Here is a 104,183-nt window from a genome sequence, read left to right as displayed (position 1 = left end):
ACTTGTGGGTAATTACACTAATAGTGAATCACCTATTCCAACTTGTGAGTAATTACACTAAAAGTGAATAACCTTTTCAAACTTTTGGGTAATTACACTAAAAGTTAATTTAATAACCTATTTCAACTTGTGAGTAATTACACTAATAGTGAATCACTTATTTATTCCAACTTTTGAATTATTACACTAATAGTGAATCACCTATTCCAATTTGTGAATTATTACACTAATAGTGAATCACTTATTCCAACTTGTGAATTATTACTAATAGTGAATCACCTATTCCAATTGGTGAGTTATTACACTAATAGTGAATCACTTATTCCAACTTGTGAGTTTGAATTCAATAATTGAGTGAGTGGAATGCATGGTAGCTGTTCCAGGGTTTGTTGAATATTTACATTGAAATAGAAGTACAATATTATAGAAGGTAGAAAATCATCTTATTAACATTGTGACATGAACTATTTTCCTAGTACACTTGTATTTAATAAAATTGCTTGATTATTTAAAAAAAAAATGCCTGAAGAGTTGCAGTGATAGAGTATACAATTTGCATGCATGGAATAGTCTTGGACTTGGTGGGCGAGGGAGGGCGCAATAGCTCAGTCGGTTAGAGAATTAGATTCACTTGTCCGTGCAGAGATTTCAGTTAACATTTGGCTCCTACATTTTTCAGAAGTTCAACACAGAAATCAAACTTGTCTTTTGGACTGTTTTTAAACCAAAGAGTGTCAATTAAAATATTCTTGAGTAAACAAATTTACAATTAGCAGTAACAGTGTTGTCTGCATGTTCAGAGTTTATTGAAATCCTTGACGAAACAACCAAATAAAAATTATATAATTGTATAAATTTGCATCTAGATCTGTGCATTTCATTTTCATTGTGAGTTGTCAACCAAATGGATTTCAATGCAAATGTTCAACAATTAAATAATTAATATGGGATATTTTCTTGAATTTAAGGAAAGCTAATTTATACACTATGACAGCTGTCTCATCTTGGATGCCATATGCTGGCAATTTACCAGTTTTAATAATTTATGGCTGTACACTACCCCTATCAGTAATGTGTGCAGCCTGTGAAGGTTTGTGGTCTCCCACTTCCAGGTTAAATCACAGTTTGTGGTTATATATTGCAGACATTTGAATTTCATGTTGTGTGTGTGTGTTTTTTTTTTCAAACTAGAATTGTTTAAGTACTGTGTATATATATACATGTGATATAAATAGTAAATGCATCACCGACGAAGTCTACCAGTCCTATGTGTTGCAGTATAGTAAAGCTATAAAATCACTCTTCCAAGATTTCTTTTATCCACAAAAGGACAGTTTAGAATCAAATGCATCTTGCTATTAATGTTCTATTTATATAATTATATGCAGGTTATGCTATATACAATTTAATTATTCCAAGTAATAATGAAATTAAGTTTCAACAAATATTTCAAAAAATTAAAAATTTGTTTTATTTAATATAAGACATAAATGAAATATTCTATGATATGTAGTAAGGTATTCATCTCTTACTTTTGTTGTTTCAGCCAATGTCTGTACAGGTAAAGATTGAGCTTGGCCACAGGGCCTCAGTACGCCAAAACCAGACCGAAAATGGTTTCACCCATGACTGGACTGTATTTGTAAGGGGACCTGATGGCTGTGATATTGCTCACTTCATAGAGAGAGTGGTATTCAATCTTCACCCGAGCTTCACAAACTCCAAACGAAGTAGGTGTCAACATGTTATTTTCATAACAGTACAGATCTAGATGAATCATTGTTTTATTACTTTTCAACTATATGGTCACATTGAGAGTTTAAGGGTTGATTTATAGGAATGTTCAGTATACAGTGTAAACCTCTGTCAGTTCGAATCGGCGGATAGTTCAAACACATATTTTTTTCAATACAAACAATAATTTTCTTGCTAGTGATAGTTCAATCTCTGACTGTTAGAATTGACCCCATTTTGGATAGTCCAAATAAGTAAAATGAAGAATGTAAAAAGTTTTTTTCCAGCAAACTCTATTGAAAGTGGAATGCGATCCGCACTGTAAAAATGATAAGACAACAGACAAGTTTAGGATAATGGATTGTATGTGTGATCATTGCAGTACAGCTGTCTCAGACAAAACATAGATATATGCTACAGATTATTTTTTTTTAGTTTTTCCCAATGTAAAAGTACATCGTGCAGGAGACAGCTATAATTACAACTTTATGGCCCAACAATGTATTAGTATCATGTGATCAGTATGAGCTGGGGTCACGCTGTAGGGCTAACTAAAAACAAAAACTGTGCATTGTTAAATACAGTGTTAACTAAGCATTTCGATAATTCAATCGTGACCAGGCATTCCTTTATTATTGCCATCAAAGGTATTACTTGTAAATTCGGTAAAGTTGAAAGGATCGGCCGCCGGTCATGGTGAAATGATGCTATTAGCATTCATGTCCAGTCAAAACACATGTATCCCAAATAGCGATGGATAATTTTGAAGGTGTCAAATGAGTTTGGTAGATATGAAGACTCCTTATAATTACGTGTAATTTAAAAGCAGACATGTTGATGTTCCTACCTAATTTCACTAACATATAGGCCTATATTTACAGTAGCACTTTTGTAAACACAGCAGGTCATGTAGACTGTTTTCAATTTATTAAATGGACCTTTTGCTACGAAATAATGGGCTTATATACAAAAGTTTCTGATTTAAATAAAATACAAGTATATAACCATGCATACACCTTAATACTAAGGTCCCAAGTAGTCTAACCATATTGTGTAACAAATGAAACATGTACTGTTTTGGGGTCTACTCAATGGTCTCTGCTTCGCACTAGAACGATCATAATTTAATATCACGAGATAAAGAAAGTTTAACAAACGATTAACATTGAATTAAACAAAATACTATCATTTTACTCAATTACAAGTATGCCACACTATTCATTGTTGTTATATATCAGCCTTACATTAGATATGCCAAGTATGTCTATGCATTGATTTACATATTTTTGCCGATATTGACTCGGACAGTTCAAACTCGCACTTATTTTCTGAAGCATAATTTTGTATAAATTGAACAGATTTTGTTTGAACTGACTGGAGGTTTATGGTATACAAAGCACATATTAGAAGTTTTGGTTCTTTAATTCTATTTTTCATTATTTTGAAATCAGCTCAAACTCGATCGAAGATTTAATAATAAAAAACTTTCCTAACAAGGGACACTTATACTCACTAAAATACTGAGTACCAACAACATTTCTTATTATTGAGATTGTAGCTCTTTCAAATGAATTATTATTTCTTTTCTTCGATGTATTTGATCTATGTAAAAACTTGATATGTTATTGAACTGAATGCTGTTGTACAGATGAATGCTATAACATATATAACTGCCTGAAGATGTCTGGTATTTTATTGTGTAACCAAGTCTAAAATATTTCTTTTTCTGCAGTGAAGACATCTCCTCCATACTTTGTATCAGAGTCAGGATATGCTGGGTTTAACTTGCCAATAGACATTTACTTTAAAAACAAAGAAGAACCCCGCAAAATCCGCTACCAGTATGATTTGTTTCTGAGAATGGCCGATAATCCTCCTGTGAACCATACGCGATGTGAGAAACTCACTTTTCAGAATCCTACAGAGGAATTTAAGAAAAAGCTGCTGGAAGCTGGAGGGGTATGTAATCAGTTTCGGCAAAAGGCAGATAGTGGGTGCAGAATAAACTTACCATTTACATGTATGGAAATATTGACTTCTTATCTTATCTGTTTACTAAAAGAAAACTGCTCTGCAGGTAGGGCTCAAGAATTATACCTACTGTCCCCTTTGCATGATTGTAAGAGGCGACTAAATTTTGGATCTTTTTTTTTCTAAACAACATTCTTTTTCCTAATGTCTCGCTTGACACTTCCTCACTTTTGGCCCCTAAGTTGAGTGTTTGCCCCTGTGAGGAAGGCTTTGGGTTCTGTCCCCTGGCCAAGACATACTGGAGTCTATGAAAATGGTAAACACTCAGCGCTTAGGAAGTAGGATGTTGTCAGTATAATGTGACCAGGTGAGGTGTCCTGCTGGATGTCTTTGGCTTTATGCTTCAGTGATGCTATAAAGTCAACATTAGTTTTGCGCTATCACAAGGAGACAAATATGAACATACTGCAGCCTACCAGAACACACACATACTTACATGCATGTATCTTGCACACAGGAGAGGTAATCCTTAACAAAAAACAAAATGGATGAATAAGATATACCTTCTGTTTTAAACATGAGATTATAGTAAAACCTGTGTTATTTTGCTGAACATTTTCATTAAAATCTTTGCTTATGACATTTGACAATAACATTGAAGGAAATTTTTACAGGAATTATTTGAAAAAATCCCCAGAAAAAAACCCCTTTTAGAACATTAAGGTTCTGTAGCCAAAAAAATTAGTGCAATTTCAAATTATTATTCCATATTATAACAGTAATTTAGTGTATATTAATTTATGTGATACTTTAACTTCTGTCTCTCTGTTAAAATTAATACTGTTATAAGATTTTGCCAATATTAATGTTTGACATAATTTGAATATTGAATAAATTGATATTTGATTTTGGTACAGATTGTTGTGAACCCTAATGGGGAGAAGGAAACTGGGCAGTTCACAGACTTGTTTGGTCCACCTATCCAGACTGATACCGTGAAGAAATCTAAGCACTCCAAGGTACACAATAGCTATCTCTAGATAAAGGTTAAAAGGGCGAGATGTATGAAATTCAAGTCCAAAGTAAAAATAGAGTGTTCGTCTGACTATTCTGTCGTAGGTTTTGTGCCAAAAGTTTGGCAGCTTGAGAATATCTGATTTTCAAGGGGGTGAATTTTTTTTCTCTTATTGTTTACTCAATGCAAAACAATGTTGACATGACTTGATTGAATTGTAGGCGTGACGTCAATGTATTGTCGACGTGACGTCATACAATTTTTGATAATGTGCACAGAGCTTGTGTGTAGCTTGTCACAACCCTAGGCTGAGATAAGAAAATCTCACACTGGTAAAATTATGGTTATCCCTGTCCAGGATAAGATAATAAACGCTCTGCATTATATATATATATCTTGATTGTTAGGTTACAAAGGAATGAAATGAAATTAAAAAAAATAAGTCTGTATCACTGTAGTAAGGTTACAAGAGTGATCACTAGTGTGTCTACATTTTGTTTTATAGTGATGTAAAAATAATCTTTCTTGACATCCAATGTCTTTCTCACAATGTTCGTACAAAGCACTGTATTGTGAACAGTTGATTAAGTCAAATTAAAGTCTGAAGTAATAAACTTAAACTACAGTCAAACCTGTCTATAAAGACCGCCCAAGGCCAAGGGGAGTCAGAAAAACGGTCACTATAGACAGATTGCCTTTATAGTCAGGTCATAATTATCGCACCAACCAATTTACATGAAACTGCCATAAATAACTTATCATTGAACAAGTCATTTAGTAGACCAGTCAGTTTTAACATTTTCAGAAGTCAAATCAATGCATACATTTATATATATATTTTTCAAATATAAATCTGAAGGGTAAAATCTTTATTAAAAAGACTTTTCCATTGACATCCAATGTCTTTCTCACAATGTTCGTAAAAAGCACTGTATTGTGAACAGTTGATTAAGTCAAATTAAAGTCTGAAGTAATAAACTTAAACTACAAATGTATAATGGATTCAATCAGTGATTTTCCCAGTTTATGTTATCAGTTCTGGATATAACAAACTTGCTTTGACATTGCTCTTTAAATTGTTTTCTTTTTACAGTCCAAAGGAAGTTCCACTATTTCTGGTAAGTCGATACCTGGGTCTGGTTCTAAGGACTCAAGCTCATCTTCGTCATCATCGTCAGGTTCCTCAGGCCAATTAGTCACTTCTAACACTACTTCTAGTACTACGACAACTAGCTCAAGTGAGAGCTCTAAATCTCATAAAAGTTCCTCTAAGGACAAACATTCCTCATCTTCACAGAAAAGGCCTCATGACACATCTCATGATGAAGGGGGCAAGAAGATTAAGAAAAGTTCATCCTCCTCACCATCAGATGTCAAGGTCAAGGACAAACATGGGGAAAAGTCTGTGGAAAAAAGTAAACATTCAAAGGAGAAAGATTCTTCGTCAAAGCGTAAGGAATCATCTTCAAAGGACAAGGAATCCTCTTCAAAGGATAAAGACTCATCTTCCAAGGACAAAGATTCTTCTTCAAAAGAATCTAAGGAGAAAAATACTTCATCCAAAGATAGTTCATCATCATCCAAGCATAAAAATAAATCATCGTCTTCTAAATCACACAAATCCGATAAAGATAAAAGTAAATCCTCGAAAAGTAGTAGACACGAGAGTAAGCGAGAGAAGGAGGATACAAAATCTAAAGTGAAAAGTGAAACAGTTTCTTCTAGTGGAAAAATGAAAACAGAAATGGATGTGAAATCTGAAATCAAAAGTGAATCTGCCATTAAAGTTAAGACAGAGGTTCCAGAGGAGAAAGTTAAAACTGAGCCTTTGGTAACTGAAAAAAAATCTCCTAGCAGCAAAAATACTTTTTCAAAAGAAGCTTTTGCTAAGGAGAAGGTATCATCTCATGATAAAAAGAAAAAGGAAAAACCTCAAAGGTCAAGTTCAGGGTCATCACAACCACCAATCAAACGAAAGAGGATTATTTCTGATGATAGTAGTTGTGAAGACAGCAGTAATGACAGCTCATCTTCATCAGATGAAAGTATTGAACAGGATGCGGAGGAGCCAGAACTTCGTGACTTACAACACTCGAGGCTTAATGTGACTCAAAATAGTGATAGTGAAGATAGCCTAAATGATGACAATGATGAGGATGAGGAAAGTACAACAAGACCAAGCTCTGTGGCGTCAAATACATCCATGGCATCCACTAACCCATCTCCACAACCCACAATCCAACAGCAAACAAAACGTGCGCTTCATAGACTTATGCAAGATTTGAGTGACCAAGATGATGACGACGATGATGATGATGACGATGATGATTTGATTCCTCAAGCTTTTCGCTCCCCTATTAAAACATTTTCACCTTCCTCTGTGAAGAGTTCTAGAGCTTCACCAGGATCTGTTCAAAGTGCAAAAAGTTCATCATCTCCAGCAGTGAAGTCTTTGAGAATGGATTCTCCTTCATCTCAGAAAATTGCAAAAGAAAGTTCACCCTCACATTCAAAAAGTATTTCGTCTCCTCATTCCCAAAAGAGTTCCAAATCTAGTCATCATTCCACCATTGAATCAAAAGACCATTCCTCTACATCAACACCTTCAACTCAATCATCTCAAAGGAAATCATCTAAATCATCATCATCTTCATCATCTACCAAAAACAAAAGTGACAGTAAATCTGACAGCAACAAAAAGGAAAAGGGCAATTCTAGTTCTTCTGTAAAAGACAGTTCCAAGTGTGACACGAATATAAAAACTGAGAGTACAAATAAGGAGAAAAAATCTAAAGATAAGGAGCGAAAGTCAAATAAAGAGTCTGCTAAGCAGAGAAAAGCATGCAAAGAAAATATTGCTGAAAATCAAGGGAACTCGTACAGGGAAGAAAGATCTACCACAAATAACAGTTATACTTCAGAAACACATGAGTCGGAGCGAGACATGAATGGAAATGGCCATATCAATTTTGGAGATATCCTGGAGCAGCATAATCTTGGAAATGCTCCAAATGGACAAGATCTTGTCTCCTTGTTGGATCTCCATAAAAAACTAGAAACAATGAAAGACCGTGGAGTTCTTCAACAGATTGTGACTGTAATATTGGAGACTGGGAAATATGAAATCGGAGAAGCTTCATTTGATTTTGATCTTTGTGCTTTGGATGGCAAAACTGTTGAGAGACTCCGAAATTTCATTGGAGGTTCAGCATCCTAGTTGGTAGGAATAATGTTAAAGGGATACTGGGAGTTAAATCAAAACTGATAGGAATAACAGATGTTTCATTTCACCTCCTTATACGGTGATAGAAGTGAACAGCCTGGTTGCCATGGATTTAACATTCAAATTTGAAGGATGAGAGATAATCGAAACCTGATATGTTAGAAGCATCATTAATTTATATTGTTTTGAATCCTTTTTGTCAACATATATATAATGTATTATAGACTGATGACACATGATTTAGTGTTTACTTGAGTCTTCAAATGAAAGGAGATATATTTATGAACCAAGATGTAGTATATCATCGAATAATTCTTAAGATCCTGTGTACAATGGAACCCTGAAAAGTACTTGTTTTATAAACAAGATTAGGGCATTTAGTTGACCCGTGACATTTAGCTATTTCAGAAGTCAAATATTTTTTTCTCAGAAATCTGAAGGGTCAAACATAGTCTAATAGACATGTCCTTTCAAACCCAAGATGGGGAGTCAAAACTATACTCTCAAGGGTCTACTGGATGCCTTGAAGATGCTACTATTTATGAAAACGAAAAAACTACCCTTGTCACTTCCTCCTGTTGATATTTGAGTGCTGTTGCTGATCTTGTAAAAGGGATTGTTACTTTGTCATAAAATATGCATATGTGTTGATGTATGATATCATGATCAGTTTTTGAAAGAAAACATCAAGGTTGTGACAAGGTTTGACTGTACTGTAACGAGGTTAAAATTGTGTCCTATTTAAATAGGGCATAATTTCAAACATTTTTGATCAAAATCACCAAAATTATGGCTAAAATGGAAAAACTTCCTTCTGTATACACTGTACAGTGCTGTATAATATATGCTCATTTTTGGCCTGGTATGAAATATGAATCAATGACAGAAAGACATCCTCTAGTATATATAATAGATGTTACATAACAGCAATGAATGCTCTTATTTTTTTGACACTCAAGTACTGGTTGTAAGATTTGTGGCTGAAGTGATATATACAGAAATTTACAATTTCATTTTCATGAATGACTTAAACCATTTTAAGTGCTATCTTTAGTGGAAAAGATGCAACACTACGCTGAAAGTAAAGAGCTATGATTTTTTTCACTTTGATATTTATACAGATAAATATATTTGAACCTACAAATCCAAGCATAACTTCAATGATGCATCATCTTCAGGAGTTAAAGTCATCTTTACCTTTCAATTATAGTATGAATTATCTTTTTTAAAAATCTTATATACAATGTATAAAGAATCTGATTAACATTACATCAAACAAAATGAAACCGTTGAAGAAGTGATCTGGTGAATATTGTGGTGTAAATGTATATATATGTATATTTATTTGAGATTTCATTGGTGAAATGTTAACAAATTACATCCATATTTATTATTCAGCATTTTGACCTGTACATGTGTATGATGTATTTTAAGCCAATCATTTGGTGATTGTGAGCTGTTTAAATTGCCATTCATCCATTGTCTGTCATATCGGCTGTCCACTCTGTAAACAATCCTTGAAGTATCTGAGAGATCTTTCTCAAATTCATATGTAGGTTCCCCTTGGTCTGTTGTGGTGCGTGTTTAATTTTGAGACTTTTCTGATTACAAATGAGAATCTTGAATTTTGGAAATTGAAGTTGGTTACGTTTTTTTTCCATGGATATTTAAAATAAATTTTGATGTTCATTTTGGAAACCGATCAGAAAAAAATAGTAGTGATATTTTGTGATTAGTACTATTATTAAAAGGAAAGGGAGAAAAAAAAATACAGAAAATTTTGTTTACATACAACCAATAAAATACACTGAAGTAGTTGCCAAGATCCTCTGGGATATCCTTCAAACACTGTTTTCTCCTGTTTTATACTTAATCTTGTCTGGTTATAGTGATATCTGATTATGTGCTTATGTTTGTTCTGGCATTCTATGTATTATGTACAGCCTAGGTCTAGATCTGTACATATGACGGTCAATTTATGTATGACCTTATGAAATTAGGTAAAGTTGGAGCAGATTGACTTGTTCCATTGACCTTATTATTATGAATGACTTCAGGTAAAGTTCACACAGAATGACTTGTCAGATTGTGACCTTATGTATGACCTTAGGTTAAGTTGGAGCAGAATGACTTGTCACATTGAACTTATGTATGACCTTAGGTAAAGTTCACACAGAACGACTTGTCACATTGACCTTATGTATGACCTTGGGTAAAGTTCACACAGAATGACTTGTCACATTGACCTTATGTATGACCTTAGGTTAAGTTGGAGCAGAATGACTTGTCACATTGACCTTATGTATGACCTTGGGTAAAGTTCACACAGAATGACTTGTCACATTGATCGTATGTATGACCTAAGGTAAAGTTCACACAGAATGACTTGTCACATTGACCTTATGTATGACCTTAGGTAAAGTTCACACAGAATGACTTGTCACATTGACCTTATGTATGACCTTGGGTAAAGTTCACACAGAATGACTTGTCACATTGACCTTATGTATGACCTTAGGTTAAGTTGGAGCAGAATGACTTTTCACATTGACCTTATGTATGACCTTAGGTTAAGTTGGAGCAGAATGACTTGTCACATTGACCTTATATATGTATGACAGGTAAAGTTCACACAGAATGACTTGTCACATTGACCTTATGTATGACCTTAGGTAAAGTTCACAAAGAATGACTTGTCACATTGACCTTATGTGTGACCTTAGGTAAAGTTCACCAAGAATGACTTGTCACATTGACCTTATGTATGACCTTAGGTTAAGTTGGAGCAGAATGACTTGTCACATTGACCTTATGTATGACCTTAGGTTAAGTTGGAGCAGAATGACTTGTCACATTGACCTTATATATGTATGACCTTAGGTAAAAATCACACAGAATGACTTGTCACATTGACCTTATGTATGACCTTGGGTAAAGTTCACACAGAATGACTTGTCACATTGACCTTATGTATGACCTTAGGTTAAGTTGGAGCAGAATGACTTGTCACATTGACCTTATGTGTGACCTTAGGTAAAGTTGGAGCAGAATGACTTGTCACATTGAACTTATGTATGACCTTATAGGTTAAGTTGGAGCAGAATGACTTGTCACATTGACCTTATGTATGACCTTAGGTTAAGTTGGAGCAGAAGGACTTGTCACATTGACCTTATGTATGACCTTGGGTAAAGTTCACACAGAATGACTTGTCACATTGATCTTATGTATGACTTAAGGTAAAGTTCACACAGAATGACTTGTCACATTGACCTTATGTATGACCTTAGGTTAAGTTGGAGCAGAATGACTTGTCACATTGACCTTATGTATGACCCTAGGTTAAGTTGGAGCAGAATGACTTGTCACATTGACCTTATGTATGACCTTAGGTAAAGTTCACACAGAATGACTTGTCACATTGACCTTATGTATGACCTTAGGTTAAGTTGGAGCAGAATGACTTGTCACATTGACCTTATGTATGACCCTGGGTTAAGTTCACACAGAATGACTTGTCACATTGACCTTATGTATGACCCTAGGTAAAGTTCACACAGAATGACTTGTCACATCGACCTTATGTATGACCTTAGGTTAAGTTGGAGCAGAATGACTTGTCACATTGACCTTATATATGTATGACCTTAGGTAAAGTTCACACAGAATGACTTGTCACATTGACCTTATGTATGACCTTGGGTAAAGTTCACACAGAATGACTTGTCACATTGACCTTATGTATGACCTTAGGTTAAGTTGGAGCAGAATGACTTGTCACATTGACCTTATGTATGACCTTAGGTTAAGTTGGAGCAGAATGACTTGTCACATTGACCTTATGTATGACCTTGGGTAAAGTTCACACAGAATGACTTGTCACATTGACCTGATGTATGACCTTGGGTAAAGTTCACAAAGAATGACTTGTCACATTGACATTATGTGTGACCTTAGGTTAAGTTAGAGTAGAATGACTTGTCACAATGACCTGATGTATGACCTTTGGTAATTTTGTGAATGCACATAGTACTTTGATCAACAACCAGCATATTCAATAATTATTTTTTTCACATATTTGAAACTTTAATTCTACAGCATCTAGTGTCTCTAGGGAATCATCTTTTGTGGCTTGCAAACCAACTGCTAGTATTTATGTAGAAATCTTTACGAAAGCTGATGTCACACTGCAATCAACATATTTATAAGATACAGTACATGTGGTATTTCTAGGATGTGATAATACATTGGAAATACCTAGCAGTAATATAAGCCCAGGGCCAGGTCTGGTAACAAGCCCCATTCTATTGCAGTTCATTGAAGATTTGTTGTTCTGAAATATGCCAACATCCCCTACTTCAGTCCAAGTTAATTTGGTGGCCCCTGGGCTTATTGGAGGATAGATACATGTGTTACCGTACAAACATATTCAGCCTGTCGTCACAACAGGATAATTTGTAATACATCAGGATGTTATTTTGTGTATGGATATACCGTATTTATTCTAATAAACGCCCTGGGGGCGTGAAATTTTTCCAAGGGGGGGGCGTTTAATGGAGATCAAAAGTTCAGAGTCTGTAAGTTGTGAGATCTGTTGTATGTACCCATTTCACACCATGAAACATATAGTGGTACTGTGTATATAGTTACTGAAACTTTGTTTTGTGGTTTGTGTTAGTTTTATGTTGGATATCCTTTAAATAATTACCTCTGGACACACGCGTACGTGGATGGATATATAACTGTGCCACGGTAAGTTCTTTTTCTCGAATTGAGGAATTTTTCTTTCCAAAAAAAGGGGGGGGGGGGCGTTTATTAGAATAAATACGGTACATCCAATATTGTAGCCACTGGTTTTCTACATGCCATCTTTTCTCCATCATCGAATACCCACGGCTGATTGCACTAGTACACTACACAGTGTAGCAAGGTGCCACCAACCCTGTGGGTAGGAAACCATGTTTTTTTCCTTATGTGTATATAGTATAGTGTTTTCAAAAACATTTTTCCTTTTACAACTGCTCTCTACAAATACCAGCTTCATTTGTAAATTATTATATTATTTATTCTTGTAATAATGTACAGAGAAAAAATTACCTGCGAAAAAAAGGTAAAGAATACCATAAGTTTAAAGTGTGTTACCAGTACATTTATGATATTTAATGAATTTTACAAAGATTTATAGCCGAAATTTGAGAATTTGAAAGCAAAAAATAAACAAAACCCCAAGAGTGATTATTAAATTGATGACCTAGACATAGGAGTATAACTGGAGTATCTTGACAAGGGAAAAAACTCTTTTTTTTAAAAAAAGGAACAGCTCGAAAATTGAACTCATTTTCATGATTGTACAGTGGTACCCTTTACCTTGAAGTAGAATTTTCACAAATTACATGTATTTGTGTGTTTGTGTGAAGGCTTCATTAGAAGTAGCATTACAGTGCAGATGAGTGCTAATTTATATGGAGAGCATTATCAATATATATTTTTGTGTTATTATACAGCAATGCTTTGTTGGCTTTGGTTGCTAAATATAATTGTGCTAATATATAAATACAGAGATGTGTAAGATTGTTACTGACCTCCATCCATTGTCTCCGAGATTCTGCTACATGCTCATTGTTTGATTTCAGTGGTAGCTATACAAAATAGTGTAGCGGGTATACGTACATTGTGTATTTATAAGACGTTTCTTGAAACAAGTCAATTTTGAAATATTTATGTCATGATGTTTTATTTATTTGAATGTTTGATTATTGAGAATAATAGCTCATCCTAGTATTATAGGCTATGTCTAGGCACAGACATACAGTATGCTGTAGGATTTTATTAGGTATATGGGGAAAGGGCAATCCTATACTTACAACTGTAAATGATTGCCCCTCCCCCATACCCAATAATACCCTTAAATACATTGTACTGAATGCCTGTAATTCTCGTTAAGCATACACACAGAATATTTATAAGCTATAGGTTAGACATAAACACTTTATAAATATTAAGTTATATAGATTGTTGTATTTAAATTAATTTAAATAAGGTAGTACAGTAATACTATAAATACACTATAAAATATCTACACCTGGACCCCTATTTAACACAGGACCGTTACTTAGTTAAAACATATAGTACAAGTGTTTGACTAATTTAGAAAAAGGCATTACTCATGGCCATTAACTTTTGTGAGGAGGGAATATTGAGCCAAAGTTGTCTAGATAACTAGATATAACTTGATTGCAAATTAATCTTTTTTTTTTAATTTTTAGGTGCCCAAAATAGTATATAGCTGAGGCATATAAACATTCTCCTTTGAGTTCGTCAGTTTAGGTCAATTTCTTGGTCAGTGTGATATTAATGTCTTTTTCCAATAGAGATTTCCCTCAAACACTGTTGAACATGTTGTGAAGTTGAGTTGTGAACTTCTCTCTTTTACAGATATCTGACACATTTTCCAAAGTTTTTAGGGGCCAAAACAGGTGAATTTTAAGACAAAGAATCTAAAACTGAATAAGAAGTTGGAAAGAGGTGTAATTGGTGCTTACAATATTTAATAATACTATATATGTATGTGCTGATCTTGCAGTGCCATATTATTACTTGTTAGTATGTAGATAATTAAAGTGTTTTTACAAATTGATATGAGGTATATGTAGATGATAACCTATCTGATTTTATATGAATTTGGAGAGCTATGGTGTCCTCATTAATTTATTGGCGAGCTGTTCCCCTATGTATATACAGTGGACTTCTTTAACTCAAACTCGACGGGACCACAAGAAAAATTTAACTTATCAAAAAGTGTTCAAATTAAGTGAGCTGTCATTTTTGGTGCAAAGTTCGGTCAATATTTGTCAACATTATATCTGATAATTACATTTATCTCAATATGACATCTCAATACGGAGTTCACTGATCATGAGCATGTCGGCAGTAATTACGCTATTGTTTCAGTCAGTTATCCGATGTAACAGGCAGCCGTGACCGTTTATACAGAGGTTCACTGAACACTTTTTCAAGTAGCTAGGATTTATATTGTTGGGACCAAATTTTCACTTTGTATTATCCAAATTTTTCGAGTTTTTTTTTACTAAGTAAGTTAAATAGATAATTATGCCAAGATTGTCAAAGTACATTGAATTAAGCTTGGTATTCAAGTTTTCCGAGTTTGAGTTAATGAAGTTCCACTGTACATGGAAATTGGCATGCTGTTACAGCATATATATATGTACTTGTGAAAAGATGGACATTATTTCATACAAATCAGACCTCAAAGGATTAGTACAGTGGCGTGCCAAGCCATTTTTTATACAATAAATGTTTATTTTATTTTACCAATAGTTTTGGGAAAATAAGAATGGGTTTGGAATCTTATGATCAGAAGTGTATGAAATTTTTGTTGTATTTCCTAAATGTCATTGTTATTATGACTAAGTTATGTTATGTAACCTGGAACCTGGGGGAAGGGGATATAGTTTTGTGTTGTTTCTGTTTGTCCTTCTGCACTTTATTTTGTCTGGGCTCTATCTCCTACACTACTTGTCACTGGAACTTCATCCCGTATAGCGGGAAATTTTAACGGTCATGAAATTTGGCGATTTGGTCATGAAAACTGAAAGTTGAATTTTGGCGCCTTTTTATTTGGCGGTGTTGAAATTTGATGACTTAAGTTTTGGCTATCTATATATGGAACCGCCAAATCGCCAATTTAAAGCCCTGCTAAAATTTCCCACATTAGGGTATATACTTGGGTAATATGTTCAAGGTAATGTGGTATGTTATGTAACAAAAGTAGGTCACTCTGACCTTCATTTTGACCTTTGACCTACATCAAAGAAAAGCTTGTATAGGCTCTATCTCCTACACTCCTTTTTACTGGACCTCTGAAGAATTGTGGATTTTCTTCTGTGTATTCTATTTAGGGGACATTGAAGAGACTAAAATAAATCTGCTGCCCCCAGTTACAATACTTGGGTTATTAAATCTTTTCTTTCTTTTCTCCCTACTTTGTCTTTCTGTGCTTTGTTTTCCTCTCTAGGTGTCTGTCTCCTTGACACCTGTCCTCATATGACCCGGCTGTTGCGAGGACTTTAAACCCCAAAAAACAAACAAAACAAAAATGTTCACTGAACTTCTTACAATGTACCTAGGGTAACAGTTACATACTTTGAACTTTTGAAATTATTAGACCATCACATCTCATTAGATTTTTGTGGTTATTAGTCAAGGTTAAAGGTCAAAGGTCACATTTGACAACTTCTGAAAGAAAAAGGTTGTGTACAAGACAGATTTATTTCATTGATGAGGAGTAGGGAGTATATCTATGCAAGTCCCAGCTCACTTTGCTTTTATTTTGGCAGTTGTACCACTTTTCATATATCAAATATAGACACACTACTGTCTAGACAACTTCTACTGCAATTTGTATCTAATTGTCATGAAACTTATGTAATCAGCACACTGAATTTGTACACCTGTACGCATTGTTTTCATCTGTTATTTCACTTTTGTTAACAGAGCGGGAATCAGGATGGATTGGGGAGTGGAGTATTAGTCAGCCATTCTGGCAACAGTTCTAGTTCACATTGTTACATGCTTATTCACTACAAAAGTCAAGTAAATTAACATATAGAGCTACATGTACCTCTACCAGTCAGTATAGATGGCAACAGTATGAAATATTGATGCTTGTAGAACCAATTTATTGTAAAATATTATTTCAGTCAATTATTTGTTCTGATATGTGCCAACATAGATGAATTTCCATCTGATAGAATATGACATTGTGTGGACTTTCACCCGATTCCTATTACAATATGATGAAATTTGTTCTTTATACATTGTAGATTTAGTCTTTATATCTGTACCTGTTGTACTTTCACTTTCCAACCTGAACCTTTTACAAATGTATATGGTTGGTATGTGAGAAGTGTACCCTGACCCTGATAACTATATGGTAATGTTAATTTTGTTTATGTATTACAAAAAAGTCATCAGTTTAATAATAATGATATTGATATTAAACTAACATTTTAATACAAGAATCTGATAAATTGCAAAAAAAAAAAAAAAAAAATACCCTGGTATACGTACTGGATAGATTCTTGAATATTATATATAATTACCAATATAAATCTACAAATGTATTCTCATATTTCTCAGTAAATATGTCCAGAATTTATATTTTTATGTAAATGGGTATTTGTTATTTTTTGTACCAGATCAATAATAATTACTTACAGCAGGAAAAAAAGGAGACTAAATCTTCAAGTGTATTCTTTTGTCATCAGTGATTGTTTTGTCCTTCGTATAGCACAGAATATGATGGCTATCGCTATTGAACAGGATGACATGTGATTGCAAGTCTCTTTTATGGGATAGAATGCCATTGCTGTCTTTTAATACGGGATGGTATATAGCGGTTGTCGCTATTGCAGGAGACTGCATGTTATTACTGTCTTGATTGTACAGACAGATGTGATTGCTGGAGCCTTTTCTGTGTTTGTTATGGACATGTTACTGCGCTCCTAGATGCATTAAAAACAACGCAAATTACAAGCTGTTGTTTATTTGTAACGTATTGGTATTAAGAATGTCTGTAGGTATTGTTAGTTGCTTTCATCATTAAAGTGGGAGAAAGCTCTCCCTTTCTTTTAAACTAATTATTGTCTTTGTTATCAATTATCCCATCTCCAAAATCTTGCTGTGTCCCCCACATAATCTGTTTATCCGTTATATACTTGGGAAATCACATATCCAAACATCCACCAGCAGTGTCCATAACATCCACCAGCAGTGTCCATCACCTGCAATCTCGAGGTATTGTACAAAAGACACAAAATATATTGGCACAAAAACGATTCATATATGAGCTTTCAATTCACAGAACTGTTGCTGTGTCCCTTTCATGACAGTATGTATCTTGTATGTGCTATGAGAACATAGGTATGTAATCCAAGTAGTTCAGATGTGGGGAGTTGAGAGCAAAGGTAAATGCCTAGAGTGGTTCAGATATGGGGTACTACTGTGCTTAAACATCAGTATGTGTCCCCAGTGGTTCAGATATGGGGTACTACTGTGCTTAAACATCAGTATGCGTCTCCAGCAGTTCAGATATGGAGAGCTACTGTGCTATGAGAACAGGTATGTGTCTCCAGCGGTTCAGATATGGGGAGCAACTGTGCTATGAGAACATAGGTATGTGTGCCCCAAGTAGTTCAGAGATAGGGAGCTACGTATACTGCACTATGAGAACACGGGTATGTGCCAAGAGTGGTTAAGATATGGAGAGCTACATATGTATACTTTGCTATGAGAACAGTTGTGTGCCTCGAGTGGAGTAAGGTGCTACGAGAACATCAGTGTGTGTCCCGAGTGGTTCAGATATGGAGAGCTACTGTGCTATGAGAACATCAGTGTGTGTCCTGAGTGGTTCAGATATGGAGAGCTACTGTGCTATGAGAACATCAGTGTGTGTCACGAGTGGTTCAGATATGGAGAGCTACTGTGCTATGAGAACATCAGTGTGTGTCCCGAGTGGTTCAGATATGGAAAGCTACGGTGCTATGAGAACATCAGTATGTGTCACGAGTGGTTCAGATATGGAAAGCTACGGTGCTATGAGAACATCTGTATGTGTCAAGAGTGGTTCAGATATGGAAAGCTACGGTGCTATGAGAACATCTGTATGTGTCAAGAGTGGTTCAGATATGGAAAGCTACGGTGCTATGAGAACATCAGTATGTGTCACGAGTGGTTCAGATATGGAAAGCTACGGTGCTATGAGAACATCTGTATGTGCCCAGAGTGGTTCGGGTATGGAGAGCTACCGTGCTACAGAACTGGTATGTGCCTAGTGGTTCAGATATGAAGAAAAACTGCTATGAGACCATATGTATGTGCCCCCGAGTGGGTTCAGACATGCGGAGCTATATACTGTGCTGTAACATCAGCATGTGTCCCTAGTGGTTCAGATAAGGGTTGCTACTGTGCAATGAGGACATCAGTATGTGCCCTTGGTGGTTCAGACATTGAGAACTACTGTTCTAAGATAACATAGAAATGTGTGCTCTGAGTGGTTCAGATATGGGTATGATTTTAAGTCGCCTGAGACAAAGTCTCAAGTGACCTATTGTAATTGCCTTTTGTCTGTCCATAAACAATTCACATTTTCGTCTTCTTAGGAACTCCTCAACCAATTTCCATAAAATTTTGCAGAAACCTTCCATGGCCAAAGGTCAATCAAAAAAATACATTGTATTTATATGATTTTCACCCCCAGGGCATTAAGGAGCATGGTGAAAGCGGTTACCGGTAGATTGAGTGAAATCTTCTCAATATCCAAACAAGGTATAATCAAATACTCTTCATAGATGAAAGGGTCTTAAGGAAATTCATGACCCTGGGGTCTCATATTTGCCCCTGGGGAGGGGATAAACTCTACTATGGTTTATATAGGGAAATCACATTTTTGACCATCATTTATTTGATTTCTACTGGAATTCATTGTTACTTGGTTTAGATTAGTAGGTTGGGATGACAGTTTCATGGTATGTGTTGACCATGACTGACCCCCTAGGCTGATGGGCAGGGCCAAAAAGGGTCAAATTAAATGAATTATTTCATAACTAAGTGACCAGTAAGACCCATAGGCCTCTTTTTTATTTCAGTGTATTTGACCAGGGATTGTGGAATTTAACAACATATGGTAACATTTAGCCTCCTAAATTTTCATTCCTACATCATCATATACATATATACTATGTTTCTAGGAATTCAAGAACACATTTGGTTGAAAATTAATCATTTTCCATGAGTCATTATTTTACAGTTAAATCATTACTGTTTCATATAACTGCTTGGAATCTTAAAGACCAAAAGAAAATGACAATCACAGAAAATTTATTTATAAATTCATTTACATAACTATACAAAATTGTCTACATGCTTACCAATATCATCTGTACAGGCATATTCTAGATCAAAAATGGTCTTGGGAGAAAACCTGAAAATGGTGACCTCTACCTTGCTGATCTCTATTATGTAAGGCACCACAGTGTTGTACATATTTGTTTGTAAATTTAATTTCTATCTCCCAATTTTTATGGTAATCAATGACTCGAATAACAGTATATATTTTGCACATATAGGTAGACCACAGCAAATGGTATAATATGAAACTGTCCACTGCTTTAAAGTCAAACTAAAAATATCAACATTTCATGTATACACACACAAAAAAAAATCATTACATAAAATGTCTTTAAAAAACAGCACATCTGTATCCTCCAATGTTCTCCATTCATTCATTTGTCACTCGTCTATTTTGTCAAAGCTTGCAGATCATTATTAATGCATGTCACACTCCACTACGCAGGTCCACCTCTCTGTAATATAAATGATCCAGGCTCTTATATACAATTTTTAAAGGTTTCAAGCAAAATTATAGGTCTCTTTTGTCCCCGAGTGGCTTGAATGAACAATTTGTATAAGACAGTACTTGCCAAGTCTAAAATTCTAATACAATATTATATTATAAGGAAAGTTTGATATGCATCCAATGTACCAGGTAATTATAAATTTTCCTCACCTCAAATACTACAATTAGGAGTCTAGGAGAGGATCTAATGCTTGTGTTCATGTAGTATTGTAACTTATTTTGAACTGGTTTATTAATTTCATATAATCAATCTTTTGGCAGACAATCTTAATTAAAAAAATACCTGTATAAATTCCATTTCCTCTTCTGTTAATGGTTTCCTATGGTAGCGACCGGGAAGGTCATTGTAATCAATACCAGAGCCCTTTGGTGTGTTGCCTACTGGTTTACTGGCTGGTGCTGCTGTAGAAGGGGGAGTAACTACCGCTGCATCTCTGGGTTGTAATGATGCATCTAAGAAAATAAAGTAATTAGTACAGAGCAAATATATTTAAAATAGTGGAAAGCACCTGATTCAGTACTGTACTAATTTCTTCAAATTTTAGGCAGTTACTCGCATGTCAAGCATTTGATTTTATAAGAATGCTGAAGTTCAGGTGTAAGGAATCTTATGATGTTACTGGTATTATGTACATGTGTCGGCTAGCTACTTTTCAGATTTTTGTGTCTACCTGGTATCCTAGATAAAAAAAACAGTCTTTTTTTTTTAACAATCCTTCTGTAAGGCAGTATATCTCAATTTGGTCTACTAAATTACCTATTATATGAAAATGTTACCAGCAAAATAATTTGACTTATTCAATAGAAGCTTTACTGTACAGATCACCATCTCAATGCATTGTCTATTAGATTCCTACCAGCACTCCCTGCCAAAACCCTGAGATTCTCCTATAGAGTTTTAAACAACCCCCAATTCTTACCGGTACTCCCTATTGATGGTACACCTGCTCCATAACGAAACTTTATTGATGGTATATGAGGTCTTACAGCACTCTACAAAGACAATATGATTTGAATTGTCAAAATATTGAAAAATAAATCCATAGTCAATGGATCGTCAGCTATCGCGACCACTTTATTTTCTTATCTTTAAATCATTGTCACATAACAAGAGAATAACCTAAATAACATGCAATGATATGATATTCAAGGATTTCAAATAATTTTGATATTTTAGTTGGATTGAACTGGATGTTTGAAGTGAACCAAAGCTCACCCCCCTACTTCCAACTTTTCAAGTGTTACACCTTGTTAATATATTAGGACTAGGGGCTATTTTTTGTATAAATACTTACCAGAAGCAGACGTCTGTGCCATTGCTTATCAGAGACCCGGGTTTGATTCCCGTTGAAAAACAGGAGAGTATAGTGTACATACAAGGAACAGGTCGGTGTGGCTTGTACATAGACTGTTAAATACGGTCTCTGTCACTAACTGACTTAGCTGAGAGGACCATCCAGATCCTAGCCCGAGTTTCCTCTGGCCCTGACATGTACACCATGTCTGTAGGCCAAACACGGTGTCAGGGCCAGAGGAAACTCGGGCTAATCGAGATCCGAGACACAAGAGATACATGTCTAGTCTTATATGACAAAAAATGACCAGAATAATTAACTTACTTGTCTTAATGTTTAGGTAGAAATCTATATCTGGTTGATTTAATCACATAACACGAGAATTGTCCTGGTGTTTAAGGCGACCAGTCATTTCTTACTGTACGTAGCGGACTTGTATACAGAACTGTTTTCTATTTAGCCCGAGTTTCCTCTGGTCCTGACACCATGTCTGGTGTAGGGGCCCTACACCCCTACACCAGACATGGTGTCAGGGCCAGAGGAACGAGTTTCGGCTATTTTCTATTTTGCCAGGATATATTTCTATCTATTGCTCTAAGAGAGTTACAGAAGATGTTATGTCATTTCCTAGATGTCATGCATGCAGACCGATTGTAAAACGCCAAACATGAGTCAAGTAAAGAACGATAGAATGGAAATACAATTAATACAAATTCTTACGAGAAATGTCCTTGCCGGAGCCGCCATCTTTGAACAGACGACAAAATTGAACAAGCAAGAGAGCTATGCAAGAAGGGAGGTAATAGCAGATGCGCTAATTTCCCGCGAAATGTCAAACATGAAGGAACACTACGAAAAAAGGGAGACATTTTAGGTGTACTGTACGATACAACATGTTTTTGATAATAAAATACAAGTGAATATTTATGTTTTAAATGAGGACTTATCTGACCTGACTATAACGCGTAAACTCGACGTGTAAAAATACGAAATTAAAAAAGGGGGATGGTATCGTGTGATAAAATGCATATACTGTTTATGCAGTAAGAATTATTTGAATCGATAGGTACGTTAAGTGTGAAATTAAGACAAAAGCACGATTTTTTTTTTCAAATGTCAGTAACAATAACCATTTCATAAACTGACTGATGAGGGATTCTATAAACTAACATGTGACGGTTATCAATCTAATTAAAATAAGATCTCCCATTAGACTACGATATCTCTCATTTTAATTAGATTGGTACGTTTATAGTATATTTTGTGTATCTTCAATATTATGAGAACGTGAAGTCCACAGGGACTATGCTAAAACTCCCAAATAACGGTCGGTATAACTTGTTCGTTTACCTTCGTAACTAGCGTCAATTTAGTCTAATATGAATTCCAGTTGTTGTTTTTCAGTGCTAACTTTTAATAAACTTCTGACTTGCGATATGCGCCTCAACCCTCCTGTCTTTTGAACTTTTGAAAGGATTCGGCTCAATATTATCTCATACGGGCTGTTGCAGAAAATTCTTCATTTCCCGGCGAAACGAGGAAAAATGACCAATCGAAGAAAAAAAAAGACCTTTTGAAGCGTCAGAGAACTTGAAAGTCGGGATCAAGTACATTTCGTGAATGATACTTTTTTTCTACAGGCCTATACTTAAAATAAAAATTAAAAAAAAATGAAAAGAAAAAAATGGCAAATACACAAAACATTATTTTATGTAATATTTCACTCCAAGGCGCCCCCCCCCCCCCCCCCCCCTTCTCTCTCCGTTATGTAATCGATATCGATTATAATGAAACCGGCTTGCATGTTAGAAATTTGAAAATACATTACACTTTATATCAATCTAATTAAGAACTAATCTCATATTTCACCATGAAATAAATGAAGTTAACCGGGAGATCTGTTGTTTTTTTTAATCAATTTGGCCTTATAATACAATAATATAAACCATTTATCTCTTTTATTTATTTGTTTGTAGTTATAAAAAAAAAGTATGAACATATTAATGCTATTTCACATTACATTCATGCACTCCGAATATGTATAGAACCACTTTAGCCCGAGAGAATATGAATATTAATCTATTATCGGAGTTTCGTGTTACTGTTCCATGACTTTTAATGTAACAAATCGATCAAATGAAAACGATATATGACAATTTCCTTCCTGTGACATACACGCATTTTATAGCTGGGATCAGATTTTAAAAAACAAGAAATGAATAGATATAAGATAGTTATATGTTTAGATTAAAGTATCACAGAGTATTAACGGTCAGGGAATCGATGATCGGGAGATCTTCTCTAGCTGACTCTGGTACATATACAGGATGATATAATAAGATTATTATATGTCCCTGACATATAGGCCGACGCAGAAATTTAAGAAAAAATGATATAAAGATTAATCATGCAGGGACGTGCATATGTATATGTATGTCCCCGCTTTACTATAGTTTATTTAATTAGCAATTTTACAATATTGGACCAGCCTCTTGAACTCCCTAAACATTTCAACTCTTGGGACTATTCCACACCCGGGAAATAGTTGGGACAGAGACTTGTATATCTGATATACAAGTCTCTGGTTGAGATACAAAAAAAAAAATCTGAACGCATAAAGAAAATTGTATAATATGGCTATTATAGAAGTATCTGATAAACATATTCAATTTTATGTGGTATAAACATTTACATTGTAATTAGATCTCAAAAGCTGTAATTATTGTTCATGATGTAAGTTATCTCACGGTCTTGTATACGATAAGCGGACTTGTATGTAATATATACCTAGAAGTCCTTGGTTTCATGTTAAATATTTTTTAAATCTTCGTATGTCAGTTTGTATAGTCACTTTAGATAACTACGTTTTTTGTTCTAATTCAATTACTAGCGCGTCGTATTGCCTCCAGCTTACACGGGAATAGGCAGGCCAAATGGAATTACAACAAAAACATGAAGAGTTATCCCATTAGTTGTCAATGAGCTTTTGAAGTACCGACAGACGGCGTTGTTTTGAGGTCAAAGGGCGTTCCCTTCTGAACTTGTGTACGAGGATGTGGGTTTCAATTTCTCCATGTGTGACGTGTGGGTGAGTGTTTGCTTGCCATATTGTAACATTGGATTCTGGTCAGGACTTAAAAATGACGAGATAGTGAGAAATGTATCATATTGATAGCAGAAGTGATCGGGTAAAGCTTCGCCGATAAATCAAAAAGTAAGAAAGTGGAACTTCCGGGGAAGGAAATAGAAATCATGACGAACCGTTATACACAAACACAGTCACGGAGGCCTGTTATAAAGTTTCCATATTTTTGTGACTTTAGGACTATAGTCTGTTATATATTTATCACAATTATTGCATCTAGTCAACTTGCTTCGGGTGAATACCTGAACGAAATCGCCGTCCATGTCCGGGGGGGAAGGTCTGTCGTTGATCGTATAGCAGAGAGACACGGATTCATCAACCAAGGACAGGTAAGTTCATAAATTGTTTATGTTATTGTTTTACGTTAGTAAAATTTCCACAAATTAATTTACATTTCATTATTCTAAAACGGAAGTTGAAAAAATGACATTGTAGCATTACATGATCTCCATGTTACTGTTTTGTAAAGGTTCTTTGTAAACATTAAATTGTCCAAATATATCCGTCCGGCTATTTGTTTTATTTAATACATGAAATAAAGTATTAGGAAGCATTTATGTCAGAAGAGATTGGGATTACTATATGTGAATACTGAATATAGTGTTAATATATAGTGGATCAATGGAGACATGGCGATGAAAACACGTCAAGCTACCGGTATATACACAGCAATAAGTTATACTATATTGTTAACAGATAATTGGATAAATGCTATTGCAGCTCAGTAGACTTACTTCATAAAAACACTCTAGACCTTAATGTTAGGCCAATTCTATTGTAATCGATAATTAGATTTTTTTAGTAAATTTGATTTTGGGAATCCATAATCAATTAATGTGAATGAATTTCTCATGTTTGGTAATTAGGCAAGCATGATTTGTTCATTATTTGGGTACGTTTGTTTAAAAGCTGCTTAGTATACTATATATGATAGATAAGCTGGTCAACATCCCATTAAAGTATCATGAGAAATTAATAATATTTGACACTGACCAACCGTTTAAGTATGTTAAAATCAAACAGTTATGATTTTCCAACCCATTTACACTAAATATAGCTTAGGCCTACTGTACTGGATCGGAACAGATTTCAGTATTTACATGTTATCAATCAGAGGGGTGATTGTATACAGTACAAAGTAGTATGAAGAGTTCTGGCTATCTATCCACAACACAGAAAAAAAAAGCTATAAATTATTGTTTAGATTAATTCAATGACATACATGTACATCCCTGATTAAATGTCGTAACCCTTTGAAGGTAATGTACAGATCTCATGAGATTTTAAAATTGTTTGACAAAGTTGTATGTTTTGTTTAACATCTATTTTGATGTTTTTCATTAGATATACCTGTATTATACCAGTTCAGAATTCTTTGAAGGTATAGGTAAAACTTAATCACAAATTTTGTCCAAACATCTTATTAGGTACCATAAACTTTGAAGATATATTGTCATTATCGCCTAAACATCTATAAGTTTGATGAATATTGTTTACATGAACATGATTTGTAAGCTCAAAAATGGTTATAAATGTAACTGTAAAATGTCATGATGATTTGTCGAAATTGTGATAAATGCAGCAATCGCCTGTTATTGTGTTTTCCTTTTCATTAGAATTGAAAATTTCTTTAAACACCAAATACAATGAAATGCTCATCATATAAAGGTAGCGATATATATAGTATCAATGATTTATGTATTTTGGATTTATTTGTGATGCAATCATGATAAGCTTTTGTACTTTTTACACATATCAAATTGAAAATTTGCATCTATTAATTGTGTACTGTACGTATTATACATGGCCATGATATAAGATTGGTTTACCAAGTTTTCGTCACCATCAATATCTGCTACAGGAACTAAATCACTACAGATACTAGGTTTTATAAATAAATGATAGTAATTATAACTGCCCAGAAGACAAAATGGACATGTGTTGAGAATTATTTATTTATTTTTTGTTATAGCTTACAAGTCGTAAAAATCCCACAAATTGTTCCCATGAAAAAGTTGGGCTTGTCGAAATAGTGAGATTGGCTAGCTGGGTAGTTATTTTGTTTTCCTGAAAGGCTGCTGCATTTCTAATTAAGATACCCAGTGTAAACCTGATTTTATAATGTATAGTAATTTTTTTTTTTACAATATAATTAATGATAATGATGCCATCCAAACTTTGCAGATGACTACAAGGGTAGTTTACAAATTTGTAAATGGCTATAAACTACTTTATTAGTAACTTTTGCTGTCTGTCTGAATGTCAGCCATGGCCAGTCACTAATATTTGGTATAGGTCAAGGCTTTTTCTGAGGGCTTTTTGGGGCGATAATGGGTCCCATTCGGCGAATTCCCAATTGAAATTATTTCCTATTAAGACCAAATTTCCAATTGTAGCAGTTTTCTCCTGAAAAACTCTTTCCCAATTCACCAATTTTCTTCCGAAAATGAGACAAAAAGGCCCATCCCAAACTAGGGAGAAATTTAAACAGCCCTGTAGGTACGCATACACATGCATAAACAGGGAAGGCAAATTCACAGATTTGATGCTCATGATCATGGTGCCATTCAGTACACAACACTGAGTTACATTACTGAGATGTTGCTATGGCCCATCTGTGATGCCAATATCAGGTTAAAATTTGCACCCAGAGTATATTACATTTGTACTTCGCCTTGCTTTCATGCAGCTGCAGTCACACAATTAATCAAGATGTAAGAAGTATGCAGAGGATTCACAGGTTTTGTCGTCAAAAACTCAACTTAGACCAGATCAATGTTCCCTCGTAGCCATTTGTAAAGTTTGGATGTCTGGCCTAGCACCATTAATAATGATTAAAATGTTTGATTATATCATGATCATACATTATAAAACGTTTTTTGTGCGAATGTTTTTGTTTATTAAGTGAAATGTTGTTTTCTGTACATATGGTAATGTTTAAACATTCAGAAATGGGATACCTTCTGGAATTCTTACTGTAAATTGAATTATATACTGGGTGACATTTCTGTGGTTTTGAAAACTTGTGAAGACAGAGATATGTGGTATTGTAGTCTCAGCGACATTTTGTATGAAAATTGAAACTGCGTGGTAGTCTGATGATATCAGGTTTCCTGTCCTCCTGATCCAAATACTGGATATAGATTATCTCATTCCGCAGGGTGTTTAAGGTATTGCTGGGGAGTGTGCACTATTGTTGTTAGATGTGCGGGGGAAAGAAAACCATTTTATTATCGTATAATTCAAGGATCGGTAGACGTTTTCATTATGTAGTGATAACATATCAACTTTATTTCGGAAATTATTGCTCAAGGATCAAAACACTTATGTGCTGTTATATTTTATATTGTATGTTTCTTTCTTAAATAAAAAAAGTAAGTCTGAATTTAAAATTCAAAATAAAGAACGTTACCCATCCTAAATCAGTGTAAGAATAAAAATACAACACCATGCATATATATGTGATCAATAAAATTGAAAAAAAAGTTACAGGTAATATTTTCATTTTTTACAAATTTTCAAAAAGACCAGAACTGTTCCATTGATGCAAAATTTAATTGTATTATACACACAAAGGAATATAAGGAGTATAAAATGATCATGATGACCCAAACTATCCCCAAATAAGGTCAAAATTCAACTTTTGTAAATGATCACTGCCATGCTGCAGCTGGATGGAAACCCAAAATATGTACCCGGGTATATTGTTCATGAATTTAAGATTTCATAAAATCATATAACATAACGTTTGTGACTATTGAATTTGGTTATATATAATTACAGGCTGTTCAATAAAATCTTCCACTTTTTTTCCTGCTTCATTAAAAAGTATATTGTTATAACCAGCAAATGAACAAATTATGTCCAATAACATCAACCTTTAAATAAGAGCCCAGCTTTATACAGATACATCACTTTTTATTTGTGAGGTCTGTGTAGTATAAGTTGGTACAAATCCTGTTTTATCTTTTAGATAAAGATTAAACTACTTTAGCTAATTCAGCACAATGTATAACATGTGGTAGGCAATTCAGCAATGTGTTGGATGTGAAATCTTGGAAACCTGATAGGATAGAATACTTCATCCAACTTTTTATTTATCAGACTGCTACTGTATACGTACATGTCCTTAACTTTACCTGAACTTATATAACTGCATATCCTATCATACCACCCTCCTCTGTCCTATACAAATATCCTATACCACCCTCCTCTGTCCTATACATATATCCTATACCATCCTCCTACATGTCCTATACCACCCTCCTACATGTCCTATACCACCCTCCTACATGTCCTATACCATCCTCCTACATGTTCTATACCACCCTCCTACATGTCCTGTACCACCCTCCTACATGTCCTGTACCACCCTCCTACATGTCCTATACCACCCTCCTACATGTCCTGTACCACCCTCCTACATGTCATATACCACCCTCCTACATGTCCTGTACCACCCTCCTACATGTCCTATACCACCCTCCTACATGTCCTATACTGATCTCCTACATGTCCTATACCACCCTCCTACATGTCCTATACCACCCTCCTACATGTCCTATATCACCCTCCTACATGTCCTGTACCACCCTCCTACATGTCCTGTACCACCCTCCTACATGTTCTATACCACCCTCCTACATGTCCTGTACCACCCTCCTACATGTCCTGTACCACCCTCCTACATGTCCTGTACCACCCTCCTACATGTCATATACCACCCCCCTACATGTCCTGTACCACCCTCCTACATGTCCTATACCACCCTCCTACATGTCCTATACCACCCTCCTACATGTCCTATACCACCCTCCTACATGTCCTGTACCACCCTCCTACATGTCTTATACCACCCTCCTACATGTCCTATACCACCCTCCTACATGTCCTATACCACCCTCCTACATGTCCTGTACCACCCTCCTACATGTCCTGTACCACCCTCCTCTGTCCTCTACATATATCCTATACCACACCCTCCTACATGTCCTGTACCACCCTCCTACATGTCCTATACCACCATCCTACACGTCCTGTACCACCCTCCTACATGTCCTATACCACCCTCCTACATGTCCTATACCACCCTCCTACATGTCCTGTACCACCCTCCTACATGTCCTGTACCACCCTCCTACATGTCCTATACCACCCTCCTACATGTCCTATACCACCCTCCTACATGTCCTATACCACCCTCCTACATGTCCTATACCACACTCCTACATGTCCTGTACCACCCTCCTACATGTCCTGTACCACCCTCCTACATGTCATATACCACCCTCCTACATGTCCTATACCACCCTCCTACATGTCCTGTACCACCCTCCTACATGTCCTATACCATCCTCCTACATGTCCTGTACCACCCTCCTACATGTCCTGTACCATCCTCCTACATGTCCTGTACCACCCTCCTACATGTCCTATACCACCCTCCTACATGTCCTGTACCACCCTCCTACATGTCTTATACCACCCTCCTACATGTCCTATACCACCCTCCTACATGTCCTGTACCACCCTCCTACATGTCCCGAACCACCCTCCTACATGTCCTGTACCACCCTCCTACATGTCCTATACTGATCTCCTACATGTCCTATACCACCCTCCTACATGTTCTATACCACCCTCCTACATGTCCTGTACCACCCTCCTACATGTCCTGTACCACCCTCCTACATGTCCTGTACCACCCTGCTACATGTCCTGTACCACCCTCCTACATGTCCTGTACCACCCTCCTACATGTCCTGTACCACCCTGCTACACGTCCTGTACCACCCTGCTACATGTCCTATACCACCCTCCTCTGTCCTCTACATATATCCTATACCACACCCTCCTACATGTCCTGTACCACCCTCCTACATGTCCTATACCACCATCCTACACGTCCTATACCATCCTCCTACATGTCCTATACCACCCTCCTACACATCCTGTACCACCCTCCTACATGTCCTATACCACCCTCCTACATGTCCTATACCACCCTCCTACATGTCCTGTACCACCCTCCTACATGTCCCGAACCACCCTCCTACATGTCCTGTACCACCCTCCTACATGTCCTATACTGATCTCCTACATGTCCTATACCACCCTCCTACATGTTCTATACCACCCTCCTACATGTCCTGTACCACCCTCCTACATGTCCTGTACCACCCTCCTACATGTCCTGTACCACCCTGCTACATGTCCTGTACCACCCTCCTACATGTCCTGTACCACCCTCCTACATGTCCTGTACCACCCTGCTACACGTCCTGTACCACCCTGCTACATGTCCTATACCACCCTCCTCTGTCCTCTACATATATCCTATACCACACCCTCCTACATGTCCTGTACCACCCTCCTACATGTCCTATACCACCATCCTACACGTCCTATACCATCCTCCTACATGTCCTATACCACCCTCCTACACATCCTGTACCACCCTCCTACATGTCCTATACCACCCTCCTACATGTCTTATACCATATACTGCTTGTTTAACAAGATGGTATGAGATAAATAATTACATATATATAGATATAGTCTTTAATAGTCTAAAACTCCACAGTTGAGGTCTCGCTGATAATTAACTAATAATTATTCTATAATGTCAAGAGTCTCAATTGCAAGCATATTTCAAAGATGTGGCCTTGTACTCTGACAAACTCAAGCATGTCAAAGATGTGGCCTTGTACTCTGACAAACTCAAGCATGTCAAAGATGTGGCCTTGTACTCTGACAAACTCAAGCATGTCAAAGAGCTGTTCTTGTATGTACTCAAGCATATGAAAGAAATGGTCTTATGAACACCTCTCAGCATCTTAATGCCTCTCATGTATGGTGGCAAATCAATTAAATAGCTATAAATTCTTTTTCAACATAGAAATCTATTTTTTGTGTTAAAATTTTGAATTACAAAAAAAATAATATTTTGATATGCATCATATATATATATGTTAAAAATTGAAAGAAAAAAACTTGGTGAAGGCATATGATATGTGGTATTGTTGTCTCCGAAACTGTTTGTATGAAAGTGTAAACTGCGTGGTAGTCTGATGATATCAGCTTCCTGTCCTCCTGATCCGTACTGGATATATAGATTATCTGGGTGTTTAAGGAAATGCTGTGGGGAGTGTGCACCATTGTTAGATTTGCGGGGGAAAGAAAACCATTATTATCAACATTAGATGGTAATAACCAAATTCTTTTCAATATAGAAGTCTATATTTTGTTCAAAATTTTGAATTATAAATGAAATATTTTCGATATGCATCAGTATATAAATACGTTCTAAAAAAAATTGCATGAAAATTTTGACATATTATTAAAAAAACATTTGGGGCTCTTCTATGTTAAATCTATTCTGTGAATATGTATATATATCATATCAGCTGTTACTAGGAATTGTCTTTGATATTTATGATCCTTTACAACACTTCATGTTCTTTATATTACATGTATACAAGGCGTTATGGCTTAAACATGACGATCAGATATGTTTTTCGTATAATATCTGGAATCTTTTCGTCGTAAATTACAAATTCTGACACATTTCAAGGTGGGGCTTACATTTTAATGTCCACAACACAACTAGCATCAGATATCCTAAACAACATTGTCAAGCTTCTGAGCAGACAGAATTGGATTTTATATTCTTTATTGTTCTGGAAAGATTATTAATTTAGCATAAAAATGTATTATGGAGATTCAGCATTGAATGAGATTGCATGACTTGAGGTTGTGTTTGACTTGAGGTTGTGTTTGACTTGAGGTTGTGTTTGACTTGAGGTTATGTTTGACTGACTTGAGGTTATGTTTGACTTGATGTTGTGTTTGACTGACTTGAGGTTATGTTTGACTTGAGGTTGTGTTTGACTTGAGGTTATGTTTGACTGACTTGAGGTTGTGTTTGACTTGAGGTTGTGTTTGACTGACTTGATCATGAGGTTGTGTTTGACTTGAGGTTGTGTTTGACTTGAGGTTGTGTTTGACTTGAGGTTGTGTTTGACTTGAGGTTGTGTTTGACTTGAGATTGTGTTTGACTTGAGATTGTGTTTGACTTGAGGTTGTTTGACTTGAGGTTGTGTTTGACTTGAGATTGTGTTTGACTTAAGGTTATGTAATTAGAGTGACTAGATATTACCGGGTATAGGAGTAAAGAACACCTGTTATTGAATGTTGATAGCTTTCTAGGTAAGTTAATGTACATATTAATGCTACAGTCTTTATTTAAATGCAGATAAAATCTACATTTATATCCAAATAAATTGTCTAATGAATTAGGAATGATTGCTCTGATCTTCATATTTTTTACTTTTTACTCTGGAATAAATTTAAGTTTTCATAGCTCAAAGTTAGCATACAGCTATACATGTACTTTACATGTAGGTAGCTTTTATTGTGAATTAAAAAACATGTATTCCAATTAGGAATCGACTTTTCTGAAAATCAACACCAACTTCCTGGAATAAAATTAGAACCAAGTTTTATAGAATTACGTGTATATTATTTCATATCTCTGTGTTTATGTGACCATTCCCAGTGGTAACAGACCAGGATGTAGCCAGCCCACATGTGACTTTAACTTTAAAATTAATAGTGTCTTCTTTACTAGCTGACAAGATAAATTATAACAATTGTTTATAGTGGCACAAACAATTGTTTATTGTAATGTATTTATTTTACAAGGACTGGTTATGCAATTCAAGCATTCACAACAATGGATGGTTACATGTAATTTATTGAACTCAGTTTATGTTGTTTTGTCACTGGTGTGTATATATATATCTATACGTCATTCCCTACCACTGGTGTATATATATTGTATATATTTATATCTATACATCATTACCTACCTGGAAATTACATTACCGCAGGTGACGAGATTCTCCTGGAAATATGTAAATGTATTATGCATAAACACATGTAGGTACGTACTGGTAAACAAATCATAGGTAATGAATAATACCTGAAGGTCACTCAGTAAAATAAAGTTCATACAGGTAAAATACCACAGGTGATAAACACTGTCCTTCTAATATACATTAACACACTGTTTTTTACATGTTGGTATAATAACTTCATAAGAAAATTGATATTGGCCCAACTCCTTAAATTTAACAAATTTCTCTGTGAAAACTGCAAATATTTACAAAATGATCCAGCCTCTTTGAAGTTAAATTATTTGGAGGGTCAAAAGAGGAACCTATTTAAATTTTCAAAAACGATGAAAAATGTAAATTTAAGATTTTTTTTAACGTTTGTACAGCTAGACTAACTACCGTATGTTAAGAAAGATCCATCTTAGAATATTTTCCTTCTGTATAACTTAAGGTTCTCCATTTATTGAAATGCATGAAAGACATTACAAAAATGTCACATTTTGAGAATTTTATTATTATGCAATCAAAAGAAGATTGCAGTATTAATTAGATTCTAAAATTAACTTTACAAAATGTTAAATATTTCACTTCAAAAGTAGACTGCTCCCCCAAGAACATTGAAATTATAAATGAAATTAAGTTATGTAATTTGTCCGATTTTAAGTTTTAAATTAGGGGGAGATAATCCAGTATATGAATTTAACTGGAAAAACTGGACAGTTCGCATGGAATTCATTGGCAATGTACACATCGATAGTGGTGTATAATAAAATTGAATAAAAGTCGTGAACATCAAGTAAAACCATGTTCATCCTCTAGGACTTGTTATAGACCATATGTAATCCAAAATAAGATTTAATTATGTTACATAAAAGAAAAATTGTTTAATTGATACGTTTTAATTGTGTAACAATGTGTGGTTTAGTATATATTATTGCATAACTTTAGTTTGAAATCTCTTTGTGATATTTGTTGTTTCAGATCGGGAACCTTAAGGACCACTATTTACTAGAACATCCTCATATACGGAAACGATCCGTTAGTCCCAGTCATGTCCATCACGAACGTCTTTCACGGGAGCCCGAGGTAAGATGACAGTCACAGCATCCATCGCGTGTGATCTACCTAGAATCTGTATAAGAACTGTTTTCTTTATCTTATTGATTTGCCTTGTTTAGCAAAATACAATGTGTTAGCTTGGAACAAGTCTTTGTTTCTTATATAAATGTATATAAAAGTACATTTCTTCCTTGAATGTAGGCCTTTATATGTAAATTTCTGTTCATTTGTTTCTGCTGTAAGGTTGTATTAAGCCTGGCATCTATATGTCCACATTTCTTAAATCTTTCAATATCTGTGGAAAGTCCACCTTTCTTAATTATAATATAAATTTTTCAAGATTTATGTAAAGTCCACCTTTCTTTAATCGTTCCAGATTTATTAAAAGTCCACCTTTCTTTAATCTTTTGAGATACTAGTATATGAAAAGTCCACATTTCTGACATGAGGTCGTATCTGATATTTTATAAAGCTTAAATAGAAATGTACATGATCAGTATATAAGGCCTACCTTATGTAGGCGTGCGCTGTTGTTTGGTTTTTGATTTCAGTTATATTTATGGGAGTTGGCCATGGGACCCTTTAATAATTTTTGAAAGAAATACATCTCCATGTACAGGTTCATATAGATAAATATACAATATGTTTTGTTTACATTCTATATGTTGTAAGTACTAATGTTTATACTGCTGGGTTAATTTCTGAGGCTGAATGTATTCTCTTTGTACTTACTCAGGGCCTCCATACAAATCTATAATTTTGTTTGTATTTTGCCCATTTTATTGATATTGAGTTAGAATTGCAGTTTTGTAATTATATCCGTATTTTCTATTGTTCCACCACCAAACAAGCTATATTAATAATACAGGATACAAGTTGTGTACAATAAAATGATCCAGGATAGCTTTAAACGTGATGTATATATGCTACTTTTCATCATAACATCATGAAATATATTGACATGTGGAAATAAGGTTAACTGTATACATATATAAGTATTGACACAAAGTTAGCGTGAACAGATGGCACAAGGCCACAGGCAAACAAACGAATCAGGGGTGACAGACATTTTATACTTCTGGCAGGCAATATAGCTGTATATCTTAACAAAAGGTTATCATCAGTTCATTAGGAATCTATCATATGCCAGCTGTTTCTTTAAAAACTTCTTCTACCGAACTCTGAGGCCTAGAGTCATGGTATTTGTTTAGTCTGTGTACTGCAAGTTGGTGTGGATGGGTTAATAGTTTTATAACTGTAAATTACCTAGAACTGTGGTCAAACTCACATACTATCATAGTACATTATTAATTGTGTATAAGTTGTTTAACAAAAATTTGAAAAAAAACAACTTTAGACTAGTTCTCATAACTATAAATAAATGTCTTGCAATGTACTTGTGTTTAGCTATAAGGATATCAGTGTTTTGTGATATACTGGTGTTCAGTGATAGTAAGTATGATTGAATGCAGTTGATAAACTTTCCATGTACTACATGGGTCAAATGTTTAAATGTATAGACTTAAAAGGAAAGAACAGAAAACAAATAATTGGTGTATTGAGCTCATTCACATTGAGAAAATTTGTCAAAAAATTTAGGATCTTGTAAAATTTAAGTCTCATTAATACCATTTATTCATATGTTATATTCTGAGTAAATGATAATTACCAACTTTACAAAATCAAAAGTTGGGAAAAGGAAAAAAGGAAAGATATATGTTGTATTTGAAGTTGATAACCTGATTATTGCATACAATTTGAAATTGTTCCTTGCAATATATTAATACTGCACATCCAGGACAACATCACAAGGGTATATGTCTGTTACTACAAAACATAAACTTACCAATAACAATGTTGAGAAAGAGGAGGGAAGAAAACATATTGATTGAGATCAGGATAGGTTTTGATAAAGACATCTGATAACCACATATACCACAGACAATCTGGAGCCTGCAGCAAATGTCTGGGTGACAGAATCGAAGCAAGCTCTTTATATCTTCATCCAATATGTGACTAGCTGGAATTGATATTTAGCCAGATATTAACTTCTTAACTTGGTGTCAAACATCCATAGAAAATCATCTTCATACATAGCTATATTAATTTCTTCCAGACTTTGTGTCATGTCCAGGGTCATCCCCTTTAATTTGGAGTGTTTTGTCAGCCTATAAGGACTACATACATGTAACTCTTAATTCTGATATTGATCATAATTAACGACTGACGTACAAAAGTAAAGTTAATTTTTCAAGTTTTAAGCCTCCGCATTTCATTTAACAATTAATTGGCTCTTTATAAATTATATTTATGGATGGAGTGCTTATCATTCAATAAAAATTCTGAGAATATCGAGTTTCATTTTTGCTATAAAACTCAAACTATTTTGGGAGGAAAGAAAAATTGAAGGGTACAGAAGAAGCATATGAAATTGATTTGACCTTCCATGTAAGGTCAGATAAAGGACAGGTTTAGAAGCTGTGAACTCTCAGGTTACTATGTAGCGGTTCTGACAGTTTAGGGTTTTCTATAGCTACTCCTGTTGGTCTTTGATTCCTTGATTATTGCTGTTTCTGTACAAAGGTTTCCTGGAGAGGATAATTAATCTTTTGGTCAAGCTAATGTCCATGTAATGAGATCATTTATACTGGCAGACTGGGCCTGGTACAACCAGCCAAGGAAATCTGTCTATCAGAGAGTGGCCTGTCGATCCTCAAATGGAAGGTTTTGTTTCAACAGCTTAAGCCATGCATATTCATGAGATCTCTGTACGTGCCCGAGGTCGATGTACTCTCATTTGTGTAGTAATGGTTCAAGTGTTTTCACTTGTTTTACATGATAAAATCTTATCCTTCAGATTATGAAGTCTGCCAAGTACGATAACAGCCATGCATGTACACGAGGTGTAATAAAGGCAGATACAAGGCAACGTTTGAATGAGAATTTTAATCCCTGTTCCTATCAGTCATATTCTCTAGTCTCTGAATAATAAGATTCACCAATTAAGGAGAAAAATGTTACTTTTATAAATAACAGGTCTTGGCATTGTTCAGTTTGTTATTTAACTGAAGATATAAACTGTGCCAATTAAAAACACACATCTGTTGTTTTGGTTTATTTTTCATCAAATTTGTTTATTTAATCCTTATTTGTGTTGCATTGCGTTGAGACGCCCTGTACAAATTACTGTGGCGCGTCTAGTTAATTGATCACGCAGAACTAAGGTAATTATATAAACACAAGTTTAAAGATAGGAAAATCTTGAAATTTGGACAGTCATCGATTTCAGACACATCTTCTATTTAGTAGTGTATGGAAAGACTAGTACTCCAGTCATGATTTGCGCCCCAGATAGCCGTCCTAGTTAGCCTTCCTAGATAGCCATGGTTGTATGGAAATTGACAGATCATTATCTTTGAAAGCTAAGCATATTTATATCAAGTTATTGAAGAGTCCGTGATTAATATACGTGAAACTTGCCGCACCTACATCTGAAGTAGCCTTGAGCTTATTTATGATTTATTTGATTCAATATAAAACCAAACTGAACTAGTGTGTAAAAGACAATTTGATGAAATCAATATCAATCTCTAGAATTGTGATATTGTGTAAGACATTTTCCATCCCCTGAGCCCATGGCCAGACTGAGCGGGTGGAGACTTCAGCCATGATCTACTACTAGATGATACCACACACCATTAACACAGCTGTACAGAATTTATCCTCCTCTTATACAGAACCCTTTTACTCCCCATTAACTCTGGGGGATGTATCCTCCCCTGTACAGAACCCTTTTACTCCCCATTAACTCTGGGCGATGTATCCTCCCCTGTACAGAACCCTTTTACTCCCCATTAACTCTGGGGGATGTATCCTACCCTGTACAGAACCCTTTTACTCCCCATTAACTCTGGGGGATGTATCCTCCCCTGTACAGAACCCTTTTACTCCCCATTAACTCTGGGGGATGTATCCTCCCCTGTACAGAACCCTTTTACTCCCCATTAACTCTGGGGGATGTATCCTCCCCTGTACAGAACCCTTTTACTCCCCATTAACTCTGGGGGATGTATCCTCCCCTGTACAGAACCCTTTTACTCCCCATTAACTCTGGGGGATGTATCCTCCCCTGTACAGAACCCTTTTACTCCCCATTAACTCTGGGGGATGTATCCTCCCCTGTACAGAACCCTTTTACTCCCCATTAACTCTGGGGGATGTATCCTCCCCTGTACAGAACCCTTTTACTCCCCATTAACTCTGGGGGATGTATCCTCCCCTGTACAGAACCCTTTTACTCCCCATTAACTCTGGGGGATGTATCCTCCCCTGTACAGAACCCTTTTACTCCCCATTAACTCTGGGGGATGTATCCTCCCCTGTACAGAACCCTTTTACTCCCCATTAACTCTGGGGGATGTATCCTCCCCTGTACAGAACCCTTTTACTCCCCATTAACTCTGGGGGATGTATCCTCCCCTGTACAGAACCCTTTTACTCCCCATTAACTCTGGGGGATGTATCCTCCCCTGTACAGAACCCTTTTACTCCCCATTAACTCTGGGGGATGTATCCTCCCCTGTACAGAACCCTTTTACTCCCCATTAACTCTGGGGGATGTATCCTCCCCTGTACAGAACCCTTTTACTCCCCATTAACTCTGGGGGATGTATCCTCCCCTGTACAGAACCCTTTTACTCCCCATTAACTCTGGGGGATGTATCCTACCCTGTACAGAACCCTTTTACTCCCCATTAACTCTGGGGGATGTATCCTCCCCTGTACAGAACCCTTTTACTCCCCATTAACTCTGGGGGATGTATCCTCCCCTGTACAGAACCCTTTTACTCCCCATTAACTCTGGGGGATGTATCCTCCCCTGTACAGAACCCTTTTACTCCCCATTAACTCTGGGGGATGTATCCTCCCCTGTACAGAACCCTTTTACTCCCCATTAACTCTGGGGGATGTATCCTCCCCTGTACAGAACCCTTTTACTCCCCATTAACTCTGGGGGATGTATCCTCCCCTGTACAGAACCCTTTTACTCCCCATTAACTCTGGGGGATGTATCCTCCCCTGTACAGAACCCTTTTACTCCCCATTAACTCTGGGGGATGTATCCTCCCCTGTACAGAACCCTTTTACTCCCCATTAACTCTGGGGGATGTATCCTCCCCTGTACAGAACCCTTTTACTCCCCATTAACTCTGGGGGATGTATCCTCCCCCTGTACAGAACCCTTTTACTCCCCATTAACTCTGGGGGATGTATCCTCCCCTGTACAGAACCCTTTTACTCCCCATTAACTCTGGGGGATGTATCCTCCCCTGTACAGAACCCTTTTACTCCCCATTAACTCTGGGGGATGTATCCTCCCCCGTACAGAACCCTTTTACTCCCCATTAACTCTGGGGGATGTATCCTCCCCCGTACAGAACCCTTTTACTCCCCATTAACTCTGGGGGATGTATCCTCCCCCGTACAGAACCCTTTTACTCCCCATTAACTCTGGGGGATGTATCCTCCCCCGTACAGAACCCTTTTACTCCCCATTAACTCTGGGGGATGTATCCTCCCCTGTACAGAACCCTTTTACTCCCCATTAACTCTGGGGGATGTATCCTCCCCTATACAGAACCCTTTTACTCCTTATTCACTCTGGGGGATGTATCCTCCCCTGTACAGAACCCTTTTACTCCCCATTAACTCTGGGGGATGTATCCTCCCCTGTACAGAACCCTTTTACTCCCCATTAACTCTGGGGGATGTATCCTCCCCTATACAGAACCCTTTTACTCCTTATTCACTCTGGGGGATGTATCCTCCCCTGTACAGAACCCTTTTACTCCCCATTAACCCTGGGGGATGTATCCTCCCCCGTACAGAACCCTTTTACTCCCCATTAACCCTGGGGGATGTATCCTCCCCTGTACAGAACCCTTTTACTCCCCATTAACTCTGGGGGATGTATCCTCCCCTGTACAGAACCCTTTTACTCCTCATTAACTCTGGGGGATGTATCCCCCCCTGTACAGAACCCTTTTACTCCCCATTAACTCTGGGGGATGTATCCTCCCCTGTACAGAACCCTTTTACTCCCCATTAACTCTGGGGGATGTATCCTCCCCTATACAGAACCCTTTTACTCCTTATTCACTCTGGGGGATGTATCCTCCCCTGTACAGAACTCTTTTACTCCCCATTAACTCTGGGGGATGTATCCTCCCCTGTACAGAACCCTTTTACTCCTCATTAACCCTGGGGGATGTATCCTCCCCTGTACAGAACCCTTTTACTCCCCATTAACTCTGGGGGATGTATCCTCCCCTGTACAGAACCCTTTTACTCTCCATTAACTCTGGGGGATGTATCCTCCCCTGTACAGAACCCTTTTACTCCTTATTTACTCTGGGGGATGTATCCTCCCCTGTACAGAACCCTTTTACTCCCCATTAACTCTGGGGGATGTATCCTCCCCTGTACAGAACCCTTTTACTCCCCATTAACTCTGGGGGATGTATCCTCCCCTGTACAGAACCCTTATACTCCCCATTAACTCTGGGGGATGTATCCTCCCCCTTACAGAACCCTTTTACTCCTCATTAACCCTGGGGGATGTATCCTCCCCCGTACAGAACCCTTTTACTCCCCATTAACTCTGGGGGATGTATCCTCCCCCGTACAGAACCCTTTTACTCCCCATTAACTCTGGGGGATGTATCCTCCCCTGTACAGAACCCTTTTACTCCCCATTAACCCTGGGGGATGTATCCTCCCCTGTACAGAACCCTTTTACTCCCCATTAACTCTGGGGGATGTATCCTACCCTGTACAGAACCCTTCTACTCCCTATTAACTCTGGGGGATGTATCCTACCCTGTACAGAACCCTTTTACTCCCCATCAACTCTGGGGGATGTATCCTCCCCTGTACAGAACCCTTTTACTCCCCATTAACTCTGGGGGATGTATCCTCCCCTGTACAGAACCCTTATACTCCTCATTAACTCTGGGGGATGTATCCTCCCCCGTACAGAACCCTTTTACTCCCCATTAACTCTGGGGGATGTATCCCCCCCTCCCCCCTTGATTATACTCAATTAGTAACCCACATTGATAATACTCAATTAGTAACCCACCATTGATAATACTCAATTAGTAACCCACCATTGATAATACTCAATTAGTAACCCACCATTGATAATACTCAATTAGTAACCAACCATTGATTATACTCAATTAGTAACCCATGCCACCATTGATTATACTCAATTAGTAACCCACCATTGATTATACTCAATTAGTAACCCACATTGATAATACTCAATTAGTAACCCACATTGATTATACTCAATTAGTAACCCACATTGATCATACTCAATTAGTAACCCACCATTGATAATACTCAATTAGTAACCCACATTGATCATACTCAATTAGTAACCCACCATTGATTATACTCAATTAGTAACCCACCATTGATTGCACTCAATTAGTAACCCACCATTGATAATACTCAATTAGTAACCCACCATTGATAATACTCAATTACTAACCCATCATTGATTATACTCAATTAGTAGCCCATCATTGATAATGCTCAAATAATACTCACCATTGATAATACTCAATTAGTAACCCACCATTGATAATACTCAATTAGTAACCCACATTGATAATACTCAATTAGTAACCCACCATTGATTATACTCATATAACCCACCATTGATTATACTCAATTAGTAACCCACATTGATAATGCTCAATTGGTAATTCCTACCATTGATAATTGTAAATTAGATTGTTAATTATGTAACCCACCTTTAATTGCAATCGACAATGAAACAAAAGCCTGCTATCTATTGTAAAAAAATTAAAGTCAATCACATGTATAGGCACAGCAGGTATTCAATCTGCTTATTCTGTAATGAGTATGTATATATGAATACTTGAAGCTAAATTGATTCAAATTTTTGAAGTTTTTTTTTAATGGATAGACAAGTCACAATGACAAAGAGAAACATAGATCTATATTGTATATCTATGTTACAATGGCATTACTTGGTGTGACATGATTTTATGACAATGCAGGACATAACAACCTTTTAATGTTGTAAATCAGTCAATTAATCTTACTTCCTGAATATTAATATCTCTAAATATTTTACAGCAGATATCATTTGCGGATGAAACATAACTGTGATTTTTGATTTTTATTCAGTTTTCACATGCTTTGAATGACAATCAATAAGCTGCACCAATATCCTGCTTGAATACTGAATTTTTAGAATTTCAATTATAGCTATATATATGAAACTGCAATATTCATATGATAGCTTGAGATACATTTACCAATAATCATTGGCAACATCTATGTAAATTGTAGGCAAACTTTGCTCTGTCCACGGATGATTTGATTACAAACTCAAATTAGGCTTTGGAAACATGGGAATGAACACCAGACCCAGTGTCACATAGACATTATTACTGCATACTTCCCACATTTCACAATGGTAAGTGTGGGCAATAAATCTCTGGTTACCACACTCTACTGCACACATATAACCCCCTGTTATGGCCAATCTTGTTATATAATACAAAAAATGGCAGCTGTTTACTGACGAATATTTCGGTCTTCAGCAGCTGAGATCAAACTCTCACAATCCTGGTTACAGATTGTCAACCATTATCCACAGGAAGAATTGGAAAGGTTTTCAATGTTAATCAAGATAGTGGCGGCCATTGGTCATTTGTTCTCATGGTATTGATTTATAGTAGTACACCATTTAGGACACTTATTCTATTATTAAATATAGACTACACATTTCTGAAAACTCATCAACCCTATTGATTCCTGTTTGTCAGTCATCTTGTTCATTCTAGCTGATTACATGTTACATTATCAGGACCCCTGTATTTAAACGGTCAGGATTTAGTTGTGTAATGACGTCTGTTCTGCCTACTTGTAGCCATATTGACATATATAAATCAGAGCTACATGAGTATTTACACAGCTATATATAAAAGAGTTCAACCAGATTAGGGACAGCTGGTGATGTTAATATTGAGACTTAATGGTACAGTGGCTGGATATTATACAGTATTACAATGTCTTTATTACTCTCCAAATATACCATACTTTTATACATACTTGGTTATATTGATTTAATTTGTGTAAATGAAATTGCAGTGATTTGGAAAGACTGAAGTCTCTCTATTGTTGGGCAGTTGAAAAATGGTAAATATGCTGAGTCAGCATCATGATGAATTGTCAAGTATACAAGGCAAATATTGATAGGAAAATGGCCAAGATGTTACTGGGTTTCTCAGATGTGTCATTGTCTAATATGTAGCTGCTGTGCATTCGGATAAAGTTTTTGTTTCATTCACTCATCTGAAAAAATTGAACATTGTTTCTGGTTGTACTATGATCTGCTGATTCCAAATTTACTTGGTCACAGAGTGGGCCATTATTTTTACATCTACTTATTTCTCTATTTCCCTTTGCTGAACATTAGGTTGGTGGAGGATATGTAAATGTGTTCCATTCATTTGTCCATTTGTCCATTTGTCCATCCACCATTTACAGAACAAATCACCTGCTACCATAGAAACTAAAAACCAAATTTGCCAATTATTCTGTTTCCAAAACATTCCAAAACATTATCTTGAAAAAACAATCAAGATAACTTGACAAAACTTCATGTCCAGCCTAAAGGTTGATGCCTACATGTGCCTTTTGCTGTTGTTGAAGTTTCATTGTAAATATTATCTCTAGGCTTGTTACCACGACAGCATATATATGTGGCCAAAACCTCGAAATAAGTTAAAATGGGAAATACGGAAAGCAAGTAGAGAAATGGAAAAAAGGATAGCAGAGGATATAAAATGCCACCCGAAACGGTTTTGGAAGTATGTCTTAATGGGGATAACAATCAAATGGCAGTTACGGATGGCGACAAAGCAGAAGTTTTAGCAAAATTCTTCAGCAGCGTGTTTACACAAGAACCACAAGGAGATCTACCAGAATTTAAGCCTAGAAATATAACCTTCCCTTTTGAGGACATTATCGTTAATTCTCAACTCGTAGAAAAATTACTTTCAAATTTAAATGAAAATAAGTCTCAAGGCCCAGACAATATGAATCCAGGAGTGTTGAAGGAATTACGAAAAGCGAACCCGTGGCCGATCTATTCAACAAATCTCTATCAGATGGAAAGCTACCGCAAGCATGGAAAGAAGCGAATATTACGGCAATCTTTAAAAAGGGAGCAAAGTCTGATCCTGGAAAATATAGACCAGTGAGTTTAACTAGTATAATTGTGAAGACACTCGAAAAGCTAGTAAGGGATAGTATTGTTAAACATATGGACAGAAATGATTTATTAAGCTCTAAACAGTTCGGCTTTATATCAGGCAGATCAACCCAACTCCAGCTACTTACAGTACTCGAGGAATGGACAGATATAATAGACAAAGGCGGTCAACTTGATGTTATATATATGGATTTCATGAAGGCCTTTGACAAAGTACCACATCAACGTTTATTAAAGAAATTAACAGGATACGGAATTAGTCAAAATATTGTTAAATGGATTGAGGACTTCCTTAGTAATCGTTGCCAACGTGTAATTGTCAAAGGCAAATCATCGAAAACTTACCCAGTAATCAGCGGTATTCCCCAAGGAAGTGTACTAGGTCCAATACTGTTTGTAATATATATAAATGATCTTCCCGAAATAACAGCTTCCCAGTCGCCATTATTTGCAGATGACACTAAACTATACAGGCAGACAAACATCAATGATGATGTTCAAATACTTCAAAATGATCTGGACAAACTCCAAATTTGGTCAAATACATATGGCTACTGAAATTTCACCCAAAGAAGTGTAAAGTTCTCTCAATTAAATCTTCTGAGAAAAGACAATACTACATGTCAGGACCGGGTGAAGAAAAATTTCAACTAGAAAACATTACGTGTGAGAAGGATATTGGTGTCATGATCGACGAAGATCTGAACTTTAAAAAACACTTACAATTAAGTGTCAACAAAGCAAATAGCATAGTTGGATTGATACGGAGATCATTTGTGTATTTAGATGAATCAATGTTTACATTACTATTTAAAGCACTAGTAAGGCCCCATCTTGAATATGCTGCGAGCGTCTGGAACCCTTTCAGAATTAACGATTTTGATCTGATTGAAAATGTGCAGAGGAGGGCAACTAAACTCATCCCAGGACTTAAAACGCTATCGTATTCGGAACGTTTGGAAAGATTAAATCTTCCAACACTTTCACATCGGAGAACTAGAGGAGATGTCATCAATGTTTTTAAAATAATGAACAATATATATGATAGTCGAGTAACGAAAAACTTTTTCCAAATGGACAATAATAACAGAACTAGAGGTCACTCCCAGAAAATTTTCAAAAAACGATGTCGACGGGATGCAAGGAAACACTTCTTTAGCTATCGAATTGTTGATCTCTGGAACAGTCTTCCCCAACATGTCATAAATGCAGAAACTGTTTATCAGTTTGAAATCCTGTTGGACAATTATTGGAAAAATAACCGGTTTATATATAAAGAACAATAATCTCCAAATGCTACATGTACATTGCACCGGACTGATATTATTTAATTATTATTTCTTTGTAATTTACTGGATATGGATATAGAGGCTTTCAGCCTGCGTCCATAATGTTTCCTAATAAATCCTAATAAAACCAATTTTGCTTTTTCTGGAGCATGTCTCAAAAAACATTAAAGACAACTCCATGAAACTTTTAATTATGAATCCATCAATCTGGTGCCATAGTAGTCTCCGTTGTGGTGGAAGTTGGATCATGAAATGCTGTCAGAAGTGGAAAGCAATTGAAAATGTCCCATTTTTGACTGGGCAGAGGGATTTATGGTATTGGACTGTAATGAAAGAGTTTGCAACAGCTCTGAGGAGTTTGATATTAATTGATGTATGAGGCATGTAATTATGACTTGACCTAAAGGTCAATTGTGGTGCGGGGGGGGGGGGGGGGGGGGGGGGACTATATTGCGAATCACTGACGTAACTGCCTGTAGTTTTATATGTAACCAATTCATGGACAAGCCTCATACATATATATGTTCATCACTCGTGCTCGACACGGAGAGGAAATAGGGTTACCTGGTACCAGGCTACATTTCCGTATCTAATATGGTTGGCCATATGGTTTCATTTGTCACAGACAATTCGACAATTACCGCACGATTTATTGCCAAAGGACATGCGAAGATGTCTGCCTCACCCATGTTCTTGCTTGTCTGTTATCTACAACACATACTTTACAGTGGAAGTAATCCGGAAAAAAAAGTATTCAGTTACGATATATATGTTTGAACACAGAAAGGCACTATGTTGATTGACCAAATGTGTGTAGCTATGGTCTAGGTCCTTTCCATATAACTACTTGGCCAGGTAGACAGCTTGTCTGTATAATTGTGTAACACCATTTTGTTCAGAGCTATTACACAATATAATCTCCTCAATAATCATTTTTGAGTTGCCATTATAAGACTGATTTATTTTTTTTTTAATCCTTGGTGGTAGCTTTGGATAGTCCTTGAGTAGGTGATTTATTGTTTCATACATATATATCTAACTACAAAGATATGTAAATATATGGGGAAATGTACATGTACTTCTGATAAAAATTGGAAGAAAAACTCCCTTTAAATCTGGGGTGACAGTACTAGCAGTGGTACAAATGCGAATTAGATTTTGTGTCTCAGACTGATAGGCCCCAAGAAAACGTCATGACTTAGAACTGATATCGTGTATATATAAAGGAAGTGTGAAGCATCGGGGATTGCAAAAATTATTAGGTAATGTAAAATGTCTTTCATTCTATTTGAAAATTTCCTTAAAAAGTGAATTAGGCATTAAAAGATTCTGAAGTGGCCTTGAATGAAATAGGTTCAACTGGATTAATATTTACGGATTTCACCCTGTAATTATGTAAGAAAGAAGAGAAAGCAAAAGAAAAAAGAAATAATCAAACAATATCTCAAATAAAATGTAAAGAGCTATATATACATATGCACTAAACCAACCCTTCTATATATTTTCCCATTTCTTTAGGCTAATTTCAATTTCTAAAGGATTTTCATAGTTTCTGCCTCAAGTGACACAAACAGCTGTATGAAACAGATTATGGATTATTGCATATATAATGTGTCTTTTACTTCTAGATTCATGGTTAGAGGTGCTTTTTCGGATTTGTATATAATGCCCTTTGAATGATGATTGCTGATGACGATATGAACAAATTAATGTTGGTGATTGTTTATTCTGCTCTGAGGAACTGTGATAGTTCAGTTAGAGCTCCTGTTGCGTAGTTTCAGGCGAGCGGGCGGTGATAGCTCAGTCGGTTAGAGCTCCAGTCACGTAACCTCAGATGAAGATCCAAGGTGTGTGGTTTGAAGTTCCCTCTACCGGTGTCAGTCGGTGTTTCTCGGAAAGCTGAGAAATTGGCCAGTCTGTGCTGTCGTGGTTGTGTCCTTGGGCAGGACACTTTATCCTAATTGCTCTGGATGGTACATGACAGGCCTCTCGTATGTTCAGTGAGGTAGTCACCAACTACTACAAAAAGAACCCGCCTTAAAATGACCCTGACTGTTCACAGGTGATAAACCTAGGAAACACACAAACAAATAATTCTGCTCTGGCTTTATTCTCAAAAGTGTATGTTAGTCACCATGTCAAAGAACTTCTTAAACCAATATTGATAATTACGAAAAAGACAGGAACAAATTTTTATCAAATATTTCCTTTTTGGGGGGTAAAACATTAAGATGAATTTGTTTTAAATGAAGTCCTTTATATTATGTTTCATAATATTAATATGATAACTGGTTGGCCAATGAATGGCTTGTATTTTACCATGTGATATACTGTTCATCCAATGAAATGGCAGGATTATATCATGTGATGTCCTCTACAGTCAATGAATAGTTAGGATTATACATGTTTTCAGTACATATTTTGTAGTTTAGTATTTTAGACTTCCATCCCCAATCAACGAGCATTCATTAATCAAAGTATGCTATTTGTGCTATAAGTTATAACTTGTCGTTCAGTATTTCCCCCCGTTTGTTATATTTATGTTAGGAGATGACATATTGTAGTGAAGACTATGTGACCTTCCAAGTGTTAGGAGTACACTTTCACTGTGTTACGAATTGATTGACACTACACGTTTCCCTGTTGTAAATGTTTTTAGAATCTTCATGTCCGGGGACGGACATATTGTGGTGTTGACCTTATAAGTGTTACAGGAAATATTGAACGACAAGATAGTAACGTGGGCCGGTCACTGAACTTCTAACACACGTCAATTCCTTGATATCAAGATCCTCTCCATAACCGATTCGAACATGATTTCATAAAATCATATACAAATATATACACATATCTAAATAACATGTCAATAAGTTTAACCTTATTCAAACCAAATTCGCCAGCTCCAAACCAACTATTACTAGAGTTTTATGTCTTTAAACAAATAATGATCTTGGTTATAGCATATTCAATGATTTTTTCTAAAAAAAAACAAAAACAGAAAAATAAATACAAATAAAACCCAACCCTTTCTTTACTATAATCAACACATACAGTTGTAACAGTTATACATGTTCCTTCCTGATCTCTTAGATTTTGATTTTGAGAACAGCTGATGTACATTATATGATGTTACGATATTAGAATGTTATATATGATGTCATGATATTAGAATGTTATATACAATGTCACAATGATAGAATATGTTATATGATGTCATGATATTAGAATGTTATATACAATGTCATAATGATAGAATATGTTATATGATGTCATGATATTAGAATTACGATGTCACAATATTTGAATATTATATACAATGTCACGATATTAGAATATGATATACGATATGTCACTATATTAGAACATGTTCTCTTTGTTTACAGATTTTATGGTTTGAACAGCAGTTTGTGAAGAAAAGAGTGAAGAGAGATTTGACATTTACAGATAAGCTTTGGAATAAAGAATGGTATCTGGTATGTATCCAATGTTGATTCACAGTCTTAAGTTTTCTGTCCATGACGCCACCAAAGTATTAAATTTCCCAATTTATGTTTTCAGCATGGAATTGTGTAAAGATAAATTTTCAAATTAATTCAACAGTAGAATAATATCGGGCATACTGTACCTTTTTCTTTGCAGCATGGTGGAGGTCGGCGAGGGAGAAATGGACCGGGAGGGTTCGATATGGGAGTACAGGGAGCCTGGAAGATGGGTTACACAGGCAGGGGTGTAGTCATCACTATACTGGACGATGGGATAGAGAGAGACCACCCAGACCTTATAGAGAACTATGTAAGTAGTATTCCATGTTTGTCTGTACAGCATTAGGCTAGTGAAGACATTGTGTCCGAAACCTGGGTCTGTGAATAAGCTTTGTGAGAAAAAAAACACACACTGGTTCAGCAAGATAGATAGAGATGTCCACGTACAAAAACCAAATCTACAAAAACTAGGTCATTGGGTGAGGTAGAGGTATTGTACAAAAACTAGGTCACTGGACCAAGTGGAGGTATTCTGCAAAAACTAGGTCAGATGAAATAAGTAAAGATATTCTGGTAAATTACAAAAGTCTTAAACTTCAAAAAATATGATGGTGAAATACAACTATGAAGATGATGTACTTTGTAAGAATATTAAAAAAGTCCAAGGGTATGGTCAAGGTCACTGCATGTTCTAATTCTTACAATAGAATAGATGATTGATGTGTCTGGTACTCTTATCAGAGTTCAGATTTATGCAAGATCGGTTTAAGTTTACAGAATTATTCTGAATATTGCATATCACTTAATGCCATTGTACTGTAAACAGTAATCGTCTTGTTAGATTTTATCGTCTTTATATGGCCTGACAGTCATAAAGGATTTATATTGTAGCTGCTTTTGTTGGCCTGGTCTGATTTATGGGGTATTTCTTGTTGACATCACATGGAATTTATTACCCAGTAGCCAAGAATTTAATTATTAATTTTTCTAACTTTTTGGTATTTACCCCTTAGCATGTCGGTCTAGCTCTGCTAGTACCAATCCTGGAAAATCTATTTAACACACACCATATATGTCATCATAGGGTTGGTAACTCAAAAGTTTGTCTGGACTCTAGTGGCTTCATTCCTGGAAGGATTCTGATAAAACTTAAAATGATAAAAGACCATAACATCTTGTACAAGTTCGAGTTTCAGGGTTTTTGGGTCAAGGTCAAAGTTCAAGTTTCAAGGTTTTTGGGTCAAGGTCACAGTTACTATTTCACCACAGGCCGGTAGGGGACATGTATTGCTCTAGCAATCAGTATGCTTATTATGATACAATTATATACCATTGACTTTGTCATTAACAGTTGATCAGTGAATGATTTCTAATTACTGGACAATGAACTATATACCATTGTCTTGGTCATATATAGTTGATCAGTGAATGGTTTCTAATTACTGGACAATGAACTGATCACCTGTCAAACTTCTAAACCGGTCAGTCTCATCGCTATGTAACATTACCATCATTAAGGATACTACAAACATTACAAATACAGTGTACATGTTTCAGATACTGTTGAAATGGTTCAAATATTCTGAAGATAGAGTCAAAAAACTTACATGAATATCAGCCATTTGTATGATGCTGATTCAGTGATGCAAATGAGGCCAAGGTTATGATATACTTTGATGCATCCTTTTTATGAGCAGAAAAAAAAAGAAAAAAATAAATAAATAAGTAAATAAAAAAAATAAAAGCAAAAAACAAAAAAGAATAATGGAATCTATAAAAAGGCTAGTCTGATCTGGATAAAAAACAAAATCTTAATTTATTCTTCAGATGTAGACATTTTGTACACATAAATGCCAACTTGCAATTATATGAGGTAGTTAGATTGCTGCTGGCCCAGGTAAATGTGCTACATGCATGCCGACTATCTATGATGGACGCTCAATTAAGGCGGTTCACAATTATGTCATGTTACCTTCACAGAATAATTCCCTAATTATAACAAAGACAGCGGTTTCTGTAATGTTTCCTTAGCATGATATATGTAAGTCACTATAGGGACCAAAAATGTTACTGTTTCCAAACTGGTGATCATGACTGGTTTATTATTTTCTAAAAAAAATTAAAACATTTACGAAGGTTTATGAGGAAGTTAATGGGCATGTTTGTATATACTGTAGAACGATCAAATTATTCTGAGAATTTTCCATTACTCAGAGAAATTTTTTACCTATTATGATATTTCGACTGCCACACAGTCTTCATCAGCCGAGAGTGCTGCTGAAAAGTGATCAGCTCTGTGTAGTGTCACATGATGGACAATCACGTGACTCTAGGAGAGAATTTTATACAGGTGGTAGATCTCTGAGTAATGGAAAATTCTCAATAGCAATCCAGGAAATGAGAACAACATTTACAGTTGTAACAATCAAATTGATTTAGTATTCATTCCTCTGTTTATTTATGGTATTTTATAGCAAACAAGCCCCCTCCCCCACCCATTAAAAAAAAAAAAACCTTGTCTCCTGTTGATTGAAGTTCTCCTTGTGGGCTTTACATAGTGTGTATGTGATTAGTCTAGGCCGGTGGGCCTTCCGAAACCTAGATCTTCTCATTAGAAGTTGAGTGTGGTCATCAAGCCTTGTCTGTAGGTCTCTTCTGGTGACTCTAGGCAAGTATTCCTGTGACCTACAAAATTTGGACAGATGTTGTTTACTAATGCATTGTTTTTGGATAAGTTTATTATGCAAGGATTTCTGGAACCATAGGAAAGAGTAATTAATAAGCTGATTAAACTAACTGGTCCTAATTAATGAAGAACTTTTTGGTAGCTTCACGATAGCAAAAGTCACATGGTACCATTCATATGGTGTTGTCTGAAAGCTGGTATGGATTTGGTTTAAGGGAAATTGGATTTTCATCTTTTGAACATGATGTATTCTAGCTTATGTTGGCTTTATTGCCATCAAAGGGAGCAGAAGTATCACTGTTCTATAAATATATATTTATTTTTACAATATTAAATCGAGTTAGGTTACCTAGGAAACCATATAAGATAGCTACATAACATGCATCTGATGTACATTTGTCAGATGGAGACTTGCCTTAACATATGTTGTAGAATTAGAATTCATTAACATGTAGGTTTTTTACGAACTGCTTGTCACCGTAATACAACCAGCTGCAACTCTGGTTGTCACGCAGATAGAAAGATTGTCGTCCAGGGCTAGAAATTCTAGTCCTACGGCCATTTCACTTAATGTTCACTCTCAGTTGATAGTGCTAAGCCAGACAGAGATAAAAAAAATGAAAATGTGAGTAAATTGGGCTGTTTAATCAAACACAGAGGAAATGGTGTGGAGGGAATAAGGACCACCAAAACCATTCCAAGGTTGTCTGTACAATAGATACCCTACTGTCTTACTTCAGACTTTAATATTGTCAGTGTGATTATCTGAATACATAATATGGTGGGATGACTACTATATTGTATCAAAGTCTAGGACCATTTCTAGCTTGTCCCTCAAAGAAGAGGGAGAGCTAATGAATTGTCACCCTGGCGTTGGTTGAGCAGTACGTATACCTGATCAGTGGTACTGGTCAGTGGTATTGATCAGTGGTACTGGTCAGTGGTACTGGTCAGTGGTACCTGTCAGCCGCACCTATCAGCTGTACTGGTCAGTGGTACTGGGGTCACTGGTACTTGTTAGTGGGTCCGGTCAGTGGTACTGGTCAGTGGTGCTTGGGTCAGTTGTTCTTGACAGTGGTACTCAGGCCAGTGGTACTGGTCAGTGGTACTTGGGTCAGTATTATCGGTCAGTGAAAGTCGGGTCAGTCATTCAAGCCAGTTGTACAGGTCTGAGGTACACAGGAATGTGGTACTGGTCAGCACTACTTGTTATAGTAATACTCGGGTCATGATCAGTGCTACTGGTCGCGGTGGTACCGGTCAGTATTACTGGTCAGTGGTTTTATCAGTCAGTATTACTGGTCAGTGGTACTGGTCAGTGGTACTGGTCAGTGGTACTGGTCACAGTGATACCGGTCAGTATTTCTGGTCAGTGGTATCAGTCAGTATTACTGGTCAGTGGTACTGGTCAGTATTACTTGTCAGTGGTACTGGTCAGTAGCTATATAGTACTTTGATCTGTGGTACTGGTCAGCGGTACTGGTCAGTGGTACTGGTCAGTAGTACTGGTCAGTATTACTGGTCAGTGGTACTGGTCAGTATTAATGGTCAGTGTTACCAGTCAGTATTACTTGTCAGTGGTACTGGTCATTATTACTGGTCAGTGGTACTGGTCAGTAAACACAGAGATAGACCTGACTAGTGTGGTTAACATGTCTTACGTTATTCATGACAAACAAAAAGGTTACCTTCAAAGATGGAATGTCAGAGGTAATCTGAGGTGAATCATTTATGTGTATATGTGTAAAGGTCAAGCGTGACTGCAGGTTTATGATAGTCTTATGGTTATCAGCTTAAATTCGGTCATGTCATTGACGGTGCTCATTCATAGGTCAACATGTCTTGTCTGCATGAAGGTGTCTGGTAGTCCAACATACAAGGGATATATTGTTTGAAGGTGTCTGGTAGTCCAACATACAAGGGATATATTGTCTGAAGGTGTCTGGTAGTCCAACATACAAGGGTTATATTGTCTGAAGGTGTCTGGTAGTCCAACATACAAGGGATATACTGTCTGAAGGTGTCTGGTAGTCCAACATACAAGGGATATACTGTCTGAAGGTGTCTGGTAGTCCAACATACAAGGGATGTATTGTCTGAAGGTGTCTGGTAGTCCAACATACAAGGGATGTATTGTCTGAAGGTGTCTGGTAGTCTAACATACAAGGGTTATATTGTCTGAAGGTGTCTGGTAGTCCAACATACAAGGGTTATATTGTCTGAAGGTGTCTGGTAGTCCAACATACAAGGGATGTATTGTCTGAAGGTGTCTGGTAGTCCAACATACAAGGGATATATTGTCTATAGATGTCTGGTAGTCCAACATACAAGGGATATATTGTCTGAAGGTGTCTGGTAGTCCAACATACAAGGGATATATTGTCTGAAGGTGTCTGGTAGTCCAACATACAAGGGATGTATTGTCTGAAGGTGTCTGGTAGTCCAACATACAAGGGTTATATTGTCTGAAGGTGTCTGGTAGTCCAACATACAAGGGATATATTGTCTGAAAGTGTCTGGTAGTCCAACACACAAGGGATGTATTGTCTGAAAGTGTCTGGTAGTCCAACATACAAGGGTTATATTGTCTGAAAGTGTCTGGTAGTCCAACATACAAGGGATATATTGTCTGAAGGTGTCTGGTAGTCCAACATACAAGGACTGCATTGTCTATAGATGTGTGGTAGTCCAACATACAAGGAATGTATTGTCTGAAAGTGTCTGGTAGTCCAACATACAAGGAATGTATTGTCTGAAAGTGTCTGGTAGTCCAACATACAAGGGATGTATTGTCTGAAAGTGTCTGGTAGTCCAACATACAAGGGATGTATTGTCTGAAAGTGTCTGGTAGTCCAACATACAAGGAATGTATTGTCTGAAAGTGTCTGGTAGTCCAACATACAAGGAATGTATATTGTCTGAAAGTGTCTGGTAGTCCAACATACAAGGGATGTATTGTCTGAAAGTGTCTGGTAGTCCAACATACTAGGGATATATTGTCTGAAAGTGTCTGGTAGTCCAACATACAAGGAATGTATATTGTCTGAAAGTGTCTGGTAGTCCAACATACAAGGGATATATTGTCTGAAAGTGTCTGGTAGTCCAACATACAAGGGATATATTGTCTGAAGGTGTCTGGTAGTCCAACATACAAGGGATATATTGTCTGAAGGTGTCTGGTAGTCCAACATACAAGGGATATATTGTCTGAAGGTGTCTGGTAGTCCAACATACAAGGAATGTATTGTCTGAAGATGTGTGGTAGTCCAACATACAAGGGTTATATTGTCTGAAGGTGTCTGGTAGTCTAACATACAAGGGATATATTGTCTGAAAGTGTCTGGTAGTCTAACATACAAGGGTTATATTGTCTGAAGGTGTCTGGTAGTCTAACATACAAGGGTTATATTGTCTGAAGGTGTCTGGTAGTCCAACATACAAGGGTTATATTGTCTGAAGGTGTCTGGTAGTCTAACATACAAGGGTTATATTGTCTGAAGGTGTCTAGTAGTCCAACATACAAGGGTTATATTGTCTGAAGGTGTCTGGTAGTCTAACATACAAGGGTTATATTGTCTGAAGGTGTCTAGTAGTCCAACATACAAGGGATATATTGTCTGAAGGTGTCTGGTAGTCCAACATACAAGGGATGTATTGTCTAAAGGTGTCTGGTAGTCCAACATACAAGGGATGTATTGTCTCAAAGTGTCTGGTAGTCCAACATACAAGGGATGTATTGTCTGAAAGTGTCTGGTAGTTCAACATACAAGGGATGTATTGTCTGAAGGTGTCTGGTAGTCCAACATACAAGGGTTATATTGTCTGAAGGTGTCTGGTAGTCCAACATACAAGGGATATATTGTCTGAAGGTGTCTGGTAGTCCAACATACAAGGGATATATTGTCTGAAGGTGTCTAGTAGTCCAACATACAAGGGATGTTTTGTCTGAAGGTGTGTGGTAGTCCAACATACAAGGGATGTATTGTCTGAAGGTGTCTGGTAGTCCAACATACAAGGGATGTATTGTCTGAAGGTGTCTGGTAGTCCAACATACAAGGGTTATATTGTCTGAAGGTGTCTGGTAGTCCAACATACAAGGGATATATTGTCTGAAGGTGTCTGGTAGTCCAACATACAAGGGATATATTGTCTATAGGTGTCTGGTAGTCCAACACACAAGGGATATATTGTCTGAAGGTGTCTGGTAGTCCAACATACAAGGGATGTATTGTCTGAAAGTGTCCGGTAGTCCAACATACAAGGGATATATTGTCTGAAGGTGTCTGGTAGTCCAACATACAAGGACTGCATTGTCTATAGATGTGTGGTAGTCCAACATACAAGGAATGTATTGTCTGAAAGTGTCTGGTAGTCCAACATACAAGGAATGTATTGTCTGAAAGTGTCTGGTAGTCCAACATACAAGGGATGTATTGTCTGAAAGTGTCTGGTAGTCCAACATACAAGGGATGTATTGTCTGAAAGTGTCTGGTAGTCCAACATACAAGGGATATATTGTCTGAAGGTGTCTGGTAGTCCAACATACAAGGGATATATTGTCTGAAGGTGTCTGGTAGTCCAACATACAAGGGTTATATTGTCTGAAGGTGTCTGGTAGTCCAACATACAAGGGATATACTGTCTGAAGGTGTCTGGTAGTCCAACATACAAGGGATATACTGTCTGAAGGTGTCTGGTAGTCCAACATACAAGGGATGTATTGTCTGAAGGTGTCTGGTAGTCCAACATACAAGGGATGTATTGTCTGAAGGTGTCTGGTAGTCTAACATACAAGGGTTATATTGTCTGAAGGTGTCTGGTAGTCCAACATACAAGGGTTATATTGTCTGAAGGTGTCTGGTAGTCCAACATACAAGGGATGTATTGTCTGAAGGTGTCTGGTAGTCCAACATACAAGGGATATATTGTCTATAGATGTGTGGTAGTCCAACATACAAGGGATATATTGTCTGAAGGTGTCTGGTAGTCCAACATACAAGGGATATATTGTCTGAAGGTGTCTGGTAGTCCAACATACAAGGGATGTATTGTCTGAAGGTGTCTGGTAGTCCAACATACAAGGGTTATATTGTCTGAAGTTGTCTGGTAGTCCAACATACAAGGGATATATTGTCTGAAAGTGTCTGGTAGTCCAACATACAAGGGATGTATTGTCTGAAAGTGTCTGGTAGTCCAACATACAAGGGTTATATTGTCTGAAAGTGTCTGGTAGTCCAACATACAAGGGATATATTGTCTGAAGGTGTCTGGTAGTCCAACATACAAGGACTGCATTGTCTATAGATGTGTGGTAGTCCAACATACAAGGAATGTATTGTCTGAAAGTGTCTGGTAGTCCAACATACAAGGAATATATTGTCTGAAGGTGTCTGGTAGTCCAACATACAAGGGATGTATTGTCTGAAGGTGTCTGGTAGTCCAACATACAAGGGTTATATTGTCTGAAGTTGTCTGGTAGTCCAACATACAAGGGATATATTGTCTGAAAGTGTCTGGTAGTCCAACACACAAGGGATGTATTGTCTGAAAGTGTCTGGTAGTCCAACATACAAGGGTTATATTGTCTGAAAGTGTCTGGTAGTCCAACATACAAGGGATATATTGTCTGAAGGTGTCTGGTAGTCCAACATACAAGGACTGTATTGTCTATAGATGTGTGGTAGTCCAACATACAAGGAATGTATTGTCTGAAAGTGTCTGGTAGTCCAACATACAAGGAATGTATTGTCTGAAAGTGTCTGGTAGTCCAACATACAAGGGATGTATTGTCTGAAAGTGTCTGGTAGTCCAACATACAAGGGATGTATTGTCTGAAAGTGTCTGGTAGTCCAACATACAAGGAATGTATTGTCTGAAAGTGTCTGGTAGTCCAACATACAAGGGATGTATTGTCTGAAAGTGTCTGGTAGTCCAACATACAAGGAATGTATTGTCTGAAAGTGTCTGGTAGTCCAACATACAAGGGTTATATTGTCTGAAGGTGTCTGGTAGTCCAACATACAAGGGTTATATTGTCTGAAGGTGTCTGGTAGTCCAACATACAAGGGATATACTGTCTGAAGGTGTCTGGTAGTCCAACATACAAGGGATATACTGTCTGAAGGTGTCTGGTAGTCCAACATACAAGGGATGTATTGTCTGAAGGTGTCTGGTAGTCCAACATACAAGGGATGTATTGTCTGAAGGTGTCTGGTAGTCTAACATACAAGGGTTATATTGTCTGAAGGTGTCTGGTAGTCCAACATACAAGGGATGTATTGTCTGAAGGTGTCTGGTAGTCCAACATACAAGGGATGTATTGTCTGAAGGTGTCTGGTAGTCCAACATACAAGGGATATATTGTCTATAGATGTGTGGTAGTCCAACATACAAGGGATATATTGTCTGAAGGTGTCTGGTAGTCCAACATACAAGGGATATATTGTCTGAAGGTGTCTGGTAGTCCAACATACAAGGGATGTATTGTCTGAAGGTGTCTGGTAGTCCAACATACAAGGGTTATATTGTCTGAAGGTGTCTGGTAGTCCAACATACAAGGGATATATTGTCTGAAAGTGTCTGGTAGTCCAACACACAAGGGATGTATTGTCTGAAAGTGTCTGGTAGTCCAACATACAAGGGTTATATTGTCTGAAAGTGTCTGGTAGTCCAACATACAAGGGATATATTGTCTGAAGGTGTCTGGTAGTCCAACATACAAGGACTGCATTGTCTATAGATGTGTGGTAGTCCAACATACAAGGAATGTATTGTCTGAAAGTGTCTGGTAGTCCAACATACAAGGAATGTATTGTCTGAAAGTGTCTGGTAGTCCAACATACAAGGGATGTATTGTCTGAAAGTGTCTGGTAGTCCAACATACAAGGGATGTATTGTCTGAAAGTGTCTGGTAGTCCAACATACAAGGAATGTATTGTCTGAAAGTGTCTGGTAGTCCAACATACAAGGAATGTATATTGTCTGAAAGTGTCTGGTAGTCCAACATACAAGGGATGTATTGTCTGAAAGTGTCTGGTAGTCCAACATACTAGGGATATATTGTCTGAAAGTGTCTGGTAGTCCAACATACAAGGAATGTATATTGTCTGAAAGTGTCTGGTAGTCCAACATACAAGGGATATATTGTCTGAAAGTGTCTGGTAGTCCAACATACAAGGGATATATTGTCTGAAGGTGTCTGGTAGTCCAACATACAAGGGATATATTGTCTGAAGGTGTCTGGTAGTCCAACATACAAGGGATATATTGTCTGAAGGTGTCTGGTAGTCCAACATACAAGGAATGTATTGTCTGAAGATGTGTGGTAGTCCAACATACAAGGGTTATATTGTCTGAAGGTGTCTGGTAGTCTAACATACAAGGGATATATTGTCTGAAAGTGTCTGGTAGTCTAACATACAAGGGTTATATTGTCTGAAGGTGTCTGGTAGTCTAACATACAAGGGTTATATTGTCTGAAGGTGTCTAGTAGTCCAACATACAAGGGTTATATTGTCTGAAGGTGTCTGGTAGTCTAACATACAAGGGTTATATTGTCTGAAGGTGTCTAGTAGTCCAACATACAAGGGTTATATTGTCTGAAGGTGTCTGGTAGTCTAACATACAAGGGTTATATTGTCTGAAGGTGTCTAGTAGTCCAACATACAAGGGATATATTGTCTGAAGGTGTCTGGTAGTCCAACATACAAGGGATGTATTGTCTAAAGGTGTCTGGTAGTCCAACATACAAGGGATGTATTGTCTCAAAGTGTCTGGTAGTCCAACATACAAGGGATGTATTGTCTGAAAGTGTCTGGTAGTTCAACATACAAGGGATGTATTGTCTGAAGGTGTCTGGTAGTCCAACATACAAGGGATGTATTGTCTATAGATGTCTGGTAGTCCAACATACAAGGGATATATTGTCTGAAGGTGTCTAGTAGTCCAACATACAAGGGATGTATTGTCTGAAAGTGTCTGGTAGTCCAACATACAAGGGATGTATTGTCTGAAGGTGTCTGGTAGTCCAACATACAAGGGATATATTGTCTGAAGGTGTCTGGTAGTCCAACATACAAGGGATGTATTGTCTGAAGGTGTCTGGTAGTCCAACATACAAGGGTTATATTGTCTGAAGGTGTCTGGTAGTCCAACATACAAGGGATATATTGTCTGAAGGTGTCTGGTAGTCCAACATACAAGGAATGTATTGTCTGAAGGTGTCTGGTAGTCCAACATACAAGGGATGTATTGTCTGAAGGTGTCTGGTAGTCCAACATACAAGGGTTATATTGTCTGAAGGTGTCTGGTAGTCCAACATACAAGGGATATATTGTCTGAAGGTGTCTGGTAGTCCAACATACAAGGGATATATTGTCTGAAGGTGTCTGGTAGTCCAACATACAAGGGATATATTGTCTGAAGGTGTCTGGTAGTCCAACATACAAGGGATATATTGTCTGAAGGTGTCTGGTAGTCCAACATACAAGGAATGTATTGTCTGAAAGTGTCTGGTAGTCCAACATACAAGGGATATATTGTCTGAAGGTGTCTAGTAGTCCAACATACAAGGGTTATATTGTCTGAAGGTGTCTGGTAGTCCAACATACAAGGGATATATTGTCTGAAGGTGTCTAGTAGTCCAACATACAAGGGTTATATTGTCTGAAGGTGTCTGGTAGTCCAACATACAAGGGATATATTGTCTGAAGGTGTCTGGTAGTCCAACATACAAGGGATATATTGTCTGAAGGTGTCTAGTAGTCCAACATACAAGGGATGTTTTGTCTGAAGGTGTGTGGTAGTCCAACATACAAGGGATGTATTGTCTGAAGGTGTCTGGTAGTCCAACATACAAGGGATGTATTGTCTGAAGGTGTCTGGTAGTCCAACATACAAGGGTTATATTGTCTGAAGGTGTCTGGTAGTCCAACATACAAGAAATGTATTGTCTGAAGGTGTCTAGTAGTCCAACATACAAGGAATGTATTGTCTGAAAGTGTCTGGTAGTCCAACATACAAGGGATATATTGTCTATAGGTGTCTGGTAGTCCAACATACAAGGGATATATTGTCTGAAGGTGTCTGGTAGTCCAACATACAAGGGATGTATTGTCTGAAAGTGTCCGGTAGTCCAACATACAAGGAATGTATTGTCTGAAAGTGTCTGGTAGTCCAACATACAAGGGATATATTGTCTGAAGGTGTCTGGTAGTCCAACATACAAGGGATATATTGTCTGAAGGTGTCTGGTAGTCCAACATACAAGGAATGTATTGTCTGAAAGTGTCTAGTAGTCCAACATACAAGGGATATATATTGTCTGAAGGTGTCTGGTAGTCCAACATACAAGGAATGTATTGTCTGAAAGTGTCTGGTAGTCCAACATACAAGGGATGTATTGTCTGAAAGTGTCTGGTAGTCCAACATACAAGGAATGTATTGTCTGAAAGTGTCTAGTAGTCCAACATACAAGGGATATATATTGTCTGAAGGTGTCTGGTAGTCCAACATACAAGGGATATATTGTCTGAAGGTGTCTGGTAGTCCAACATACAAGGGATGTATTGTCTGAAGGTGTCTGGTAGTCCAACATACAAGGGATATATTGTCTGAAGGTGTCTGGTAGTCCAACATACAAGGGATATATTGTCTGAAGGTGTCTGGTAGTCCAACATACAAGGGATATATTGTCTGAAAGTGTCTGGTAGTCCAACATACAAGGGATATATTAATTGTCTGAAAGTGTCTGGTAGTCCAACATACAAGGGATATATTGTCTATAGATGTGTGGTAGTCCAACATACAAGGGATGTATTGTCTGAAGGTGTCTGGTAGTTCAACATACAATGTTTTGTTTGTTTTTGTTTTTGTTTAATGTCCTATTAACAGCCAGGGTCATTTAAGGACGTGCCAGGTTTTGGAGGTGGAGGAAAGCCAGAGTACCCGGAGAAAAACAAGGGATATATATTGTCTGAAGGTGTCTGGTAGTCCAACATACCAGGGTATATATTGTCTTTAGCTGGTATTGTTATGTAAGGCTGAAATATAGTCTGGTATTGTTATGTAAGGCTGAAATATATAGTCTTGTATTGTTATGTAAGGCTGAAATATAGGCTGGTATTGTTATGTAAGGCTGAAAAATATAGTCTTGTATTGTTATGTAAGGCTGAAATATAGGCTGGTATTGTTATGTAAGGCTGAAATATATAGTCTTGTATTGTTATGTAAAGCAGAAATATAGGCTGGTATTGTTATGTAAAGCAGAAATATAGTCTGGTATATATTGTTATGTAAGGCTGAAATATAGGCTGGTATATATATTGTTATGTAAAGCAGAAATATAGGCTGGTATTGTTATGTAAAGCAGAAATATAGGCTGGTATTGTTATGTAAAACAGAAATATAGGCTGGTATTGTTATGTAAAACAGAAATATAGGCTGGTATTGGTATGGAAGGCTGAAATATAGGCTGGTATATATATATTGTTATGTAAAACAGAAATATAGGCTGGTATCGTTATGGTACTGTGTTTTCTGTCGAGTTCCAGATACTATGATATACTTTAAAGTAGCAAGCATGTGGCAGTCACTGAATAATTAAGTACTTGTGTATTGATTATAGAACTGATGTACCAGGTCCTGATTCCAGCCATCAACACATCACTGACGAGGTCTAGTAATTCCATTATCATCTTTTTGTCGTAATTTCCCTATTGGTAGGTCCAAACTGATAGCTTTAGTGGCTCTAGAGCTAGAAAACTTTTACAATTAAAACCCCCCTGATTCAATTCCTCTGACAAGGTAAGGAAGTATAATTGTGAGTCGTCTGAGTAGATGATGGTTCTTTATAATTGTGAGTCGTCTGAGTAGATGATGGTTCTTTATAATTGTGAGTCGTCTGAGTAGATGATGGTTCTGAATAGTTGTGTCGTCTGAGTAGATGATGGTTCTGGATAATTGTGAGTCGTTTGAGTAGATGATGGTTCTGGATAATTGTGAGTCGTCTGAGTAGATGATGGTTTTGGATAATTGTGAGTCGTCTGAGTAGATGATGGTTCTGAATAATTGTGTCGTCTGAGTAGATGATGGTTCATTGTTTATCTCCGACTAAAGACTAAAATCTTATCCAGGATACCATGTCCTATGAGTTGGTGTCTTTATTTGATGTGGGACAAAAGTTGTGTCCATGTCCTATGCAACAGTCAACTATACTGTAGTTTACAAGTCTTAGTTTGTGATTTTCATAGCTCCCTTGGGAGCATACAGCCAGACTGGCCATTTTGGCGCTAACAGACCGACAACATATCTTACACTGCCCTACCACATACTCAATAACAGCTGAGTCAACTAGAACACAACAAAGTAATTAAAGTAATATGATTGTTCAAGGATAAACACAGCTCCCATGCTGGGAATCGAACTATCGACTCTTTAGTCACGTAGCCCTGCATCCTACCATTAGTCTCCGCTGTGCCTCCGTTCATTTTTCAATATGTGACTTTGAAAACTTTAAAAATCAAATTCCTTTTCTCCATGTTGACTATGTAAGGTTAACTTTTGACCAGTATAGACCAGAAGTCAGATTTTGGACCAATACTTGTTAACTTTTGACCAGTATAGACCAGAAGTCAGATTTTGGACCAATACTTTTCTCACTTTGGACTATTCATTTATTTATCTCTCTTCATGAACACCAGTTACAAGGCAACAGCCTAAAATAAATGTTACGTTATACCTCTAAAGAAGTCATTAACTGTCATTAACACAACCCTCTTACCCCTATTTGCTGTATCGTATCACCTGTTTTATCTTGTTGATTATTTGAAATATCAAATTATCTATTGACGTCAGCACAAACTGATGAAATTAACAACAGCATCTCGACTTAAATCCAATTGTTTACCGATCTTGTGATCCATTTATAGCAAGGTTTAGTTGGTGTAGCAGCAGTCGTGTCAAGGTCAAGGTCAAGGATGTCTAGTAACACTGAGTTCTTTGAGATTATTTGTTATAATAAATCTTGTCCTATGTAAAGGGTCTGTAGTGTTCTATGTGAAATTGAGTTAATTATTAAATAGCTTCCTATTGAACATAACATTTTTTATCAGTATGACAAAATATTGATATTTTTAACAAGCACAAGTAAAAAAATATTGTTTTATTCTGTCATACGATTCAAAAATATGTTATACTCATTGGCAAACCATTCAATTATTTTTTATTTCATTTTTTAATGAGGGGAAAAAAGTGAAAAAAATGTATGTATCAAAAACGCAATTTCATCTTTTTCTGCTCTTACCTGGTAAGTTTTGCAGAACTGTTGGCAATAAGTATTTTTTCAAAAACCCAATGTTAATATGAAAAAGCAGTAAGCTAATCATTTATTTTGTCTTCACTTCATTTGCATCTGAACCAAAAAATGGTGGATTTCAATGCAGTGAATAGAAATTAAAGTGCTGTTCTGATGGGCAAAAAAACCTCCAAAAGTTATATCATTACATGATGATATAATATTGTTATATCATCCAAGTGATGATATTATTTTTGTATCAAATTGATAATTTTTATATAACTCATGTTTATGAGAATAAATGTAATAACGGACAAATTTTGACGGTATGTGTTTCTCTACAGAGACACGTACCACATCATATATACTAATGAGGTTGTAATTATATAACTGATTGATGATGCAGCGATTGTGTTATTGAATTAGCCATATCAGTTGATGGAATAGTCCAGTCATCTGTTATTAAATGGTAAACATTGTTTTGAACAATATAGAACAGAGTTGTAGTAGAAAGCCTGCAGTTACACCAGAGTCTCTTCCCCAAATCATCCTCATGCTGTCACGGCTGCTTTACCCTCAAATCATCCTCTGCCAAGGCTGCTTTACCCTCAAATCATCCTCAGCCATGACTGCTTTACCCTCAAATCATCCTCTGCCATGGCTGCTTCACCCTCGATCATCCTCAGCCAAGGCTGCTTCACCCTCGATCATCCTCTGCCACGGCTGCTTTACCCTCAAATCATCCTCAGCCAAGGCTGCTTCACCCTCGATCATCCTCTGCCACGGCTGCTTTACCCTCGATCATCCTCTGCCAAGGCTGCTTTACCCTTAAATCATCCTCATGCTGCCACGGCTGCTTTACCCTCAAATCATCCTCAGCCAAGGCTGCTTTACCCTCAAATCATCCTCACGCTGTCACGGCTGCTTCACCCTCGATCATCCTCAGCCAAGGCTGCTTTACCCTCAAATCATCCTCAGCCAAGGCTGCTTTACCCTCAAATCATCCTCACGCTGCCACGGCTGCTTTACCCTCAAATCATCCTCACGCTGCCACGGCTGCTTTACCCTCAAATCATCCTCAGCCAAGGCTGCTTCACCCTCGATCATCCTCAGCCAAGGCTGCTTTACCCTCAAATCATCCTCAGCCACGGCTGCTTCACCCTCAAATCATCCTCACGCTGCCAAGGCTGCTTTACCCTCAAATCATCCTCAGCCAAGGCTGCTTCACCCTCGATCATCCTCTGCCAAGGCTGCTTTACCCTTAAATCATCCTCATGCTGCCACGGCTGCTTTACCCTCAAATCATCCTCAGCCAAGGCTGCTTTACCCTCAAATCATCCTCACGCTGCCACGGCTGCTTTACCCTCAAATCATCCTCATGCTGCCAAGGCTGCTTCACCCTCAAATCATCCTCACGCTGCCACGGCTGCTTTACCCTCAAATCATCCTCAGCCAAGGCTGCTTCACCCTCGATCATCCTCTGCCAAGGCTGCTTCACCCTCAAATCATCCTCACGCTGCCACGGCTGCTTCACCCTCAAATCATCCTCAGCCAAGGCTGCTTCACCCTCAAATCATCCTCACGCTGCCACGGCTGCTTCACCCTCAAATCATCCTCAGCCATGACTGCTTCACCCTCAAATCATCCTCAGCCAAGGCTGCTTCACCCTCAAATCATCCTCAGCCAAGGCTGCTTTACCCTCAAATCATCCTCAGCCACGGCTGCTTTACCCTCAAATCATCCTCAGCCAAGGCTGCTTCACCCTCAAATCATCCTCTGCCACGGCTGCTTCACCCTCGATCATCCTCAGCCAAGGCTGCTTCACCCTCAAATCATCCTCAGCCAAGGCTGCTTCACCCTCGATCATCCTCAGCCAAGGCTGCTTCACCCTCAAATCATCCTCACGCTGCCACGGCTGCTTCACCCTCAAATCATCCTCAGCCAAGGCTGCTTCACCCTCAAATCATCCTCACGCTGCCACGGCTGCTTCACCCTCAAATCATCCTCAGCCATGACTGCTTCACCCTCAAATCATCCTCAGCCAAGGCTGCTTCACCCTCAAATCATCCTCAGCCAAGGCTGCTTTACCCTCAAATCATCCTCAGCCACGGCTGCTTTACCCTCAAATCATCCTCAGCCAAGGCTGCTTCACCCTCAAATCATCCTCTGCCACGGCTGCTTCACCCTCGATCATCCTCAGCCAAGGCTGCTTCACCCTCAAATCATCCTCACGCTGCCACGGCTGCTTCACCCTCAAATCATCCTCAGCCAAGGCTGCTTCACCCTCAAATCATCCTCACGCTGCCACGGCTGCTTCACCCTCAAATCATCCTCACGCTGCCACGGCTGCTTCACCCTCAAATCATCCTCAGCCAAGGCTGCTTCACCCTCAAATCATCCTCACGCTGCCACGGCTGCTTCACCCTCAAATCATCCTCAGCCAAGGCTGCTTCACCCTCGATCATCCTCAGCCAAGGCTGCTTCACCCTCGATCATCCTCAGCCAAGGCTGCTTCACCCTTAAATCATCCTCAGCCATGACTGTTTTTTCCTCAAATCATCCTCAGCCACAGCTGTTTCACCCTCAATCATCCTCAGCCACAGCTGTTTCACCCTCAATCATCCTCAGCCACGACTGTTTCTTCCTCAAATCATCTCAGCCACGGCTGCCTCAATGAAACACAGTACTAGTACTGTATTTTATCAGTGACCCAAGGCTTCAACTTTTATTCAAATTTATGCAGAGTAAATTAGGTCCTTAGAGTTGTATGTCAGGTCTAATCAGATTGTTACACATGTACAAAATGTCTCCTGGTGCCCATTTTAGACTGAACTATAAAAACAGTGGCATTAGTGATGTGCTACAGAGGTCCGTTGGGAGAGGTGTTGACAAGATACTACAATTACAGGGCTGTTTTCCTGGAAAGTCTGCTATCAAGTCAGTGTACTTGACAATTTTCCAGCTCACCATCAGGCTATTTAAATCACAAGTGGTCCATTGTCTATCTCTCCTTAAGTTTAATCAATTCTTAGTATATTGCTATTTCTCAGAAAGTCCTTTTTTGATCTTTGTCAAATTTCATGTATTGGTTCCCCTTGCTCTTTTGTTTTGTATATCAAATTTTAAGACTATAATACTGATGTGTTAAACGAAATGGCCAATATGCATCATTGAATTTTATAATTGAAGATTGTTTTCACTATTCTTATACAGTTGTCAAATTTTATTTTTCAGTTCACATATTTGTCCTTAGTTCAATTTTAAGAATAAAAGAAATTGACAACATGTGGCCTATGATCTTGGATTTTTGCAGTTGGAATTTGCTATCACTATTTCTTATTAAGCACTTATTCATATTTCTCATTCTCATGGATTAGTTCCATGTGGTCCTTAGTTGTGTAATGTTTAGAGACTGATTAGATAAACAAAATAGCAGATATGCAGCAATCTTTGATTTTGATAGATTATTTGATGGCTATTTTCTATACTGTGTGTCAGGGTTTTTCCTGATATGTCCAGTATTTCATTTCTTTAACTATGGCAACATTGATATATCTTTCATATAAAAATCCAATTTCCTTAGAGACTGGAATTACCAATTTAGTGATGAGTAAGGATTAGTACCAGGTGAAATGGGTCATTGTATTGTTTTGATGTGTCACACAGATGAAGCCTTTGGGTCAATCATTCTAGTAGACGTGGTAGGTCATTCTCTTTGACGACTTTATTAGGATCTCTGCCATGATATGTGCTAAGCATGCCTGGTCATATCCTGTCAGATCTGTCATCATTACTACTGACAGGTATAGTAAGTTTATAACAGAATACTCATCTCCAGGAAGTGATGATGCATGATGGGAACTTGGCAATTATATTTTCACTGGAAAAAATTAATATCAGAACTTCTAGATCAGCTCTATGTTGCTAATTGTTGAATAAATTAACATTGAAAAAATTCTGGGACAAGGAAAAAGGGTGCTGTATCAATACAGTTTGTTTTGTATCAATTCTTCACTATTTTCAGTGGAATGAATTATCACTGAACATGCTCAGGTAAAAAAGTATGTTTAGGATGGGAGACATATATACATGTACATTGATCGGTGACATTAGGACAGTAAATAAACAATGTATGTCTACTGTATGACAGTCATTAGTACGTAATGAAATAGTGAAGGATGAGGTTCCTAATTGGACATTTTGTTGCAAGACCGCATGACATTTATCCTTGTCCGTATCATCAGTTTCCTTTTAGCAAACATCGCCATGATAAACAAGTCCAAGATATTGTCTTGTGTCTATCCGTACAAGACTGATGTCGATAATTCACGGCTCTATCCAGCAAACCAAATTAAGATGCATACTGAACGAGTTTTGTTAGCCTGACTTAACACAATAAGGATAAGCCACGCTGACCCACTACTTTTACTCTACTTCACTAATTTCCTTGAGATTTTCCATATCTCAACCCAGACTCTCTATCACAAACTGTGGCACTTTGTTAATTGCATATGTGGGAGAACAGATTAAAACACATTTCTGATGATTATCTGGGCTGGAATCGAACCTGGGTCTCCCGCATTATAACCCTGTACTAGCCATATCAGCTCAATCCTTTTATACTTTGAAGATTGCCTTAATACGCCATGTCTTTTACTGAACATGAATTGACATTTCAATTATAGATATGTTCGGTACAATAATCTGCCAATTAGAGTTTCAACCAAAGCTAATAAAATGTAAAATTCTTTATGCTTGTTTCATCATCATTCTCAAAAGAAAAGGAAAGTCACGTAAGATCACATTTATATAGAGATATCTCAAATATGTCTATAATCATATTTTTAGAGAAAGAAATCTTTGAAGATTCAGTTTACGATTTTTATAAAGGGTTGCTACTTTATATTTCGATTAATGATAGATTTAAGGTAATAGACTCTACCTGATGTGTTTAGATAGGGATACATTTGTGCTATAGCCAGTCCTCTTTCCCCGAACATCTTATATATAAGGTTACAGGAATATAAGGTACATCGAACATACCACACAGTGTTGAACTCAGGGCTTCTGTCAGTCAGATGGGTCTATACACATACTATAGCTGTCATATATAGCTGGCTGGTCTGGCTTCTGTTCTCGTTATGTAACCAACCCTCATTCTTCATTACACAACACTCATCAATAAATGACCATAGCTGTTGTTAAAATATAAACATCATTTGTTTTACTTACAACAATTGTAAAACAAGTTACCCGGTTATGCCAAATTATAATTAATCACTCATGTTGGCAAGAAACGCACAATGAATCTCAATGGGAAGAAACCAGAGAGACCAAATTTTAACCCACATGGTCAGGCAGCTGGTGACCCCAATACCTTTTAACGTCTGGTTTGGGGAATCGAACCCACGTCCCCAAGGTGAAAGGCAAGTGTGTTACCACTGTGCCACCTGACCATCAAAGCTGTTGATAGAACATGCTAAACTAATAAATTAAATACCAATTAAAAATCAGGATCTTTTTTAATTACTTGTCCCAATCTAGTGACAGAATTACCAAAAGTGTGTTTGTGAAGCATTTTAAGTGTCAACACTGAAGATGATAGGGGACACTATCAAGGATTGGACTTCACTGTGTTGTGTGACAGTTCCTGGGGCTAGGTTCATTAGGCAGTAGATATAACTGGATCCCGCTGGCTCAGCTCTCTCTCTGTTGGACACCGACAAGTCATTAGAGGCTCCTCTGGAGGCATTAAAACTTACAAAACAAGTCCTTATTGTAGCTAATGGATAATAAAATAACTGGTTTTGTTGCTATTTTTAATGTTAATTGGCAAAAATATTTAATTGGCAATGATTTTTGATGTGTTCATACAAAACATTGTTATCTCTCATTACACAGGAACATCACAACAACTGATATGGAATATGTTTTGCATACGATCTAATGTTACAGAACACTGTTTAGATGTCAGAATGAAATGACCTGTCAGAAAACTATATTTCTGTTCCAGTAATGGCAGCAATATTTTCTCTAGCTATATTAAAGTTTCCTATACGGATCAATATCTCTCCTATGAAACTTGTTTCCTAGGACAATATTTCTAAATACATATAGCTTTGATACCGGATTTCTGATTTATGGTAGGCTTCCCTCCAACTCTGCTACAGTTTGTGAGCATTGATCTTTACCGGCTATGGCCCTAATAGGGGAAACATATTCGCACTGATAAGAATTCGTAATGTGATAATTGTGGTTTGGGACTGCAACTAGACACACTTTGATTTGGAAATCATGCTTTTATGACTTCAGGTTTCTATTTCCAGAAATGTCTGGAGGAAAATGAAACCTATTTAAGTCTGATTCCGTCATTGTTTTCTGTTCCGGAAATGAAGTCCTGCATTAATGTCTCCGTAGACCTGTTAGTACCGACACGTCTCCGTAGACCTGTTAGTACCGACACCCGTATTACAGTGGTCTACGCTTAGCTGTTCAACAGGGCATCCGTTAGAATTAGATTAGAAAGATCTACACTTCTTTTGTCTGTTTTCTGGTGATTGCATCATTTCAAATCGGCATACAATGACATAGATACATACAAATGTATATGTATCGTATGATTATGTACACGTAGCGTGCATGTCATACATTTGTCAAGGAGAGAACTGATAATAGGCCTAGCATCTTTTCATTACCATTCATATAGGATCCAGAATAAAGTTTGTTGAAATGAAATGAAGTCAAATGAAATTAAATGTCACTGTGGCACATAAGTCTAGAGATGGATCATGACTTGACACGAATATTTTTTTACACACGAACTCCCCTTTGGAGATACAACTAAAACTTGGAAACAAATACAGGATTATCTACACCATACCAACATATCATCCAGGGTTGGCTTGAAAGGTCAACACCGTTCTGTAGTAAAGCAGATGTCTGTAGATGATACTCTGTCAGCCCTTAGGATTAATTCCAGAGTCATCCCTGTAAAAATCATTTGTTGCATAATAAAGTGAAAATAAAGTTATCTGCCAGAAAATAATTAGCTTTGATGGCAATTTTCTCTTTCTAAATCTAATTAGATAAAAAGGAGAGATTATTTTTTTAAATTGACAAGTCACCATTAGTAATCCATACCCCCTAGACAGACAATCTGAATCTCAATGATGGTGTAATGGGTGGTGTACGGGCTCCTGTGAAGCTATATGTAGGATGCTGACAGTTGTGTGGCGGGCAGTATTTCTGTTTGATTAAGGAGATGGAGGCTCACTTCCTGTTTCCTGGAGACATCCTCTATCCCATCGTCTCCTGATATCTCGTATTACCATCCTTACAGCCATGTTGACGTTCTCTATTGCAGTGTAACTCACTTTATTGCCAGCCTCTTTTTAATCTCTTAAATGTTTTGTAGATGAGTTTTAAGGATTTTATAAACAAATTAAAGCCATTCCTAGTTTAATTTTGATTACTCTGACCCATTGAATGTTGTAAACGGTAATTTTATAAACATTAAAGGTTTTCTTCCCAGACGACTTTATAACGGTACTTATATTCAATGACCTAAGTGACCTTGATTATTTCAATGATTTTTAACTTGCTTCTATTAATAATGACGTTTTTACAAAATTCCTTTTTTAAATTACATCAGTCAATATCTGTATGTCTTATTGTTTAGATATGACTCCTAACGATTACTGTATGGTGCTTTATAATGATAAAATATAATCATTTTATTTATCAGTATCGGGCTGTAAAAGTGAGACTTTGCGAATTATATATTAAGAACATAGTCCACAGAAATGCTACTGAATCGTTTCTGTTAATTATAAAGTGTACAATTAACACAGAAAGTCCAATACTAGTAGCAGTGCTGCTTAACTATTTGTAAACAATGTTTTCAAGGTCAATTTCAAGGTTAAGTGGACCTAGAAATAACATTTCCACTGCAGGAAACGTCCTGATTAAGCCCAAACTCTCAGATTATAGTTACATCTGGGGCCAGATACATTCCAGTATGGATAAACAGTTGGAACAAGTAGGGAGGTCATTATATATCACCATTCCAACATGATAAAAGATGAGGACTCTCATGTCAGGGTGTCCTTACTGTCGCCAAATTTAGGCTATTCTGTCGCCAAGTGTGCTTTGTCAAAGATAACCTTTTTCTACTTACAGGATCCGTATGCCAGTACAGACATCAACAGCCATGACTCCGACCCCATGCCAAGATACGACTTCAGCAATGAAAACAGGTATGCTCAACTTCACGTAGACAAGGAGTAATTGTTGTTTTGGTTGAAAGTTTGTTTCCCTTGATATGTACCACAGGAAACAAGTTTTGCATGTAAATAAATAACATTTGATAAAGTTGATATCTACAATATTTTTGACTAAAAATGACATATCAATCATCATGACTTGTTTACTGTCAGGTACTGACGTTTGTGTTTTTGTGCCCCCTGATATTATATGGGGGTCCCCAATAGGAGGTATAATTTTACCTATGTCCCTCCATTGTTTCCTGTTGCATCACGTCCTATTCGGAATCAGTGACATATATTGAGAACCTCTCACCATATTTGTTTCAAATTTACAACATACATGTAATATCATCATAACTTATATGACTTCTTTATCTTCTCACATTTTGGTTGTCAAGGTAAAACCTTGTCACATTTTGGTTGTCAAGGATAAAGGGTCAAAGGTCACGGTATGATGGAGGGTGTTAAGGATAGTGCTACCAGTGTCTGCTCTTCCCGTTCTGTTCTGAATCAATAACAAATCTTATCTAATGATAAATCCCATAACAGATTTGGTTAATACCACCACCATCATGACAAAACATCACGTTTTATACCTGATCTTATTCTGGTGGTCGTCGGTCAAAGCTAAAGGTTCACAGACCACATCGATCTGACCTCTCATGCAATAACAAGCTTGTGTAATAGACATCTCAGGAAACAGATCAGGTTTATATTCACACGTTAGTATCATAACAGCAAGATTAACACCTGATCACATTCTCAGATAGCATCAGCTAAAGGTGACGCTAACTAATAAAATGTCCTCAAAGTAGGGCAAGTTCCATCAGCATAGCTCCATACCAGAGCTATGGGTGAGGATTGTTAGATCACACCAGTTCTATGCTGGAGATATGGGTGAAGGTTGTTATATCACACCAGTTCTATACTAGAGCTATGGGTGAGGATTGTTATATCACACCAGTTCTATACTAGAGCTATGGGTGAGGATTGTTATATCACACCAGTTCTATACTGGAGCTATGGGTGAGGATTGTTAGATCACACCAGTTCTATACTGGAGCTATGGGTGAGGGTTGTTATATCACACCAGTTCTATACTGGAGCTATGGGTGAGGGTTGTTACATCACACCAAATCTATACTGGAGCTATGGGTGAGAGTTGTTATATCACACCAGTTCTATACTAGAGCTATGGGTGAGGGTTGTTATATCACACCAGTTCTATACTGGAGCTATGGGTGAGGGTTGTTATATCACACCAGTTCTATACTGGAGCTATGGGTGAGGGTTGTTATATCACACCAGTTCTATACTGGAGCTATGGGTGAGGGTTGTTATATCACCCCAGTTCTATACTGGAGCTATGGGTGAGGGTTGTTATATCACACCAGTTCTATACTGGAGCTATGGGTGAGAGTTGTTAGATCACACCAAATCTATACTGGAGCTATGGGTGAGGGTTGTTATATCACACCAGTTCTATACTGGAGCTATGGGTGAGGGTTGTTATATTACACCAGTTCTATACTGGAGCTATGGGTGAGGGTTGTTACATCACACCAAATCTATACTGGAGCTATGGGTGAGGGTTGTTATATCACCCCAGTTCTATACTGGAGCTATGGGTGAGAGTTGTTATATCACCCCAGTTCTATACTGGAGCTATGGGTGAGGGTTGTTATATTACACCAGTTCTATACTGGAGCTATGGGTGAGGGTTGTTACATCACACCAAATCTATACTGGAGCTATGGGTGAGGGTTGTTATATCACACCAGTTCTATACTGGAGCTATGGGCGAGGGTTGTTATGTCACACCAGTTCCATACTGGAGCTATGGGTGAGGGTTGTTATATCACACCAGTTCTATACTGGAGCTATGGGTGAGGATTGTTAGATCACACCAGTTCCATACTGGAGCTATGGGTGAGGGTTGTTATATCACACCAGTTCTATACTGGAGCTATGGGTGAGGGTTGTTACATCACACCAAATCTATACTGGAGCTATGGGTGAGGGTTGTTATATCACACCAGTTCCATACTGGAGCTATGGGTGAGGGTTGTTATATCACACCAGTTCTATACTGGAGCTATGGGTGAGAGTTGTTATATCACCCCAGTTCTATACTGGAGCTATGGGTGAGGGTTGTTATATCACACCAGTTCTATACTGGAGCTATGGGTGAGGGTTGTTATATCACACCAGTTCTATACTGGAGCTATGGGTGAGGGTTGTTATATTACACCAGTTCTATACTGGAGCTATGGGTGAGGGTTGTAAGATCACCCCAGTTCTATACTGGAGCTATGGGTGAGGGTTGTTATATCACACCAGTTCTATACTGGAGCTATGGGTGAGGGTTGTTATATCACACCTGTTCTATACTGGAGCTATGGGTGAGAGTTGTTATATCACACCAGTTCTATACTGGAGCTATGGGTGAGGGTTGTTATATCACACCAGTTCTATACTGGAGCTATGGGTGAGGGTTGTTATATCACACCTGTTCTATACTGGAGCTATGGGTGAGGGTTGTTATATCACACCAGTTCTATACTGGAGCTATGGGCGAGGGTTGTTATATCACACCAGTTCTATACTGGAGCTATGGGTGAGAGTTGTTATATCACACCAGTTCTATACTGGAGCTATGGGTGAGAGTTGTTATATCACACCAGTTCTATACTGGAGCTATGGGTGAGGGTTGTTACATCACACCAAATCTATACTGGAGCTATGGGTGAGGGTTGTTACATCACACCAAATCTATACTGGAGCTATGGGTGAGGGTTGTTATATCACCCCAGTTCTATACTGGAGCTATGGGTGAGGGTTGTTATATCACACCAGTTCTGTACTGGAGCTATGGGTGAGGGTTGTTATATCACACCAGTTCTATACTGGAGCTATGGGTGAGGGTTGTTATATCACACCAGTTCTATACTGGAGCTATGGGTGAGAGTTGTTATATCACACCAGTTCTGTACTGGAGCTATGGGTGAGGGTTGTTATATCACACCAGTTCTATACTGGAGCTATGGGTGAGGGTTGTTATATCACACCAGTTCCATACCAGAGCTATGGGTGAGGGTTGTTATATCACCCCAGTTCTATACTGGAGCTATGGGTGAGGGTTGTAAGATCACCCCAGTTCTATACTGGAGCTATGGGCGAGGGTTGTTATATCACACCAGTTCTATACTGGAGCTATGGGTGAGGGTTGTTATATCACCCCAGTTCTATACTGGAGCTAGGGGTGAGGGTTGTTATATCACCCCAGTTCTATACTGGAGCTATGGGTGAGGGTTGTTACATAACACCAAATCTATACTGGAGCTATGGGTGAGGGTTGTTACATCACACCAAATCTATACTGGAGCTATGGGTGAGGGTTGTTATATCACCCCAGTTCTATACTGGAGCTATGGGTGAGGATTGTTATATCACCCCAGTTCTATACTGGAGCTATGGGTGAGGGTTGTTATATCACACCAGTTCTATACTGGAGCTATGGGTGAGAGTTGTCATATCACACCAGTTCTATACTGGAGATATGGGTGAGGGTTGTCATATCACACCAGTTCTATACTGGAGCTATGGGTGAGGGTTGTTATATCACACCAGTTCTATACTGGAGCTATGGGTGAGGGTTGTTATATCACACCAGTTCTATACTGGAGCTATGGGTGAGGGTTGTCATATCACACCAGTTCTATACTGGAGCTATGGGCGAGGGTTGTTATATCACACCAGTTCTATACTGGAGCTATGGGTGAGGGTTGTTATCTCACACCAGTTCTATACTGGAGCTATGGGTGAGGGTTGTTATCTCACACCAGTTCTATACTGGAGCTATGGGCGAGGGTTGTTATATCACACCTGTTCTATACTGGAGCTATGGGTGAGGGTTGTTATATCACACCAGTTCCATACTGGAGCTATGGGTGAGGGTTGTTATATCACACCAGTTCTATACTGGAGCTATGTGTGAGGGTTGTTATATCACACCAGTTCCATACTGGAGCTATGGGTGAGGGTTGTTACATCACACCAAATCTATACTGGAGCTATGGGTGAGGGTTGTTATATCACACCAGTTCTATACTGGAGCTATGGGTGAGAGTTGTTATATCACACCAGTTCTATACTGGAGCTATGGGTGAGGGTTGTTATATCACACCAGTTCCATACTGGAGCTATGGGTGAGGGTTGTTATATCACACCAGTTCTATATTGGAGCTATGGGTGAGGGTTGTTATATCACACCAGTTCTATACTGGAGCTATGGGTGAGGGTTGTTAGATCACACCAGTTCCATACTGGAGCTATGGGTGAGGGTTGTTATATCACACCAGTTCTATACTGGAGCTATGGGTGAGGGTTGTTACATCACACCAGTTCTATACTGGAGCTATGGGTGAGGGTTGTTATATCACACCAGTTCTATACTGGAGCTATGGGTGAGGGTTGTCATATCACACCAGTTCTATACTGGAGCTATGGGTGAGGGTTGTTACATCACACCAAATCTATACTGGAGCTATGGGTGAGGGTTGTTATATCACACCAGTTCTATACTGGAGCTATGGGTGAGGGTTGTTATATTACACCAGTTCTATACTGGAGCTATGGGTGAGGGTTGTTATATCACACCAGTTCTATACTGGAGCTATGGGTGAGGGTTGTTATATCACACCAGTTCTATACTGGAGCTATGGGTGAGAGTTGCCGTATTATTGCTGAAGAAGATGTAATTGTATATCACTTTGGATCTTTTGGAGTATCAACCGAAATCTTATTTTGTTGTGTATACTTGACATATATTTATAGGAGAAAAACATATCTCACTAACATGTCTGGTTGTATGACGTCAAAAACCATAATAAAAATATATCATTATAATATCCGGCAAGTTACTACCACATTGTCAGATTCAGGTCAATATAGTTCTTTTTACTTTATAAAACCCAAACATATGAAAAATATTTTTTATAATTCTTTTTCAAGTGCTTTAAGTAATGAAGGTCTAAAGTTTGAAGGATATGACAAGCCACTTCAATATAGAAAACAGGATGTGAGGCTTTGGTTTATCCTTTGTACCACTATAATTGAATTTTTTTTTTTTATTATTGCAGACACGGAACTCGGTGTGCAGGAGAGGTAGCTGCCAAGGCCAATAACTCTAACTGTATAGTTGGAGTAGCGTACAACTCTGGCATTGGAGGTGATAACTTATAGTTCATAACACAGATGATTGATGATAGACCTCAAATTAATTTCTGATGCAGTTTCATGTCTCTTAGGACATGTCTAGAATGAAAATATGACAGTTTCCAATGTATGACTATGTGTTTTTAACACTACAGAGAAGTTTTAGGATCATGTATAGCACAGTCATAAATTCATGTGAGGTCTTTCTTTGGTAGAATCTTTTAAGAATAGTCCATTGCCTAATGATCTAATGTTGTACATCATCTTTTAAGAAAGAACAATGATTACAAACTCAACGATTTTCCGGACGTTGATTCAAAACCTGTCATGTTTATATACATTCTCCCATTTTATATAGGATCCTGTTTGTAATTTGCGATGTTACTCACCATTGTTAGATTTATAAGTACTCCATCCTTCAACTTACCAGTTCAGTGACCTCCAGCTATGTCCGCTTAAGGAAGCTAGCTTGGTCGTCACACTCTTTGTTGAAAACATTTCTACATCAATATAGAGTTTAAATCTGGTTAGACATTTTGTAATCAGTACACCGTACCCACAAATAAGTCCCCTTCTTTGTAGAATCATACAATCTTAAAATAGTAAGCTAAATGTGCAGGTTCCTCAAACTTAAGTACGAAACATTTATACTGGGGGAGAGGGCTTGTTTGAGGATCAATACAAAACTAAACATTTACACTTGGGGAGGGGCTTATTTGAGGATAAATATGGTACCAAACTTTTAACACCAAGGCTTATTTGAGGATACATATGTACTTAACTTTAACACTAAGGGATGGGGCTTATTTGAGGATAAATACAATACTAAAGTAACATTTACACTAGGGGAGGGGGCTTATTTGAGGATAAATATGACACTGAACTTTTTTAACACCAGAGGAGGGGGCTTATTTGAAAAAAAAAATATGGTACTTAAATTTAACACTACAGGAAGGGGCTTGTTTGAGGATAAATACAATACTAAACCATTTACATTAAGGGAGGAGGCTTGTTTGAGGATAAATACGGTATTACAATATACAGTTCCCATCTGATCAGTGACATAGTTACCATAATGGCACTGCCCTTAGCTGTCCTTAGAAACCTTTAAACTTATAATTATCTGATATTTACATTGTAACACCTATACTCATCTACATAAAATTTACATATTAAAGAGTCTTGTTTCTATAATTGTCATTTGTGTCTCCAATTAGAGAGGTGACTCAGGTACAAAACCTTGTATCTCACCTTTGTCAATCTCTACTCTAACACAGGTCACTGTGCTGATTTAGGGACACCCCTTATACACTGAAAGTGTTCGTGATGATGTCATTTATTTATCTGTATATGTTCTGGGCTGTTGTTATTCTCTCCCCTCCTCACCTTTCAGTGTGGAGATATTTGGCGGTATTTGATTAATATTAAATTGTTACATCTATCCATTCATGTTGATGAGGTCAATGATATTAAATTGTTACATCTATCCATTCATGTTGATGAGGTCAATGAAAACAGTACGTTTAGTTTTAGACTTTAAACCATGTCTCAGCAGGAAGGAATATATATTATATAGGCGTGTGTATGTTATATAGGTAATCGTATATTATATAGGCGTGTGTATGTTATATAGGTAATCGTATATTATATAGGCGTGTGTATGTTATATAGGTAATCGTATATTATATAGGCGTGTGTATGTTATATAGGTAATCGTATATTTTATAGGCGTGTGTATGTTATATAGGTATTCGTATATTTCATAGGGATATGTATGTTATATAGGTATTCATATATTTTATAGGCATACGTATGTTATATAGGTAATCGTATATTATATAGGCGTGTGTATGTTATATAGGTAATCGTATATTATATAGGCGTACATATGTTAAATAGGTATCGTATATTATATAGGTGTACGTATGTTATATAGGTAATCGTATATTATATAGGCGTGTTATTTATATAGGTAATGTGATTTTATATAGCGTTGTAGTATATGTATCGTTATTTAATAGTACGAGTCGAGACGATAATGGATGTTAATTGAAACGATCACATTGTACATCGTAGTGCCAACCCATGCGTGTGTGACCGATATCGGACCCACAGACTTGGAGTGACAAGTAGAAAACGATGAAGTATATGCAAATATTTGTACATTTACAAAGAATAACAACCCATTTATTTCGTATTTACTCTTATATTTTAAATAATGTTTTTTTTTATTATAGTTTTAATGCAAATAGCGTAAACAATCATATAGCGCCCATTTTGAGTACCTACCTGACGATCTACATAGTGTATAAGAGGGGCCAAAACCCAACTCCGCCTATACGAATACTCCGGTTATTTGCATATTTTGTCATGGAAAAAGGGCTATGCAAATAAGGGGGTTGCTCTGTATAGGTATTCGTATATTTTATAGGCATACGTACGTATGTTATATAGGTATTCGTATATTTTATAGGCATACGTACGTATGTTATATAGGTATTCGTATATTTCATAGGCATATGTATGTTATATAGGTATTCATATATTTCATAGGCATACATACGTATGTTATATAGGTATTCGTATATTTCATAGGCATATGTATGTTATATAGGTATTCATATATTTTATAGGCATGCATACGTATGTTATATAGGTATTTGTATATTTTATAGGCATATGTACATATGTTATATAGGTATTCGTATTTTTTATAGGCATACGTACGTATGTTATATAGGTATTCGTATATTTCATAGGCATATGTATGTCATATAGGTATTTGTATATTTCATAGGCGTACCTATGTTATATAAGTAATCTTATATTTTATAGGCATACATATTTTATATGGGTTATTGTATATTTTATAGGTATACGTATGTTATATAGGTAATCGTATATTGTTATATACATGTATATATTTTATATATATAGGCGTACGTATGCTGGATGGCAAGGTGTACGACAAGGTGGAGGCGGACTCCCTCAGTCACAACCATACCCATGTAGATATCTACTCGGCGAGTTGGGGGCCAGACGATGATGGTCGCGTGGTCGATGGACCCGGGCCTCTTGCCAAGAAGTCCTTTGAAGAGGGCATAAAAAGTGTAAGTAGGCAAACCAAACATGATTAGACATTCATCTTGGCTGAATTCATTTACTTACTTCACTGAGATGGGTGTTAACTAAGTATGTGAGATTTGTTAAAGAAATATAACACAGTTAGAAATGTTATACATTGTAGCTGTTTTCATTAATTAATTATTTAATATAACAGATTTTTTTCAAAACCTTGAATATTTAATATCTGCTCTATTACAATATGTACATTGAATTTGTTGTGTGAAGCAGGATTGATAAGATTTATTGTCTCCTGGCCACTGTCTGTATATATATTTACACTGTGAGATTTACTGTCTACTGTACCCTCTATATATATTTACACTGTAAGTGAGATTTACCGTCTATATATATATTTATTCCATAGGGAAGAGGCAAGAAAGGCAACATTTTTATGTGGGCATCCGGTAATGGTGGACGAGCAGAGGACAGCTGTAGTTGTGATGGCTACACAAACAGTATATATACCCTGTCCATTAGCAGTACCTCCCAAAATGGTGGCAAGCCCTGGTACCTAGAGGAATGCTCTTCCACCCTAGCTACGACCTATAGTAGTGGGGCCCCTGATGAACGACAGATCGTAAGTCACCTGACCCTACTCAGTTATCTGTCTCACAGAGTAGTGGTATTACACTGTGTTCTCATATGTCACATGTCTTAACTGTGTACTATCATTTCCTCAGCCAACATCCCAACTATTTCAATGCTATTTCAGTTTTGGCATGTTTTCACTGGATGTAAATTTTCGTAGCCGATAATTATAAATTGGTTTTAGATCTGAACTAATATTTTCTATGGTACATTATAGATAACCACCGATCTCCGCAAAAGCTGTACGGAGACTCACACAGGGACGTCAGCCTCCGCCCCTCTGGCTGCTGGTCTGGTCGCTCTGGCCCTGGAGGCCAAGTAAGTAGTAGGAATTATATTTATAATCTCTAATCGGTGGACTTTGGAGTAGGTAGAATCTCTTTACAATAAGAAATCCCATTGTCATGTTTGTGAATAACATCTGCTAGACTTTTATCATTCATTGGGTTTCCTGCTGTTAAGATACATTGTGGCTATCTCACAGTAAAATCATACATTAATTGCAATTTTGCGAATAAATATGATGTTTTAAAAAATAAAAGATGATTTGCTAATTTTTTCATATGACATGTCTTTGCTAGTCCAAACCTGACATGGAGAGATGTTCAGTACATTACATTGCTGTCTGCTAACCCGGAACCCATGGTAGACGGACAATGGCGTGTCAACGGCATGGGCAGGAAAGGTGAGTGTCAGGCATTTATGGACTATTTTGGTCTGTATCCCATTAGTTGGGGGAATTGTCACAGATACAGGGTTCTTAACTTTTCCAATATTATATCTAGGAAATTTATAAAATATTCTTGGAGTAAACTGCTATGTATTTAGGCTCATCTTGTGACAGTGTATTGCTACAGTACTGTAATGAGGCCAGTATTGTTATGGAAATATGATTAAGTTGTTGCCAATTCTTTCTAGCATACTCTAAATATGGAGAAATACATCTGAATTCAATATGTAACAGAGATCATTACAAATCATATATCACTGCCTCCAATAGGGATTAAACCTGGGACCTCTGGCTTACTACTCTTATACTTCACAAATCGAGCTAAAGAAATGTTACCTCTAGCTGAGGGGTATATTGTAGCTAGTATGTACCAGAGTTATAAATACACTGTCTTCTGGGCAAGATAAATATCAAAATAAAGGAAAAGCTATATTAGTACATATGCTTTCTTCTTTCTAAATTTGAATATGAGCTATGTCATGAAATACCCTTAACAGTACCAATTTTTGTTTGTTTCGCTGATGAAGATGAGGATGCTTACTCTTCCGGAACACCTGGTCTTATTCTCCGTGTACTTGTTCAGGTGTCTCCATTTTTTCAGGTGTCTCCATACAAATTTATATATTTGTTTATATTTTGTCCCTTTTTTCTTGATTTTGAGTTAGAATTATGGTTTCGTTACTTTGTATGAATTCTCATGTTGTTTTTGCAGGGAGTCTAAGATATTGTTATGGTCTGATGAGTCTAATTCTGATATGGTTATGGTCTGATGAATGCCACTGAGTTAGAATTACGGTCTGAATTCTCTGTTGTTTTTGCAGTGAGTCTAAGATATGGTTATGGTTTGATGAATGCCACACAGATGGTATCCCTTGCCGAGCGATGGACCACTGTACCCAGTCAACATACTTGTACCATTAATGGGTCCAAACAAAATGCGTATGTATAACTAAATAGACTTAACACCATTCACACTTTTGGTCAGAATAAATTTTCAAGGGGTACATCTGCAAGCTTACGCAAAGATAAAATATGAACTTTGAACTATAGTTGTGCATGAGATTTACTGATGCTTTATGCAGCAGATGTAATTGACAGTGTAATTAGTGACTGCTTTGAAGTCATGGATTGAAATGTAACTGGTTTAACAAATGATTTTAAAGTGAAAACTGATTTAATTTAGAACAGATGATGATGTCGTACACAAATTTTTTAAATATATATAGCATACTTTGAACTTGAAACCAGAATTCAGCCACATTACAATTATGTTATCTGAGAAGAAATTACATGTTCATAATTTACACGGCAGGCAAACAGTTAAGAATTTACGTAATTTTTTTTTAGAATTTACTGTTCTTCTTGCCGGAATTTGTAAATACACATTGTTTTTTTAGAATTCCATGTTCGTGTTGCCAAAATTTGTGCCAAGTTGTCCATTTCTGTAGCAGTTTACTAGTGCTATTTGATTATTTACTCAGTACACACATTTTGATCTAATATAAGTTGATGGCTAAAACAATTGTCAACACTACTACAGTGTAAATGTATTACAGTGGTGTAGGAGAAATCTGAGTTCTGCTACATGTCAGGTTGTGCAGGGATTTTATTTCTGATAAATGTTTTATTTCTCTCCAGACCATTGTACAAGTACAGCATGTTTGAAAACCAGATAACTACTGATGGCTGTGCTCGCTCAGCAAATGAAATCCGTTACCTTGAGCATGTCCATGTTAAAATTTCCCTTAAATACAAACGCCGGGGCGATCTCACAATTCACTTAATCTCTCCGAGTGGGACCAATTCTACACTGCTGCCCAAGAGGAACCGTGATATGAGTGATGGTGGTTTTAACGGCTGGGAATTTCTATCTGTACATTTCTGGGAGGAAAACCCGGCTGGGAGCTGGACTCTACGGATCGTGGACCAGTTAAACCCATATGGTGGCACTGCTCAGCAAGGTGAGTGTTTTATCAGCAGTGCTGCTTCAAGCTTTGGATTTCGGATCAGAACTAGGAATAACAGACTGGCCATGTTTGTGGGAGGATATAGTGCCACCCTGTATCATTCCATCTCCTCCATTGTATAAACACCTGCATAGATAATAGACTTTTGAAATTGAATAATAGAAATTTTACCTTTTATGTTTTATTCCCAAAGCAAATATAAGAAAGGAAAGCAAGGTAGAAGGTGCACAGAGATCCTTCTGTGATCAGAAGAAAAATAAAAATTAAAAAAAAATTAAATGATGAAAATATGATCTTTTTTTTTTTTAATTTGTATTACTGATATTTCTGGACTGAGGTACTTATACTCCTGGACTGATAAATTGGGATTGATGTTATAGGGACACTCATCAAATGGGAGTTGGTGTTGTATGGTACACAAGACAAACCTGTCAATCTCAAGGAGACAGTATCACCAGTCACACCCACATATGTAAGTACAGTATCACCGGTCACACCCACATATGTAAGTACAGTATCACCGGTCACACCCACATATGTAAGTACAGTATCACCGGTCACACCCACATATGTAAGTACAATATCACAGGTCACACCCACATATGTAAGTACAGTATCACAGGTCACACCCACATATGTAAGTACAGTATCACCGGTCACACCCACGTATGTAAGTACAGTATCACCGGTCACACCCACGTATGTAAGTACAGTATCACCGGTCACACCCACATATGTAAGTACAGTATCACCAGTCACACCCACATATGTAAGTACAGTACCACCGGTCACACCCACATATGTAAGTACAGTATCACCGGTCACACTCACATATGTAAGTACAGTATCACCGGTCACACCCACATATGTAAGTACAGTATCACCGGTCACACCCACATATGTAAGTACAGTATCACCGGTCACACCCACATATGTAAGTACAATATCACCGGTCACACCCACATATGTAAGTACAGTATCACCAGTCACACCCACATATGTAAGTACAGTATCACCGGTCACACCCACACATGTAAGTACAGTATTACCGGTCACACCCACATATGTAAGTACAATATCACCAGTCACACCCACATATGTAAGTACAGTATCACCGGTCACACCCACATATGTAAGTACAATATCACCGTCACACCCACATATGTAAGTACAGTACCACCGGTCACACCCACATATGTAAGTACAATATCACCGGTCACACCCACATATGTAAGTACAGTATCACAGGTCACACCCACATATGTAAGTACAATATCACAGGTCACACACATGTGTAAGTACAGAGTCTCAACTGTCACAAACATGTGTAAGTACAGAGTCTTCACAGTCACACACATATGTAAGTACAGAATTCTCAACGGTCACACACATGTGTAAGTACATTGTCTCTGGTGATCCACAAAACTAGGAAATATTAACTGCTGTTTTAACCTTCCACACGGGGTATACGGGGTATAATTACATGATTATATTCTAATGACAATGTATGTTAGTATTCCAAATGCTTAGTATAAGATATTCCTTCTGAATAAGTAAAGGTTCTATACATATGGTATGAATATTACACAAGAAAAGTAGATATTTTAATGGAGATCATAGTTACAATACAGGTATTTTATCTGTTTTCTGTGAGTGGCCATGACGACCATTCTGTTTGTATTTTATAGGTAGATGTTTGGTTCCTTCTTTAATTCATTCTCTTCATTTTGGTTTAAGGATTTATGTGAATGATAACCATAAGAAATGGTCTCTACTTGCTGACTCAAGATAAACATGTGTTTGGTATAACTATTAACATAAACATCAATAACCCAGATATACTTTTATATAGTAGGTTTACTTTGTCCATCATTTCAAGACATTCCTGTGGTTACCTGGCTACATAGACAATACAGTAGACCTATACTACATAGACAATACAGTAGACCTATACTACATAGACAATACAGTAGGTCTATACTACATAGACAATACAGTAGACCTATACTACATAGACAATACAGTAGACCTATACTACATAGACAATACAGTAGACCTATACTACATAGACAATACAGTAGACCTATACTACATAGACAATACAGTAGACCTATACTACATAGACAATACAGTAGACCTATACTACATAGACAATACAGTAGACCTATACTACATAGACAATACAGTAGACCTATACTACATAGACAATACAGTAGACCTATACTACATAGACAATACAGTAGACCTTTACTACATAGACAATACAGTAGACCTATACTACATAGACAATACAGTAGACCTATACTACATAGACAATACAGTAGACCTATACTACATAGACAATACAGTAGACCTATACTACATAGACAATACAGTAGACCTATACTACATAGACAATACAGTAGACCTATACTACATAGACAATACAGTAGACCTATACTACATAGACAATACAGTAGACCTATACTACATAGACAATACAGTAGACCTATACTACATAGACAATACAGTAGACCTATACTACATAGACAATACAGTAGACCTATACTACATAGACAATACAGTAGACCTATACTACATAGACAATACAGTAGACCTATACTACATAGACAATACAGTAGACCTATAATATGATAAAATTGATGGTTATCAGGTAAACATGATTAATACACAAATCGAGAAATTTTGTACTATTTAATATTTTATACTTTACAGACATGTCACTCTCAGTGTGTGGATACGTGTACTGGCCCCAACCCAGAAGACTGTACTCGCTGTAAATTCTACAGGATCCAAAATGGGTTAGTTTAATCTATCGCAATGATTTTCTCTCAAAAATTTTCTTGTATCATAATTTTTGATCTACCTCTCTTCTTTTTTTTCTTAAAAATTTGATTAATCATAGATTTAATTTTGATATATGATTATCTCCCCTTATTGCAGCCCCTGTGTACAAAGTTGCCCGACAGCCTACCGAGCGGACCGTGACTTGTGTGTGCCGTGCAGTGATAACTGCCAGTACTGTATAACTGTGTCTGGCTCTAGGGAGCACTGTCAACAGTGTAAGGGGGGTATGATGTCTATAGAGAATGAAGGCACATGTGTCACCTCCTGTCCCCCAGGCTACTTCAGAGGTAAGTAACTCAAATACAGCTGAAATTTTACAGGTGTATCGCATCCTTCCAACATGTGAAATATTTACCAAAGAAATTGTGGGATAACACTTAAAATAAATAAAATCTTGAATTTTTTTTACAAAAAAATATTTAGCTTTAAAAAGATGACCAATAATTTGCTCATTTTCTGTCACTGAAATAATAAAAATAATTATAACTTTCAAAGAAAATGTTTCTTATAAAACTTAATGTAACATCATTTATAAAATATACTGCATTTGATGTCACAGAATATTTGAATGATACAAAAAATATTTATTGATGATTCAATGTCATTTTGATCTGTTGGTGATTTTCCTGACACTTTCTTCCTGGCAGTTGGTACGTCCACCGTGTGTCGTAGGTGTGCCCAGCAGTGTGAATTATGTGAAGATACGGCCAGTCACTGCCTTAGGTGTGTAGCTGGCATGGTGCTTAAAGACAACAAATGTGTACTACCACCGAAACTCTGTCCTGAAGGTAAGTTCTTTCTTATTTTCAGTATTCTGTACAAATTAAGTTGTGTTTATTGGAACAAAGAGATGAAATGTATTTATTTCAGAGTCATATTTTTTTATTATATATATTTCTAGAGTTATTTCTGTAATAAGTATCAGGTGTCTAGGAATAAGTACTGGCAGTTTTGTTTTGTACCCAACTAACCCCAGTTACACTGTAAAACCATCGGGCCATGACACCGTTTCGCGCGTCATCTCTTTCATCATCATTTATCAAGGAATACTCGTGGCATCCCAGTCGCTGTAAGTCAAAAAGCTTGAGTTTGATACTTCTTCCTTACAAATCCTCTATTCCCTATACTGCACTATTGTACTTATGTACAAATCCTCTATTCCCTAAACTACACTACTGTACTTATGTACAAATCCTCTATTCCCTAAACTACACTATTGTACTTATGTACAAATCCTCTATTCCCTATACTACACTATTGTACTTATGTACAAATCCTCTATTCCCTAAACTACACTATTGTACTTATGTACAAATCCTCTCTACTATAAGGGAACTCCCTACACTAGAGACTTTGTTATGCAGTGTCTGGTCGTCTGTTCATCCTTCTGTCCTTCGGTATATTGTTCATTCTTCTGTCCTTCCATACATTATTCGTCCTTCTGTCCTTCCGTACATTATTTGTCCTTCTGTCCTTTCCGTATATTGTTCATCCTTCTGTCCTTCCGTACATGATCTAAGAATCATACTAATATTGATCACTTTACCTCTCTGTCTCTTATCGTTACTATTAATAAATAGTATTTATTGATTGTGTTTATCATCTCATGATGTTAAAGAACATTATTGGATACTAAGATGTTGTATGATGTTTCAGGTACATACAAGAACAGGGGACATTGCAAGGCATGTGACTCAGGCTGTCGTATCTGTGATGGGCCGGGAAAATGCATCTACTGCAAAAACAGCTTTAAGTATGTTTACAGGATTCTGATTAGATAATTCCCATAAACTACCAGAAAACATTGTCAGATTATAAGTATATTATCAAGGTATGGGGTACAAGGGGGGAATGGGTACAATGTGGGAATGAGGTACTGTGGGGGTATGGGGTACAAACGGGGAAATGAGGTACAATGTTGGAGTGAGGTACTGTGGGGGTATGGGGTACAAACGGGGAAATGAGGTACAATGTTGGAGTGAGGTACTGTGGGGGTATGGGGTACAAACGGGGAAATGAGGTACAATGTTGGAGTGAGGTACAATGGGAGAATGGGGTACAATGGGGGAATGGGGTACCATGGGGGAATGGGGTACAAATGGGGAAATGAGGTACAATGTTGGAGTGAGGTACTGTGGGGGTATGGGGTACAAACGGGGAAATGAGGTACAATGTTGGAGTGAGGTACTGTGGGGGTATGGGGTACAAATGGGGAAATGAGGTACAATGTTGGAGTGAGGTACTGTGGGGGTATGGGGTACAAATGGGGAAATGAGATACAATGGGGAAATGGGGTACAATGTGGGAGTGAGGTACAATGTGGGAGTGAGGTACAATGTGGGTGTGAGGTACAATGTGGGAATGAGGTGCAATTGGAGAATGGGGTACAATTGGAGAATGGGGTACAGTGGGGAAATGAGGGACAATGGGGGAATTTTTGGAAACATCAACAGAGAGTGACTTCAGAGATAATTGAAATGAATGGGGAGAGGAAAATGGCTGAAATAGGATGTTTCATTTGTTTCATCAGAATTGAAGACTAATAGATAAACTGGTAAATAAGACTTTTGTTAAAGCAGTTTGACCTGTGCTCTGGTCATTTCACTCTTATGTATATTGGTGTAACATACCGTGTAACATGAAATATTTGTGTGTACTGGAGCTTTCAAATTATTTTGTGGGTACAAACTTTTGAGGTTGGCCAATGCATCAATAATATACCAATAATACATACAATATGTTTGTTACTTATATTCCTAAATCCATAGCAACCACAAAAAGAAACAAATGTTTATACACATCAAATATTTTATGTTATGTAGTAAGAAAATAATTTGAAAAATTAAAATCATTTTCATACTCTGTATTATACTTTGAATTATAAATCCCTTACAGCTATATCCAGAATGGCAGGTGTGTTAACACCTGTGACAAAGGATACCTACCACATGTACTACAGATCACAAACCATCGGGAATGTCGCAAATGTAACCAAGGTAACGTGTCACATGTAAACAAACCATCGGGAATGTCACATGTAACCAAGGTAACGTGTCACATGTAAACAAACCATCGGGAATGTCGCAAATGTAACCAAGGTAACGTGTCACATGTAAACAAACCATGGGGAATGTGTCCCACGTAAACAAACCATCGGGAATGTGTCACACGTAAACAAGGTAATGTGTCACATGTAAACAAACCATCGGGAATGTCGCAAATGTAACCAAGGTAACGTGTCACATGTAAACAAACCATCGGGAATGTCGCAAATGTAACCAAGGTAACGTGTCACATGTAAACAAACCATGGGGAATGTGTCCCACGTAAACAAACCATCGGGAATGTCGCAAATGTAACCAAGGTAACGTGTCACATGTAAACAAACCATCGGGAATGTCGCAAATGTAACCAAGGTAACGTGTCACATGTAAACAAACCATGGGGAATGTCACACATGTTACCAAGGTAATGTGTCACACGTAACAAACCATCGGGAATGTGTCTCACGTAACAAACCATCGGGAATGTCACATGTAACAAACCATCGGGAATGTGTCACATGTAACAAACCATCGGGAATGTCACATGTAACCAAGGTAATGTGTCACATGTAACCAAGGTAATGTGTCACATGTAACCAAGGTAATGTGTCACATGTAACCAAGGTAATGTGTCTCACGTAACAAACCATCGGGAATGTGTCACATGTAAACAAACCATCGGGAATGTCACATGTAACCAAGGTAATGTGTCACATGTAAACAAACCATCGGGAATGTCACACATGTTACCAAGGTAATGTGTCACATGTAAACAAACCATCGGGAATGTCACACATGTTACCAAGGTAATGTGTCACATGTAAACAAACCATCGGGAATGTCGCAAATGTAACCAAGGTAACGTGTCACATGTAAACAAACCATCGGGAATGTCGCAAATGTAACCAAGGTAACGTGTCACATGTAAACAAGGTAATGTGTCACATGTAAACAAGGTAACGTGTCACATGTAAACAAACCATCGGGAATGTCGCAAATGTAACCAAGGTAACGTGTCACATGTAAACAAGGTAATGTGTCACATGTAAACAAACCATGGGGAATGTCGCAAATGTAACCAAGGTAACGTGTCACATGTAAACAAACCATCGTGAATGTCGCAAATGTAACCAAGGTAACATGTCACACATAAACAAACCATCGGGAATGTCGCAAATGTAACCAAGGTAACGTGTCACATGTAAACAAACCATCGGGAATGTCGCAAATGTTACCAAGGTAATGTGTCACATGTAAACAAACCATGGGGAATGTCGCAAATGTAACCAAGGTAACGTGTCACATGTAAACAAACCATGGGGAATGTCGCAAATGTAACCAAGGTAACGTGTCACATGTAAACAAACCATCGGGAATGTCGCAAATGTAACCAAGGTAACGTGTCACATGTAAACAAGGTAACGTGTCACATGTAAACAAACCATCGTGAATGTCGCAAATGTAACCAAGGTAACGTGTCACACATAAACAAACCATCGGGAATGTCGCAAATGTAACCAAGGTAACGTGTCACACGTAAACAAGGTAATGTGTCACATGTAAACAAGGTAATGTGTCACATGTAAACAAACCATCGGGAATGTCGCAAATGTTACCAAGGTAATGTGTCACACGTAAACAAGGTAATGTGTCACATGTAAACAAACCATCGGGAATGTCGCAAATGTAACCAAGGTAACGTGTCACATGTAAACAAACCATCGGGAATGTCACAAATGTGACCAAAGTTTGTAATGTATTTTGTGCATCTCCTATATAAACTAGTAGGTGTGTATGTAACTTAATCGATTTCTGTTTTGTAGGTGTGTGTAACAGCTGCGCGAACGGTTTCAGGATGTCCAACAGTATCTGTTTCCAGGAGAACGCCTGTAGTACCAGCAGCTTCTATGACTGGGCTGTTATGGTAGGTTTTGTTAGGCTCATTAGGGGACATCCTTATCTTGCTTCTATGCCATGCCATTGTCTGAGCTACGGTACAAACATACACAATGATAACCATCTGTCTTTGTCTTTGAGCTACTCTACAAGCATACACAACGATAACCATCTGTCTTTATCTGTGCAGTCCTGTAAACCATGCCATAAGAACTGTGATACGTGTCACGGACCGGGGGCAACAGACTGTAACTCGTGTCGCAGTCCACTGATGTTCCACCCTTACCTACAGGCCTGCTTATCCTGCTGTGTCGACTCGAACCAAGACACGACCAGCTGTTGTAAATGTGACATCAACAGAGGTATACACACTCTCAGTTTTAATTAACACAAGTACCTACTCAAAGTTAGACCAACAATATCATGAACCAGGCCCAATTTGTGAAATGTGAACCCGGTTACCTTGGCAACTATATGCTTTTGAAGCAATGTACAATGTATTGATATTATTACCTCTTTTGTTTCATAATTTGAATTTTACATAATCAACATATCCTGATAGAGATATGTCCATATCTGTTGGACTTATAATACTAATTATGTCTTAGAACACTATTGTTATACACCCGATTACTTACCTGTTTCAGGTAAATGCATTGTCGGCGCCGCTAAAAACCAGAAAGGTGAGAAAGGATTTGGGGACGCTACAGTCATACTGACTGTGGTCGTGGTGGTGATCGCTCTGGTTATAATACTTTTGGCTGCTGTTATCTTCTTTATGCTCAGAAACAATCAAACAACTCTGAATAGAATACAACATGAAAAACTATCACCATCAGTCAAATACGAAAGGCTAGCTCAAAATGACATTTAACTTACCATGATACTTAAAGGAAATCTTATACTGTGTGATAGTAGATTCCTGACAGATGCTTCAATGTATATGGTATTTTTAATAAGAGATTTCCTTGCATTTTATTTGGTGATTTCAATTTATACGTTACTTATATTAGCATTTCACATAAATCTGTGAGACAGAAAGCTTAGATAGGTAATGTATTTTTCCCTCTGTACTTGTCTAAGCTAGATGGTCTAACAGACCCTAAGTATTAGAGTTTTTATGTGTGTAAGTACATTAATATACTAAAGGTATTTGTTTTCATGATTTAAATAGATATTGTGATATTTACAATAGAAATGTATTATTATGGGAGATATTATTTATTTGTTATAACACCTCCCAATAGTGTGTCGTCATGGTAACATGACCATGATGTGCTTGGTTTGTATGTGTACAAGTATTGTCATGGTTACATGGCCATGGTGTGCTTGGTTTGTATGTGTACAAGTGTTGTCATGGTCAAATGACCATGGTGTGCTTGGTTTGTATGTGTACAAGTGTTGTCATGGTTACATGGCCATGGTGTGCTTGGTTTGTATGTGTACAAGTGTTGTCATGGTTACATGGTCATGGTGTGCTTGGTTTGACTGTACAATTGTGTATTGTTACCATGACACTTTACTAATTATCTCCCTTTCAAAATTCCAATGAAAGTATCTTGCATCAATTGGATATCTGAAAGCGAAGAGTATGCATGCATGTAGTCATCTTGGCATAGATATTTTGATTATTCATTCAGTTTTTCTTTCATTTAGTACACTCAGGCAGTTGTTATAGTCTAAAATGTACAGTAGAAAAGCTGGAGTCAACGAGAATTCAGCTAACACCATATCGTTAGTACAACATACACCTTATATTACATGACCGGTAAGGGTATCAGACAAGGTAATCCTTCCACCCTACCAGTAACCATGTGTCTCCATCACATGGACAGGATATGTGGCTGGTAAGGATATAGGATTAGGTAATCCTTCTACCCTACCAGTAACCCTGTGTGTCCATCACATGGACAGGACATGTGGCTGGTAAGGATATAGGATTAGGTAATCCTTCTACCCTAACAGTAACCCTGTGTGTCCATCACATGGACAGGACATGTGGCTGGTAAGGATATAGGATTAGGTAATCCTACCACCCTACCAGTAACCTTGTGTGTATTTGTTGCTGATCGTATTATAACCAAAAATCAGAGGAGAATAGTTTTAATAATGTATTATAATAGTGAAATCTGTTTGATCCCATACCTGTGTTATCAAACACCTGCCCTCATCTCACATTCTGTAAGTAATTCATTCAACCAGTATACTAATTGATTTGCTCGTAAAGGTATCTTACAAGACAGATTTCACTGTGTTTACAATAGTATATACTGTATTGATATATTGTATTATGTTTTTGATTAAATTGAGCTGTATGTGCCAATATTACGACAGCTATTTCACAGATGATGAATATTGATATAGCTTGCGTACCTGAAAGGCAAAGTATTGAATAACACATAAAGGTGTCTATATATATGTGTGTGAGTGAGTGTGTGTATGTACCTGTGTATGCCTGTACAAGTGAAATGTAATTGTATCATAGCCTTATGAATGACTTATTCCGCATCCACTTGGGAGGATGAGTTTTTGACACAAACTGTGTGATACCTGCCTTACTTAGACACCCGTGTTCTCCTTGCCCTTGTCAGATATAACATTACATTTGCTCACATATCTTTATCATGGCCCATCATATACTGTTTGACCAAGTGTATATTTCTACACTCAAAATATTCACAAGTTACAGAGGAGAAATGTACAACAATGTCAGAAGCTTTCTGTTATATTCAAAGTTATATTTGTGGGACGTGGTTGATTGTGTTTGTGTTTTTGTGGGACGCGGCTGATTTTGTTTGTGTATTTGTGGGACGTGGATGATTTTGTTTGTGTATTTGTGGGACACGGCTGATTTTGTTTGTGTATTTGTGGGACATGGTTGATTGTGTTTGTGTAATTGTGGGACGTGGCTGATTGTGTTTGTGTATTTGTGGGACGTGGCTGATTGTGTTTGTGTATTTGTGGGACATGGCTGATTGTGTTTGTGTAATTGTGGGACGTGGCTGATTGTGTTTGTGTAATTGTGGGACGTGGCTGATTGTGTTTGTGTATTTGTGGGACGTTGCTGATTGTGTTTGTGTATTTGTGGGACGTGGCTGATTGTGTTTGTGTATTTGTGGGACGTGGCTGATTGTGTTTGTGTATTTGTGGGACTTGGCTGATTGTGTTTGTGTATTTGTGGGACGTGGATGATTGTGTTTGTGTATTTGTGGGACATGGATGATTGTGTTTTTGTATTTGTGGGACGTGGATGATTGTGTTTTTGTATTTGTGGGACGTTGCTGATTGTGTTTGTGTATTTGTGGGACGTGGATGATTGTGTTTTTGTATTTGTGGGACGTTGATGATTTTGTTTGTGTATTTGTGGGATGTGGTTGATTGTGTTTGTGTTTTTGTGGGACGTGGATGATTGTGTTTGTGTTTTTGTGGGACGTGGCTGATTGTGTTTGTGTATTTGTGGGACATGGCTGATTGTGTTTGTGTATTTGTGGGACGTGGCTGATTGTGTTTGTGTATTTGTGGGACGTGGCTGATTGTGTTTGTGTATTTGTGGGACGTGGCTGATTGTGTTTGTGTATTTGTGGGACGTGGCTGATTGTGTTTGTGTATTTGTGGGACGTGGATGATTGTGTTTGTGTAATTGTGGGACGTGGCTGATTGTGTTTGTGTATTTATGGGACGTGGCTGATTGTGTTTGTGTATTTGTGGGACGTTGCTGATTGTGTTTGTGTATTTGTGGGACGTGGATGATTGTGTTTTTGTATTTGTGGGACGTGGATGATTGTGTTTTTGTATTTGTGGGACGTTGCTGATTGTGTTTGTGTATTTGTGGGACGTGGATGATTGTGTTTTTGTATTTGTGGGACGTGGATGATTTTGTTTGTGTATTTGTGGGATGTGGTTGATTGTGTTTGTGTTTTTGTGGGACGCGGCTGATTTTGTTTGTGTATTTGTGGGACGTGGATGATTTTGTTTGTGTATTTGTGTCATACACAACTAGACACATCTTGACACCACTAGGCTCACCCAAGGATAAATGTCGTGTCCTTAGTCATACACAACTAGTCATACACAACTAGATACATCTTGACACCACTAGGCTCGTCCAAGGATAAATGTCCTTGGTTATTCCTGTATAATGTTGTTGATCTTTTCCATTGTAAATCTCCAACACTGCTGGGTGTTGTCTCCACCTTATCATTATTCATACGTTACAATTATAGATATTTAGGGATGTTTGACGTATCATGCTTTAGAATTTTCCAGGGCTGAACAGGCGAGATAACATGACAATGATAAATCTATAAGAGTCCTTGGTTCAGTGAGCACATTGTTACATGTTGGTGTCTTTTCATTTGTGAAGATTTTTAAAAATCATGGAGCAAATCTCTTTAGAGAATTTGCTAAACATTTATCATTTAAAAAAATCTCATTCGTGATGGCATCAAATATGACAAATTCATTATGTGTTGATGTAAATATTGAAAATTATAAGATAAAATAGTCATGTATTGATCAAAGCAGAATTTGCCGTGTTAACCTGTGATGAGCAGGTCAAATTGGGCAGGTAAGATGTACTGTATCATCAAAACTCCATTGTCTAATGATAAATTTGTGTATTTCATTTTGATGTGCCATTGTATGTATGACGTTTGTGTGCTATTGTTCTTTACGCTGGACTCAGGACTTGGTGTACGTATACATGTATGTCAACTCTGTAAGCATCTCGCTGCCTGTGGACGTCTGTTTTCTTGGATATGTGACCCTGATCATTTCCATGGTCCATAATATTTTAGTGTGCCATATTTTAACTTCATCAAACACATGAAGATTGTTCTAAATTGTGAGTGAAAATTTGATCTCGTCCTTGGATCATCATTCCCATGTATAGGGACAAGGCTCAATATATTCGTGGTACATGTAGAATTCAACTATTTATTTTTATTTTTTAAGGAATTTTACCACTGTGCCACTAATAAATTGATTGTTGACTTCCCTATATACATAGTTAGAAAATTTTGATGGTTTGAAAATTTTGCTTTAAAAGACTGAAATAGATGGAAAAAACATTTGTGTTGAGTATGTTGCTAAACTTTCTTCCATTCAGTCGACATTCCTTTTAATTAATGGATGATTTTGAATAATTATGCGATTGAATGAGGAATCTTTAGTAATTCCCTGTCATATTAACATCTGAACATGAAAATGACACCCACAATTCCTGAGAGATGTACAGAGTGATAGTTGGAACAGATAGATAATTTATAAAGATAAGATTTATGAATGCTAATAGCTGGCTTGATGGTGCCGAGATCTTGTGATCGCTGTAGTACCCGACAGCTGGCTTGATGGTGCTGAGATCTTGTGATCGCTGTAGTATCCGACATCTGACTTTATGGGGCCGAGGTCTTGTGATCGCTGAAGTATCCCACAACTGGCTTGATAGTGCCAATATCATTGGTGGTGGTAGTAGTAGTTGAAAGAACATCGTACTGCAGTGACTTACTGTAAACTTTCATCATTAAATGGTACCATGTGCATGTTGTTATGTTGAACTATCTCTGGACTGTATTAGTACATCTCTGTACCTTGTCTGGGACCTTGAGTTGGTGTAATCCTGTAAATTACTCTTCTAATTTACTTGTGCAGTAACTTTAAAAAGAAATTTGACCCTTTTTATACCAGTGAATATATAAAAACAGATTCAACTTATAGAGTACCATTATAATTTTAATTCTTACATCACAGGAAACTGTATAAAAAAGATGACAAGGTCTACATGATTTTATTGTTAAAATGTACTAATAACCATGACAACATTACCTTAAGCATGTTCCTGGCTTTGTCTCATTGTCACCTGAACTGTTGAGAAGGATATCACGGTTCTGGACAGTCTACGGTGTAGTGATGTTTATATGTGGTGCATCAGCGTGTCTTAATTAACAAAATGTATTCAAACCTACATGAGACAAGCTTTGATGGACATCCATTTGTTTAAAATTATAACAAAGTCATAAACTTCATTTCATCAGAACTTACATCAGATACTTCGTTATGAATGTGTGATTAAACCAGATTCTTGAAGTTAAAAATCCCTATGGAGGCCAGCTCACATGTTATTCTTGGGGATGTTTACAGTTGTAGCTTTACCATTTTTATTTGTAGTCCTTTTCATGATCAACACTGTTCTTGTTAATTACAGAGCGGAAAAATTGGCTGGTCCAATGGCTCAACTCCAAATCTGGGTGAGCGAAGAGTCTGAGTTTGTATTGTTTTGTTCTGCAAATGTGGGATCGTTCACCGTATAACCATGCAGTGCATCAATATGTTATTTATAGTGGTACATAAGTAGTGTCATCCCAGGTTTATGAAAGCTGAGGATGGCATTGACCTCTAACCCTTTTATTTGAATATGACAGGGTGAAAGGTCTATGGCTGACATGACCTTTGACCCTTTCAATTGAAGATAACTGGTTAAAATAGCTAGACCTCATGGCATGCTTATATATATCAGGATAATGAAAGGGTTTGAGGTTATTTGGTGCATGAATTCGGTTGCTGAGGCAACCAGTGGGAGATTACGTACAAGGTTTAATCATTAATACCATGTGGGTTATGTAAACAAAAATTGAAATGTTTTGAATAATTTTTTCATTCAACTTTTACAAGATACAGGTATTCTTAAAGTGACCAAATTTGCTGGAGAGAAGTGCAAAGAGAGAAAATCTTGATTGATTCGCATGTCATAAAGAAATCAAATGCAAAAGACAGACTGAAGATAATTTTTTATGTCTGGTTGGGAAATTCCTCGTTCCTGAAAAGATATTCTTTCAAAACTCCTGTTAAATATCTTAAATAAAACCCTTTCAGTTATAAAAAAATAAATCCACGGTGGATTTTCCTCATTTGCATGGGTTTGTTGATCTGTTGTAGATGAATACTAACATAGGTCGGTACCAGACCAAGTAACATTTTACTTGTGTTAGGTTGAAATTGTGAACCATGCTTCTAAAAAACTAGAATGGATTGGCCAGTTTGATCTCTGTCATGTATAAGTTTGCGGTCTGTGTCATTCACATGCTTTAATCTGTGGCCACGATGTTCATGTGGCATGCTTTTTGTCATTTTCTAGAGATGAAATAAGCTGTCTTACAAATGGAAAATTAAATAGGTTCAATTTTCTTTAAAAGTTACTGCACATCTGGATGAAAAAAGACAAAATATGAAAACATTTGAATCCCAATAAATAATTATGATACCACTGAACATAACAGTTTTTATTTTGTAGTTGATTGTTGCTGACAACTCTGAAACATTACAGGACATACATGTACATATATTCAAAATGATCATTGCCACAATTATCAGAAATCCGTATATTGTTTTGTAATTTTTTTCCTCCGAATGATGTGTCCTGAGGTATATATGGGTTTGATATCCTTTGAATATTCATGTATAATTTAGAATTCTGTTTCATCGATCCTGATGACTGGATTTTGCTGGTGTGTGTGTTGAGGCCCATTCACTGTGTATATAGTAGCATGATACACCGATTTAACCGGAACAGTGAAAATTACAGCAATTTATCAACATCTGTTGCAGGATGGGTTATCTCCCTTTTGTATTTTCTGATACATTTTGCAGACTTATCTCCAAGCATTTTAAAATTAGAATGACATGCAAAGACTTATTGTAACAAATTGATTTTCTAACATGATAATAACAGTAATTTTAATTTTGACATTGTTTTGACTATGTTAGCTGGATACACATTGGAGACTTGTAGTTCTAGCATGTTTTGTTTCTAGTGGAAACAATCTTATCAGAATACAAATCATCGTTATACACTACGCTATTAAGTCCTGTATGATGATCTGTACTTCAATCTGATTGTAGTAGAGATTCTCACAGAGGCAGAAGAACAATACAAAATTGGACCTGATATATATATGGCCGTTTAGATTATAAACATCATTATACATGGGAGGCAATGTCCACTTAAATCTCCACATTTGTCAGGTTCTAATGAGTGAATGTGTTCTACCTTTGTCACCACTTTATTATAAAATGCATGTTAAACATAACCTTCTAGTGCTTTCCATTGGTGATTATTCTCCACAAATCATAAAATAAATATCAATTAGGAGTAAAGGCGACTGATTACGACAGATTCCGTACAGGATTTTGTATCAGGCTCATTATGTAAAATTCATGTTCACATCTTTTTTGGACTTTTTGTCGTTGTTGTGTGTGATAACATATTGATTATAGATGTTGTTAATTATAAATGCAGGATAATTAATTTATAAAATTTTCATCATTGTTAATGTAATGAAATTTGCATGAGAAATTTAACATGTTGAACATTTTTGAAAATATATAAAATATTGTATTGAAATAAATAAATCATGTTTAAGTATGCAATATTGTTATAGAGTATAAAAAAACTAGATGTGCTGGTTTTTGTTTCTTGTTAATGAAAAAATATTTATAAAAATATAATTCTGGGCTTTGATAAAATTGTCTACATGTTATATGGGAAGCCAAAGAAATTTGAGCAAACAATATACCAAGGAATGCTTTTGTAAAAATTGTCTGTTAAAATTGAATGCTGGAATAATTTCTCTATTGCAGTTTTTTTGTATTTTGATGTAATGTGAAATGTTTTAGTTTTGGTTAGAATCTCTTCTTTTCAAAGTGCTGCACAGATGGCCTAGACCTCTTTCTGGTCATGCTTTTTATAGACTTTATATGTTACCATGGTAACAGGAGTTAACACAAGAGTTAAAGAATGATTGCGCATCAGTCAGACTCTTGAGAATTATTGTGTCATCATTTTGTAATTGCGCCTCATCTAAAAGCAATGCCTGTCTGTTTTTGCACATACCAACTGAGGCTGCTAAGAAAGGATTCCAGATATATGGTACAATATTACTCACCAGAATTCTTTCCCAGGGGTGACATGGTACAATAATATTACTCACCAGAATTCTTTCCCAGGGATGACATGGTACAATAATATTACTCACCAGAATTCTTTCCCAAGGATGACTCTCTATAGACCAGTACAAGGAAAATATTAACAAACGTTGTTATGCAGATATAACAGGATGCATGCATACTATTGTTGTATGAATTTGGCCACCTATATATCTATGCATTGTGATGATAAGTAACAGCATTATCTAGTCTCCATTGCCAGTCACTTTATTGTACCTTTGTATTGTATATGTTCTCAGTAATAAGTCCATTTCTATTGCTGTACAGTACCTGGCATTCACCTGTGGTAACCATCCCCCTGACTTTGTGTTCACCACTTGGGCTTATACATGTAGCAGGATAAATGTGGTACATGTACTTAAATTTTAGTAAAATGATCTACTTAAGTAAAACCAAATCACTTTAATTTGTGAATTTGTATAATTCCAGGTGAAACTCCACAAACATGATTTTTATATTGGTATATAGGGCTGGTCTCTCCCTGTATATTTTGATTCATTAGGTACGGTTGCATGTGCTTTGTATTTAGCGTGTCTGTGTATTTTATCTGGATATTTTAAATGTTTATACGAGGCCTTTCTCTCTTATCACCTGTCACATACACCTGTAATTGTATTGTCATGTTAATATGGTCTCTTCTGTAGATTTTTAAATTTTTGACTTCAGACCAAAAAACTTCCAGGTTATGTGGCCGTGTATGTGTTTCTTTTTAATAAAATCATCCAAGAGTGTGCATATCATTATATTGTGATGGAATCAAGTCATTTCACTAGTAGATGTTTTAATGAAACTCATCCCCCCCCCCCCCGCAAATAAAACTTAATTACATTGTACTTGTTTTCAATGCTTGTCATCTTATTTTTAGTAGATCATTTCATAACCAAAGTTTGAGCATGTAGTGGGATGCTTAAATCCATTGTGTGCAAATTTTTCCTTATGTTGATATATTATGTAACCGGCGTCACTCTGAAATCAAATTAAATTTGAAACATGTGTAGCTCAGATGGCCCTATTATGTCAATGGCCCTATTATGGCCCTATTATGTCAATATTATATCTTGTCTGAGAGTTTTGAGAGTAAAGATTGAATATAATTGAGAGTGTGCAGGGAACGATGGCCGCACACATGTAAGTGAGCTGTCAAAAATTGTCATGTAAGGCATACTACTCTCTAGCCAGAATTTCCTCTGGCCCTGACACCATGAACTCGGGCCTACACCAGACATGGTGTCAGGGCCAGAGGAAACTCGGGCCTACACCAGACATGGTGTCGGGGCCAGAGGAAACTCGGGCCTACACCAGACATGGTGTCAGGGCCAGAGGAAACTCGGGCTAACTACTCTCAAAACTCTCTGCCACATGGAAACAAACTCTTACTTTCCAATTAAGAAATTGAGTAACCTCTTGGGAGAGCATTAAAGCCTTACACTAGGCAAGTATGTAATTTCACCGACTAGCATTACAGATTGAAGTCGATACCATTCTGACCAGGGAAGGTCTACAATGTATATATTTTGACCTCATGATGTTTATGGGTAAATCTGACACCTGAAATTTGATAATTTTTCTACCATAAATCATCCAAAATCTCATTAACTTTCATTCTTGTTTATTTTCTAACAGTTTCCATGTCAATATTTGTGTTTTTTGATTTATGAAAGTCATATTAAAGTAGTTTTAACTGGAGTCTGTGATGCTACAAAGCTGGTCTGTGTTTTTAAATATATAATTTTACATGTTTTGATGTGTCTATATAATAAATTATCATTTTATGATATGAATGGTAATATTTTCACAGAATCACATGGAGAAACTAAACTGTAAGATAAAGATGAACAGTTTTATGATTTATATTGGAGTCACTATTCTGATGAGGAGAAAATATTGTAGGAATATATTTTTGCAATATCACTGTAATCACAAGTATTTAGTAATATTTATGTACCATGGAAATGAATAATATTATTGTTTGCACAAAACAACAAGTCTTTGTTTTTTGTTATTGTTCAGTTTTATCAGTTTTTACCAATGTACAGCTTAGTCTCCCTGAAAGGACTACATGCCATTCACCACATGATGTTATGAAGTCAAAGTTGTCGCCATGGGAACGCCAACATTTGCTGTCAAAATGTCTGTTCCATCTAAAATATCAATACTAGTCATGAATAAAATGGTTGGATTTTAATTAGAATAATAATCTACAAAAGGCAGCAAGTTATGTAGAAATATAAATATAAGGCATTCAACTGCCCTCTTATGGGATTCATATTTGTCATAAATGACAGTGCTTTGTAGGCACATATGATATTGGGCACCAAAATTAAATGAAATATCAAGTATCTTTAGTTTATATCATTAACTTAAAGAACTAATGTTTAAAGCAGACCTTGTAGACATGGTATATCTGGAGAAGAGAGGTCGAATCAAATTGTGGGGAACATGCAGGTAAGAACATGAACTTGGATATATTTAGGTATATCTAAGTCTGTGATAAGGATAACTTTTTGAGACATCAATGAGAAACTGAAAATGGTGATCTGAAACTATCAGATATATATATTCCACTTAAATATTACTAACTTATCTCGGATCTAGAGATGATTTATTCAACATTGACGCATGCTCAAGCTTGGATATAAAAATTGGATGAAAATCATTAATC

General features: G+C 37.1%; 3 protein-coding genes across 7 annotated transcripts in view; 2 read left to right on the top strand and 1 right to left on the bottom strand.

The window, feature by feature from the left end:
- LOC117334170 (protein AF-9-like) overlaps positions 1 to 12,434 on the top strand; it is a 17,499-nt gene extending 5,065 nt beyond the window's left edge. For 2 of the 5 annotated variants that reach the window (XM_033893644.1, XM_033893643.1), the window contains 4 exons: positions 1,547 to 1,730; positions 3,467 to 3,693; positions 4,623 to 4,724; positions 5,814 to 10,343. In XM_033893644.1, coding sequence (XP_033749535.1) covers positions 1,550 to 1,730; positions 3,467 to 3,693; positions 4,623 to 4,724; positions 5,814 to 7,937 — 2,634 coding nt within the window. In that variant the 5' untranslated portion in view covers positions 1,547 to 1,549 and the 3' untranslated portion in view covers positions 7,938 to 10,343. Of the gene's footprint in view, positions 1 to 1,546; positions 1,731 to 3,466; positions 3,694 to 4,622; positions 4,725 to 5,813; positions 10,462 to 10,564; positions 11,081 to 11,182; positions 11,387 to 11,488 lie in introns of those variants that run through there. The other 3 variants (XR_004534055.1, XR_004534053.1, XR_004534054.1) reach the window with 3 other exon arrangements.
- A 7,390-nt stretch (positions 12,435 to 19,824) lies between these two features.
- On the bottom strand, positions 19,825 to 22,479 carry LOC117334971 (28S ribosomal protein S36, mitochondrial-like). The gene is made up of 4 exons (XM_033894842.1): positions 22,395 to 22,479; positions 21,300 to 21,372; positions 20,663 to 20,832; positions 19,825 to 20,326 (listed from the first exon to the last, which is right to left on the bottom strand). The coding sequence occupies exons 1-4, from the start codon at positions 22,419 to 22,421 to the stop codon at positions 20,309 to 20,311; spliced, it is 288 nt and encodes a 95-aa protein (XP_033750733.1). The 5' UTR covers positions 22,422 to 22,479; the 3' UTR covers positions 19,825 to 20,308.
- Positions 22,480 to 24,697: 2,218 nt separating this feature from the next.
- Positions 24,698 to 103,500, top strand: LOC117335127 (proprotein convertase subtilisin/kexin type 4-like). Its single transcript, XM_033895057.1, has 22 exons — positions 24,698 to 25,148; positions 34,698 to 34,802; positions 49,766 to 49,855; positions 50,022 to 50,174; positions 73,021 to 73,097; positions 78,248 to 78,336; positions 81,261 to 81,433; positions 81,814 to 82,026; positions 82,255 to 82,355; positions 82,619 to 82,722; positions 83,589 to 83,706; positions 84,406 to 84,728; positions 85,115 to 85,206; positions 87,450 to 87,535; positions 87,678 to 87,868; positions 88,229 to 88,369; positions 89,238 to 89,334; positions 90,477 to 90,577; positions 92,449 to 92,549; positions 92,712 to 92,883; positions 93,169 to 93,204; positions 98,724 to 103,500. Exons 1-22 carry the CDS (start codon positions 24,927 to 24,929, stop codon positions 98,768 to 98,770), a joined length of 2,832 nt encoding a protein of 943 aa, XP_033750948.1. The 5' UTR covers positions 24,698 to 24,926; the 3' UTR covers positions 98,771 to 103,500.
- Positions 103,501 to 104,183: the final 683 nt, after the last annotated feature.

The sequence above is a fragment of the Pecten maximus genome, chromosome 9 (assembly GCF_902652985.1).
Source record: "Pecten maximus chromosome 9, xPecMax1.1, whole genome shotgun sequence".
Taxonomy (NCBI): domain Eukaryota; kingdom Metazoa; phylum Mollusca; class Bivalvia; order Pectinida; family Pectinidae; genus Pecten; species Pecten maximus.
The sequence above is the reverse complement of the archived record's forward strand: the minus strand, read 5'-3'. Positions and strand labels throughout refer to the sequence as shown.

Bases quoted from the DNA above. Each gene is read 5' to 3' on its own strand.
- LOC117334971 (XM_033894842.1), bottom strand. From the start codon at position 22,421: ATGGCGGCTCCGGCAAGGACATTTCTC. The intron at 21,373-22,394 runs GTAAGAATTTGT...TTGTCTTTGTAG, and splicing joins CTCCGGCAAGGACATTTCTC to AGTGCTGTAAGACCTCATAT. The intron at 20,833-21,299 runs GTAAGAATTGGG...TTATTTTCTTAG, and splicing joins ACCATCAATAGGGAGTACCG to ATGCATCATTACAACCCAGA.
- LOC117335127 (XM_033895057.1), top strand. From the start codon at position 24,927: ATGACGAACCGTTATACACAAACACAGTCACGGAGGCCTGTTATAAAG. The intron at 87,536-87,677 runs GTTAGTTTAATC...CCCTTATTGCAG, and splicing joins TTCTACAGGATCCAAAATGG to CCCCTGTGTACAAAGTTGCC. The intron at 88,370-89,237 runs GTAAGTTCTTTC...ATGATGTTTCAG, and splicing joins ACCGAAACTCTGTCCTGAAG to GTACATACAAGAACAGGGGA.